The 119,881-nt window shown below is 32.3% G+C and overlaps 8 protein-coding genes, 1 long non-coding RNA gene and 1 pseudogene across 9 annotated transcripts; 6 read left to right on the forward strand and 4 right to left on the reverse strand.

Annotated features, from left to right (window-relative positions):
• Window positions 1–14,598: 14,598 nt before the first annotated feature.
• LOC100261845 (putative 12-oxophytodienoate reductase 11) lies at window positions 14,599–16,890 on the reverse strand. Its single transcript, XM_002278369.4, has 5 exons — window positions 16,650–16,890; window positions 16,056–16,196; window positions 15,807–15,937; window positions 15,482–15,658; window positions 14,599–15,388 (listed from the first exon to the last, which is right to left on the reverse strand). The coding sequence occupies exons 1-5, from the start codon at window positions 16,721–16,723 to the stop codon at window positions 14,796–14,798; spliced, it is 1,116 nt and encodes a 371-aa protein (XP_002278405.1). The 5' UTR covers window positions 16,724–16,890; the 3' UTR covers window positions 14,599–14,795.
• An 11,007-nt stretch (window positions 16,891–27,897) lies between these two features.
• Window positions 27,898–30,628, forward strand: LOC100256781 (putative 12-oxophytodienoate reductase 11). The gene is made up of 5 exons (XM_010667021.3): window positions 27,898–28,097; window positions 28,801–28,941; window positions 29,107–29,237; window positions 29,472–29,648; window positions 29,869–30,628. The coding sequence occupies exons 1-5, from the start codon at window positions 28,000–28,002 to the stop codon at window positions 30,459–30,461; spliced, it is 1,140 nt and encodes a 379-aa protein (XP_010665323.1). The 5' UTR covers window positions 27,898–27,999; the 3' UTR covers window positions 30,462–30,628.
• Window positions 30,629–51,064: 20,436 nt separating this feature from the next.
• LOC100267037 (12-oxophytodienoate reductase 1-like) lies at window positions 51,065–54,657 on the reverse strand (annotated as a pseudogene).
• A 4,049-nt stretch (window positions 54,658–58,706) lies between these two features.
• Window positions 58,707–61,340, forward strand: LOC132253242 (putative 12-oxophytodienoate reductase 11). Its single transcript, XM_059734938.1, has 5 exons — window positions 58,707–58,882; window positions 59,594–59,734; window positions 59,899–60,029; window positions 60,184–60,360; window positions 60,568–61,340. The coding sequence occupies exons 1-5, from the start codon at window positions 58,785–58,787 to the stop codon at window positions 61,158–61,160; spliced, it is 1,140 nt and encodes a 379-aa protein (XP_059590921.1). The 5' UTR covers window positions 58,707–58,784; the 3' UTR covers window positions 61,161–61,340.
• Window positions 61,341–70,110: 8,770 nt separating this feature from the next.
• Window positions 70,111–72,473, reverse strand: LOC100244719 (putative 12-oxophytodienoate reductase 11). Its single transcript, XM_003634529.4, has 5 exons — window positions 72,201–72,473; window positions 71,612–71,752; window positions 71,364–71,494; window positions 71,039–71,215; window positions 70,111–70,945 (listed from the first exon to the last, which is right to left on the reverse strand). Exons 1-5 carry the CDS (start codon window positions 72,272–72,274, stop codon window positions 70,350–70,352), a joined length of 1,119 nt encoding a protein of 372 aa, XP_003634577.1. The 5' UTR covers window positions 72,275–72,473; the 3' UTR covers window positions 70,111–70,349.
• Window positions 72,474–78,553: 6,080 nt separating this feature from the next.
• LOC100267062 (putative 12-oxophytodienoate reductase 11) lies at window positions 78,554–81,189 on the forward strand. Its single transcript, XM_002281312.5, has 5 exons — window positions 78,554–78,731; window positions 79,443–79,583; window positions 79,748–79,878; window positions 80,033–80,209; window positions 80,417–81,189. The coding sequence occupies exons 1-5, from the start codon at window positions 78,634–78,636 to the stop codon at window positions 81,007–81,009; spliced, it is 1,140 nt and encodes a 379-aa protein (XP_002281348.1). The 5' UTR covers window positions 78,554–78,633; the 3' UTR covers window positions 81,010–81,189.
• An 8,417-nt stretch (window positions 81,190–89,606) lies between these two features.
• On the reverse strand, window positions 89,607–91,826 carry LOC100250034 (putative 12-oxophytodienoate reductase 11). Its single transcript, XM_002278320.5, has 5 exons — window positions 91,606–91,826; window positions 91,036–91,176; window positions 90,826–90,956; window positions 90,501–90,677; window positions 89,607–90,407 (listed from the first exon to the last, which is right to left on the reverse strand). The coding sequence occupies exons 1-5, from the start codon at window positions 91,677–91,679 to the stop codon at window positions 89,812–89,814; spliced, it is 1,119 nt and encodes a 372-aa protein (XP_002278356.1). The 5' UTR covers window positions 91,680–91,826; the 3' UTR covers window positions 89,607–89,811.
• An 11,300-nt stretch (window positions 91,827–103,126) lies between these two features.
• LOC100244746 (putative 12-oxophytodienoate reductase 11) lies at window positions 103,127–106,403 on the forward strand. The gene is made up of 5 exons (XM_002281083.5): window positions 103,127–103,378; window positions 104,399–104,539; window positions 104,697–104,827; window positions 105,065–105,241; window positions 105,620–106,403. The coding sequence occupies exons 1-5, from the start codon at window positions 103,281–103,283 to the stop codon at window positions 106,210–106,212; spliced, it is 1,140 nt and encodes a 379-aa protein (XP_002281119.1). The 5' UTR covers window positions 103,127–103,280; the 3' UTR covers window positions 106,213–106,403.
• A 1,434-nt stretch (window positions 106,404–107,837) lies between these two features.
• On the forward strand, window positions 107,838–109,709 carry LOC109121652 (putative 12-oxophytodienoate reductase 11). The gene is made up of 2 exons (XM_019216431.2): window positions 107,838–108,460; window positions 109,369–109,709. Exons 1-2 carry the CDS (start codon window positions 108,363–108,365, stop codon window positions 109,517–109,519), a joined length of 249 nt encoding a protein of 82 aa, XP_019071976.1. The 5' UTR covers window positions 107,838–108,362; the 3' UTR covers window positions 109,520–109,709.
• Window positions 109,710–109,764: 55 nt separating this feature from the next.
• Window positions 109,765–112,191, forward strand: LOC132253209 (uncharacterized). The gene is made up of 3 exons (XR_009465003.1): window positions 109,765–109,869; window positions 110,683–110,747; window positions 111,429–112,191. It is a non-coding gene; the product is annotated as an uncharacterized LOC132253209 (long non-coding RNA).
• Window positions 112,192–119,881: the final 7,690 nt, after the last annotated feature.

Below are 119,881 nucleotides of genomic sequence, written 5' to 3' on the forward strand. Positions count from 1 at the left end.
GTATACACAATACCTGGTTGAAAGCGAGAACTGACTGGATGAAGATCTGAGAACTGTTGCTCAAAGGAGGGAAGGACCACAGTAGAAGAGGATGACACAGTAGAAGAGGATACAGGAAAGAAATGTTGATTTTCAAAGAAAATAACATTCCTAGAAATACGTGTACGATGTAATGTAGGATCATAGCAAACAAATCCCTTTTGACACATATTATATCCCAAGAAAGCACATCGAACAGATTGAGCAGATAATTTATGTCGCTCATGAGGAGGTAAATGAAAAAAGCATACACAACCAAAAATACGAAGGTGATCATAACTAGGTTGCTTAGCAAATAAGCGGAAATAGGGAGACTCCATATGTAGGACTTGAGAAGGTAAACGATTAATCAAGTGAGTAGCAGTTTTTAGAGCCTTTACCCAAAACATGGATGGAACAGAAGATTCTAACAAGAGAGTACGTACCACATCTAAAAGATGACGATTTTTGCGTTCGGCAACTCCATTTTGTTGAGGAGTAGAGGGACATGAACGTTGATGAATAATACCCTTAGAAGCCAAGAATGCTTGAAACTCAGTAGACAAATACTCACCACCGGAATCTGTGCGTAATGTCTTAATAGAAGTAGAAAATTGATTGTCAACATACGCTAAAAACTCAGTGAAAGTACGAAAGACCTCAGATTTAGAGCGAAGAAAGTAAACCCAAGTAAATCTGCTATGATCATCAATGAAAGTCACATAATATTTAAATTTCTCATGTGAACTAACTGGGGAAGGTCCCCAAACATCACTATGGATAAGATTAAAGCAGTGAGATGCTCTACTTGCATGCAAAGGGAAGGGAAGAGTTTTACTTTTGCCAAGTTTGCAAGAATCACACTCAAGAGATAAAGAATAACGATCCTTATTACCAGGTAAATCAGAGTTCAATACATGAGATAAGATCTGAGTATTGGGATGGCCTAAACGACGGTGCCACACCATACTAAGATCTGAAACATTATTACAAGCAAAAGACTTAATAGAAGAACGTGGAGAAAAATCTGGAACAGGTAAAAATAGTGGAAACAAGCGCCCCACTTTAGGTCCCTTCGCGATCGGCTTCCCCGTTACCTGGTCCTGCACAACACAACCATTACCAAAAAAATTAACAGCACAATTGTTATCAACTAATTGGCCAACAGAAATAAGATTCGTGGAAAGCTGAGGGGCGAGAAACACATCAGTGAACTTAGAAGAGGCATCGCCGATAGCAGCTATGGGCAAAGAGCTGCCATTGGCAGTCTGAATGGAAGATTGACCAACGTAGGGCCGAACATGACACAAAGCGGTGGGATTATTAGTCATGTGATTAGAGGCCCCCGAGTCCACGTACCAGAGTTTAGTTGTTACCTTGAAACCCCATTGCTGATAATGCTGAAATTAATATTCGTTGCACCATTTCTGGGGTGCAGTAATCTGGTGCAGGAGGTGCAGGAACAGAGCACGCAGCTGAAGGAGAGTCGTGTGTTGCTACAGGAGGGACAATAACTGAAGTCTGAAATGCTTGGGCCTGACGATTCTGGGGGCGAATACGACATTCTTTGATAATGTAACCTTTCTTCTTGCAATAAGAACAAAACTTCTTAGGGCAAGTGGCACTAATATGCCCATATTCCTTGCAGCAAAAACACTGCAAGTTTTTAGAATGCATAGGTGGTCCGCGTCCTTGGGCAGCATAAGCTACAGTTGTCGTCCCGGAACTGCCATGAGATTGCTCCAAAATAGCTTGAGTACTAAGGCGTTGCTCTTCGCGAAGTAACTCACCAAAACAAATATCAAGAGAGGGAACAGGAGATCTATTCAGTAAAGAGGAGCGAACAGATTCATATTCCGGACGTAATTTCATAAGAAACTGATCATGCCGGGTAGTCGCGTGAATAGTTTGAATAGTTGAGAGAGCGGCAATAGGAACATCCGCTGTAACCAAATCAGCATATTCATGCCAAAGAGTCAGAAATGCCGAGTAGTAGTCTTGGATGGAAAGACTACCATGTTGAAACATGGCAATCGCATGTTCTAATTGAAAGCGACGAGCATCGTTATCCTGATGATAAACTTTCTTCAAATAAGCCCACATAGATTGAGCAGAGCGATGGGGCTGCAAGTGGGTGACAATATGAGGCTCCACTGAACCAAGAAGTCAAGACATGATGCGTGCATCAAGCACAGCCCATGAAGGAGAAGTCCCAACATCCTGAGATTTGTCAAAAGTGGATGGTTTTTCAACATCCGTGCCATCAATATGACCCCAAAGGTCTTTTCCCTTGAGAAAAAGTTCAAACTGAAATGCCCAGGTAGAATAATTTGTGCCTGTAAACTTAACACATAGAGGTGCGGAATCCATAGAAAATAAATAAAACCCGAGACAAAAGGATGGACCAAAAAAAATCCCAGAAGAAAACTGACCCACGACAGCCACAGAAATACTGAGAAAAATGGTTGTGGTTAGGTGCAGCACGGATTAACACAGACTTGACTGAAAGACACGAGAGGCACCTCCGAAACCGAAAAGACAGAAAAGAATTTGAGGGAAGAAAAATTAGCAACCTTGCTCTGATACCATGTCAAAATATTGTGTGAATGACCGAATACCTTGGCCTTGAGTTTTGTATATTATATATAGACTTTACAAGGATGCTTTACATGGAAAGCAAATAAATTCCAGCATGATTCTAGCCCTATATATGTAAACTATAATCTGTCAAATAATATATGCTAACTGTACAAAATAATAAATGAAGAAATAAGGAAACAATTGTGGGCTAAAATAAGGAAAGAAGGGTGGACTAAAATAAGGAAGGAAGTGTGGATAGCAAAGCTGTCCTTTGACACTAACCCCCCTGCCACAATAATATCTGAAAATGCCACACCACTTCTCATCTGCCTTGCATAACCTTAAAACTAGCCATCAAAGTTGATCTAAAACATGCAAAAGGAGGCAGTTGCCATTCAACCACCCTTGGCTCATCCAATCTTACATAATTAGACTCATCGGTTTGCCAAGAAATTCTTTACAAACTTGCCACCCAGGAAGAAGTGAGATAGCAATCATTGTCATAGTTGTAAACCTTCACTTATTCTAAAACATCATTGGAGTTTCTTTGTATCTTAATCATGCGAAGTTAAGCATAATCCCTTATAAAGCTCTCTACTTTTGGAATTTCTTCCAAAACCTTCATCAGCAACATTCGTCACATGTGAAACAATTCCTATGGGGAACCAAAGTGATACCAGCCAAGACCAAATAACTTGTTCCACAGCTCCCATAGCAGCTAGATGGTGAAAGATAAAGACACATGTTTTACCATTTCCCAGGAAAATAGCAAAATCAATAGGGCCAAGGGCTTTGAAAGAAGTCCTTGACTTCAATGTCATTAATTTTGAACTTTCATTGGCCACTAGCCACATGAATGCTCTTGCTTTAGATGGAGATTTAGACTACCAAATAGAATTAGCCAGAAGGAAAATATGTGAAGAACTATCACTGGACAGGAAACCGAAGAAAGATATCAAGGAGAACCGGCATGAATAGAGTCAAGGACTAAATCCTCTCATCAATAAAAGATTATAAATAATAAACAGGTAGTAAAAAATGCTATAAGAGGCAAGGGACTAGTCACTTCTGGTATGTTAAGGTATGCCAGAAGTTGAGTTTTGAGAACTGAGAAGATGAAGAGTGGTAAAGAACAACAGAGGAGGATATCCAGATCTTGAAACAAGATAGATATTAGTAAGGCAACCAGATAACGGATCCTTCTTGAAATATTTTTCTGAATCATTTCCAACCAAATGTCGAATACAACAAGAAAATCAAGGAAGCCTTAGAAAATAGCTTACCACAGTCTGTGGTGCAACCATATAACCACATGTTCACATCCCATCATTTGGAATGTAAACCATAAATACTTCAATCCACAATGATTGTCTCTAGTACTTCAGGGAGATTCCTCTAATTAGGCATAAAGTTGTTTCATTATGGTTTAAATCATGTAAGTCAAGCACTCAAGCTACTGTTAATTTAATAAAGGCCTTTTTACTTAACTTGATGAGGAGAACGTTGTGATTATTCCTAGGACAAATTTCTTGATGACTGTATCTTGTTCCAGTCATTTATAAGTTTAAAACATGCTAACCACTGATGCATCCAACCCTCTTCTAGGCATACCCCATTAATAAGAATTTGAAGTCTGAGAGAAGGGTTCTAACAGGTTTTGAAAAACAGTAGTCTTAGGTTTTTGGTTATCTAATTGTATGCTTCTCTTCAACCTAAATGAGAGTTGTCATTTTACCAATTTGCTCCAAGCTTCTCAGTTTTTCATAATTGGTTTAAGAAACTCCATGTACTTGGGTTGTATTACTCAAATCTTGGGGTATCCTATTTAGCTTTCAATTTATAGGAACTTGGGACATGTTATGAGTATTTATACAAATCTTGGAGTTTATTGATAATATGTTCTGGGCTTTGGTGGTTTGAACTTCTGCTGTTCTTTTTTATGTTGCTCTGTAAGCCAACATTCAAACTTGTCCCTTCTCTATTCTTTTTTATGTTGCTCTGTGGGTTCACTTGGTTGGGTCCTCTTTTATGGGCATTAGCCAAGCTACAAAAGATTGGAAATGGGGCAGAAGAAAACAAGTTATTTCTTCTGTTTTTTTCCTTACATGTATAGTTTTTAAGAGGACTTGAATACAGCAGTGGCTAAAGAATCAGCCACCTGTGAATGTGTTTGTAGCAGCATTGTTGTCAGGATATTGGACCTGACAACATAATACTTTTATAAAAGTGGACTGGGTCTCACATGTACTGATTGTAACAGTTCTATATATTTGTTCACTCATGGATCTTCAGTGTGCATGGCCAAATTATAATACAGAAAATTTGACATCAAGCCTCATGGATAATTGGTTTAAGCTGATAAAGATATTACCTTTTCTTCCCCTTCTATTTTTGTAAATGCTTAATTTCATGTATACATGGGTTTAAATTTTACTTCATGGTAGTCTTTTAGTTCTTCAAATTGCAGGATATTTAATGTCTTAACTCGAGAGTTAGAACTGATCGGTCTAAACTTTTACAAAATTGGAGCCATAAAGTTCTTTTCTTAATATTATCTGGACTCCCAATTCAACTAAAACTGGACTTTGAGGGAGTTTACTAGAATCCTTGGAATTAGTGTTGCAAAAGTGTGTTTGGATCCAAGGCCTTAGCTTTTACAGCCAAGGAGATGCCAAGTGGGGTTGAACATGGCTGGAGCAACACAGTGACAGGTATGCATCATTTTTATTCTTGATATATTCATCGATCAATTATCTTTTTGGGTTCAGTCTTTCAATGTCTGTATACTTTTCCTTCATTTTGTATTCATAATAATAACTTTGTTCTTTTATCACAGCCATTTCCCTTGATCAGTCCACAAAATGTTGGCACCAACAATCACTAGGCTAAGTATTCTATCAATGCAACTCTGAATACGGATTGGCAACACAAATACTTGATTACCTATGCTACATATAAGGAGATAGAGCTATTTCCTAAGCAAAGTCAGGCTGCAAGTGCCAGTATTTATTTAGAAAAGGTAACTCTTTAATTTCCATTGCTACATAAATCCTCAAGCTGATTTACTTTCTGCTATTGATCACTGGAAGATCTCAGACTCATAATTGATGACCTATTCCCTTTGGGTACTTTGGCCTCTGATTAAGATATGCCTTTGGTCATGAGTGAGAACAGAGAGAAAATCCTTGTCTTTTAAGTAATGAACAATGCACAACTGCAATTCTAACCTGTCAAATAAGCATTGTTGGGTTTTGAAAATCAGATTGGTTTTGTACACTACCATAGTTAAAGGTTGTTCAAACCAACCTGGTTTGTAAAAGTAAAAGCATGTTAATTGCCAAAAGAAAAAAGGCATGTCTGTGTGTTGCTTTGATACATGTCCTCCTTGGATTAATTACTTTAACACTCCTAGGTCACAGATAAAATTTGTATCAGTGTCTTGTTTTTATCATTTTAATCCTTATGGTATAAGCTATATGATTGTCTGCATTCATGATTAGACACTAGCATGACTAGGTAAGCTTAGTGCTTTTTCTTTTCTTGGTTGAGGGAAAGGTTATCATAAGGCACAACACTGCAAGGCTTGACTATATAGATCTTGCTTGATGATTGCCTTAAGACCAAGAATGGAATGATCTTCCCAGGCTTTAATTTCACCTAAATGATGGCATGAATTTGCTTAGGAAACCAGTTATCCTATTACTTTCCCTCAGTTCTAGCATACCACATCCGTCAAAGAAGACTAGATGCTCTTGTTGATTGATCAGTCTTTCTTCCAATACTTAAAATCTAGCCGATCACTTGATAAGCCAAATTCATTTCTATGAAAGATGGGAAATCCTCTCCCCCCCCCCCCCATCTTATGACTACAGATCCCACTCTTCAAACTTTTGGAAACTTCTTAATCATTTAAAAATTTCTAAATCAAAATGGGGTTTACCAAGTAGCTATCTTAAGAGAGATTTTGCAGTTCCTGCTTGGATATCACTGCATATTATATAATCCTCTAAACTAGATTTTGGACACATGGAGTAACCCAATTAGTAAACTTTTTGCTAAACAATTGGCTTCAGAAACTGTGATTCCTTTGGCTACATTCATTAACATACATAAATTCAAATGGACCTTTTGATTGTTGGATAGCATAAATCTCCACAAGGAGACAATAATAACTTAAATGAAGGAGTTAGCTAAATAAGCTTGTGACTATTCTGATATTCACCACATTGCCCTTGGTGAACGTCTTCCATAACAGTTTAGTGATATTTAGACTAGTAATACACCTAAAAGGGATGTTGTCAACCATCATCGGAAAGATTGATTCTAATGAAGAAAACTATTAGGTAACCTTTCTTTTCATACATAATAGCAACTTCCTTATGATCACTGGGGAGAGATTGGTCAATAGGGTGGTCAACATAGGGTCATAGTAGGCTAATAATACCCTTGAGATTGAAGATCATGATAAAGACTCAAAAATGCATCACTGCAAGTGTTTATACGAACCTTGTAGGTAAAGATGTGCCTTGGTGCTGTTGATGCATTGAGACAATATATCGTTTGATCCTCTAAAATAAAGTTGTCCATTTTGAAAGGTAAAATCTTCAATCATGCTAGTATAGGCTCACATCAGTCAAGAACAAAGTCATTCCTAAGAATCAAGTCCATGACAGTTGGTAGAAGTTGGTGGCATAATACTTGTATATAAATTGAGCACATCATCTTCTATGATAGCCTCCAAGGCAAGAATGGCCAAGGAATTGACAAAAAGATTGGCTGATTGAGGAGACTTTTCATATCTATAGATTCAAAATGCCCTAAGAACTTCTAGATCATGATTCAATATGATATCAATTTTTTTGGAACCAAACAAGGGTTACCATGTACGCACAGAAATGAAAGACTATGGTGTGAAACAAGGAACAATCTAATTATTAAAGCCTCATACTTGACCTCATTGTTAGAAGACTTGAATGACAAAGAAACAGTAGATCCATAAGGATTTGTGAGTACTATGCCAACACCTCCTTTTTGTGGTGATGAATAATCCATTGAAGTTTAACTGACATTCATCTAAGGCATCAATGATTGAACAAACTTTAAAGATCTCTCTTACCAATGTTTTAGCAAGTTCATACTCTCCACTAGGAAAGTAAGTTAAAAGATTAAAAGATTAACAATGTCAAACCCATCATTTTCATCCCAAAAGAGCATGTTTGGTGAGTAGGAAACAAATAAGGGCACAATGAGTGACCAAGCGAACACAATGTGCAAGTATGCAATGAAAAAGGTTTTTTGTTGCAAATATGAGTGTAGGGTGATGTCACTCGACTAGAGAATAACACAATTATGATATTCACACTATCTTAATATATAATACACAAGCCTCTCTTCTTCAGCTATATCTTGTGCAAGAAGTGTTCTAGAAACTTAAGAGTTAAAGTATTGTAGAAGAGTAAAGGTAAACTAGTAAGGTTTTAATGAGATATATTCTTATGATCATTTAAGAAAAAGTATTATTAAATAAGGTGTATGTTACATAATCTAATAAAATAGATAATTATCTTTACTCTAATATATTTCAACTATTGTTGTTAACCTCCTCACAACTTTTTATAAAAGTAAGACTTACTAATGGAATAGACACAAAGTTTATTCATATTATCTCGTTTCATTTCTTGTTCTCTTAAGCTCTTTTGTTATAACATAATAATATATATTAGGTATTATTTAATAATTAATATAAATTCATATGATAATTTCGTATAAATTTCATTATACAGATCTATGCCAAAAACAATAACTCTCTTTTTAGAATTTAAAAACATGAGGTGATCATCAGGGTGTGTTTAAAAATTAATTTTAGCCCTGAATTTCGACATGAGAAATATAACATTATTATTATTATTATTATTATTATTATTATTATTATTATTGTTTTATTGAGCCACCAAATAATTAAAAAAAATGAAAAATTAATCCATGTTAGCTAGAAATTATCAAGAGCCATTAGAAATTAGTTTAGAAAAAATTTAAAAACAACAATAATGTGGTGTGTATGAATTGGCCACCATCGTTGCCCATGGTGCACCCATATTAATCCTTCCAAGCTTATATATATATATATATATATATATATAAATCTTATTTATTTATATCTTTATTTTATAACTTATTTATTTATATTTTTATTAAAAAATATGGATTTAATTATTAATTAATATCGAAAGTTTGATTAATTAAGATTTTCATACCTTAAAATTTTTAAATTTATAACATTAATTTATAGTATCAAACCTACTTTTTGGTACCATTACCAAAAGTGTTTACTCAATTAAAAGTAACTATATGACTTAAAATAGATGTTGTGTCTTGGTGGTTTATAATGTTCTCCTTTTTATTTATTTTTATTAGGTTTCAATTCTTTAGGTCTTACTTTCATTTGTTTTTATTTAAATTCAATTATTTTATATTTTTATTTAATAATCTATATTTAATTATTGGAAAAAATTATTCAAAGTTATTCAATACCAAATCCGAATTTTTCCAAACAAATCTTCTTTGTCTACTACTTTTTTGACTTCTTTTAAAAGAGTAATTTAAGTATTATAAGTTGGTCATACCCAGACCAACTAAAGGAAAATTACAATAATTTAGACTGCAATCATTCATCATTGTAGGTTGACTTTTGCTTATGAAAAATACAAATCTACTTCTTGTGGGTTGATTATCAAGCGTTTTTAACTTCTAATCTCCTTGATTTCTCTCATGACTCATAACTCACATCCATTCAAGTTAAAAGGATTTTAGAATTAATCAAGAGAGATAATGTGACTGTAGACCCTCAATTTTGTCCCTTGATACTTGCATTTTATCATATGGGTGTCACATGGACCCATGTTTTCATATGACCTCGCCATGACCCCCTTTTGGCCTTGATCGGTTTCTGAGCCTTGTGTAGGTTCATTTGTGGTCCACTGTAGTATGGGTGTGTAGTTCATTTAGGAGTTCCTTCATGGCCAATTTCCCTAGTTGTTCACATCATGCCATAGGGAAGGAAGTGAAGTCTCCCAAAAATTTCAGTTCAGTCAAAATTCATAGGAGCAGGTTTGAATTCGGAGCACATGGGCTTGTTTTGATCATATTTCCCTCATCCGAACTTGGAACCATGCACCGTTTTTTTTTATGGACTCCTTATTCTTCAAGGAACATTTGGTCAAAATTTCAAAATTTTTCTCAACCAGCTCGACCGGTTGGCATCCGGTTCAGTCGGTTCATCGAGTCAACTTGTATGGAGCACTGATTTTGGTGATTTTGGAGCCCAATTCCTACATGGCTTGGGCCCATGGGCTCCAGATCAGTTTTGGGCTGTATTTTGGATCCATTTTGGGCCTTATTTCGGATTCCTTGCAGCCCACCATGAATCCATATGGATCCTTGGTGGGGAAGCAAGTTGAAAGCTTAAGATAGTCAGCTTGCACGAAGAATGAGGAGGGGAGTTAATGGGGAAGCTAATTCCGAGACTGACTGGAGCTCTTTCCAGAGCTTGAAGGAGAGAAAAACGAAGAGGCTTTGATGGCTGGAGGTCTGGGACTATAAAAGAGGAAAAAAAATCAGATTTGAGGGGACTTTTTTTTTTTTTTTTGAGATGGGGGGACTTTGTGGAATCGTGGGGGAGGAATTTTATAAGAGGTTTTTGAAGGGTTTCTTTACGTGAGTGGTCTGAGGGAGTGGAGTGAAGAGGTCCTCAGACTTTTGGGGGTCTCAGATACGTTTGGAGAAGCTTTGCAAGCTAAAGGAGCACCTCTCAAAGGCTGGTTCTTCAGGTATGTTTCTAGTTCCTCACAGAACTCTTGCTTGCATTCGGTTCCTCTTTCTGATCGTTCCAGAATGCTTAATGCTTTATTGATTGGGGTGGACGAAAAGGGCCACAAATTGTTATGTTGAAATTGGTTCTTTGTGTGTTTGCCATGATCTTCATTCAGTTGATGCCATTGATCCCGTTTGATTTTGTTCATGTTAAAAATCTATTTTGAATAATTCTCCCGTTTTATAAACACGTTGCCTTGTTTTGGCTGGTTCTCCCTCATCCGGGCTCGGAATTGAGCGCCATTTCTTTTGTTGGATTCCTTATTCTTTGAGGAATCTGTTGTTAAAATTTCAGAATTTTTCTCAACCTTTTGGACCGGTTGGGAACCGTTTCAACAGGTCCTGCATGCCCAACCCTGTTTTATAAATGCGTTGCCTTGTTTTGGCCGATTCTCCCTCATTCGGGCTCAGAATTGAGCGCCGTTTCTTTTGTTGGATTCTTTATTCTTTGAGGAATCTTCTGTTAAAATTTCAGAATTTTTCTCAACCGGTTGAACTGGTTGGGAACCGGTTCAACAGGTCCTGCATGTCCAACCCTGTTTTATAAACGCGTTGCCTTGTTTTGACCGGTTCTCCCTCATCCAAGCTCGGAATCGAGTGCCATTTCTTTTGTTGGATTCCTTATTCTTTCAGGGAATTTGCTATTAAAATTTCAGAATTTTTTTCAACCGGTTGAACCGGTTGTGCATGACCAGCCCTGTTTTATAAACATATTGCATTGTTTTTGCCGGTTCTCCCTCCTCCAGGCTCGGAATTGAGTGCCGTTTCTTTTATTGGATTCCTTATTCTTTGAGGAATCTGCTATCAAAATTTCAGAATTTTTTCTCAATCGGTTGAATCGGTTGGGAACCAGTCCAACAGCCCTTGCATGATCAACCTTGTTTTAGTATGTTTTGACCCATATTTTTGTTATGGCTTGAGCCCTTAGGCTCCGAGGAACTTGTGGGTCTCCTTTAGAGTTTTAAATGGGCTCTGAACTGAATCAGAATAGACCCGCTTCAGAGCTAGAGGCATTAGGGGTCAGGTAAGTTTGGTTTGATTTGATGTTGGAGATTAGTGAATTGTTGTTTGAGGGAATGTGTAAGGAATAAAATAATTGGGTGCCATCATTTCCATTCACTTCCTCTTTAAGCGTGAACTTTGATGCTTGATCATGAATGCCTACTACATGCTTGTGTTTGTTGCCTCATCTTTTCTTTGCAGCACATGGCTAGGGACCTCAGGTATGCACTCTGATTTTTTACTTGTTGAGTGTATGTGCATGCTAAATATTAGGCGGGTCTATGTGATTCATGTCATTTGTTTAGCCTAAGGTGTAACACCTAGTACTAATGAATTAAATAGGCAATAATGATTATTTTAGTACTTAACTTTAAGCTTGCTTAATTAGATGTTAAAACTAGTTTAGTGCTAATCATGTTTAATTATGAATTAAACTTTGATTAAGGTTAAGTGGGATTAGTTAATGATCTAAGCATGCTTATTAGGTTCTTAGGGACTAATTAGGGTTATGAAAACCTAAAGGACTAATGGGCAATTATGGGTTTTATTTTTGATAACTTGAAGGACTAAAGTGCAAAATCTGGAAATTTGAGTTAGTGGAATGCCACCTCCTACTTGGGTGGATTGGTGGCAGCCATGTGGGCTGCCACCTCATGCTTGAATGCTTGGAGACCCCTTTATAAGGGGGGCTGCAGCTCGTTTTACACCATTTCACCTGCAGCAACTTGGGTTAGAGAGAGAATCTAGAGAGAGAAAGTGTAGATTTGAGGTAAGCAAGTTGTTTAATTTTGTAATTTTTGTTTATTTTGGTTCCTAATGGTATGTTGAATAGAATTAACGGTAAAAATTGTGTAAAAGTTGAGTATAATTAGCTATAAACCTGTTTTAGTTAAAAATCACAATTAATTAAAGATTAAAGTATTTTAAGTTAAGTATTTTATTAATGGTAAGATCAACATAAATCTTTGTTTAATTTGGTTTGATTGAAAAATAGATTAGTAAACATGTGATGAATTGGGTTATTTGGACACTTGGGATTTGTTAATAGGTTAGGCTTTAAGAAAATCAAAAGAAGTAGTGTTTGGTAATTAATTAGGGAAATTAATATGCATTGTAAATATTGTTTAATTAAATTCAAATTTGATCTGAAAACATGTAGGATATAGATTAGAGAATGTGAGAATTAAAAATTTGCAACAATAAACTATATAAATTTTCATGGTTAGGAAACCTAAATTATGTTGTTTCATTTCAGTTCCTCGTAATAGGCAAAGATCGCCTACTTAGAAGAAACACAAAAAGGAAGTCGGTGTAAGGTAGGGAATTTTATGCTATTCTATGGTGTATCTGATTTCTTTCCTTGAATTATTGGTTGGAATTTTATGTTATTTCTATGATTTCATAAAATCTTTTAAAGTGTCATTGCATCTCGGTTATTGCATTGAAATGTTACCATGATGTTGGAACGTATATTGGTATGAAGATTCGTGGTTTTGTGTTGTCGAAATGGTTTATGGTGTGATTGCATTGCAAGAAGGATATGGAATTATCACAGATCATATTCAGAGAATTTATTGGTGGCGAAGTGCTTATGTGATGCTACAGGCCTTATCATTTGATATATTGTTTATGTGGGACCGTGGGTCCTTGGGTGAAAGTCCCTAAAGCCGTCGAGGAAGACACTCCGATGTGGGTGTATGGGGTTGGTCCTGCCCCTGGGTTTTAGTCCCTAAAGACACGGGGTTGGTCCTGCCCTTGGGTATGAGTCCCAAAAGACACGGGGTATGACTTGCCCTTGGGTGATGTCCCAGAATAGTCATTATTATATTGATCGAGTATCTTGTGGAGCATTGATATCTGCTGTGTAGATTGTTGGGAGTCGGCAAATTATCAGTTGTGAAAGGATGGATGGGGAAAAGCAATGATGAAACCAACAAACACATGCATACATGTTTGACATGATTACACATTTGTTAATGGTTATGAAATGTTTATCATGCATGTTATTAAACGTTTAATTCAAGGTTTTTAAGGGTATACTTAGGATGGTTATAAACTTTCCTACTGAGTTGTGAACTCACCCTATTCCTTCCACCTATAGATGCAGGTCAGAAGACCTATGCAGGAAAGAATGCTTGAGCAATGCTTTACTGTGATTGGATGCTGTTTGCTCATATTGAAAGTCTTTTGAGGCCATGCCTTTTGTATCAAGACTACACCTTTTGTTGGAATGATGTAATGGTATATATTTGTTAGATACACTTGTAGTATGGGCTACCCATAGTAAACAATGGGGTTTGGTATATGTAAATTAATGATGTACAAGTTCCTTTTGCGAAACAAAACATATTTTGTTAACTCAATAGTCACAATGTTTATTACAGAATGTACTCTTTATAACAGGTTTTCCATATCCTCTTTTTGAACAAATTCAAGTAGGAACTCAACATTTAAATTTTTGAGAGCACTTATACTGTATTTGAGTATCAATTCTTTAGTTGAAGAATAAATAATAATAATCATAAGAAAAAAAAAATTGGGGTGTGACATAAGGTTTGTTTGATCTTTGATCCATATGCTCCCATATACCCAGTTCATCAATAGAGACCGAGTTCCGGGCCTAGAGGGGTGGTACCTCGGATGAGGTACCTTCCCAATAGGTAACCTGATCCCCGAACCCAGAATCTAGTTTTCGCAGACTGCTTTTTCCATACTGGAGTCATTAAGGGTTTTCGTTCTTACTTGATTTTCCCCTTTATAAAATAAAAATAAAAAGTAAGTGGCGACTCCAAACAAAACCGTTCCTCATCGGGTACGGATTTTCCAAAACCCGAAAACACACTTACCTTCTTTACTTTTTAAAAAGCGAGTCACGCCGACCCGTGGATCGGGTGAGGGTCCACAGTGACATTCCATATCAGATAGGAAAAATAGTATTTCATATATATACATATATATGAACTCTTCTTAATCATATAAATATATTTTAAAACCGTGAGATATTCTCGAGTTTGGAGCGTACAATATATAAATGTGTTTTAAAATTATGAGAGACCCTTGAGTTTGGAGCATACGATATCCATCCAGTTGGGAATAGATCCATATAGATATGCATATAATACTCAATCGTGGAACAATTCAATCTCTAATTTCATTATATGCGTACATAAATTCCTCTTAATCATATAAATATATTTTAAAACTATCAATCCTTTAACTTTGGAGCAGATAATTAATATCCATTTAGTCGGGAAATGGATAGTTATAGATACATATAATACTCAATCGCTTAACAATTCAAGCCCCAATTTCACACCTTTGGAGATCTACTCAAAATCCTCAAGAAATGGATAATCAGTGTAGCCGATTATGGGTTCGGGTGCGTAGAATGTCTCCCTGTCATACTTGTTGAGAGGAGCATTGAGCGCAAATCTTTTTGGAAGATCTGGGTTGGCTAAGAACCAACGTCCAAATGCAACAAGATCTGCACGCTCCTCAGCCACAGCATTGTTTCCGTCTTCTTTCACATAACCCCCAGCGGCTATGAATGTGCCATTGAAAGCCTTTCTCAAGGGCACGAGGCTGTGGGGACCCTCATACATTTCTCCGGCTGCTCTTATCCTTGGCTCAACCATGTGGCAATAGAGGACACCATATTTGTTTAAGGATTCAACCATGTAACGGCCCAGAGCTGTTGGATTGGAGTCTCCTGCCTGGGCATGATGGCCAAATGGAGAAAGCCTTATTCCAACCTTATCAGCTCCTATCTCATTAACAACCGCTTCTACTACTTCCAATGGGAACCTGCAACGGTTCTCTTGTGATCCACCATACTTGTCTGTTCGATCATTGACCTGGTCTTTCATGAACTGGTCAAGTAGATAGCCATGAGCTCCATGGATCTCAACTCCATCAAAACCTATATATTGGGTAAACAATATTATCATTAGTGCATCGAAGAAATTGACTAGAAAGTTAATTCATGATTAATTGTATTAGAGGATGAATTTACCAGCTTCCATAGCATTTCTTGCAGCAAGTCTAAAATCATTGACAACTCGAGGAACTTCATCTGTTGTTAGCCGCCTAGGAGCTGTGAACTCAGCAACATCAAAGCCATTGCTTCGGACTTGTGGCGTCAATGCCTTGTCTGTAGAAGATAATGGAGCTTGCCCATTTGGCTGGAATTCTGTAATGATCAGTAATAGGATAGATAGAATTAGAAAATATTATCCGTGTAGCAAATCAGTTTTGTCCTTCACATGATTACAACAACAAAATAGACCTAAAGAATTCCTTGCACGTCTAAATAGTATCCCAACAATTCAAGAACATACCTGTGTTTGAAACTCTTCCCACATGCCAAAGCTGACAATTAAAGATACTGCCTTTAGCATGAACAGCATCTACAATGGGCTTCCAGGCTTCAACTTGCTCTTTTGTCCATATACCCGGGGTATGTGCATAGCTACATAGATGGGAAAAACCAGATAATTAATCTTATATCTATCAATTTGATCATATATTTTTTTATTTAAACTTAGAAAATGAACAGAAGTTGAGAAAGTAGTGTTTGCTGTAATTACCCTTGAGCAGTGTCGGAAACTCCAGTTGCTTCAGTTATGAGAAGCCCCCCTTTAGTGGCTCTCTGGGAGTAATACAAGATTGCATGGGGCTGAGGAACATTGTTCCAAGATCTCTGTCTAGTTAGTGGAGCCAGAACCACCCTGCAAAAGGTTAGAGTGAAAGAAAAATTAGCCATGTTTAGAACTTGCAGACGAAGAAATCTAACATATTCATCTGAAGAATATGTTACAGGAGCAATGTACATGTAGTATAGGAGCACCCTCAAGGCAGAATTCAAGCTGTGTTTGGTTGTTGAGAAAAGGAAGGGAAAAGAAAGGAAATTGATGTTGTTAATCTTAAAACGTTTTATTTCTCATAACCCAATTCACAAAAATTTTCCCTCAATGCAGCCAATACAAGTATACAGCCTCCCTCTTTCTTTCCCAGAAACCACTCTCAAAAACTTTCTTTTCCTTTCTTTTCTTGTCTGCTTTCTCATTTTCTGAATCAAGCACAAACCCAGAAATTCTAACAACTTGCCCATCTTGTATGTACCTATGAGAGGATATGAAAGAAAATGCAAGAAAATGAAGAGAGGAAGTGGAGAAATGTACCTATGAGATAGCTGAAACTTGCCCATCTTGTATGGTGTGAGAAGGGGCTGCTCTCCTTGCACTTTTCCTTCCATTTCTGTAAGTTTCTCTCTCTCTGTTTTTTTTCTTCTCAAAAACTCAATGAACGAAAGAATCAAACTACGGAGAATGAAGTATGAAAAACAATATCCGAAGTGTGTTGAGACTTGAAAGTCCAATGTGTTGAAGCCTATTTATAGAGAAGAAGAAGAGAGAGGCTGCTGCTGCAGTTATATGAGTGGGACCACCATGGTGATCAAAGTTGAATGCTTTTTCTGCGGTCCAAATCCTTTGTTATGTCAACTCTGATTTCAGCACGAACTATTAAATAATCATTAATCCCTTAATAATCATTAAAAATAAAGGATTAATGAGCTGTTAAATAACATTTAAAATTTTACAAAAATATTAATTTCTTATCACATTTCTTTAAATTATGGTCTTTTTTTATCATACCTAAATGAATATGTCAAAATTAGTTAAGTTTCACAAACCATTTTATCTTCTAAAAATTAAAATTAAAATTAAAATTAGAACGAAAAATTTAAAATATTATATTAATATAGTAATTTTTTATATTAAATATGAAATGATTTAATATATAATATAAATAAAACCGTTCCTAGAATCAATTTTCTTTTATCATAAATCTTTTCTAATAAAATTATTTAAATAAATAAAAATATAGGAAAACATATTTAACAACTAAAAAGCATGAAAAATGGTATTTTTAGAATGCATATTTTAATTGTTTTCGGTTATTTCACTTATTTTTTTGTCGGAACATCTTTTATTGAAGTAATAAATAATAAAAGAAAATTAACCCACATCAGGTAAAACTAATTTTTATACCAAAGCAAAAAATGATAAGGAAAAAGGAAAAATTAATCCACAATGGCTAAAAATAATGAAGAAAGTATAGAAACAAAATAAGAGAAGTTTGAAAAACATGAGGTCCCGTTATGATGTTGAATAATAATATATGTATTGTGTAAAGGTCCACTGGGTTAGGTCACTAATGATGAAAAGGCAATAATGTGATGTGTATATATGGATTGGCCACCTTCATTGACCATGGTGCACCCATGTCCAATCCGGAAGTCCCACACCTTCTCCCTTACATCGCTGCATCACCCGACCTTCTTTTTTAATCTTATTTCTTTTAAGTTCTTTTATGATGTAGTATAGAAAAGTAATGACCAATACAAAAGTAGATATACAATTAACTTCAGATCTTAATTTTTTATATTTTGGCATGGATAGGACAGATTAGAAGTTGGCTATTTGTAAAAAAAAAGTAAATTAAATTTATTTTTTTCATGTGTCATAAATTTATTAGAATTTTTTTCATACTTGAAAATGGAGACACACCCATTATTATTTTTTAAATAAATAAAATAAATAAGATTCTAAAAATTAAGAATTCACTAAGAATATTCCTTAAATACCAATGTCTATCCCACAAATTGAATATTATGGGTGAAGACACTTGGAATGGGGGCTTAAGAGAGCCGTCATATATGATATATCCAAATTGCAACTTTTGGGTGGAAATACACCAGTATGTATCAACCTTCTTCGCCAAAGTAATTACAATCTACTTAACCATGGTAATAGGTGGGTTTGGGACGGTGCATCCTAATCTTATTGTGTCTTATTTATACAAATTTATTTTCATTTTCATCATAATAAAAAGTTTAAACACAAGGCATAACAAGTATGAGATTTTTTTTTTAATTTTGATTTTTTTCAAAATTTTTAATTACATTAAAAATAAATATATTTTATAAATAAATAAATAAATATTATATATATTTTTTATACATTACTCTTTAGAGAAGTAAATTTTACATATTATTTTACATGTGCTAACATAGGAAAAAAAATCAACTAAAATTTAATTCTATTTATATCTTTTCAAGGTGGATTATAAATAGATATATAGAAAAAAAAATCATTCATTGTCATCTCAAAATTGACATTTTGGGAGCTTTTGATATAGAAAAACTCATCTTTCATTGCATTTCCCTAAACACCTTTTGATTGGTGGATGTAGTTTCATCAACACACGCCTCTCGTACAAGAAATCATTTTTAAATTGACCTTTTGATTGGTGGATATGGTTTCATCAACAATGTCAAGTCACCTCTCATACAACAACTCATTCAAATTTGTGGGGTTGATGATTGATAGGTAATGAAGATGAAATGTTCTTTGGCTTCTACCATGACTCAAAAGTCCTATCACTATATATCAACCTAATTTAAAAGATATTATGAACATATGGAGAGAGATATATAGAAGTCAAAGTCCTCTATCTAAAATTCAAATTTGTTGGCTTGATTATTGATTAGATTAGAAAAATATAGCTTTTACCTTACAAGAGAAAACTTGATATAGAAATCTCATTCATCTTCCCTTGGTTTTATAAGAATATTTTCCTCTACCATAATGGAGATAATTATATATTATTTTAGAAAATATCCATTCTTCTTACCATAATTATTACCTTATAAGAGTATTTTCCTCTTCCTTTAAAAAACAAAAAAAAAAACCTCTAATTTTTCTTTTACTTTTAAGATATTTATTGATAAATCTCTATTAAAAAGCTTGTTGCTTTTAAAAATGAAAAATAGCAAAACTCATGACTTGTAATGACTCGTTTCCTCTCATATAAATAGTGTCTGCTATGAACTTAACACTTTAAAATATGTCTATAGTAAAGATTTTATATTTTCATAGTGAATGATTGTGATATCCTATATTGAATAAGAGAAAAAGTTTCTAATGTTATATATGTGGCTCATCTTAATATGTGGATTCTTTTTAATATTATAGATATGTTTTAAAGTCATAAAGGTTCATTAGGTTCAAAGTGTATATTATCTACATAGTTGGGAGTGTTAGTGTATTATACATTATAGTTTGTGTATTGATAATTTTGTTCTTTTTATTCTAATATAGGATCTTTCTAGATGATGACTTACTCTTTACTAAAAACTCAAGGTTATTGATTGATTAATCGAAACGTCACAGGTAAGTTTGGATATGTTTAGATAAAGGTAAATAAGAATTGAAAGGATAAGGGTTGGATAAGATATTTCAAATTATGCAAAAACGATTTCAAATTATGTTTCAATTTAGGCTTTATTCATTTATTTTTCTTTTTTTGAATTTGGTGAATATGAATTTCATAATCCGATAGCAAGTCTTTTAGTTAGTATGATATATTTTAAGTTTTATTGTATATTTGGTAGGCAATGATGTGTTTTTTTTGTCAATCTAAATGTTGATGAATGTTTGCTCATCTATAATTGAAGATGAAAACCTAAAAAGGCTTGAATAGAAGCATGACTTTCTTAATGCGATAATTTCTAAAATTTGAGGATAGAACTTTTTTTTTTTTTTTTTTTCAGTGGATAGACTTCTTTGAAAATTTGTAACTTCCCATTCCTTCCCATGCAGATATGATCCACTACGGGACAATAGGGTATACATATATACCTCACATCTGATATGAGACATCACAATCCCGCCTCTCTGATCTCACATGGAAACATGACATCCTCATTATGCCCCATAGATTTTGGAGCCAAAAGGATAGTTACTCCTTATGGGGTTAGACAAGCAAAGACTTATATCAAGGTCGAAGATCCTTATTCATACTATTTGTAATGGCTCGCTGATTGGAGCCAAATTATGTGCTCTAATGGCACATATTTGATATGATTTGTGCACCAAAGAACATTCAAATCACCCAACTTGACCTAAATCGATGCTAAGGCCCTAGTCATGAGTTTAATTTGTACTTTGGAGACTTATCTCAGGTTCAAGGGAAGAAAATGGTGCAAGTTGAATCACTTTAGATTTTGAAAGATTAAGGCGGGGCTAAATGAGGAAATAAGTGAGTCAAGACTCATGGACCGTAAGGAAAGGCAAGACAAGGATATCATGAGTTTAGAAAATGAGAAATGACCATTATGGAGTAAGAAAGAAGGCAAGAAAACATGGGAAATGAGGCATGAAGCAAGATTTAACTGCATGGAAATTTAGAACTCAAAAATCTAATGGCATTATATATTCTGAATTTGAGGACAAATTTAGAGGACTTTCTGGAGTCCATTGTATACATAATATATATTTTTTCGAAGCTCAGGAAGTCAGAAGTCCAACGCTTCAAACGGTTTGCAAATTGGAGTTGAAATAAAGAAGTTATGGTCATTTTAAGACAACTGCACCAAGTTGGAGGGTCATTTCGAAATTCAACTTATGATTTCGAAATTCAACTTATGAATTCGAAATCCACTTCGAAATGACACCAATTTCAAATTCACCCACTGCCACTTTGATGTTCTGCTTCCTCTACCTCGGAAATTGCATCTATTCAACTTATGAATTTGAAATCCACTTCGAAATGACACCAATTTCGAATTCACCCACTACCACTTTGATGTTTCGCATCCTCCACCTCGGGAATTGCATCTAGGGCATTTCATCCGCTCTAAGTGGACCCCACACGACTAGAAATCACCATTTTATTATTTTTTAATCATTTTTAGGAAATTATTTTGTAATAAGTGGCCAATGAGAGTGTGCCACATGTTAGGTAATTGATGATATTATATAAACTCTTTCAATTCTAAGTTTTAGAGATCTTGGATTTTTTTCCGGAGAGTTTGACATTGAAGGTGGAAGAAAACGAGAACTTTGGTTTGTTTTCTTTTTTTTCTTTATTAAATATATTGTTTTTAGTTTCTTTTGATTCAAATTATAGATTTTTACCCTATTATGGATTGTGAATGTGACATCACCTCCATGAGAGGCTAAGAGCCAACTTGGGGCTTGAAGCATGAAAACCTAAGGGCTAGGAAACCTATAGGGACAATGGTTAAATTATTATAACAATGAGGTTAATTATTGGTTGGGTGACAATTTATCATTTTTTTATCTTATCTTTGTGAGTTCGTTTAGGGAATGATATGGTAGGTTATTACTTGATACTATTAATTCTTGGTAATTCTTGATCATTAGTTATCCTTGTCTTTCCTATCGTTATTTGCCCCTAAACAAAGCTATAAGGAGTAGGAAGGGTTAAAAAGCCAAATCTTAAATTGGTAATCAATCTCATTCATTTGATGGTTTTAGGAATCTGTTTTAAAAAGGAAAAATTAGATTTCAAATGTAATTTTGAGTTATAGAACTTAACTTGACCGCGAGCGGCCAAAGATCCCAAAACCCTAAGATCATATTACTTAAAAGACCCTTGTTTTCTCTAATTTCTATACCTTAGGTTGGATTGTGGAAAACCTCAAACTTGAATCAATTGAATTTTTAAAATCAATATTCATTTTTTTATTAATTTAATTTCTTTTACTTAGTTTCACATTATTCACGTATTGTTTTTCACTTTAGGATTTAAACAAAAGCAATTCATTTATTATAATATTAACAATTTCCATAGGCCAGTCCTTGAGAATGATACCCGAAATACTATAAAAGTCGTAGTAACTCTTTCTCTAGTTTTTTTTTTTTCTTGACTAGAGTTGCTACGTGAAAATGCTAAGTATTTTGGTACAATAGAGAAGTTCGATCACTCACTTTTAGCCATGTAGTTGTTTTGGGTAAAATGGACCCTCATGATTTTAAAACATGTTTACATGGCTAAGAGAAGTATGTTGCTTATATTGTATTGTAGAATATCATTACTACTCTTATACAAACATAACATCTTCATTATGTCTCGTAGGATTATAGGGCACTTAGATGGACAAATACCTCTTGCGGGGTTAAACAAATTCCTACACTAGGTCAAGGATCAACTTTGATATCATTTATAATGTCTCGCTCCCTTCAATATAGATGTTATCTGTCTTGAGCCGATATATATGTATGTATGTATGTATGTATCTAATATGAGACATTATAATTACCCTTTTCTATCATACAAACATAATGTCCTCACAAGATTACGAGGTCAAATAGATGAAGGCTTATATCAAAATTAAAGATCGACTTTGATACCATTTGTAATAACTTATCCCCTTCTATATGGATATTATCCACTCTAGGTCCAATGAGCAATTATAACTTTAAAACACATTTTAAAATAGTAAGGATCCATTGCAATTAAAGCAAACAATATCTACATGGTTAAAATAGATCACTTTACCTCTCTTTTCAAATGTTAATATATCAAACAACACAACTTTTTTTTTTTTTTTTTGCCCTGCAACAATCTAGAATACTCATTTTATCACTTCATTCTCTAAGAGGAGTATATATATCCTACATGGGAACACTCACCCATCTCTATTTAGGGGTTAAAAGGCAAAAACAATTGGTACATAATTAATATCCCACTGAAGATAGTAACTTCTTTGTATTATGATGAGCCCTTGTTTTGTTAGGCAATTGCTGAGGACTACTTTGTGGAACCAATAAAGAGCAAAAAGCCAATTCATGCTCTTCTTGATGCATACATTTTCTTACAAACAATTAAACTTTCTTTATTTTTGATCCAATAATGTTTCTTGATTCTCTATATATTATGCTATTCACAAGGATGTTTTCACACCTATATGAGGACAACCTTACAATTTCTTGTTTACTTATGTTTCATTTGAAATGTTCATTACCTGTTATGATTATATATGGGGTAAATCCACATTTTCTCATGTTATACTTAAGAGTGTGTTCATTTTCCCATGTCATACTTAAAAGATTACATTTGACATGTTTCTACTCGAAATATTTTTTATGAAAGTGTTTTCTTAATTTAAAAATGTTTTTAGGAGAATCATTTATCCAACGTTTTTAGGAGAATCGTTTATCAAGTTTTTTTAGGAGAATCGTTTATCAAGTGTTTCTAAAAAAAAAAAACTACAAGTGATTTTTTTAATATGTTTTTCAAAATTTTAAAATTTTTTCCTAAATTTTATTAAAAAGCTATTTTTTTTTTTCAAAAACACCTTTTAAGTTAAAAACACTCCTTAAAATAATTTTCAATCAACTTTTATATTATTAATATAAATGTGATTTTTAGATAGGAAAAAGTGAGTTTTGACTCATTAATTTGAAAAAATATAGAAAAAAGAACCCCAACTTTTATAAATCAGTTTATATTCATTCATTTAAACATATTTTAAAATATATGCATTTTTTTATAAGTCAATTAATTATTTCCTGAAATACCCTTTTACATGATAATATTAAGTAAAATTATAAAAAAAAAGATTTATCATTTTAATTTAATAAAAGTATCTTATAAATAAATATATTATAAATATTTTATTATATAATATGAGATACAAATCATTTTGAAAAAATTCACCATGATAATCTCTCTAATTCCCTATACTCATCTTCTCATCTTTCTTTAATAAAATTGAATAAAAATTTTGTTAGTTGGCATCAATAATAAAATATGAAAATTTTAAAATTAAAAATATAATTAAATCTAAAATACTTAAAAATTAAATACAATTATTTTTTAAAATTAAAATTTAAATACAACCAACACAAAAAAAACTTAAAAATTTTAAAAATAAAATATTGCATCTCAAATTTCCAATTCTTTCTCGAATCTATATTTTCTACTAATATGATTTAGCTAAGTAAAAATTAATATTTTATTTTTATATTTTTAGCTTTAATTTTTTTTTAGTTTTAATTTTATTTTTAATTTTTAAAATTTCTTATTTATTAATTTCAAATCAATTTTTACATAAAAAAAATTATCAATCAGTATTATTAATTTGACAAGTAAAAAGTCATTTAAAAAAATAATTATTGACTTGTGAAAAAATATATATGTTTTAAATAAATGAAGATAAAATTGATTTATAAAAATTAAGGTTACTTTTTCTATATTTTTTAAAATTAATGAGTAAAAATGGCTATTCAATTATGTGTTTTTTGGACTTGTTAAAAAAAAAATTATGCTTTACATATTTTATAAACAACTATTTTCTATTTGTATATGGGTAAGGTGCATTGCATGTAGAGACTTTTAGTCCTTATTTGGTCACTATTTTTTAAAATAGTTTTGAAAAAATAGTTTTTAAGAACAATTTTGAAAACTATTCTATGATGTTTTATAAAACAAAAGACTGTTTGAAAATCTAAAATTGTTTTTAATTTGTTTTTAATATTTTTTTATGTTAATAGCTTTATTTTTAATCATTATATATGTTTGTATAATTATTCTTTAAAATAGCTCTAAAAAAAATTGAAAAAAATTGAAAACAAATAAAAGAAGTTATCTGAAAACACCATATTTTCAATTTTCTGATAATAAAAAACAAAAAGAAAATAGAAAACAGTTTTTGATTGTTAAACGTGTTTTTCATTTTTTTTTTATAGCAAAAAACTGTTCTTGAAAACAATTATCAATCAGAACTTTAGTCTCCATTATTTGTACATGGTAAACAGGTCACGTGCATTCAATGTAGACACTTATAGTCTCCATTAAAGGTTGATTACTTAGAAAAAAAAATAAAATTGAAAAGTACATCTTTACTATGATTTTGATAAATTTATGAATATATATGTATTTAAAAAATGGAAAATGGTTGTTTTTTCATAAATGGAGCCTACTAAAATTTAACCCAATTTAATTTTGGCATCCCATGTATCACATCACAACATTATTTCGGTTGGACTCAAAAAGGCTTTTATTTAAATAAATATGAAAAAGTAAATTTTTTTAAAAAAAAATTATTCATCTATAAAAAAAAAAAAAAAAAAATCATAAGGAAAATTCCTTGATTAGAGTACTTGACTTGGTGTTTAGGCTTTTAAATACATAATATTTATAAAATATCTTAAAATTTTACTTAAAAACTATTTATATTAAAAAATAATACTAACTTCAAATTATTGTAATAGACAATTTCTTCAAAGTAAATAGTGTTCTAAATGAATTGAAATCACTCAAATTAATCTATATACACCCAACTTTATGATAAAACTATCTTAAATTCATTTTAATCCATTTAAAAAAAAAATTTAAAACTTGCCACTAATATTATTAATTTTATTGAAATATTTTTATTATATTTTAAATAAATAATTAAATGATTTAAAATATTTAAATAAGTTCCATATAAAATGTTTTACTTGAAAATTCATTTTGAAAAATATGTCTCAAAATTTTTTCTTTTGAGTTTATTTGCATTATTAAAATTATTAAAAAAATTTCTTATAATTTATATTACCATTATTTAAGACTAATTTTTATATTGCATGCCGAATTTTGCTTCATAAACATCAGATTTTAAAATGGAGCCCATTACAAATTAACGAGAATATATATGGAAATATTCGTCATTTTCTATAAATTTGATTTTGTTTTTTAGTATTATTTTATTAAATGTTAGAATGAAATGAAGACGACTTTTCCTTTTCTTATTTTCTCGTATGTTCTTTTGTCATCCATCGACATGATGACCTCATTGTTGATGAAAAAATAGGGACAATATTTTGGGCTCAACTGGGCCCAAAAATTAAGCTTTGGTCCATATAAGTTACATAATTGATGGGAAAGATATAGAATATGAAAAGACTAATATACTCTTCAAAACTATTTTCTACCATAACATTTGACAAACCTTTTTATCTTAATTTTTTTAATAATTATTTTGAAAATTTATTATTTTTATAAAACTATTTTTTTTAAAAATATATTCTAAAAATATATCATTTAAAAAAAATAAATTTGACATATTTTTAGTTATTTTTTATATACACAATTTTAAAAATATATATTTTTCAAGATGTTTGATTTTTAAATAATAATAATAATATTAATTTATTTTTATTTTTTGAAAAATGGTGTATTTTTTTCCAAATCACTATATTATATTATATTATATTTTATTGAGGTTTATAAAAAAATAAAATTTAAATTAATGTTTTTTTTTTTACTTTTTTTTTCATAATGAGCAAAGACCATTTTTGAAAAAAATAAAAAATTCATATATTTCTTCTCAATTTTTACATTTTCTCTAGGTTTTAAGCATAATACAAACTCTAAGTCAAGTGAAAAACAAAAATTCAATTTCTCTCATTTTAATTTGAGAAATTTTCCTTAAAAATCATGGAGAGTAGAATAAAAACTTTAAAAAAATTTCAAAATTAAGCAAAAAACAACTAAATTACCAAAATAACTTAACATTAAAAACAAAACTTCCTTCTTCAACTCTCCCCCCAACCAAGTTGAATATTGTCCTCAATGTGGCATAATCGATTGAGATTATAAGGAGGAAGTGGTACCTCCTGAATGATATCAATTTCGAGTATTGATTGGAGAAACCACATGTTTTAAAAACAATAAAAGATATGAGTAGAGGAATTAGGATAAAATAATGCTAAGAGTACTAAAAAATTGATAGATTTGTATTACTTCATTTCATGAAAGTACAATATAAAAGAGAACAATTAATACAACTAATCCCAATATATATAATATCAAAAGCATGGGATGACAAGTGCTATTGCAGTAGGGAAAACATAAGGGAAATACATAAACGAAATATATAAAGGAAACTATGCAAATGATCATATAGTGGCTGGAGGATGATGTGATGATGATGGCTCAACTGCCTCTGCCTCTCCAGTAGTCAGCTCCTCAGGAGGCATAGTCTCTGGTGGGATAGGAATGGTTTGCTTAGGAGCTGATATAATACCTAGATGGTGCTGAATCTGCCTCAAAATGACAGTATGCTGGGTCTGAGTGGCGATAATCTGCTCCTGATGAGCACTAAGAGCTATGATCTGCTGAGTGAGGATGCTCTGAGAAGTGGCCAATGCTTAGAAAATATGACATAAGCCTCTATACTCGGAAATGGATATAGCAATCCTAGGCTCAGATGAAGAAGATGACTCTGATATGGGTGGAATAAGATGACTCTGATATGGGTGGAATAACAGGGAGTCCGTGGTGTGGCAGGAGGAGGAGAGAGTGCAACCTTTGGTATACCAAAGTTTAATTTTTTGTCCTTAGGCCCAAAATACAATGGTCCAAAAAAGTTGACGAATGTACGTCAATTTGAGTTTGATGACCTCATTGCTGATGAAAAAAGTTCACCAATGATTCATTTTGTGTACGTCAATTTGACTTTGAATGACATGTGGGATGATCTCATCACCCGCAGAAGTGATCTCATCACCCGCAGAAGTGAAACAGATTCTTAATTTTGATCATTTAACACGCACGCCCTTGGATCTTCTCTCTAAATGGGCTTCAACCTGTCTCGGATGTTTTCACTGTTTCATAGATTCCTTCAACGATTATTTTCCAGGAAAAGAAAAGAAAGAGAGAAACCAAACACTGATGGACGGGAAAGTACAAAGAATAAATGGCGTCTCTGCTGAAACCCCCATCCCTCTTATCACTCCATACAAGTTGGGCAAGCTCCAGCTCTCTCACAGGTGCAGTCTCCACTTGCTCTCTTGGTTTTCTCCCACTTTCTTTCATATTTGCTGTTTCTACTTGTTGGGTGTTGCTGGATTTTGGGTATTTTGAGGGAAAGATGGAATGTGTGGGAAAATATATGTTTTTGGGTCATGGGTGATGGAGAATTTTTAAGATTAAGATTTTCGCGCTTATTTGAAAACTGTTTTAAAGAATAGTTTTTTATTTTTTAGAATAAGGAATTGGAAACACGTTTAATAATAAAAAATTATTTTATATTTTCTATTATTAAAAACATAAAATTAGGTGTTTTTATATAATATCTTTAAATTATTTTCACTTATTTTTTTTTTCATAGTTGTTTCTAAAAATGATTAAATGCATATGTTGGATTTCTGATTTTAATTTTGTGTTTTGAGAAGTGGACATAGGGTGTGTATGATTGATGTTCTGTGCCTGGTTTTAAGGAGAAAAAGAAATTGTGATTCTGGGATTTGGTTTGAACTATTGAATCCATGGCTTCTAAATTTGGAGATTCAATAATGCTTTATTTGGGTTTTCAGTTTCTGAGAAATCCAGCCAGTGAAATTAAAGGGATCTAATGAATCAATCTGTTCAGTCTTAAGCTTCCTGCTAGTTAAGCTTTAGTAGTCCATTCACTGTTTTCTTTGGCCGAAAGTGCTCAAATAGCTAAATTTCCTTGTGCTCCATATTTTTCAGGGTTGTTCTAGCACCATTAACCAGGCAGAGATCTTGGAACAATGTTCCTCAACCACATGCTATCTTACATTACTCTCAAAGAACCAGCAAAGGGGGTCTTCTCATAGCTGAAGCAACGGGAGTTTCGGACACTGCTCAAGGGTAATTGTAGAAGAAGTCATTTTCTGAAGTTCCATTCCTTTTCTAAATGAAAATAAACAAAATGTGCTCGAGCACATACTTTCCAGTGTTTTGATATTGATGTTGGCCCTGTCGTTTTTGTTTTTTTATTTTCTTTTTTCTTTTTGGAATTTTCCATATTTTTAGGTATCCACATACACCAGGCATATGGACAAAAGAACAAGTTGAAGCATGGAAACCTATTGTAGATGCTGTACATGCTAAAGGCGGTATCTTTTTTTGTCAGATTTGGCATGTGGGGAGGGTTTCAAACACGGGTATGTTTTTTACTTACCATTTGCTGTAGATTTGAAAGGCATTCCTTATCTTACAGCATGCAAATGAATATTGAAGAGTTCGTGAATTGTTGGGATGCAGCCGACATGGAATCTTTTAGTTCCTTTTTGTTTTCAAGCTTATATGATGGAATGAACGGATTTTATTGAGAAATAAGGTTTATTTTCTGTTTGGTTATAGCTCCTCTGATTTATCCATCCTATTAATTTTTTCAGATTTCCAGCCAAACGGGCAAGCTCCAATCTCTTGTACAGACAAGCCATTGACACCCCAAATCCGAGGCAATGGCATTGGTGTTGACCAGTTCTCACCTCCCCGGCGGCTAACAACAGATGAAATCCCTCAAGTTGTAAAGGATTTTAGACTTGCTGCAAGGAACGCTATTGAAGCTGGTATGTGATATTTTCAATTAAAATAAATTTTGGTGATGGTGAACAACATTTGATCAGCTAAGTCATAGCATTTGAAGGTGCAAACCCATTGTCATGAATGCTCAGCTAAGAAAATGGCAGCCATTCCCACCATTGAATTATTGGATTTTAGTCTTATGGTTTTGTGAATGAAGTCACTTCAGTTTCTTTGATGCAATAACATTACTTGTTCAATATGTAGGTTTTGATGGAGTCGAGATCCATGGGGCTCATGGCTACCTACTTGACCAGTTCATGAAAGACCAGGTCAATGATCGAACTGACAAATATGGTGGATCCCTAGAGAACAGATGCCGGTTTGCTTTGGAAGTAGTTGAAGCTGTTGTTGATGAGATAGGCGCAGACAAAGTTGGAATCAAGCTTTCTCCATATGATGCTTTTGGAGAAGCAGAAGACTCGAATCCAAAAGCTCTAGGCCTTTACATGGCTGAATCCTTGAATAAATACGGGCTTCTCTACTGCCACATGGTTGAACCAAGGATGGAAACACTCGGAGAAAAAAGTGAATGCGCCCATAGTCTTTTGCCCATGAGAAAAGCTTTCAATGGTACGTTCCTTGTTACTGGGGGGTATGACAGAGAAGATGGGAACAACGTTGTGGCAGAGAATCGCGCAGATCTTGTTGTGTATGGGCGTTGGTTCTTGGCCAACCCAGATCTTCCAAAGAGATTTGCGCTCAATGCTCCTCTCAACAAGTACAACAGAGAAACATTCTATACACCCGATCCTATTGTTGGTTATAACGATTATCCATTTCTTGAAGATACCGAGTAGATTCTCATAGGTGTAGGATTAGAACTTGAATTATTTTTCAGTGATATAAATAGTTTCCATACTTGTTATTTTCTTTTGTCCCTTTCAGATAGTTTCCACGTTATTGTAAGAATATAGAATTCATTGATTCAAGGACTATCCTGCATGATAATAAAGGGATTAATTCCCATAATTATATTTAGTTTCATGTTCATGCTAATTCCAGCCCACCTTTCCAAATTTTAATGCTAATAAATGGGCCGTTTCAGGCCACCCCAATGCACCTCCAGTAGCCCAGCATATAGGCTTGTGTGGTTGTACAAGCACTCAAGCGCTATCTCTGACCGATGTGGGATTCAGATACCATTTCTCATATTTAAAAAATTAATTGAACTAAACGGTCCACCCGCACAAGAGAGAGAAAGAGGCAGAACCACCAAACTATTACCAATATATATATATATATATATATATATATATATATATATATATAATATTCTTAAATATTATTTATAAATTATATTATATGTGTATAAATTCGTGTATATATATATATATATATAATTAGAATAAAATTGTTTTAGAAGAAAATAATTTTAATTATCATATGTTATGTATAATAATGTAATATAAATTAAATATAAATTTATAAATAAAATTATCAACATTTTAAAATAAAAAATATTTATACTTTTATTATCATTTTTTTTATGTCAGTAAATACATCCAAATTATATAGATTTATATAAAATTTATTTTAAAATTTTGAACATTATTGTTGAATGTCATAATGTGGACCCGCATTTTTCACGTGCGTATCCACTCGATCGGCGAGACTCGCTTTTTATTTGTGAAAAATAATTTTTGGAAAAGTCGGAGTCGCCACTTATTTTATTTTTATTTTAAAGGGAAAATAAAATAAGAAAGAAAAACCCTAAAATGTGACTCCATAATTTTTGGAAAAAACATGTCTTTGAAAAACCCGAGTTTAAGTCCGGGGATCAGGTTACCTATTGGGAAGGTACCTTTAAAAGGTAGCCCCCCTCTAAGCCCTCTAAAGGTCTCTACTAACAAAGTTAAGGGAAGTGTGACCATTAATCAGTTAATTATGGATACCTAAATAGGCTAGGTGATTTTAAAGAGTGGCATGCCAAACACAATCAAATTGCAATAAAGGAGAGTTAGGGTGCGTACTTGAACCGCTCTTCAAGCGCTATCATACAACATAAGAGTTAGTGTAGGAATCTATCACACAACATATGTCTTATCCGAGCAAATCTAATATATATTTAAACACCCAAGAATCACATCATGCATGGATGTAGTCACCAATAGCATACGTGTCTATAGAATTCTAAAAAAAAAAGATGAGAAGGAGCGTACCTGGATAGCAAGCTAAAGCGCCTTTATGGGAAGCAAGGTTAGCCCAATAACAAATATAAAACAAATTCAAGCATATCTCCAAGAGGAATCAAAATCAATTAAATACCAAACAATCACCTTTAAAATCAATATTAGTGAAGATATCAAGAATGTAGGACCCCCACCAAAGTCCATATTACTTTTGCACGAATTGATTCAATGAATTCCATTGTTTGGAATCATGAAGTTTGTTCATGCTTGTTGAAAATCGAGAAAAATCAAGAAAATCGGTTGAAAATCAAATAAAATAGTGAAAATGCATGCCGAAAGGAAAATGGCAGTAAGAGTGTGTTAGAATATGGATTTTATACCTAGAAAAGGACTTAAGATGAATTTTTCAAAACCAGGAATGTTTAGTTGAACAAAGGTTCAAAAATTCAATTTAAAACAATAAGTTCCCAATCAAAGAAGCAAACAGAGGAGAAGGTGTGTATAACAAGGTTGCCATGAAGTGAAGCCGGGAAATTTTGGATAGAAGGGACCAATTCACTGCAAGAGTGTTCAACTGTCAAATGCTTCAACTTAAAAGACATCTTGATTTGTAAGCTCAATTGGAAGTTGAATCGTCCTCCTCTTCCATCCAGCGGCAGGCGCCGGGTGTGAAATATCCGAAGAAGGTGGAACGTCGGCCGGATAGAATGGCGGCTGTGAGACATCAGGATAAGGTAGAACGTTGGCCGGATAGAATGGCGGCTGTGAGATATCCAGAGAAAATGGGATGTCGGCCGGGTGGAATGGCGGTTGAGGTATCCGGGTGGAATGGCGGCTGTGAGACTAAGAACCCTCAAGAACTATGGTAACCTCTGCAGCTGTTTAACTCCAAGAAAACCCGTTTTACACAGCCTTTATCAAGTTCCCACCTTTCTCGGAATGCTCATGGTCCCCATATCCGAGAATACCAAGGTAAAGAAAGGGAAGAAACGTAGATACAGATGCACATAAAAAAGACCAATAAAGAAAAGAAGAGAAAACAGGGAAAAGGAAGATGATAGGTGGGTAATCAGAATAAGTCTCATTTTATGCTTTTCAAAATGGCTTGAAGAATTGAACACATTAAGACAAACTTAGTTCAGATTATACCAAGATTTCACAAACATTAAAGCTCAGCCATAAATCTCTGTTTTAGCTATTTGTAGAAAGAATCTGGCAGATTCCTGGCTGCAATCTCCCTTTTCCTGCTCTTCTACACCTTTCGACCCCTCATAATCAAAAGAATCCTCCCTCTCTCCCTTTCTTCTCTCACGTATATATGTCAGCCTTCCCCAAAAGAACCCCCCAAATCTGCTGGAGGAAAATCCCCTCATTCCTTCCTTTTGTAATCTACTTTCCTTTCTTATTTTCTTCCCTTTTATAACCGATTCTCCCATGGAAATAATATATGTGCTATCCTTCTAAAAACAAAATCTCCTCTTTTTTTTCAAAATTCTGTTGATTCTCCTTCCAAATAGATGACGGCCCGTTTCCTCATGCCCAAAAAGCCAAGAAATATGATTTAGAAAACTTGTAATAAGATAAAATAAAATAAAATAAAAATAATAAAGAAATCCATATAAGCCACACAAGTCATGTAGGCCATGCAATCATGCAAATCATATAAAAAGTGGGTTTAAAAGTGCTTAAATGGGCCTAAGTGAACTAAGCCTAATGAAGTGTCTAAGTGGGCCTAAGTAGACTACCCTAAAAGCTATCCTAAAAATGACTGAAAAGCCTAAGTCTAAAATAGGGCTGCCAAAGGTCACAATAAGGGGTCAGACAATCCCTCAACCAAAGTCTCCGAGGTGACTCAGAAAAAGGTAAGCCGTATGAGTAGTAAGGGGCCACCAAGGAGTTACTATGGAGCATTAAAAACTAATTTAAAGACATGTGCTAAAGGGACAAAATTGAGGGTCTACACATAATTATATCATATATATATATATATATATGACACAGGAAGGGAAGTCGGGATTGTTTTGAGTTTTTTATCTATCCTAGGAAAACTAGCAGTGTGCCTGAGTGCGATCCTTGTCGACTTGAGCCCGTTGTTAGCCGGAGATAGGCGTTTGTTAGGGCTGTAAAAGGGTTGGGGTGATTACTCACTAGGTTTGTTAATATGCTATTAGGATCTAGATTAAAACCTTAAAATGAGTTCGATTTTCAGAACCATGTTTAGGAAATTCACAGATTCTCAAGACATTGTAGTAAACAATGAAGAGATCAATTATCCTAAGATCCAAAATGAGTTAGATGAGTGGAAGTTACCCAAGGTGTTTAATCAAGAAATTTATAAGAAATGAACCTTTAAGTTCTTTATAGACTACACCATTAGGACCCTTGAACAGTCTGTAAGTTTAGAACAAGATGACCAAGTAATTCGTCTCTTGGATGGTAAATCTATTGAGAGACATAAGCGTGACTACAACTTCATACACTTTGGTATGATTCAAGTTGTAACTAAGCCTTTGACAAGACTAGGTTTAAATACCTCTATTATTATGAGTTTAAGGGATAATAGACATCTTGATTATTGAGATTCTATTATTGGAACATTCCAAGCAAGATTGAATGATGGTCCTGTTTATTTCCAGTGTTTCCCTAACTTCACAGTTAGATTAAGAGATTTTCGGTTGTCCTTCATGTTAAGACCCATGGATTTAAGTTTAAGAAAGGAAACAATCCTGTTACCATCATCACTAGATTTGCCTATAAGAGTATGGCTACAAGCGTTGGATCTGGAGCACCGTGCACCAGTCCCAAGGGTGAGACTACTCTCTTTCACTCGGATATGCTAAACAAGTCAAATTTCATAATCCCCAAGAAGATCATGTGGAATGAGGTTGAATTCCCTGAAACATGGCATTTTGTTAATGTTGTTCCAACCATAGAGCAAGGATCTAAAATGATTGAACAGATTGTTGAATATCCTGATGGAGGAGGAGATTTGATTTTCTCCAACTCTTTTGGTCATTCTAGCAACCCTAGAATTTCATATTATGAACCCTTTAAAGCTTCAAGTTCATCTATCCCAGTAAGAACCATTAGGATAGAAGAATGATCCACTTCAGCAAATCCTAAGAATATTAAGCTAACAGGTGTTAAAAGTCACACCAATCTAGCCAGACCCTTTTACACTGAGGAAAATGAGTCTACTCAGGAATCACTTCAGAATGAATCTCCTGATTTGTCTCCTATGTATTCCCAGATGATTAATATTGTAAGCCTAGATGATGAGGACTTTGAGATCAACAAGGATCTCTTAAGGAAAGACTTCTATTCTAAAGTCAATAAGGAAAGAAGAGTTTGGTTCTTTAGCAAGGTCCTTAAGGACATTAAAACCCTCTACCAAGAAGAATTCTACACATACTTAAGACAAGAAAAGAAAAACATTAAGTATTGGATTTGGTTTGAACTTTCCAAACAAGAGGAATATCCAAATTACCTTGGTAAGTGTGTTAATAACACATCCACTAAAACTAAGATATGGAAAACTAGTGACGACACTGTCATAGAATCCATCCAGCCTCCAAAAGCTAAGATAGAAATGAACATTAATGGAACCATAGTTAAAGCTTCACCTTTTAAGACTAAGCCAGAGGATAAAGGAACTGCTAGCGCTGTAGATGTTAGAAGAATCATGGAATAGAATTCTTAAGACTCTAGGTGATAAACTCAACAGGGTTGAGGAGGTCATTGAAACCCAAGATCACATTCAGACTTCGTTTATTAAGAAAGATGATAAACCTTTATTTAAGCCTTTTGAATTCTCTAAGAAATTCCAGGAAAATCCCCATATTGATCAAGCTTTCATTGATAGGATAAGTCAAAAGGTTAAGGATAGCTTAGTTGTCCTTGAGACACCTCAACCTTCTCATAGGAGAATCAATATGGTTAAAGGAGATATTAGTTCTGAAGCAGAGGCTGATGAAATAATCAAGATCTTTAAGGAATCTCCTAACCAAATTGTTATGAGGATTATCCACAACCAAGAAGCACCAAGAACTAGGAATTACTACCCTAGACCAACCTTTCCTGACATGCAGTATGAGAAAAGAAACCAGTACACTCAAGCTTCCTACACTAGTGGCAGTATCTATGAATGGAACATAGATGGCATGACTGAGCATAACATACTCACTAAGCTTCAAGAAATGACCATGGTTAGCACAACGTATAAGTTAAATAATAGATTATTAGACCATGCTGTAGCTCAGACAATTGTTGTTGGGTTTATAGGTCAGCTTAAGGGTTGGTGGGATAACTATCTCACTTTTGAGGATAGAAATGGCATCCTAAAAGCCTATAGGATTAATAAGGAAAATGAAGTGGTTAAGGACGAAGAAGGACAAGATATAGAGGATGCAGTGGTTACTCTAATCTATTCAATTTCAAAGCACTTCATTGGAGATCCTACAAAGATCAAGGATAAGATTGCAGATCTCTTAACCAATCTTAAGTGTCCCAAGCTTCATGACTTTAGGTGGTTTATAGAAGTTTTCTTAACCAAAGTCATGTTAAGATCAGACCGCAATAAGTCTTTTTGGAAAAAAAAGTTCATCTTAAGACTACCTAGACTTTTCTCTGAGAGAATTAGGATTAAGATAAGGGAATAGTTTAATAGACAAATCCATTATGATAAGCTTATTTATGGAGAAATCATAAGCATTGTCACAGAAGAAGGAATTAAATTGTGTAATGACTTTAAACTTAAGCAACAGATGAAAAATGAACCGAGGATATACAAGAATGAATTGGGCTCATTTTGTAGCCAATTTGGATTTAACTAGAAAGAAACTAAGCGTCCCTTTAAGCAACGTAAGAAACAAGTAAGCAGAAAGCCTAGTAAAGAAAAGTTTTACCACAACAAGAGAGATACTCATGGAAACTATAGGATGAATGAAACTAAGCGATCAAGTTACATCTAAAGAAGAATGAAGAAAGAAACCCAAAAAAAGATAGAAGCCTCTTCACAATCTAAGCCAATTGTTTGCTTTAAGTGTGGTAAAATAGGCCACTATAAGAAAAACTGTAGAGTTAGAAATAAAATTAATAATTTGAATGTTTTAGAAGACTTAAAAGATATGCTTTATGAAGTAATTCTAAACACCTCAGAATCTGAACCAAAGACTGATTTAGATAATGAAGATGATATTAATCAACTAGATAGTAGTGGTGAGATCTCAAGCCAAACTTCTAGTGACCAAGAAGAATGCATTAAGGGTAATTGTGATTGCCAACCTAAGACTATAAATGTCATAAGCCAGAATCAAGAACTTGTCCTACATGTTTTAAGGAAAGTTGAAAATGAAAAAACTAAGCAAAATCTTTATGAAGTTTTTAAGAAATATGTCGGTAAGCAAGAGGTTAAGAAGACAGTAAATCCTTATAACTTAAATGAAATCTTAACAAGATTTAACCATCAGTCTACTAAAGACGTAACGATTAAGGATCTTCAAGAAGAAGTAAGACAGTATAAGAAAGAAATTAAGGATTTAAGACAATTCACAAGCTTAGGTTTATCTGACCTCCAAGAACAAATCAATAGGATTATTGTAGAAAATCTTGTAGATAACCAGGAAAACCTTGAAGAGGTTCCAGAATCCTCACAAGCTAATGATGAAAAGGCAGATGCATACTTAAATACTATTAGTAGGGTTATTTTCCAGATGTAGGAAGTCTCCCTTACTATAGTAGTTAAAAATAAATTTTCCATTGATATTGCTACTTTGATTGATTCAAGAGTAGCTTTGAATTGCCTACAAGAAGGTCTAGTACCTACTTAGCTTTGTGTAAAAACTAGAGAAACTCTTTTTGGAGCCAATGGTAAAAGACTTGCTATTAAGTAGAAGTTTTCAGATGCTCACATTTGTAACCAAGGCATTTGCATTAAGGAAACCTTCATTTTAGTTAAGGATCTTAAGGAGAAAACTCTCCTAGGAATCCCCTTTTTAAGTTCTATTTATCCTATGTGGGTAGATGACTAAGGTATAAGAACAAAACTCTTAGATAAGGAAATTCTATTTGAATTTTCCAACCCACTTGATGAGAGAAGTATAAACACTTTAAGAGATTAGGTGATTCAAGTTAAGGAAAACCATGTTAATCTCTTAAAATAGGAGATTAATCTAGTTAGAATAGAAAATCAATTGAAAGTTAAGGAAACTCAAGTTGCGATAGAAAAATTTAAGGATAAGATTGTTGGAGAAGTTTGCTCTAACATTCCTAATGCATTTTGGCATAGGAAACAACACGAAGTAGAGTTACCTTATGAACTAGACTTTTTAGTGAGAAGAATATTCCCACTAAAGAAAAACTTATCCAGATAAACAAGGAGTTGTTAAGCTATTGTGAAAAGGAGATCCAAGATCTTCTTGACATGAAGTCTAAATCTTCTTAGAGTTGTTCAGCCTTCTATGTTTAGAAACAAGTTGAATTAGAAAGAGGAACACCTAGACTAGCCATCAACTACAAACCTCTTAATGATGCATTAAGAAGGACTAAGTATCCCATTCGAAATAAGACAACCTTTGTTGTTCCATTTGGACATTACGAATGGAATGTAATGCCTTTTGGTTTTAAGAATGAAATCTTTAACCAGTTGTCAGATTTCATCATTAACTTTATTGTTGTTGCTTTGAAATACATTTTTTAGTCCACAGTCAAGACCCTACCATGTTTTGGTTTAGAAACCTTTGAGATTGTTAAGACTGATGCCTCAGACATAGGTTATGGTATGATTCTTAAGCAAACTATTGGTAACCTTGAGTTGTTGGTTAGGTATACTTCAGGAATTTGGAATACTACCCAACCCATTCATAACACCATCAAAAAAGAGATTTTAAGCATTATTTTATGCATTTCAAAATTTCAAAATGATTTTTTGAACCAAGAGTTTTTATTAAGAATTGATTACAAGTTTGCAAAATCAGTTTTAAAAAAAGATGTTAAGAATATAGCTTCTAAGCATATTTTTGCTTATTGGAAAGATATTTTAATCAATTTTGATTTTCAAATTAAGTATATTAAAAGAGAAAATAACTTCTCAATTCCTGATTTCTTAACTCATGAATTTTGCAGGATTCATAAGATCATGACCCCTAAAAAGAATACCCAAGCTCCAAAACCTACAGAAACCCAGTCTTCTAAAACCAGTAAAGAACTTTCTCCCCATAAAATGTTTTGAAGCCAACAAGTTGAGTTAGAAGAAGAAGCAAGGCTTCATTCTTCCAACTATATGCCTAATAAGATGTTGTCTTTGTATTATGATCCTTTGGATCCTTTTAAACTAGTCAAGACTACCTAGCATCCAGCTATCATAGGGTCTCAGACCTTTAAGCAGGTTACTAAAGCTAATCCATCTCAAAAGGAATTAGCATCAAGCTCGTCTTTTCCAAATAAGCAAATTGTGGTGGCTGCCAACCCCACACTGTTTTCAGCAAAATCAAGATATTGGTAAAGAGGTTTTAATCAGCCGCTTTTGGTTATTGAAAGAGAGTTTTTCTCTGAAAACCCCAGAGGAATTGCAGCAAAAGTTTTTCATGAAAATTTACATTATCCCTTTGGAGATATTTTAAAAACAAGAGATTTTTATGTAGCAATTCTTGTGGAAACTGACTCTATTAAAATCAAGCACAATGTTGATAAATACAGCAACTTGGATTTGGCATTCTCTACTTGCCATATTTATAAAATTCTTACAGTCAAGCAGTGGGGTGGGAATCCCAATTTTTCAAGAGAATTTTCTAAGCTTTCAAAACCAAGATTCTTTAACTATTGGGACTATAAGAGAGCATGGTTCAATGTTTTTCTAATCCAAAACAGGGACTTCCATCATTCATGGATGTTCTATTTCCCATCTAAGCATCAGATTCCTTCTTTCCTATTTTGGTTCCACAATTGGTGGACTTATTTTTGTCCGACTGTTAAGATTCTTCCAAAACCCATCTTAGATGGATTTGAGCTATTCAATAGCTTTTTTGTTATCCCCAGTAACTTTCAACGTTTCCCCATTTGCTATTCTTTTTTCAGTGAATTTGGCCTTGCCTAGATAGTCTAGTGGGACTATATCATTATTACAGACGAATTAGCAGTCTTTCTTGCCCTGGGAAGGACCTTTAAGACTAAATGGCGGGATGCTGTGAAAAATGATGCCTCACTACAAGCTGTGAAACAATATTTTCTTAAGCATCCTACACAAGCTTCTGGTTCTGATGATATGTCACAGTTCCTTCTTAAGAAACAACAGCTCCAAGCCATGCTAGCAGTAGCAAAAAATCCTCAAGAATTTCAAAAAATCCTTGATAAAAGTAGCTCAAGCTTTTCCCAAGAAGATTCTTATGTTGAATCAGATGATTCTACAACAAATTACCTTTAGGAAAATGAAGACGACTATGAGGGTATCCTTTCTCCCATAAGAAAATCAAAATAAGCTCCTGAAAAAAAAACGTTAAGCTCTTGTGATCAAGCATTCATTACTTCTTATGACCTTCCTCTGACAAAATGATGCTCTATCGACAAGTTTTTGCACCAAAAGCATTTTTTCTCGATCATGTGAACCTATAGTTCGTAGGCAGCCTATCAAGCCAGCTTTTCCCCGCTGAAAGCTCTGTTGAAAGCAAGATTCGTCTGATAGTCAAGATTGCTACAGTAAAAAGTCAATTTTACTGTTAACTATTCACTCATGGATGGTTACTGATTACTACCAAAAAGTGCTATTTTGTAGACCTAATTATAATGGTTTTAAGCACCTTTGAGTAGTAATCATATTCATTTAACCCAATTAATTAATTAAGGTCCTTAGTAATTGGTTTTAACCATTTTGTGGCAAGTTTACATGTTTTTATCAGCTTATGAATCAATTCAAGCATGCCAAATGATGGAGGAGCTACTTGGACAAGTTATGGAAAAGCTTTTGGAAGCTCAAATTCATGAAGAACAAGGTTTGGAGCTCCATAGCCCTTTGCCAAATTCGTTCAAAGTATGCAAGGAAAGAGCACTGGAGAGAGGAAAACAGAGTGAAGAAAACAGAGGACAGCAGCTGCAGTCTTCTTACGCACTTTTAGAGTACTTCCCGAAGTCCATTTTCTACATTCTATATACTATTTCAAAGCTCAGGAAGTCAAGAATCCAATGCTTCAAACGGTGTACAATTCGGAGTTGAAATGAAGGAGTTACAGCCATTGCAAGCCGATCACTCCAAGCTGAAGGAAGGATTCAGCAAAGTGTTGCGAAATCACCCTTTTGTTGCGGAATGATTTCGCAGCCTTTTTGTACAGTGCTTTGAAATTCCTCCTGAAGTTACCCGATATATGCCGCAAGCTGGAAGCTTGGAACCTCAAGGTGGAAGCCAACTTCGCAGCCCTACGAAGATAGCATGTTGTTGCGAAATGATTTCGCAGCCTTCTTGAGTGCCTGCGAAATCTCGCAGACCTCGTTTTCACCTGCGAAATGGTCCTTAGTGCTTCCCAATATTTGTGACCGACACTTTGGGATATTTTTTCTTCAGATTTTTGTGTCTAAATTTCCATTTTCTCCTTGTATTCAACCACTCATGTAATTCCTTAGCTAGGAAGTATCCAAGGAAGGGTAAATTACCTTCCTATATAAACTCCCTTGCATCCACTGTAATCATATATGTAATATATGTAATCCATCGATCAATATATAGAATATACAGAGCCTTGCTCTATTTTTCCTTCTCTTTCATTTTTCATTTCTTTTTATTTCTAGCCAACCAAACTCTGAGGATTTTTCCTCAGAGGATGAGAGGCTAAGCTTTTTGTCTCTTGGAGTGAGGAAAGCCGGGTAAGTTTCCACATGCATAAATTGGAAGTTTTGTTGTTTTAGTTTTTAATGAAGAGAAAGTGTGACCCGTTAATGGTTTTTATCTTTTTAGTTAACTTAAAACGCTTTTAAATCACCTGGGCCAACACTTGGTAAGGCAAGTTATCTCCAACCATGGAGATGCACTAGTTTACCCCTTGCGAGCCTTTGGGAGGTGACTTGAAGGTAGGATTTTCTGGAATTGCCAACACTTGGTAAGCTTTTGGACTCCAAGGAGACATCCATTAGTTATCTCTTGCGAGCTTTTGAAGGGAAGTCCAAGGTTAAAGATCATCTTGAATGGTAAGTGCTCGTGAGAGGTATGAGCCATTGCAAGGTGCATCAGTGAGAGGGATTTAGTGTTTGAACCCATTAATGGGAAGCATCTGTACAACACCGGTTGGAGAAGGAACTATATGTTAATTCTCTAATGCGAGGAAAAGAAACAAGTGACTGGAACTCTCCTTTTTGTATGAGGAACCTGAGCCTAGTGATCTGAACTCCAAGAAACACTTTTCTTAGTAAGTAAAATCAGTTACTATTTTTGGTTAGTTTAAAACCAAACCTTTTTCATTCAAACATCTTTATGTTTTCCTTTAAAGCTAACCTTGAAATGAAAAGGCACCAATTCATCTTTGAATTAATATTATTTGCAAAGTGAAAACCCATCCCAGTGAACGATCCTAGAGCCACTATGCTATAGTAGCTTTGTCTTTGCTACCCTAGTATATGGTGTAATAGGTTATAAATTTTATTGATTAATCCCTCAATCAAGGAGCACCAGCTGGACACGAATCAGCTGAGACACCAATTGGGCACGAATCAAATGGCGCTGTTGCCGGGGATCGAACCTCGAATCAAATGGTGTTGTTGCCACTGCCGCTGCTAGGGACGAATCAAATGGCGCCGTTGCCGGGGATGGTGCCACTTTGCAGTGATATGATCTTTTGAGAGTACTTGTGATCTTCATCACAAGTTTGGTGACTTTTCTTTTCCTTTTACTAACTCTTTTTATTTGTTTATTTTTCTTTCATATTTTAGTATACCTTTTATTTAGTTTTTAGTTTACCTTAATTTTTTTTTTCTTTCAATTGTTTTTCTTTTGTTTTCTTTTGTGTTCTCTGTTTTTAATTCACAAATTGCTAGTTGTGCATGCCATATTGAATACCATAGCAGAGGAAGCCATGAACTTCATGAGTTATGTGGCTGAATTTTCAAGAGAATGGGATGAACCAAATGTTAGAGATATGGGAAGAATGACGTCTCAACCTAAAGCTAAGGGTGAGATGTATATTTTGAATGATGGTATGAACATGAAGGCAAAGATTGCAGCTATGGAAAGGAGATTGGAAGAGCTAGAAATGAACCAGATGCAAGAAGTGCAAGCCATCTCTTAAACACCATTGCAAGCTATGCCTTGTGCCATTTGTCGATCATATGAGCACTTGGTGGATGAGTGTCCTACCATTCCAGCCGAGAGGGAAATGTTTGGTGATTGCAACACCTACAATTCCAATTGGAGGGACCATCCAAATTTCTCTTGGAAACCACAGCCGCCTCAGTACAAGCAACATGTTCAAGCACTTTCGCAAGCCTCAATCCTTGAACAAGCTATGGTGAATCTTAACAAGTTCGTGGGAGACTTTGTTGGAGCTCAGGAAGCCGTCAATGCTCAAATCAATCAAAGAATTGACAGAGTAGAGAGTTCATTGATTAAAAGGATGGATGAAGTGCAAAATGATCTATCTCAGAAGTTAGATATTCTCCAAGATTCAATCTCAAGGCTTGCCAACCTCAACACAGTGCAAGAGAAAGAAAACTCTCCTTCTCAACCTTATCAAAATTCCATGAGTATCCATGAAATGGAGGCTAAGGAGGGAGAACTTTCACAAAAGAGGGAAGTCAAAGAAGTGATCACTCTGAGGAGTGGTAAAGAGGTTGATCTGCCCACATGCAAGCTAGAGCATAAGGTAGAGAGTGAAACATAGAAAGAAAAGAGGGAGGAAATCAAAGGAAAGAAAAAGGGGAAAAGCATAGAGAAAGATGGCTATGATGTTAGTGTACAAAGAGAACCACAGAGGATAGTCATCAAGGAAGAATTGATGAAGAAACACATGTCTCCACCTTTTCTCCAAGCTTTGTATGGGAAAATCATACAAATCACGTCTCAAGGGAGGGATGGAAACTTCATATGGGATCCGGGCAAGCTAAATCAGGATCAAATTTTTTGATGGACTTAGTCTTTCTAAAGACTAGCTAGTCCATATCTTTTTGTTTTGTTAATTTCTTGTTTTAATTTTGATTTTAATGTTTTAATTTTGATTTCAATGCTTTAATTCTAGTTTTTTTTTGATGTAATATAGGTTTTTGGATGATCAAAATCAAGAGGAATTGTAAAGAAATTGAAGGAAGTCTTTCGGAGCAAAATCGGAGTCAAACGGAGCGAAAACAGGGGAAAAACAGGGGTCTGCGAAATTTCGCAGCCTCTACGAAATCGGCATTTTGTTGCGAAACCATTTTGCAACTCAATTGACTCCTCTGCGAAAAGTTTCGCAGCTGCGAAACCAACTTTGGCACACGAGTGCCACTTCGCAGCACATGAGCCATCATTTGGCAGCTGCGAAACGCATTGCGAAGTGAAAAAGACTGATTTCGCAACAAAAGTCCTATTCCGCAGAGGATTTCGCGGCTGCGAAAGCACTTTTGGCACACGAGTGCCATTTCGCAGCACAGTGACCCTCATTTCGCAGCTGCGAAATGACTGCGAAATCCCAAAAAGTGAAAAATCCCAATTTCACAGCCGCACCCCCATTTCGGCAATTGTTGGACACATCTCGATCACTTCCTGAAGTTAAAATTATGTATGCAATATCTCGTTTCAAATCTTGGGAAGTCAGGAGTCCATAGCTTCAAACGGTGCTCGATTTGGATTTGAAACGGAAAAGTTATGGCCATTTGAAGATGACTATGCAAACCATGAGCGGAAATGTTGCATCTCCATTTTGCTACTGTTGGACACATTTTTGAAGCACTTCCTGAAGCTTAAATTATGAATAAGATATCTTGTTTCAAATATTGGGAAGTCAGGAGTCCAACGCTTCAAACGGTACACGATTTGGAGGTGAAATGAAGAAGTTATGGTCTTTTGGAGACAAGCGCGCAAAGCTGAGCGAGAATTTCGCAGCCGAGACGCCATTTGGAAGGGTGTTTCGCAGCTGCGAAACCACTTTTTGGCACACGAGTGCCATTTGCAGCACAATTCCCCTCATTTCGAAGCTACGATACAGCTGCGAAATCACCTTTGAGCTGCGAAACCACTTTTTGGCACATGAGTGCCATTTTGCAGCCCCGTACACTCACCTTTGAGCTGCGAAATCACTTTTGAGCTTTGAAATGGATGCGAAATGATCTCCAAGCTTTGAAATGGCTGCGAAATCACCTCCAAGCTTAGAAATGGCCTTCAAATTGCGAAATTGACTTGCAAAATGGAGGAAGGTTTGCAAAAACACCTTGCAAAGCCAAGGGAAGTTGCTAAAATACCAACAGAGCCTCACGACCATGCATCTGAAGAGGAGAGCCCCGCACACCCTGGGATCACACACACCAAGCCTCTCACTCCATTTCTAACCTCCTAAAACCATCAAATCCCATAGCTACCAACTGAGAGCTCCAGTTGAGAAGACTATGCCATCTAAGGAGACTACCAGAATAGAGGCCAACGTCCTGATCCAACCCATTCAAGAGGCCACCACAGACACATCCGCTCCACAGGACCTTACCATTACTTGATCATCTCTTTACTTTTTGTCTTTACATATTATATTAGTATAGATAATTTCATATTTTGATGTCTTATATTCTGGAATTGGATGTATTACTGATGATACATCATATATAGACATCAATTCTTGTTTAAAACTTAGCATTTTTCTATTTCCTCTACTCACTAACTCTTATGTTTTCTTTGAAACATGTGGTTTCTCCTATATGACTCAGACTCCATGTCACTCAGGAGGTACCACTTCCTCCTTATTTTTTAATCGCTTTTGTCACATTGAGGACAATGTTCAGCTTGGTTGGGGGGAGAGTTGAGGAAGTAAGTATTGTTAATAATGCTAAGTTATTTTGGTAATTTAGTTGCTTTTTGCTTAATTTTTAAAAAAATTTTGCTTTAAACTCCATGGATATTAAGGATTAACTCTCAAAATTAAATGAGAGAAGTTGAGTTTCAACTTGATTACATGAGTCTTAGAGTTTGCATTATGCTCTTCTAAAAGTTGATGAATTGTTGAAACTCCCATTGCATGCAAACTTATCTCTTCCACCTTAAGCTATTCGCACACACATACATTAGATTCCGGTTATAAGATGTGAAACTATCTCACCCTCTAAACTTGAGAAATCATAATTTGACACCTTTAACCTCTCTTTAATAGTGTTGGGACACCTCATAAAGACCAATGAGTCTTTGTAGAAAAAGACAAAGAAAAAGAAAATAGAATAAACTTCTTTACTTGCCTTGAAACCTGAGCATGGTCCGAAGGGGTGGCGAAAGCCTTTAAAGCCTGGTGCCCTAAGCCTTTGTTGGTTGGGAGTCACCGATCCTCTGCTTGTTACATGGGTGAATTGGTTAAGTTTAGTAAGTGAAAAAAAAATTGTGAATAAGAGGTGCGTTCCTAGCCTATCAAGAGATGGTTAATTTTGCTAAGCTTAAAGAAAGACTTAGGTTGGGGGGAGATGATAGTTATCCATACTATACTCGGAAGCTAATCACATTAACACTTAGCTTTTAGTGGAAGAATTTGATTTGGATCTTTTGAGAGTGGAAATTCTTTTGATGCTTAAACTTGCATAATATCCATTCTTTGTACTCTATGATCAAGTGAATGCTTTGACAACTCTTATTATAGGTTGAGTTTCACATCTTTATTGATCCATGGATGTCCATCATGCCACTCATATCATTTTTTGGAGTGATTTGCATGATCCCTTTTATGTATATTATTATAGTTTACTTAGTTTTTATCTCATCCCTTGCTAAGGGACTAGCAATGAGTCGGTTGGGGGGTGTGATTACTACCAAAAAGTGCTATTTTGTAGACCTAATTATAATGGTTTTAACCACCTTTGAGTAGTAATCATATTCATTTAACCCAATTAATTCATTAAGGTCCTTAGTAATTGGTTTTAACCATTTTGTGGCAAGTTTACATGTTTTTATCAGCTTATGAATCAATTCAAGCATGCCAAATGATGGAGGAGCTACTTGGACAAGTTATGGCAAAGCTTTGGAAGCTCAAATTCATGAAGAACAAGGTTTGGAGCTCCATAGCCCTTTTCCAAATTCGTTCAAAGTATGCAAGGAAAGAGCACTGGAGAGAGGAAAACAGAGTGAAGAAAACAAAGGACAGTAGCTGCAGTCTTCTTGCACACTTTTGGAGCACTTCCCGAAGTCCATTTTCTACATTCTATATACCATTTCAAAGCTCAGGAAGTCAAGAATCCAATTCTTCAAATGGTGCGCAATTCGGAGTTGAAATGAAGGAGTTACAGTCATTGCAAGCCGATCACTCCAAGCTGAAGGAAGGATTCAACAAAGTGTTGCGAAATCACCCTTTTGTTGCGGAATGATTTCGCAGCCTTTTTGTACAGTGTTTTGAAATTCCTCCTGAAGTTACCTGATATATGCCGCAAGCTGGAAGCTTGGAACCTCAAGGTGGAAGCCAACTTCGCAGCCCTACGAAGATAGCATGTTGTTGCGAAATGATTTCGCAGCCTTCTTGAGTGCCTGCGAAATCTCGCAGACCTCGTTTTCACCTGCGAAATGGTCCTTAGTGCTTCCCGATATTTGTGACCGACACTTTGGGATATTTTTCTTCAGATTTTTGTGTCTAAATTTCCATTTTCTCCTTGTATTCAACCACTCATGTAATTCCTTAGCTAGGAAGTATCCAAGGAAGGGTAAATTACCTTCCTATATAAACTCCCTTGCATCCACTGTAATCATATATGTAATATATGTAATCCATCGATCAATATATAGAATATACAAAGCCTTGCTCTGTTTTTCCTTCTCTTTCATTTTTCATTTCTTTTTATTTCTAGCCAACCAAACTCTGAGGATTTTTCCTCAGAGGATGAGAGGCTAAGCTTTTTGTCTCTTGGAGTGAGGAAAGCCGGGTAAGTTTCCACATGCATAAATTGGAAGTTTTGTTGTTTTAGTTTTTAATGAAGAGAAAGTGTGACCCGTTAATGGTTTTTATCTTTTTAGTTAACTTAAAACGCCTTTAAATCACCTGGGCCAACACTTGGTAAGGCAAGTTATCTCCAACCATGGAGATGCACTAGTTTACCCCTTGCGAGCCTTTGGGAGGTGACTTGAAGGTAGGATTTTCTGGAATTGCCAACACTTGGTAAGCTTTTGGACTCCAAGGAGACATCCATTAGTTATCTCTTGCGAGCTTTTGAAGGGAAGTCCAAGGTTAAAGATCATCTTGAATGGTAAGTGCTCGTGAGAGGTATGAGCCATTGCAAGGTGCATCAGTGAGAGGGATTTAGTGTTTGAACCCATTAATGGGAAGCATCTGTACAACACCGGTTGGAGAAGGAACTATATGTTAATTCTCTAATGCGAGGAAAAGAAACAAGTGACTGGAACTCTCCTTTTTGTATGAGGAACCTGAGCCTAGTGATCTGAACTCCAAGAAACACTTTTCTTAGTAAGTAAAATCAGTTACTATTTTTGGTTAGTTTAAAACCAAACCTTTTTCATTCAAACATCTTTATGTTTTCCTTTAAAGCTAACCTTGAAATGAAAAGACACCAATTCAGCTTTGAATTAATATCATTTGCAAAGTGAAAACCCATCCCAGTGAACGATCCTAGAGCCACTATGCTATAGTAGCTTTGTCTTTGCTACCCTAGTATATGGTGTAATAGGTTATAAATTTTGTTGATTAATCCCTCAATCAAGGAGCACCAGCTAGACACGAATCAGCTGAGACACCAATTGGGCACGAATCAAATGGCGCCGTTGCCGGGGATCGAACCTCGAATCAAATGGTGTCGTTGCCACTGCCGCTGCTAGGGACGAATCAGTTACTATCCACATCAGAAGTTAAAAAGCACACAGTAACTTGTCTTCCACTTTATACTGTTTAAGATTTGAATTTCAAGCTATTTAAAGAGGCCTGATCCTCAGTTGTAAGCATGATTCATTTTTCATTTCTTCTCTACCTTAAGCTCTTCCTTCCCTCTTCTTTCTCTCTCATCATATAAGCATTCAAGCCCAAAGCTTTCTTCAAAACATTCCTATCCCTACCATTGTAAGATAATTCATTCCATGTTTCTCCTATATATATATATATATAAAACAAAATAACGTTAAAATATCTATTATTACTTTTACAATAATTTTTTAGAACCTTTCTCAACACTTTTAAGAATTTGATTAATTTATGTCTTATTAAAATTTTGTATCAAAATATTCGCTGATATTTCTTGACATATCCTAATACATCCGTAAAATTAAGTTACCAATATATCCGTAAAAACTGATATTTTCATCTGTGTCACAAGACACACTTCATTATTTCTATAAATGTTGTACAACTCTCAAGATGAAACAATGTTAAAATAAATGCGACTTAAATTAAACAAACTTAATATTAATGACCTTGATCAAATATCAACTAAAAGTACTATTTCAAATAAAACTCAATAAGTTAATCAAATTCAAAATATAATAAAAGAAAACTCATAAATAAATAATTTAGAAAATCAATTCAAAATGACTTTTGTTTCAATACTCACACCTCCCACAACAATCAATACAATAGCTAATAATTATATAACTAGAAAAAATTATTATTCAAAACCTTCTTTTCTAGATGTATAATTAGAAGAAAGAAATTATAAATTAGCTACTAGCCATGATGGTAGTATTTTTTATGAATTTGATATAGATATTATGAGTGAACATTAGATAATCAATTTACTTCATGAAATAATAATAGTTGTTAATGCTTATAAAATCAAAACTAATAATTTTGATTTTCATGTTGTTCGTACATTAGTCATAGGATTCACTGGTGTACTCAAAGAATGGTGGGGTCATTATCTTAATCAAAATGATAGAGAATTCATGTTAAATGCAAGAAAAATAGTAGTCAAAGAAGAAGGAACATTTGTGCAAACTTATGAAGAAGATGTTATCAATATTTTAATATTTGCAATAACAAAATATTTCATCAGAGATTCATTTTATTTTTAAGAAAGAACTTCAGAAATACTCAATAATCTTATATGTCAAACTCTTCAAGATTTCAAATGATATAATGATATGTTTTTAGTTGAAGTCGATGACAAAATCTTATTGTAGAAGTTATTATTGGAAAGAAAAATTTATTTTAGGATTTTGAACTCTATTGACATAAAAAGTTAAACAAAGAATTGGAAATTTACACAATGAAAGAATTCCTTATGAGTTATTAACTTATGAAGAATTAATTACATTTATCAATAATGAAGAACTAGCTTTATGTATGGATTTCAAACTTAAGAGTCAAATGAAAAAAGAAAGACAAGATAATAAAAAAAATTATGAAAATTTTGTTCATATTATGGATACGATACTTTGGTAGCCCCTTCAAATAGAAAAAATAAAAATAATATAACAAGTCATAAGGCATCAAATGAAACAAAATTTCAAAAGAAAATAATAATAATAATAATAATAAAAACTTTGTCAAATCAAATTTTAAAAGGAAAACACCAACATGAAATACTTTTTTTCTTGATTAACTCTAAAATCCTTTTAACTTGATTGGATGTGAGTTATGAGTCATTAGTGAAATCAAGTAGATTAGAAGCCAAAATGCTTGATAATCAACCCACAAGAAGTTCATTTGTATTTTTCACAAACAATAGTCAACCTACAAGAAAAAAGGTAACACACACACACACACATATATATATATATATATATATATAAACTCATCTTAATCATATAAATATGTTTTAAAATTATGAGAAATCCTTGAGTTTGGAGCCCACAATACATAAATGTGTTTTAAAATGGTAAAAGACCCTTGACTTTGGAGTGTATAATATAATAAGTGTGTTTTAAAACTATGAGAAATCTTTGAGTTTGGAGCATAAAATAACCATCTAATTGGAAACGGATCCGTACAGTTGCATATAATACTCAATAGTATAATTGAATTTCTAATTTCATGGTATGTATACATGAATTCCTCTTCATCATATAAATATATTTTAAAATTGAGTCCTTTGACTTAGGAGCAAACAATTAATATCCATTTAGTTGGGAAAGGGATCGTTATAGATGCATATAATACTCAATGGCAGAATAATTCAAGACCCAATTTCAGACCTTAGAAGATCTACTCAACAATATCCTCAAGAAATGGATAATCAGTGTAGCCGATTATAGGTTCGGGTGCGTAGAATGTCTCCCTGCTATACTTGTTGAGAGGAGCATTGAGCGCAAATCTTTTCGGAAGATCTGGGTTGGCTAAGAACCAACGTCCAAATGCAACAAGATCTGCACGCTCCTCAGCCACAGCATTGTTTCCGTCTTCTTTCACATAACCCCCAGCGGCTATGAATGTGCCATTGAAAGCCTTCCTCAAGGGCACAAGGCTGTGGGGACACTCACACATTTCTCCAGCTATTCTTATCCTTGGCTCAACCATGTGGCAATAGAGAACACCAGATTGGTTTAAAGATTCAACCATGTAAAGGCCTAGAGCCGTTGGGTTGGAGTCTCCTGCCTCGGCATGATGGCCAAATGGAGAAAGCCTTATTCCAACCTTATCAGCTCCTATCTCATTAACAACCGCTTCTACTACTTCCAATGGGAACCTGCAACGGTTCTCTAGTGATCTACCATACTTGTCTGTTCGATCATTGACCTGGTCAAGTAGATAGCCATGAGCCCCATGGATCTCAACTCCATCAAAACCTATGTATTGTGTAAACAATATTATCATCAGTGCATCGAAGAAATTGACTAGAAAGCTAAGCCATGATTTGTATCAGAGGATGAATTTACCAGCTTCCATAGCATTTCTTGCAGCAAGTCTAAAATCATTGACAACTTGAGGAATTTCATCTGTTGTTAGCCGCCTTGGAGCTGAGAACTCAGCAACATCAAAGCCATTGCTTTGGATTTGTGGCGTCAATGCCTTGTCTGTAGAAGATATTGGAGCTTGCCCATTTGGCTGGAATTCTGTAATGATCAGTAATATTAGGATAGATAGATTTAGAGAACATTATCTGTGTATCAAATCAGTTGTGTCCTTCACATAATTCCATCAAGAAAATAGACCTCAAGAATTCCTTGCACGTCTAAATAGTATCCCAACAATTCAAGAACATACCTGTGTTTGAAACTCTTCCCACATGCCAAAGCTGACAAATAAAGATACTGCCTTTAGCATGAACAGCATCTACAATGGGCTTCCAGGCTTCAACTTGCTCTTTTGTCCATATACCTGGGTATGTGCATAGCTACATAGATGGGAAAAACCAGATAATTAATCTTATATCTATCAACTTGATCATATATTTTTTTATTTAAACTTAGAAAACGAACAGAAGTTGTGAAAGTAGTGTTTGTTGTAATTACCCTTGAGCAGTGTCGGAAACTCCAGTTGCTTCAGTTATGAGAAGCCCCCCTTTAGTGGCTCTCTGGGAGTAATACAAGATTGCATGGGGCTGAGGAACATTGTTCCAAGATCTCTGTCTAGTTAGTGGAGCCAGAACCACCCTACAAAATGCTAAGAGTGAAAGAAAAATTAGCCATGTTTAGAACTTGCAGACGAAGAAATCTAACACATTCATCTAAAGAATATGTTACAAGAGCAGAAGAAGAAAAAGAGAGAGGCTGCTTATATCTGTATATTTGGCGGCGGCTGCTGCTACAGTTATATGAGTGGGACACCCCTGGTGATCAAAGTTGAATATATTTTCTGCTGTCCAAATCCTTTGTTATGTCAACTCTGATTTCAGCACGAACTATTAAATAATCATTAATCCCTTAATAATCATTAAAAATAAAGGATTAATGAGCTGTTAAATAACATTTAAAATTTTACAAAAATCATTAATTTCTTATCACATTTCTTTAAATTATGGTTTTTTTTTTTTTATCATACCTAAATGAATATGTCAAAATTATTTTTGATACATATTTTCTAATTAGTTAAGTTTCATAAACCATTTTATCTTCTAAAAATTAAAATCAAAATTAGAACGATAAATTTAAAATATTATATTAATATAGTAAAAAAATTTATTAAATAGGAAATAATTTAATATATAATATAAATAAAACCGATCCAGAATCAATTTTTTTTAATCATAAACCCTTTCTAATAAAATAATTTAAATAAATAAAAAAATAAAAAAACATATTTAATAACTAAAAAACATGAAAAATGGTATTTTTAGATTGCATATTTTAATTGTTTTTTATTGTTTCACTTATTTTTTTTGTCGGAACGTCTTTTATTGAAGTAATAAATAATAAAAGAAAATTAACCCACATCGGGTAAAACTAATTTTTATACCAAAGAAAAAAATGATAAGAAAAAAGGAAAAATTAATCCACAATGGCTAAAAATAATGAAGAAAGTATAGAAACAAAATAAGAGAAGTTTGAAAGACATGAGGTCCCATTATGAGGTTGAATAATAATATATGTATTGTGTAAGGGTCCATCGGGTGAGGTCACTAATGATGAAAATGCAATAATGTGATGTGTATATATGGATTGGCCACCTTCATTGACCATGGTGTACCCATGTCCAACCCGGAAGTCTACATTGGCTGCACCCACACCTTCTCCCTTACATCACTGCATCACCCGACCTTCTTTTTTTAATCTTATTTCTTTTAAGTTCTTTTATGATATTAGTATAGAAAAGTAATGACCAATACAAGAATAGACATACAATTTACTTAACACTCGTTGCTTTTAAAATGAAAAATAGTAAAACTCATAGTTTGTAATGACTCAATTCCTTTCATACAATTAGTGTCCGCTCTAAACTTAATACTTTAAAATATATCTACAATAAAGATTTTATATTTTTATAGTAAATGATTGTGATATCCTATAATGAATGAGAGAAAAATTTTCTGATGTCATATATCTAACTCATCTTAATATATGTATTCCTTTTAATATTGTAGGTATGTTTTAAAGTCATAAGAGTTCATTAGGTTCAAAGTGGATAATATCTACATAGTTGGGAGTGTTAGTACCTTATACATTATAATTTGTGTATTGATAATTTTGTTCTTTTTATTCTAACATAGGATCTTTCTAGATGATGACTTACTCTATATTAAAGACTCAAGGCTACTGATTGATTAATTGAAACGTCATAGGTAAGTTTGGATAGGTTTAAATAAAGGTAAATTAGAATTGAAATGATAAGGGTTGGATCAGATATTTCAAATTATGCAAAAACGATTTTAAATTATGTTTCAATTTAGGCTTTATTCATTTATTTTTCTTGTTTTGAATTTGGTGAATATGAATTTCATAATCCAATAGCAAGTCTTTTAGTTAGTATGATATTTTAAGTTTTATTGTATTTTTGGTAGGCAATGATGTGTTTTTTGTCAATCTAAATGTTGATGAATGTTTGCTCATTTGTAATTGAAGAATAAAAACCTAAAAAGGATAAATTGTTTGAAACTAGGCTTGAATAGAAGCATGATTTTTCTTAATGCGATAATTTCTAAAATTTGAGAATGTGTTTTTTTGAGGCCTTCTAGATTTTTTATTTTATTTTATTTTTTTATAGACTTCTTTGAAAATTTGTAACTTCCCATTCCTTCTCATGCAGATATGATCCACTATGGGTCAATAGGGTATACATATATACCTCACATTTGATATGAGACATCGCAATCCCACCTCCTTGATCTCACATGGAAACATGACATCCTCATTATGCCCCATAGATTATGGGGCCAAAAGGACAATTACTCCTTATGGGGTTAAACAAGTAAAGACTTACATCAAGGTCGAAGATCCTTGCTCATGCTATTTGTAATGGCTCACTTTTAGCCATGTAGTTGTTTTGGGTAAAATGGACCTTCATAACTTTAAAACATGTTTACATGATTAAGAAAAATATGTTGTGTATATTGTATTGTAGAATATCATTACTACTCTTAAACAAACATAACATCTTCGTTATGTCTCACATGATTGTAGGGCATTTAGATGGACAAATACCTCTTGCGGGGCTAAACAAATTCGCACACTGGGTCAAGGATCAACTTTGATATCATTTATAATGTCTCGTTCCCTTCAATATGGATGTTATCTGTCTTGAGCCAATAAACACTTACACCTTAAAAATAGGCCTATATGATTAAGAGACGTTTATATATATATATGAAATATGAGACATTACAATTAACCCTATCTTTCATACAGGCATGATGTCCTCAAAAGATTATGGGGTCCAATAGATGAAGGCTTACATCAAAATTAAAGATCGACTTTGATACCATTTGTAATAACTTACTCTCTCCTATATGGATATTAGTCACTTTAGGTCCAATGAACAATTATAACTTTAAAATGCATTTTAAAATAGTAAGAATCCATTGTGGTTAAAGCAAACAATATCTACATGATTAAAATAGATTACTTTACTTCTCTTTTCAAATGTTAATATATCAAACAACACAACTTTTTTTTTTCCCTGCAGCAATCTAGAATACTCATTTTATCACTTCATTCTCTAAGAGGAGTATATATATCCTACATGGGAACACTCACCCATCTCTATTTAAGGGTTAAAAGGCAAAAACAATTGGTACATAATTAATATTCCACCAAAGATAGTAACTTCTTTGTATTATGATGAGCCCTTGTCTTGTTAGGCAATTGATGAGTACTTTGTGGAGCCAATAAAGAGCAAAAGGCCAATTTGTGCTCTTCTTGATGCATACATTTTCTTACAAACAATTAAACTTTCTTTATTTTTGATCCAGTAATGTTTCTTGATTCTCTATATATTATGTTATTCACATGGATGTTTTCACACCCATATGAGGACAACCTTACAATTTCTTGTTTACTTATGTTTTGTTTGAAATGTTCATTACCTGTTATGATTATATATGAGGTAAATCCACATTTTCTCATGTTATACTTAGAGTGTGTTCATTGTGTTCATTTTCCCATGTTATACTTAAAAGATTACATTTGACATGTTTAATGTTTTCTTAATTGAAAAATGTTTTTAGGATAATCATTTATCAAGTGTTTTTAGGAGAATGGTTTATGAAGTGTTTCTCCAAAAAAAACACTAATATATTTTTTAGATTTTTAAATATATTTCCTAAATTTTATTAAACACCTATTTTTATTTTTTTTCAAAAACACCTTTTAAGTTAAAAACACTTCTTAAAATCATTTTCAAACAACTCTTATATTATTAATATAAATATGATTTTTAGATAGAAAAAAGTGAGTTTTGACTCATTAATTTGAAAAAATAAAAAAAAATAAATCTCAACTTTTATAAATTAGTTTTATATTCATTCATTTAAAAATATTTTAAAATATATGCATTTTTTTATAAGTCAAATAATTATAAAAAAAATTGATTTATCATTTTAATTTAATAAAAGTATCATATAAATAAATATAATATAAATTTTTTATTATATAATATGAGATACAAATCATTTTGAAAAAAATTCTCCATGATAATCTTCCTAATTCCCTATACCTATCTTCTCATCTTTCTTTAATAAAATTGGATAAAAATTTTGTTAGTTGGCATCAATAATAAAATAAGAAAATTAAAAAATTAAAAATATAATTAAAACTAAAATACTTAAAAATTAAATACAATTAAAATTTTTAAAAATTAAAAGTTAAATACAACCAAAAAAAAAAACTTAAAAAAATAAAATATCACCTCTCAAGTTTCCAACTCTTTCTCGAATCTATATTTTATACTAATATGATTTAACAAAGTAAAAATTAATATTTTATTTTTATATTTTTGGTTTTAATTGTATTTTTAATTTTTAAAATTTCTTATTTATTAATTTCAAATCAATTTTTACAAAAAAAAAATAAAATAAAATTCAATTGGTATTATTGACCTGACAAGTAAAAAGTCATTTTAAAAAATAACTGTCTGACTTGTGAAAATATATATATATATATATATATATATATTAAATAGATAAAGATAAAATTGATTTATAACAATTGAGGTTACTTTTTCCATATTTTTTAAAATTAATGAGTAAAAATGGCTATTCAATTGTGTGTTTTTGGGACTTGTTACAAAAAATATCATGCTTTACATATTTTATAAACAACTATTTTCTAATTGTATATGGTAAGGTGCATTGCATGTAGAGACTTCTAGGCCTTGTTTGGTAACTGTTTTTGAAAACAGTTATGAAAAAATAGTTTTTAAGAACAGTTTTTGAAAACTGTTTTATGATGTTTTGTAGAACAAAAGTTTATTTGATAATCTAAAATTATTTTTAATCTGTTTTTAATATTTTTAAATATGTTTTAAAAATAATTTTTATATCCATAGCTTTATTTTTTATCATTATATATGTTTATATAATTATACTTTAAAACAACTCTAAAAAAACAACTAAAATAAGTTTTCTAAAAACACCATAATTTCTGTTTTTTGATAATAAAAATCAGAAAGAAAATAAAAAATAGTTTTTGATTATCAAATGTATTTTTCAGTTTTTTTTGTTTTAAAAACAGAAAACTATTCTTAAAAACAGATATCAAACAAAACCCTAGTGTTCATCATTCTATGATAACTATTTTCTATTTGTACATGGTAAATAGGTCATGTGCATTCAATGTAGATACTTATAGTCTCCATTAAAGGCTGATTACTTAGAAAAAAAAATGAAAAACATATCTTTACTATGATTTTGATAAATTTATGAATATATATGTATTTAAAATATGGAAAATTGTTGGTTTTTCATAAATGGATCCTACTAAAATTTAACCCAATTTAATTTTGGCATCCCATGTATCACATCACAACATTATTTCAGTTGGACTCAAAAAGGCTTTATTTAAACAAATATGAAAAAGTAAAAAACTAAAAAAACAAAAATTGTTCATCTATAAAAATAAAAATAAAAAATCATAAGGAAAATTCCTTGATGAGAGTACTTGACTTGGTGTTTAGGCTTTTAAATACATTATATTTATAAAATATCTTAAAAATTTACTTAAAAAATATTTATATTAAAAAATAATACTAACTTCAAATTACTATAATAGACAATTTCTTCAAAGTAAATAGTGTTCTAAATAGATTGAAATCACTCAAATTAATCTATATACACCCAACTTTATGATAAAACTATCTTAAATTAATTTTAATCCATTTAAAAAAAAAATTAAAACTTGCCACTAATATTATTAATTTTATTGAAATGTTTTTATTACATTTTAAATAAATAATTAAATGATTTAAAATATTTAAATAAGTTCCATATCAAATGTTTTACTTGAAAATTCTTTTTGAAAAATATGTCTCAAAATTTTTTCTTTTGAGTTTATTTGCATTATTAAAATTATTAAAAAATTCTTATAATTTATATTACCATTATTTAAGACTAATTTTTATATTGCATGCCGAATTTTGCTTCATAAACATCAGATTTTAAAATGGAGCCTATTACAAATTAACGAGAATATATATGGAAATATTCGTCATTTTCTATAAATTTGATTTTTTTTTTTAGTATTATTTTATTAAATGTTAGAATGAAATGAAGACGACTTTTCCTTTTCTTATTTTCTCGTATGTTCTTTTGTCATCCACCGACATGATGACCTCATTGCTGATGAAAAAAGTTCACGAATGATTCATTTTGTGTACGTCAATTTGAGTTTGACTGACATGTGGGATGATCTCATCAGCCGCAGATGTGAACAGAACACGCCCTTGGATCTTCTCTCTATAAATGGGCTTCAACCCATTCGGATGTTTTCATTGTTTCATAGATTCCTTCAACGATTATTTTCCAGGAAAAGAAAAGAAAGAGAGAAACCAAACACTGATGGACGGGAAAGTACAAGGAATAAATGGCGTCTCTGCTGAAACCCCCATCCCTCTTATCACTCCATACAAATTGGGCAAGTTCCAGCTCTCTCACAGGTGCAGTCTCCACTTGCTCGCCAGATTTTCTCCCATTTTCTTTCATATTTTCTGTTTCCACTTGTTGGGTGTTGCTGGATTTTGGGTATTTTGAGGGAAAGATGGAATGTGTGGGGAAATTTATGTCTTTGGGTCATGGGTGATGGAAAATTTTTAAGATTTAGAGTTTTCCTGCTTATTTGACAACAGCTTTTTATTTTTTAGAGTAAAAGAATTCGGAAACACGTTTAATAATAAAAAGTTGTTTTATATTTTATGTTCTTAAAAATATAAAATTGGGTGTTTTCGTATTATATCTTTAAATTGTTTTCACTTTTTTTTTTCATGGTTATTTTAAAAAATGATTAAATAAATATATATAATGATTAAATGCATATGTTGGATTTCTGATTTTAATTTTGTTTTTTGAGAAGTGGACATAGGCTGTGTATGATTGATGTTCTGTGCCTGGTTTTAAGGAGAAAAAGAAATTGTGATTTTGGGATTTGGTTTGAACTATTGAATCCATGGCTTCTAAATTTGGAGATTCAACAATGCTTTATTTGGGTTTTCAGTTTCTGAGAAATCCAGCCAGTGAAATTAAAGGGATCTAATTAATCAATCTGTTCAGTCTTAAGCTTCCTGCTGGTTAAGCTTTAGTAGTTCATTCACTGTTTTCTTTGGCCGAAAGTGCTCAAATAGCTAAATTTCCTTGTGTTCCATATTTTTCAGGGTTGTTCTAGCACCATTAACCAGGCAGAGATCTTGGAACAATGTTCCTCAACCACATGCTATCTTACATTACTCTCAAAGAACCAGCAAAGGGGGTCTTCTCATAGCTGAAGCAACGGGAGTTTCGGACACTGCTCAAGGGTAATTGTAGAAGAAGTCATTTTCTGAAGTTCCATTCATTTTCTAAATGAAAAAAAAAAAATGCAAAATGTGCTCGAGCACATACTTTCCAGTGTTTTGATATTGATGTTGGCCCTGTCGTTTTTGTTATTTTATTTTATTTTTGGAATTTTCCATATTTTTAGGTATCCAAATACACCAGGCATATGGACAAAAGAACAAGTTGAAGCTTGGAAACCTATTGTAGATGCTGTTCATGCTAAAGGCGGTATCTTTTTTTGTCAGATTTGGCATGTGGGGAGGGTTTCAAACACGGGTATGTTTTTTACTTACCATTTGCCGTAGATTTGAAAGGCATTCCTTAGCTTACAGCATGCAAATGAATATTGAAGAGTTCGTGAATTGAAATAAGGTTTATTTTCTGTTTGGTTATAGCTCCTCTGATTTATCCATCCTATTAACTTTTTCAGGTTTCCAGCCAAACGGGCAAGCTCCAATCTCTTGTACAGACAAGCCATTGACACCCCAAATCGGAGCCAATGGCATTGATGTTGACCAGTTCTCACCTCCCCGGCGGCTAACAACAGATGAAATCCCTCAAGTTGTAAAGGATTTTAGACTTGCTGCAAGGAACGCTATTGAAGCTGGTATGTGATATTTTCAATTAAAATAAATTTTGGTGATGGTGAACAACATTTGATCAGCCAAGTCATAGCATTTGAAGGTCATGAATGCTCGGCTAAGAAAATGGCAGCCATTCCCACCATTGAATTATTGGATTTTAGTCTTATGGTTTTGTGAATGAAGTCACTTCAGTTTCTTTGATGCAATAACATTACTTGTTCAATATGTAGGTTTTGATGGAGTTGAGATCCATGGGGCTCATGGCTACCTACTTGACCAGTTCATGAAAGACCAGGTCAATGATCGAACTGACAAATATGGTGGATCCCTAGAGAACAGATGCCGGTTTCCTTTGGAAGTAGTTGAAGCTGTTGTTGATGAGATAGGGGCAGACAAAGTTGGAATAAGGCTTTCTCCATTTGCTACTTATGCAGAAGCAGGTGACTCGAATCCAAGAGCTCTAGGCCTTTACATGGCTGAATCCTTGAATAAATATGGGCTTCTCTACTGCCACATGGTTGAGCCAAGGATGAAAACACTCGGAGAAAAAAGTGAATGTGCCCATAGTCTTTTGCCCATGAGAAAAGCTTTCAATGGTACATTCCTTGTTGCTGGGGGGTATGACAGAGAAGATGGGAACAACGCTGTGGCAGAGAATCGCGCAGATCTTGTTGTGTATGGGCGTTGGTTCTTGGCCAACCCAGATCTTCCAAAGAGATTTGCGCTCAATGCTCCTCTCAACAAGTACAACAGAGAAACATTCTATACACCCGATCCTGTTCTTGGTTACACTGATTATCCATTTCTTGAAGACGCGGAGTAGATTCTCAAAGTTGTAGGATTAGAACTTTGAATCATTTTTCAGTGATAAAAGCATCCTAAATGCCATAGTTGTTATTTTCTTTTGTCCCTTTCAGATAGTTTCCACGTTATTGTAAGAATTCATTGATTCAAGGACTATCCTGCATGATAATAAAGGGATTAATTCCCATAATTATGCTTATGTTGATATTTAGTTTCATGTTCATGCTAATTCCGGCCTACCTTTCCAAATTTTAATGCTAATAAATGGGCCGTTTCAGGCCAGCCCAATGCATCTCCAGTAGCCCAGCATATAGGCTTGTGTGGTTGTACAAGCACTCAAGCGCTATCTCGGACCGATGTGGGATTCAGATACCACTTCTCATATTTAAAAAATTAACCCGCACAAGAGAAAGAGGCAGACCACCAAACTATTACCAATATATATAATATTCTTAAATATTATTTATAAATTATATTATATGTGTATAAATTCGTGTGTATATATATTACAAATTAATTAGAATAAAATTGTTTTAAATAATATAATTTTAATTATTGTATATTTTCTATAATAATGCAATATAAATTTATAAATAAAATTATCAACATTTTAAAATAAAAAATATTTATACTTTTATTATCATTTCTTTAATGTGTGTAAATACATCCAAATTATATGGATTTACATAAAATTTATTTTTAAATTTTGAACATTATTGTTGAATGTCAAAATTATATCTTACATATATTAATTTTTATAACAAAATAACGTCAAAAATGTCTATTATTACTTTTTCAATAATTTCTTAGAACCTTTCTCAACACTGTTAAGAATTTGATTAATTTTCGTCTTATCGATATTTTGTATCAAAATATCCATCGATATTTATTGACATATCCTAATACATCCATAAAATTAAGTTACCAATATATCCGTAAAAACTGATATTTTCATCATTGTCACAAGATACACTTCATTATTTCTATAAATGTTGTACAACTCTCAATATGAAACAATGTTAAAATAAATACTGTTAGCCCAAGGGTTCTCCTAATCAGGTTTTGATGATAACAAACCATGATTAAGTTACTAATTGGTTTGAATGGTAAAGAATCTCAGGTATTAATTTGGAAATTCATCAAAGGACCTAATGGATACAAGATAAGACATTTGGAAGACTATTGATCATAGAAAACAAATGTAAGATGAATGCATGGGTGCACTTAGGTTTTACATATCATTTCATGCATTTTTGAAAACTTGGTTTATGATTTGAAATTACAATTTCATTAAAACGCGAGTTTTATCAAATGTACTTTAGGCAAAACGTTTCAAATTTAGCATATTAATTTACCTAAAGACCTTGCCTAAGTATTAGAAAAGAAAAGAACTGAAAAAGATAGGTTTTCGGGGCCAACCGGCTAGGGAACCGGTTGACCGGTTGCCCTTGTCCAGTCTAGTCGAGGTCCGGTCGAGGACTGTTAAAAACACTCTCTCTCATTCAGTAGCCTTCCCTTCCCGGTTGAGGTATTCTCTTTCCCGGTCGACCTCTAGTCAAGGTCCAATCGAGACAACGGTAACCTGCCAAAGCATTAAATGCTCCAACGACTAGTGAACTGGTTGACCCCCAGCTCGATCAGTTGAGGCTGCTTTTTGTTTTTCTTGGCTCCCGATGTTAGAAACCTATAAATCGAGAGCTCCACTTCATTTATGATATAGAGAACACTTGCATTCAATTGTCTACCAAGTTGTTCTTGCCTTAAAAACTCTCATTTCTTTCTTGGTGCATTAAATCTTCACTTGCATATCTTTCAGTGCACCCTTGTGAGTCATCTTAGCTTTGATTTATATTTGAGCCATTATTGAGATAGGTTGAGAGAAGATCATTCTTGTAAATTGAGTGTTAGAGCCTTCAAGTAAGTTGAATCTTGAATAGATTGTGTAAGAACCCATTGGAGTCGGAATCCAAGTGTAAAGAAGATTAGAAGCTTGGTTGAAGCTTCAAGTTAGTGGAACCCTCACTCGGTTAGGAGCTTGAGGAGAGTGGAAGTAGGCAAGGAAGTGTCGAACCACTATAAAATCTGAGTTTGAATTCTCTAACTCTATCTCATTATATTTGCTTATATTGTGCTTAAATTTGTTGTGTTGAAAAAGTTTTTGAAAAACCCAATTCACCCTCCTCTTGGGCGTTTTTCTTATTAGCTTTTATTTTCTTAATGGGTATCAGAGCAAGGCCTCTTGTTTAAGACTTAATCGTCTAAGAGGAAATGATTGAATATCAAGCTCATCTCACACTGAAAATTTTACAAAACATAGAGCTCCATTTTTTACGATAACCGACTATCCCTATTGGAAAACTAGAATGACTTGGTATTTACAATCAACCGATTTAGACGTATGGGATGTCATTGAAGATGACCCAACTTTTCCTGCAAAACTAGTTGATGGAGTCATGGTTCCAAAACCCAAGCAAGAATGGATTGAGCTTGATAGAAGAAATTTTCAATTAAATGCTAAGGTCATTTTTACTTTACAATGTGCTATGGATAGAAATGAATATAATAGAATATGTCAATGCAAATCGGCTAAAGAAATTTGGAGATTACTTGAAATAACTCATGAATGAACAAATCAAGTGAAAGAGTCAAAAATAAATTTACTTGTTCATAATTATGAATTGTTTTTTATGAAAGAAAATAAGACTATTATTGAGATGATCACTAGGTTCGCTGACATTGTCAATGGTCTTGAAGCATTGGGAAATACCTACAAGGAATCCAAAAAGGTGATGAAGATATTGAGGTCACTTCCATCAAAGTGGCATACAAAGGTCATCGCAATTCAAGAAGCAAAAACCTTGACCAAGCTACTTATGGAGGAGCTCTTAGGGTCATTAATGACATATAAGATCAATTTGACAAAGAACTACAAAAATATGAAGACAAAAAAAAGAAGAGCATAGCTCTCAAAGCTACAACTAAGGAAGAAGAAGAAGTTGAAGAAGAAAAACAAAGTGAAGAGGATGATGATCTAGTCCTCATCACAAAAAAGCTCAACAAATACATGAGGGGTGAAAGGTTTAGAGGAAGAGGGTTCACCTCTAGAAGAGACCTTTCTAAAAAGGAATCTTCATCTCATGGTGACAAAGAGAAATGGGAAGAGAAAAGAGATTTGGTGCGCTTCAAATGCAAAAAACCGGGACACATTAAATATGATTGTCCTCTCTAAACAAGTGAAGCCAAGAGAAGAATCAAGAAGGCAATGATGGCCACTTGGAGTGAAAGTGAAGAATCCTCCGAAGAAGAAAATGAGAAAGAAGTGGTAAACATGTGCTTCATGGCAATAGATGAACTTGATGAAGTAAAATCTAACTTTAGTGATGAAGATATGCATGATGTTTTTGAAGAATTGTATGAGGATTTTGAAAAACTTAGTTTGAAAAATATTTCTCTTAAAAAGAAAATTTAACAACTTTAAAAAGAACTTGAAGAAGTAAAAGAGAAATTTTCAATTGTTGAAATTTCTAAAATTCATTTTGAAAAAGAAAATGAAATTTTGAGAAAAGAAAATGAGATTTTGAGAAAAGAAAATGAGATTTTGAGAAAGAAAAATGAATGGTTAACCTTCTCTCTTTCAAAATTTTCTTGTGGACAATAATATTTTGAAATGATTCTACCTAGCCAAAAATATGTTTTTGAGAAACAAGGGTTAGGATTCAAATCTTCAAAAAATTAAAAGTATTTTAAAAACTATTTTGTAAAAGAATCTTCAAGTGCAAGTCCTTCTACTACTTGCAACTTTTGTGGAAGAGAAGGGCACATTAGTAGTACATGTCCCTTAAGAAATGGTTCTCAAAAGAATTCAAATGCAAAATCTAAAAAGGTTTGGATTGAAAAATCCAAGGTCACTAACCCTCAAGGACCCAAAAAGATATGGGTACCTAAATCAACTTGAGTTTTTTTTTTTTTTTTGTAGGGTTCAAAGAAGGATAAGTGGTTCTTGGATAGTGGATGCTCAAGACACATGACCGGGGATGAATCCAAGTTTTCTTTCCTTACAAAGAAAAATGGAGGATATGTTACATTTGGAGACAATGCAAAAGGAAGAATCATTGGTCAAGGCAACATTGGTAATGACACATCCTCTCTTATTGAAAGTGTTTTTTTAGTAGATGGTTTAAAACATAACCTTTTAAGCATTAGTCAACTTTGTGACAAAAGTTTTAAAGTGATTTTTTAAGCATCTCATTGCATCATCAAGGATATTCAAAATGATAAAACCATCTTCATGGGCCATAGATGTGATAATGTTTACACTATAAATATTTCAAAATATGATGGTCATGATAGATGCTTTTCAAGCATGCATGATCAAAGTTGGTTGTGACATAGGACATGCTAATATGGACCTCATTTCCCAACACAACAAAGATGAACTTGTTAGAGGTCTTCCCAAAATAAATTTTCAAAAAGACAAAGTTTGTGAAGCTTGTCAAGTGGGAAAGCAAATAAAAAATTCTTTCAAAAACAAAAATTTCATTTCAACATCTAGGCCTCTTGAGTTGTTGTATATGGATTTATTTGGTCCTTCTAAGACACCAAGTCTTGGAGTAAAATCTTATGCATATGTTATTATGGATGATTTCTCTAGATACACATGGGTCTTGTTTTTAAGTCAAAAGAATGAAGCCTTGTATGAGTTTTCAAAATTTTGCAATAAGGTTCAAAATGAAAAAAGTTTTATAATTACTTGTATAAGAAATGATCATGGGAGAGAATTTGAAAATATTGATTTTGAAGAATATTGCAATGAGCATGGTATTAACCACATTTTTTCGGCTCCTAGAACTCCTAAACAAAATGGGGTAATTGAAAGGAAAAATAGAACTCTTTAAGAAATGGCTAGAACCATGCTAAATGAAAACAATTTACCAAAATATTTTTGGGCCGAAGTGGTTAACACTTCTTGTTATGTTTTAAATAAAATATTATTGAGGTCCATTCTTAAGAAAACTCCCTATGAGTTTTGAAAAAACAAGAAACCCAACATTAGCTATTTCAAAGTCTTTGGGTGCAAATGTTATATATTAAACACCAAAGACAATCTTGGAAAATTTGATGCAAAATTGGATGTTGGAATTTTCCTTGGTTACTCAACTTCAAGTAAAGCTTTTAGAGTTTTCAACAAAAGAACCATGGTTGTAGAGGAGTTCATCCATGTTATTTTTTATGAATCTAACAATTCTCTCCAAGAAAGAGAAAGTTTTGATGATGATTTAGGTTTGGAGACCTCCATGGGAAGATTTCAAATTGAAGATAAAAGGCAACAAGAAGTAATTGGAGAGGATCCCAAGAAAGAAGAATCACCATTGGCACTACCTCTCCTCAACAAGTGCAAGGTGAATCAAGTCAAGACATTCCTAAATATTGGAAGTTTGTCATCAACCACCCACAAGATCAAATTATAGGTAATCCATCTAGTGGGGTAAGAACTAGATCATCTCTTAAAAATATTTACAATATTCTTGTTTTTATCTCTCAAATTGAGCCTAAAAATATGAATGATGCTTTAGTTGATGAAAATTGGATGATTGCTATGCAAGAAGAGTTAAATCAATTTGAAAGAAGTGAAGTATGAGAATTAGTGCCAAGACCTTCAAATCAAAGTGTTATTCGAACTAGATGGGTCTTTAGAAATAAAATGGATGAAAATGGCATAATTGTTAGAAATAGAAATAAAATGGATGAAAATGACATAATTGTTAGAAATAAAGCAAGATTGGTAGCCCATGGTTTTAATCAAGAAGAAGGGATAGATTATGAAGAAACCTTTGCCCTCGTAGCTAGGTTGGAAGCCATTAGGATGCTACTTGCCTTTGCATGCTTTAAAGACTTTGTTTTATATCAAATGGATGTGAAAAATGCTTTTTTGAATGACTTTATAAATAAAGAAGTATATGTTGAACAACCACCTGGTTTTCAAAGTTTTATATGATAGGCTTACATGCATATCATTGTCATATCTTTTGTTTGGATCATATGTTTGATAGGCTTATATGTTTTCGTGTATTATTTACTTATATATGATATGTTATATGCTTCATGACTTACACCATTTCCTATTGAAAATTCACATGTCTTGATTATCTTTGTTTTAACTTCATAAATTTTGATTGATTGATCCATGATTGGTTTGAGGGGGAGATTTTTCTTCTCCTAGATAACCAAGGTTTGTCATTATAAAAAAATGGGAGATTGTTAGCCCAAGGGTTCTCCTAATAAGGTTTTGATGATAACAAACCATGGTTAAGTTACTAATTGGTTTGAATAATAAAGAATCTCAGGTATTAATTTGAAAATTCATCAAAGGACCTAATGGATACAAGATCGAGACTTTTGGAAGACTTTTATTCATAGGAAACAAATGTAAGATGAATGCATGAGTGCACTTAGGTTTTACATATCATTTCATGCATCTTTGAAAACTTGGTTTATTATTTAAAATTACAATTTCATTAAAACCCGAGTTTTATCAAATATACCTTAGGCAAAACGTTTCAAGATTGACATATTAATTTACCTAAAGACTTTGCCTAAGTGTTAGAAAAGAGAAGAACTGAAAAAGATAGGTTTTCGGGGCCAAAAGGCTGAATCGGTCGAGGCATTGACCAACCGGCTCAACCAACCAGGGAACCGGTCGACCGGTTGCCCTTGTCCGGTCCGGTCGAGGACTGTTAAAAACACTCTCTCTCATCCAGTAGCCTTTCTTAGCTCCCGAGGTTAGAAACCTATATTGAGAGCTCCACTTCATTTATGATATAGAGAACACTTGCATTCAATTATCTACCTACTTGTTCTTACCTTAAAAGCTCTCATTTCTTTCTTGGTGCATTACATCTTTACTTGTATATCTTTTAGTGCACCCTTGCGAGTCATCCTAACTTTGATTTGTATTTAAGTCATTATTGAGCTAGGTTGAGAGAAGATCAATCTTGTAAATTGAGTGTTAGAGCCTTCAAGTAAGTTGAATCTTGAAGAGATTGTGTAAGAGCCCATTGGAGCCGGAATCCAAGTGTAAAGAAGATTAGAAGCTTGGTTGAAGCTTCAAGTTAGTGGAACTCTCACTCGGTTAGGAGCTTGAGGAGAGTGGACGTAGGCAAAGAAGTCTCGAACCACTATACAATCTGAGTTTGAATTCTCTAACTCTATCTCATTATATTTGCTTATATTGTACTTAAATTTGTTGTGTTGAAAAAGTTTTTGAAAAACCCAATTAACCCCCCCCCCCCCCCCCCCCCTCCCCCTGCTCCCCCGGGTGTTTTTCTTATTAACCTTTATTTTCTCAAATATGACTTAAATTAAACAAACTTAATATTAATGACCTTGATCAAATATCAACTAAAAGTAATATTTGAAATAAAACTCAATAAGTTAATCAAATTCAAAATATAACAAAAGAAAACTCATAAATAAATAATTTAGAAAATCAATTCAAAATGAATTTTGTTTCAATACTCACACCTCCCACAACAATCAATACAATAGCTAATAATTATATAACTAGAAAAAAATATTATTCAAAACCTTCTTTTCTAGATGTATAATTAGAAGAAAGAAATTATAAATTAGCTATTAGCCATGATGGTAGTAGTTTCTATGAATTGAACATAGATATTATGAGTGAACATTAGATAATCAATTTACTTCATGAAATAATAATAGTTGTTAATGCTTATAAAATCAAAATTAATAATTTTGATTTTCATGTCGTTGGTACTTTAGTCATAGGATTCACTGGTGTACTCAAAGAATGGTGGGATAATTATCTTAATCAAAATGATAGAGAATTCACGTTAAATGTAAGAAAAATAGTAGTCAAAGAAGAAGGAACATTTGTGCAAACTTATGAAGAAGATGTTATCAATATTTTAATATTTGCAATAACAAAATATTTCGTAGGAGATTCATTTTACTTTTAAGAAAGAACTTTAGAAATACTCAATGATCTTATATGTCCAACTCTTCAAGATTTCAAATGATACAAAGATATGTTTTTAGTTGAAGTTATGACAAAATATGATTGTAGAAGTCATTATTGGAAAGAAAATTTTATTTTAGGATTTTCAATTCTATTGACAGAAAAAGTTAAACAAAGAATTGGAAATTTACACAATGAAAGAATTCCTTATGAGTTATTAACTTATGAAAAATTAATTACATTTATCAATAATAAAGAACTAGCTTTATGTATAGATTTCAAACTTAAGAGTCAAATGAAAAAAGAAAGACAAGATAATAAAAAAATTATGAAGATTTTGTTCATATTATGGATACGATACTTTGGTAGCCCCTTCAAATAGAAAAAATAAAAATAATAAACCAAATAATATAACAAGTCATAAGGCATCAAATGAAACAAAATTTCAAAAGAAAAATAAAAATAATAATAAATAAAAAAACTCTATCAAATCAAATTTTATAAAGAAAACACCAACATGAAATACTTTTTTTTCTTGAGTAATTCTAAAATCCTTTTAACTTGATTGGATGTGAGTTATGAGTCATGAGAGAAATCAAGTAGATTGGAAGCCAAAACGCTTGATAATCAACCCACAAGAAGTAGATTTGTATTTTTCATAAGCAATAGTCAACCTACAAGAAAAAAAGTAAATATTTATATATATATATAGACTCGTCTTAATCATATAAATATGTTTTAAAATCATGAGAGATCCTTGAGTTTGGAGCGTACAATATATAAATGTATTTTAAAACTGTGAAAGACCCTTGAATTTGAAGCATATTATATTATCCATCTAGTTGTATATATATGTGTGTGAACTCTTCTTAATCATATAAATGTGTTTTAAAATCGTGAAAGACCCTTGATTTTGGAGCATACAATATATAATATATAAATGTGTTTTCAATCTGTGAGAGATCTTTGAGTCTGGAGCATAAAATAACCATTTAGTTGGAAACGGACCCATACAAATGCATATAATACTCAATCTTACAATTCAATTTCCAATTCCATCTTATGTATACATGGATTCCTCTTAATCATATAAATCTATTTTAAAACTGTGAGTCCTTTGACTTTGGAGCAAACAATTAATATCCATTTAGTTGGGAAATGGATCGTTATAGATACATATATTACTCAATGGCAGAACAATTCCAGACCCCATTTCAGACCTTTGGAGATCTACTCAACAATATCCTCAAGAAATGGATAATCAGTGTAGCCGATTATGGGTTCGGGTGCGTAGAATGTCTCCCTGTTATACTTGTTGAGAGGAGCATTGAGCGCAAATCTTTCTGGAAGATCTGGGTTGGCTAAGAACCAACGTCCAAATGCAACAAGATCTGCACGCTCCTCAGCCACAGCATTGTTTCCGTCTTCTTTCACATAACCCCCAGCGGCTATGAATGTGCCATTGAAAGCCTTTCTCAAGGGCACGAGGCTGTGGGGACACTCACACATTTCTCCGGCTGCTCTTATCCTTGGCTCAACCATGTGGCAATAGAGGACACCATATTTGTTTAAGGATTCAACCATGTAAAGGCCCAGAGCTGTTGGATTGGAGTCTCCTGCCTCGGCATGATGGCCAAATGGAGAAAGCCTTATTCCAACCTTATCAGCTCCTATCTCATTAACGACCGCTTCTACTACTTCCAATGGGAACCTGCAACGGTTCTCTAGTGATCCACCATACTTGTCTGTTCGATCATTGACCTGGTCTTTCATGAACTGGTCAAGTAGATAGCCATGAGCTCCATGGATCTCAACTCCATCAAAACCTATATATTGGGTAAACAATATTATCATCAGTGCATCGAAGAAATTGACTAGAAAGTTAATTCATGATTAATTGTATTAGAGGATGAATTTACCAGCTTCCATAGCATTTCTTGCAGCAAGTCTAAAATCATTGACAACTCGAGGAACTTCATCTGTTGTTAGCCGCCTAGGAGCTGTGAACTCAGCAACATCAAAGCCATTGCTTCGGACTTGTGGCGTCAATGCCTTGTCTGTAGAAGATAATGGAGCTTGCCCATTTGGCTGGAATTCTGTAATGATCAGTAATAGGATAGATAGAATTAGAAAACATTATCCGTGTAGCAAATCAGTTTTGTCCTTCACATGATTACAACAACAAAATAGACCTAAAGAATTCCTTGCACGTCTAAATAGTATCCCAACAATTCAAGAACATACCTGTGTTTGAAACTCTTCCCACATGCCAAAGCTGACAAATAAAGATACTGCCTTTAGCATGAACAGCATCTACAATGGGCTTCCAGGCTTCAACTTGCTCTTTTGTCCATATACCCGGGGTATGTGCATAGCTACATAGATGGGAAAAACCAGATAATTAATCTTATATCTATCAACTTGATCATATATTTTTTATTTAAACTTAGAAAATGAACAGAAGTTGAGAAAGTAGTGTTTGCTGTAATTACCCTTGAGCAGTGTCGGAAACTCCAGTTGCTTCAGTTATGAGAAGCCCCCCTTTAGTGGCTCTCTGGGAGTAATACAAGATTGCATGGGGCTGAGGAACATTGTCCCAAGATCTCTGTCTAGTTAGTGGAGCCAGAACCACCATACAAAATGTTAAGAGTAAAAGAAAAATTAGCCATGTTTAGAACTTGCAGACGAAGAAATCTAACACATTCATCTAAAGAATATGTTAGAGGAGCAATGTTCATGTGCTACAAGAGCACCCTCAAGGCAGAATTCATGCTATCTTTGGTTGTTTAGAAAAAGAAGGGAAAAGAAAGGAAATTGATGTTGTAAATCTTAAAAAGTTTTATTTCTCATAACCCCATTCACAAAAATTTTCCCTCAATGCAGCCAAATACAAGTATACAGCCTCCCCCTTTCTTTCCCAGAAACCACTCTCAAAAACTTTCTTTTTCTTTCTTTTCTTGTCTGCTTTCTCATTTTCTGAATCAAGCACAAACCCACAAATTCTAACAACCCCCAACAAGTGGAAACAGAAGATACGAAAGAAAATGCAAGAAAATGAAGAGAGGAAGTGGAGAAATGTACCTATGAGAGAGCTGAAACGTGCCCATCTTGTATGGTGTGAGAAGGGGCTGCTCTCCTTGCACTTTTCCTTCCATGTCTGTCAGTTTCTCTCTCTCTCTCTTTTTTTTTTTTCCTCAAAAACTCAATGAACGAAAGAATCAAACTACGGAGAATGAAGTATGAAAAACAATATCCGAAGTGTGTTGAGACTTGAAAGTCCAATGTGTTGAAGCCTATTAGTATTTATAGAGAAGAAGAAGAGAGAGGCTGTTATATCTGTATATTTGGCGGCGGCTGCTGCTACAGTTATATGAGTGGGACACCCCTGGTGATCAAAGTTGAATGCTTTTTCTGCTGTCCAAATCCTTTGTCATGTCAACTCTGGTTTCAGGATGAACTATTAAATAATCATTAATCCCTTAATAATAATTAAAAATAAAGGATTAATGAGCTGTTAAATAACATTTAAAATTTAAAAAAAAATATTAATTTCTTATCACATTTCTTTAAATTATGGTTATTTTTTTATCATACCTAAATGAATATGTCAAAATTACTTTTGAATCATATTTTCCAATTAGTTAAGTTTCATAAACCATTTTATCTTCTAAAAATTAAAATCAAAATTAGAACAAAAAATTTAAAATATTATATTAATATAGTAATATTTTATTAAATATGAAATAATTTAATAAATAATATAAATAAAACCGATCCCAGAATCAATTTTCTTTTATCATAAACTCTTTTTAATAAAATTATTTAAATAAAAAAAGTAGAAAAACATATTTAACAACTAAAAAACATGAAAAATGGTATTTTTTAGATTGCATATTTTAATTGTTTTTTATTATTTCACTTTTTTTTTGGTCGGAACGTTTTTTATTGAAGTAATAACTAATAAAAGAAAATTAACCCACATCGGGTAAAACTAATTTTTATACCAAAGCAAAATATGATAAGAAAAAAGGAAAAATTAATCCACAATGGCTAAAAATAATGAAGAAAGTATAGAAACAAAATAAGAGAAGTTTGAAAGACATGAGGTCCCATTATGAGGTTGAATAATAATATATGTATTGTGCAAGGGTCCATCGGGTGCGGTCACTAATGATGAAAATGCAATAATGTGATGTGTATATATGGATTGGCCACCTTCATTGACCATGGTGCACCCATGTCCAACCCAGAAGTCTACATTGGCTGCACCCACACCTTCTCCCTTACATCACTGCATCACCCGACCTTCTTTTTTAATCTTATTTCTTTTAAGCTCTTTTATGATATTAGTATAGAAAAGTAATGACCAATACAAGAATAGATATACAATTAACTTAACACTCATTGCTTTTAAAAATGAAAAATAGTAAAACTCATAGTTTGTAATGACTCAAATCCTCTCATACAAATATTGTCCGTTCTAAACTTTAACACTTTAAAATATGTCTACAATAAAGATTTTATATTTTCATAATGAATGATTGTGATATCCTATATTGAATGAGAGAAAAAGTTTTTGATGTTATATGTATAACTCATCTTAATATATGTATTCCTTTTAATATTGTAGGTATGTTTTAAAGTCATAAGGGTTCATTAGGTTCAAAGTGGATAATATCTACATAGTTGGGAGTGTTAATACATTATATATTATAGTTTGCGTATGGATAATTTTGTTCTTTTTATTCTAACATAGGATCTTTCTAGACGATGACTTACTCTCTATTAAAGATTCAAGGTTATTGATTGATTAATTGAAACGTCACAAGTAAGTTTGGATAGGTTTAAATAAAGGTAAATTAGAATTGAAATGATAAGGGTTGGATCAGTTATTTCAAATTATGCAAAAACGATTTTAAATTATGTTTCAATTTAGGCTTTATTCATTTATTTTTCTTTTTTTAATTTGGTAAATATGAATTTCATAATCCAATAGCAAGTCTTTTAGTTAGTATGATATATTTTAAGTTTTATTGTATATTTGGTAGGCAATGATGTGTTTTTTGTCAATCTAAATGTTGATGAATGTTTGCTCATTTGTAATTGAAGAATAAAAACCTAAAAAGGATAAATTGTTTGAAACTAGGCTTGAATAGAAGCATGATTTTTCTTAATGCGATAATTTATAAAATTTGAGAATGTGTTTTTTTGAGGCCTTCTAGATTTTTTATTTTATTTTATTTTTTTATAGACTTCTTTGAAAATTTGTAACTTCCCATTCCTTCCCATGCAGATATGATCCACTATGGGTCAATAGGGTATACATATATACCTCACATTTGATATGAGACATCGCAATCCCACCTCCCTGATCTCACATGGAAACATGACATCCTCATTATGCCCCATAGATTATGGGGCCAAAAGGACAGTTACTCCTTATGGGGTTAAACAAGTAAAGACTTACATCAAGGTCGAAGATCCTTGCTCATACTATTTGTAATGGCTCACTTTTAGCCATGTAGTTGTTTTGGGTAAAATGGACCTTCATAACTTTAAAACATGTTTACATGGTTAAGAGAAGTATGTTGTGTATATTGTATTGTAGAATATCATTACTACTCTTAAACAAACATAACATCTTCATTATGTCTCACAGGATTATAGGGCATTTAGATGGACAAATACCTCTTGTGGGGCTAAACAAATTCCCACACTGGGTCAAGGATCAACTTTGATATCATTTATAATGTCTCGCTCCCTTTAATATAAATGTTATCTGTCTTGAGCCAATAAACACTTACAACTTTAAAATATGCCCATATGATTAAGAGACGTTTATATATATATATGAGACATTACAATTAACCCTATCTTTCATACAGACATGATGTCCTCACAAGATTACAGGGTCAAGTAGATGAAGGCTTACATCAAAATTAAAGATCGACTTTGATACCATTTGTAATAACTTACTCTCTCCTATGTGGATATTAGTCACTCTAGGTCCAATGAACAATTATAACTTTAAAATGCATTTTAAAATAGTAAAGTTCCATTGTAGTTAAAGCAAACAATATCTACATGATTAAAATAGATTACTTTACTTCTCTTTTCAAATGTTAATATATCAAACAACACAACTTTTTTTTCCCTACAGCAATCTAGAATACTCATTTTATCACTTCATTATCTAAGAGGAGTATATATATCCTACATGGGAACACTCACCCATCTCTATTTATGGGTTAAAAGGCAAAAACAATTGGTACATAATTAATATTCCATCGAAGATAGTAACTTCTTTGTATTATGATGAGCCCTTGTTTTGTTAGGCAATTGATGAGGAGTACTTTGTGGAGCCAATAAAGAGCAAAATGCCAATTCGTGCTCTTCTTGATGCATACATTTTCTCACAAACAATTAAACTTTCTTTATTTTTTATCCAATAATGTTTCTTGATTCTCTATACATTATGTTATTCACATGGATGTTTTCACACCTATATGAGGACAATCTTACAGTTTCTTGTTTACTTATGTTTTGTTTGAAATGTTCATTACCTGTTATGATTATATATGAGGTAAATCCACATTTTCTCATGTTATACTTAGAGTGTGTTCATTGTGTTCATTTTCCCATGTTATACTTAAAAGATTACAGTTGACATGTTTAGTATTTTCTTAATTTAAAAATGTTTTTAGGATAATAGTTTATCAAGTGTTTTTAGGAGAATGGTTTATGAAGTGTTTCTCCAAAAAAAACACTAATATATTTTTCAGATTTTTAAATATATTTCCTAAATTTTATTAAACACCTACTTTTATTTTTTTCAAAAACACTTTTTAAGTTAAAAACACTTCTTAAAATCATTTTCAAACAACTCTTATATTATTAATATAATATGATTTTTAGATAGAAAAAAGTGAGTTTTGACTCATTAATTTGAAAAAATATAGAAAAAGGAACCTCAACTTTTATAAATCAATTTTATATTCATTCATTTAAAAATATTTTAAATGATATGCATTTTTTTTATAAGTCAAATAATTATTAAGTAAAATTATAAAAAAATTGATTTATCATTTTAATTTAATAAAAGTATGACATAAATAACTATATTATAAATTTTTTATTATATAATATGAGATACAAATCATTTTGAAAAAGTTCTCCATGATAATCTTCCTAATTCCCTATACCCATCTTCTCATCTTTCTTTAATAAAATTGAATAAAAATTTTGTTAGTTGGCATCAATAATAAAATAAGAAAATTTAAAAATTAAAAATATAACTAAAACTAAAATACTTAAAAATTAAATACAATTAAAATTAAAAAAAATTAAAAGTTAAATACAACCAAAAAAAAAAAAAAACTTAAAAAAAAAATATCGCCTCTCAAATTTCCAACTCTTTCTCGAATCTATATTTTCTACTAATATGATTTTAAAAAGTAAAAATTAATATTTTATTTTTATATTTTTAGTTTTAATTGTATTTTAAATTTTTAAAATTTCTTATTTATTAATTTCAAATCAATTTTTACAAAAAAAAAATTTCAATTGGTATTATTGACCAGACAAGTAAAAAGTCATTTAAAAAAATAATTATCTGACTCGTGAAAAAATATATATATTAAATAGATGAAGATAAAATTGATTTATAACAATTAAGGTTACTTTTTCTATATTTTTTAAAATTAATGAGTAAAAATGGCTATTCAATTGTGTGTTTTTGGGACTTGTTAAAATAAATATCATGCTTTACATATTTTATAAACAACTATTTTCTAATTGTATATGGTAAGGTGCATTGCATGTAGAGACTTCTAGGCCTTGTTTGGTAACTGTTTTTGAAAACAGTTATGAAAAAATAGGTTTTAAGAACAGTTTTTGAAAACTATGATATGATGTTTTATAGAACAAAAGTTTGTTTGAAAATCTAAAATTATTTTTAATCTGTTTTTAATATTTTTAAATATGTTTTAAAAATAATTTTTATGTCCATAGCTTTATTTTTTATCATTATATATGTTTATATAATTATACTTTAAAACAACTCTAAAAAACAATTAAAAACAACTAAAATAAGTTTTCTAAAAACACCTTATTTTCTGTTTTTTGATAATAAAAATCAGAAAGAAAATAAAAAACAGTTTTTGATTATTAAACGTAATTTTCAGTTTTTTTATTTTAAAAATAGAAAACTATTCTTAAAAACGGTTATCAAACAAGACCCTAGTGTTCATCATTCTATGATAACTATTTTCTACTTGTATATGGTAAATAGGTTATGTGCATTCAATGTAGACACTTATAGTCTCCATTAAAGGCCGGTTACTTAGGAAAAAAAATGAAAAACATATCTTTACTATGATTTTGATAAATTTATGAATATATTATGTATTTAAAATATGGAAAATTGTTGGTTTTTCATAAATGGATCCTACTAAAATTTAACCCAATTTAATTTTGGCATCCCATGTATCACATCACAACATTATTTCGGTTGGACTCAAAAAGGCTTTATTTAAAAAAATATGAAAAAAAAAAAAAATGTTCATCTATGAAAAAAAAAAAAAAAAAAATCATAAGGAAAATTCCTTGATTAGAGTACTTGACTTGGTGTTTAGGCTTTTAAATACATTATATTTATAAAATATCTTCAAAATTTACTTAAAAAAATATTTATATTAAAAAATAATACTAACTTCAAATTATTGTAATAGACAATTTCTTCAAAGTAAATAGCGTTCTAAATTAATTGAAATCACTCAAATTAATCTATATACAGCTAACTTTATGATAAAACTATCTTAAATTCATTTTAATTCATTTAAAATAAATTAAAACTTGCCACTAATATTATTAATTTTATTGAAATGTTTTTATTACATTTTAAATAAATAATTAAATGATTTAAAATATTTAAATAAGTTCCATATCAAATGTTTTACTTGAAAATTCTTTTTGGAAAATATGTCTCAAAATTTTTTCTTTTGAGTTTATTTGCATTATTAAAATTATTAAAAAAAGTTCTTATAATTTATATTACCATTATTTAAGACTAATTTTTATATTGCATGCCGAATTTTGCTTCATAAACATCAGATTTTTAAATGGAGCCTATTACAAATTAACGAGAATATATATGGAAATATTCGTCATTTTCTATAAATTTGATTTTTTTTTTTAGTATTATTTTATTAAATGTTAGAATGAAATGAAGACGACTTTTCCTTTTCTTATGTTCTCGTATGTTCTTTTGTCATCCACCAACATGATGACCTCATTGCTGATGAAAAAAGTTCACGAATGATTCATTTTGTGTACGTCAATTTGAGTTTGACTGACATGTGGGATGATCTCATCAGCCGCAGATGTGAACAGAACACGCCCTTGGATCTTCTCTCTATAAATGGGCTTCAACCCACTCGGATGTTTTCATTGTTTCATAGATTCCTTCAACGATTATTTTCCAGGAAAAGAAAAGAAAGAGAGAAACCAAACACTGATGGACGGGAAAGTACAAGGAATAAATGGCGTCTCTGCTGAAACCCCCATCCCTCTTATCACTCCATACAAATTGGGCAAGTTCCAGCTCTCTCACAGGTGCAGTCTCCACTTGCTCGCCAGATTTTCTCCCATTTTCTTTCATATTTTCTGTTTCCACTTGTTGGGTGTTGCTGGATTTTGGGTATTTTGAGGGAAAGATGGAATGTGTGGGGAAATTTATGTCTTTGGGTCATGGGTGATGGAAAATTTTTAAGATTTAGAGTTTTCCTGCTTATTTGACAACAGTTTTTTATTTTTTAGAGTAAAAGAATTCGGAAACACGTTTAATAATAAAAAGTTGTTTTATATTTTATGTTCTTAAAAATATAAAATTGGGTGTTTTCGTATTATATCTTTAAATTGTTTTCACTTTTTTTTTTCATGGTTATTTTAAAAAATGATTAAATAAATATATATAATGATTAAATGCATATGTTGGATTTCTGATTTTAATTTTGTTTTTTGAGAAGTGGACATAGGCTGTGTATGATTGATGTTCTGTGCCTGGTTTTAAGGAGAAAAAGAAATTGTGATTTTGGGATTTGGTTTGAACTATTGAATCCATGGCTTCTAAATTTGGAGATTCAACAATGCTTTATTTGGGTTTTCAGTTTCTGAGAAATCCAGCCAGTGAAATTAAAGGGATCTAATTAATCAATCTGTTCAGTCTTAAGCTTCCTGCTGGTTAAGCTTTAGTAGTTCATTCACTGTTTTCTTTGGCCGAAAGTGCTCAAATAGCTAAATTTCCTTGTGTTCCATATTTTTCAGGGTTGTTCTAGCACCATTAACCAGGCAGAGATCTTGGAACAATGTTCCTCAACCACATGCTATCTTACATTACTCTCAAAGAACCAGCAAAGGGGGTCTTCTCATAGCTGAAGCAACGGGAGTTTCGGACACTGCTCAAGGGTAATTGTAGAAGAAGTCATTTTCTGAAGTTCCATTCATTTTCTAAATGAAAAAAAAAAAATGCAAAATGTGCTCGAGCACATACTTTCCAGTGTTTTGATATTGATGTTGGCCCTGTCGTTTTTGTTATTTTATTTTATTTTTGGAATTTTCCATATTTTTAGGTATCCAAATACACCAGGCATATGGACAAAAGAACAAGTTGAAGCTTGGAAACCTATTGTAGATGCTGTTCATGCTAAAGGCGGTATCTTTTTTTGTCAGATTTGGCATGTGGGGAGGGTTTCAAACACGGGTATGTTTTTTACTTACCATTTGCCGTAGATTTGAAAGGCATTCCTTAGCTTACAGCATGCAAATGAATATTGAAGAGTTCGTGAATTGAAATAAGGTTTATTTTCTGTTTGGTTATAGCTCCTCTGATTTATCCATCCTATTAACTTTTTCAGGTTTCCAGCCAAACGGGCAAGCTCCAATCTCTTGTACAGACAAGCCATTGACACCCCAAATCGGAGCCAATGGCATTGATGTTGACCAGTTCTCACCTCCCCGGCGGCTAACAACAGATGAAATCCCTCAAGTTGTAAAGGATTTTAGACTTGCTGCAAGGAACGCTATTGAAGCTGGTATGTGATATTTTCAATTAAAATAAATTTTGGTGATGGTGAACAACATTTGATCAGCCAAGTCATAGCATTTGAAGGTCATGAATGCTCGGCTAAGAAAATGGCAGCCATTCCCACCATTGAATTATTGGATTTTAGTCTTATGGTTTTGTGAATGAAGTCACTTCAGTTTCTTTGATGCAATAACATTACTTGTTCAATATGTAGGTTTTGATGGAGTTGAGATCCATGGGGCTCATGGCTACCTACTTGACCAGTTCATGAAAGACCAGGTCAATGATCGAACTGACAAATATGGTGGATCCCTAGAGAACAGATGCCGGTTTCCTTTGGAAGTAGTTGAAGCTGTTGTTGATGAGATAGGGGCAGACAAAGTTGGAATAAGGCTTTCTCCATTTGCTACTTATGCAGAAGCAGGTGACTCGAATCCAAGAGCTCTAGGCCTTTACATGGCTGAATCCTTGAATAAATATGGGCTTCTCTACTGCCACATGGTTGAGCCAAGGATGAAAACACTCGGAGAAAAAAGTGAATGTGCCCATAGTCTTTTGCCCATGAGAAAAGCTTTCAATGGTACATTCCTTGTTGCTGGGGGGTATGACAGAGAAGATGGGAACAACGCTGTGGCAGAGAATCGCGCAGATCTTGTTGTGTATGGGCGTTGGTTCTTGGCCAACCCAGATCTTCCAAAGAGATTTGCGCTCAATGCTCCTCTCAACAAGTACAACAGAGAAACATTCTATACACCCGATCCTGTTCTTGGTTACACTGATTATCCATTTCTTGAAGACGCGGAGTAGATTCTCAAAGTTGTAGGATTAGAACTTTGAATCATTTTTCAGTGATAAAAGCATCCTAAATGCCATAGTTGTTATTTTCTTTTGTCCCTTTCAGATAGTTTCCACGTTATTGTAAGAATTCATTGATTCAAGGACTATCCTGCATGATAATAAAGGGATTAATTCCCATAATTATGCTTATGTTGATATTTAGTTTCATGTTCATGCTAATTCCGGCCTACCTTTCCAAATTTTAATGCTAATAAATGAGCCGTTTCAGGCCAGCCCAATGCATCTCCAGTAGCCCAGCATATAGGCTTGTGTGGTTGTACAAGCACTCAAGCGCTATCTCGGACCGATGTGGGATTCAGATACCACTTCTCATATTTAAAAAATTAACCCGCACAAGAGAAAGAGGCAGACCACCAAACTATTACCAATATATATAATATTCTTAAATATTATTTATAAATTATATTATATGTGTATAAATTCGTGTGTATATATATTACAAATTAATTAGAATAAAATTGTTTTAAATAATATAATTTTAATTATTGTATATTTTCTATAATAATGCAATATAAATTTATAAATAAAATTATCAACATTTTAAAATAAAAAATATTTATACTTTTATTATCATTTCTTTAATGTGTGTAAATACATCCAAATTATATGGATTTACATAAAATTTATTTTTAAATTTTGAACATTATTGTTGAATGTCAAAATTATATCTTACATATATTAATTTTTATAACAAAATAACGTCAAAAATGTCTATTATTACTTTTTCAATAATTTCTTAGAACCTTTCTCAACACTGTTAAGAATTTGATTAATTTTCGTCTTATCGATATTTTGTATCAAAATATCCATCGATATTTATTGACATATCCTAATACATCCATAAAATTAAGTTACCAATATATCCGTAAAAACTGATATTTTCATCATTGTCACAAGATACACTTCATTATTTCTATAAATGTTGTACAACTCTCAATATGAAACAATGTTAAAATAAATACTGTTAGCCCAAGGGTTCTCCTAATCAGGTTTTGATGATAACAAACCATGATTAAGTTACTAATTGGTTTGAATGGTAAAGAATCTCAGGTATTAATTTGGAAATTCATCAAAGGACCTAATGGATACAAGATAAGACATTTGGAAGACTATTGATCATAGAAAACAAATGTAAGATGAATGCATGGGTGCACTTAGGTTTTACATATCATTTCATGCATTTTTGAAAACTTGGTTTATGATTTGAAATTACAATTTCATTAAAACGCGGGTTTTATCAAATGTACTTTAGGCAAAACGTTTCAAATTTAGCATATTAATTTACCTAAAGACCTTGCCTAAGTATTAGAAAAGAAAAGAACTGAAAAAGATAGGTTTTCGGGGCCAACCGGCTAGGGAACCGGTTGACCGGTTGCCCTTGTCCAGTCTAGTCGAGGTCCGGTCGAGGACTGTTAAAAACACTCTCTCTCATTCAGTAGCCTTCCCTTCCCGGTTGAGGTATTCTCTTTCCCGGTCGACCTCTAGTCAAGGTCCAATCGAGACAACGGTAACCTGCCAAAGCATTAAATGCTCCAACGACTAGTGAACTGGTTGACCCCCAGCTCGATCAGTTGAGGCTGCTTTTTGTTTTTCTTGGCTCCCGAGGTTAGAAACCTATAAATCGAGAGCTCCACTTCATTTATGATATAGAGAACACTTGCATTCAATTGTCTACCCACTTGTTCTTGCCTTAAAAGCTCTCATTTCTTTCTTGGTGCATTAAATCTTCACTTGCATATCTTTTAGTGCACCCTTGTGAGTCATTCTAGCTTTGATTTATATTTGAGCCATTATTAAGATAGGTTGAGAGAAGATCATTTTTGTAAATTGAGTGTTAGAGCCTTCAAGTAAGTTGAATCTTGAAGAGATTGTGTAAGAACTCATTGGAGCCGGAATCCAAGTGTAAAGAAGATTAGAAGCTTGGTTGAAGCTTTAAGTTAGTGGAACCCTCACTCAATTAGGAGCTTGAAGAGAGTGGACGTAGGCAAGGAAGTGTCGAACCACTATAAAATCTGAGTTTGAATTCTCTAACTTTATCTCATTATATTTGTTTATATTGTGCTTAAATTTGTTGTGTTGAAAAAGTTTTTGAAAAACCTAATTCACCCCTCTCTTAGGTGTTTTTCTAATTAGCTTTTATTTTCTTAATTGGTATCAGAGCAAGACCTCTTGTTTAAGACTTAATCGTCTAAGAGAAAATGACTATTCCATCAAACTCATCTCACACTGAAAATTTTACAAAACATAGAGCTCCATTTTTTACTAGAACCGACTATTCCTATTGGAAAACTAGAATGACTTGGTATTTACAATCAATCGATTTAGACGTATGGGATGTCATTGAAGATGACCCAGTTTTTCCTACAAAACTAGTTGATGGAGTCATGGTTCCAAAACCCAAGCAAGAATGGAATGAGCTTGATAGAAGAAATTTTCAATTAAATGCTAAGGTCGTTTTTACTTTACAATGTGCTATGGATAGAAATGAATATAATAGAATATGTCAATGCAAATCGGTTAAAGAAATTTGGAGATTACTTGAAATAACTCATGAAGGAACAAATCAAGTGAAAGATTCAAAAATAAATTTACTTGTTCATAGTTATGAATTGTTTTTTATGAAAGAAAACAACACTATTGTTGAGATGATCGCTAGGTTCGCCGACATTGTCAATGGTCTTGAAGCATTGGGAAAGACCTACAAGGAATCCGAAAAGGTGATGAAGATATTGAGGTCACTTCCATCAAAGTGGAATACAAAGTTCACCTCAATTCAAGAAGCAAAAGACTTGACCAAGCTACCTATGGAGGAGCTCTTAGGGTCATTAATGACATATGAGATCAATTTGACAAAGACACTACAAAAAACTGAAGACAAAAAGAAGAAGAGTATAACTCTCAAAGCTACAACTAAGGAAGAAGAAGAATTTGAAGAAGAAAAATAAAGTGAAGAGGATGATGATCTAGCCCTCATCACAAAAATGCTCAACAAATACATAAGGGGTAAAAGGTTTAAAGGAAGAAGGTTCACCTCAAGAAGAGACCTTTCTAAAAAGGAATCTTCATCTGATGGTGACAAGGAGAAATGGGAAGAGAAAAGAGATTTGGTGTGCTTCAAATGCAAAAAATCGGGACACATTAAATATGATTGTCCTCTCTACAAAAGCGAAGCCAAGAAAAGAATCAAGAAAGCAATGATGACCACTTGGAGTGAAAGTGAAGAATCCTCCGAAGAAGAAAATGAGAAATAAGTGGCAAACATGTGCTTCATGGTAATAGATGAACTTGATGAGGTAAACTCTAACTTTAGTGATGAAGATATGCATGATGTTTTTAAAGAATTGTATGAGGATTTTGAAAAACTTAATTTGAAAAATATTTCTCTTAAAAAGAATTTTAACAACTTGAAAAAGAACTTGAAGAAGTAAAAGAGAAATTTTCAATTGTTGAAATTTCTAAAATTCATTTTGAAAAAGAAAATGAGATTTTGAGAAAGAAAAATGAATGGTTGACCTTCTCTCTTTCAATTTTTTCTTGTGAACAAAAATATTTTGAAATGATTCTACCTAGTCAAAAATGTGTTTTTGACAAACAAGAGCTAGGATTCAAATCTTCAAAAAATCAAAAGTATTTTAAAAACTATTTTGTAAAAGAATCCTCAAGTGTAAGTCCTTCTACTACTTGCAACTTTTGTGGAAAAGGAGGACACATTAGTAGTACATGTCCCTTAAGAAATGGTTCTTAAAAGAATTCAAATGCAAAAGATAAAAAGGTTTGGATTGAAAAATCCAAGGTCACTAACCCTCAAGGACCCAAAAAGATATGGGTACCTTCAAAATAATAAAACCATCTTCATGGGTCATAGATGTGATAATGTTTACGTTATAAATATTTCAAAATATGATGGCCATGATAGATGCTTTTCAAGCATGCATGATCAAAGTTGGTTATGACATAGGAGGTTGGGACATGCTAATATGAACCTTATTTCCCAACTCAACAAAGATGAACTTGTTAGAGGCCTTCCCAAAATAAATTTTCAAAAAGACAAAGTTTGTAAAACTTGTCAAGTGGGAAAGCAAATAAAAAATTCTTTCAAAAACAAAAATTTCATTTCAACATCTAAGCCTCTTGAGTTGTTGCATATGGATTTATTTGGTCCCTTTAGGACACCAAGTCTTGGAGGAAAATCTTATGCATATGTTATTGTGGATGACTTTTCTAGATACACTTGAGTCTTGTTTTTAAGTCAAAAGAATGAAACCTTTTATGAGTTTTCAAAGTTTTGCAATAAGGTTCAAAATGAAAAAGGTTTTATAATTACTTGTATAAGAAATGATCATGGGAGAGAATTTGAAAATATTGATTTTGAAGAATATTGCAATGAGCATGGTATTAACCACAATTTTTCGGCTCCTATAACTCCTAAACAAAATGGGGTAATTGAAAGGAAAAAATAAAACTCTTTAAGAAATGACTAGAACCATGCTAAATGAAAACAATTTACCAAAATATTTTTGGGCCGAAGCGGTTAACACTTCTTGTTATGTTTTAAATAGAATATTATTGAGGTCCATTCTTAAGAAAACTCCCTATGAGTTTTGGAAAAACAAGAAATCCAACATTAACTATTTCAAAGTCTTTGGGTGCAAATGTTTTATATTAAACACCAAAGACAATCTTGGAAAATTTGATGCAAAATCGGATGTTGGAGTTTTCCTTGGTTACTCAACTTCAAGTAAAACTTTTTGAGTTTTCAACAAAAGAACCATGGTTGTAGAGGAGTTCATCCATGTTATTTTTTATGAATCTAACAATTCTCTCCAAGAAAGAGAAAGTTTTGATGATGATTTAGGTTTGGAGACCTCCATGGAAAGATTGCAAATTGAAGATAAAAGGCAACAAGAAGTAATTGGAGAGGATCCTAAGAAAGAAGAATCACCATTGACACTACCCCTCCTCAACAAGTGCAAGGTGAATCAAGTCAAGACATTCCTAAAGATTGGAAGTTTGTCATCAACCACCCACAAGATCAAATTATAGGTAATCCATCTAATGGGGTAAGAACTAGATCATCTCTTAAAAATATTTGCAATAATCTTACTTTTATCTCTCAAATTGAGCCTAAAAATATAAATGTTGCTTTAGTTGATGAAAATTGGATGATTGCTATGCAAGAAGAGTTAAATCAATTTAAAAAAAATGAAGTATGGAAATTAGTGTCAAGACCTTCAAATCAAAGTGTTATTGAAACTAGATGGGTCTTTAGAAATAAAATGGATGAAAATGGCATAATTGTTAAAAATAAAGTAAGATTGGTAGCCCACGGTTTTAATCAAGAAGAAGGGATAGATTATGAAGAAACCTTTGACCCCGTAGCTAGGTTGGAAGCCATTAGGATGCTACTTGCCTTTGCATGCTTTAAAGACTTTGTTTTATATCAAATGGATGTGAAAAATGCTTTTTTGAATGACTTTATAAATGAAGAAGTATATGTTGAACAACCACCCGGTTTTCGAAGTTTTATATGATAAGCTTACATGCATATCATTGTCACATCTTTTGTTTGGATCATATATATGATACGCTTATATGTTTTCGTGTATTATTTACTTATATATGATATGTTATATGCTTCATGACTTACACTGTTTCCTATTGAAAATTCGCATGTCTTGATTATCTTTGTTTTAACTTCATAAATTTTGATTGATTGATCCATGATTGATTTGAGGCGAAGATTTTTCTTCTCCTAAATAACCAAGGTTTGTCATTATAAAAAAAAAAGGAGATTGTTAGCCCAATGAATCTCCTAATCAGGTTTTGATGATAACAAACCATGATTAAGTTACTAATTGGTTTGAATTATAAATAATCTAAGGTATTAATTTGAAAATTCATCAAATGACCTAATGGATACAAGATAGAGACTTTTGGAAGATTTTTAATCATAGGAAACAAATGTAAGATGAATGCATGGGTGCACTTTGGTTTTACATATCATTTCATACATCTTTGAAAACTTGGTTTATTATTTAAAATTCAATTTCATTAAAATCCGAGTTTTATCAAATGTACTTTAGGCAAAACGTTTCAAAATTGGCATATTAATTTATCTAAAGACCTTGCCTAAGTGTTAGAAAAGAAAAGAACTGAAAAAGATAGGTTTTCTGGGCTAAAAAGCTTAACCAGTCGAGGCATTGACCAACCGGCTCAACTGGCCAGGGAACCAGTCGACTGGTTGCCTTTGTCCGGTCCGATCGAGGACTATTAAAAACACACTCTCTCATCCAGTAATCTTCTTTTCCCGGTCGAGGTATCCTCCTTCCCAATCGACCTCCGATCTAGGCAACGGTAACCTTCCAAAGCATTAAATGCTTCAACGGCTAGTGAACCGGTCGACCCCCAGCTCAACCGATTGAGGCTGCTTTTTGTTTTTCTTGGCTCCCGAGGTTAGAAACCTATAAATCAAGAGCTCCACTTCATTTATGATATAGAGAACACTTGCATTCAATTATCTACCCACTTGTTCTTACCTTAAAAACTCTCATTTCTTTCTTGGTGCATTACATCTTCACTTGCATATCTTTTAGTACACCTTTGTAAGTTATCCTAGCTTTGATTTGTATTTAAGCTATTATTGAGCTAGGTTGAGAGAAGATTAATCTTGTAAATTGAGTGTTAGAGCCTTCAAGTAAGTTGAATCTTACAGAGATTGTGTAAGATTCCATTGGAGCCGGAATCCAAGTGTAAAGAAAATTAGAAGCTTGGTTGAAGCTTCAAGTTAGTGGAACCCTCACTCGGTTAGGAGTTTGAGGAGAGTGGACGTAGGCAAGGAAGTGCTGAACCACTATAAAATCTGAGTTTGAATTCTCTAACTCTATCTCATTATATTTGCTTATATTGTGCTTAAATTTGTTGTGTTGAAAAAGTTTTTGAAAAACCCAATTCACCCCCTCCCCCGGGTGTTTTGCTTATTAGCCTTTATTTTCTCAAATACGACTTAAATTAAACAAACTTAATATTAATGACCTTGATCAAATATCAACTAAAAGTAATATTTCAAATAAGAAACTCAATAAGTTAATCAAATTCAAAATATAACAAAAGAAAACTCATAAATAAATAATTTAGAAAATCAATTCAAAATGAATTTTGTTTCAATACTCACACCTCCCACAACAATCAATACAATAGCTAATAATTATATAATTAGAAAAAAATATTATTCAAAACCTTCTTTTCTAGATATATAATTAGAAGAAATAAATTATAAATTAGCTACTAGCCATAATGGTAGTAGTTTTTAAGAATTGAACATAGATATTATGAGTGAACATTAGATAATCAATTTACTTCATGAAATAATAATAGTTGTTAATGCTTATAAAATCAAAACTAATAATTTTGATTTTCTTGTCGTTGGTACTTTAGTCATAGGATTCACTAGTGTACTCAAAGAATGGTGGGGTAATTATCTTAATCAAAATGATAGAGAATTCACGTTAAATGTAAGAAAAATAGTAGTCAAAGAAGAAGGAACATTTGTGCAAACTTATGAAGAAGATGTTATCAATATTTTAATATTTGCAATAACAAAATATTTCATAGGAGATTCATTTTAATTTTAAGAAAGAACTTTAGAAATACTCAATAATCTTATATGTCCAACTCTTCAAGATTTCAAATGATACAAAGATATATTTTTAGTTGAAGTCATGACAAAATATGATTGTAGAAATCATTATTGGAAAGAAAATTTTATTTTAGGATTTTCAATTCTATTGACAAAAAAAAGTTAAACAAAGAATTGGAAATTTACACGGTGAAAGAATTCCTTATGAGTTATTAACTTATGAAGAATTAATTACATTTATCAATAATAAAGAACTAGCTTTATGTATAGATTTCAAACTTAAGAGTCAAATGAAAAAAGAAAGACAAGATAATAAAAAAATTTATAAAAATTTTGTTCATATTATGAATACGATACTTTGGTAGCCCCTTCAAATAGAAAAAATAAAAATAATAAGCCAAATAATATAACAAGTCATAAGGCATCAAATGAAACAAAATTTCAAAAGAAAAATAAAAATAATATTAAATAAAAAAACTCTATCAAATCAAATTTTAAAAAGAAAACACCAACATGAAATACTCTTTTTTCTTGAGTAATTCTAAAATCCTTTTAACTTGATTGGATGTGAGTTATGAGTCATGAGAGAAATCAAGTAGATTAGAAGCCAAAACGCTTGATAATCAACCCACAAGAAGTAGATTTATATTTTTCATAAGCAATAGTCAACCTACAAGAAAAAAAGTGTATACATATATATATATATGTATGTATATATATAAACTCATCTTAATCATATAAATATGTTTTAAAATCATGAGAGATCCTTGAGTTTGGAACTGTGAAAGACCCTTGATTTTGGAGCATACAATATATAATATATAAATGTGTTTTCAATCTGTGAGAGATCTTTGAGTTTGGAGCATAAAATAACCATCTAGTTGGAAACGGATCCTTACAAATGCATATAATACTCAATCTTACAATTCAATTTCCAATTCCATCTTATGTATACATGGATTCCTCTTAATCATATAAATCTATTTTAAAACTGTGAGTCCTTTGACTTTGGAGCAAACAATTAATATCCATTTAGTTGGGAAATGGATCGTTATAGATACATATAATACTCAATGGCAGAACAATTCCAGACCCCATTTCAGACCTTTGGAGATCTACTCAACAATATCCTCAAGAAATGGATAATCAGTGTAGCCGATTATGGGTTCGGGTGCGTAGAATGTCTCCCTGTTATACTTGTTGAGAGGAGCATTGAGCGCAAATCTTTTTGGAAGATCTGGGTTGGCTAAGAACCAACGTCCAAATGCAACAAGATCTGCACGCTCCTCAGCCACAGCATTGTTTCCGTCTTCTTTCACATAACCCCCAGCGGCTATGAATGTGCCATTGAAAGCCTTCCTCAAGGGCACAAGGCTGTGGGGACACTCACACATTTCTCCGGCTGCTCTTATCCTTGGCTCAACCATGTGGCAATAGAGGACACCATATTTGTTTAAGGATTCAACCATGTAAAGGCCCAGAGCTGTTGGATTGGAGTCTCCTGCCTCGGCATGATGGCCAAATGGAGAAAGCCTTATTCCAACCTTATCAGCTCCTATCTCATTAACAACCGCTTCTACTACTTCCAATGGGAACCTGCAACGGTTCTCTAGGGATCCACCATACTTGTCTGTTCGATCATTGACCTGGTCTTTCATGAACTGGTCAAGTAGATAGCCATGAGCCCCATGGATCTCAACTCCATCAAAACCTATATATTGGGTAAACAATATTATCATCAGTGCATCGAAGAAATTGACTAGAAAGTTAATTCATGATTAATTGTATTAGAGGATGAATTTACCAGCTTCCATAGCATTTCTTGCAGCAAGTCTAAAATCATTGACAACTCGAGGAACTTCATCTGTTGTTAGCCGCCTAGGAGCTGTGAACTCAGCAACATCAAAGCCATTGCTTCGGACTTGTGGCGTCAATGCCTTGTCTGTAGAAGATAATGGAGCTTGCCCATTTGGCTGGAATTCTGTGATGATCAGTAATAGGATAGATAGAATTAGAAAACATTATCTGTGTAGCAAATCAGTTTTGTCCTTCACATAATTACAACAACAAAAAAGACCTAAAGAATTCCTTGTACGTCTGAGTAGTATCCCAACAATTCAAGAACATACCTGTGTTTGAAACTCTTCCCACATGCCAAAGCTGACAAATAAAGATACTGCCTTTAGCATGAACAGCATCTACAATGGGCTTCCAGGCTTCAACTTGCTCTTTTGTCCATATACCCGGGGTATGTGCATAGCTGCATAGGTGGGGAAAACCAAATAATTAATCTTACATCTATCAAAACACAAGAAGGTAAAAGTATTTGCTGTAATTACCCTTGAGCAGTGTCAGAAACTCCAGTTGCTTCAGTTATGAGAAGCCCCCCTTTAGTGGCTCTCTGGGAGTAATACAAGATTGCATGGGGCTGAGGAACATTGTTCCAAGATCTCTGTCTAGTTAGTGGAGCCAGAACCACCCTACAAAATATTAAGAGTGAAAGAAAAATTAGCCATGTTTAGAACTTGCAGACGAAGAAATCTAACGCATTCATCTGAAGAATATGTTACAGGAGCACCCTCAAGGCAGAGTTCATGCTATGTTTGGTTATTGAGAAAAAGAAGGCAAAAGAAAAGAAATTGATGTTTTAAATCTTAAAAAGTTTTATTTCTCATAACCCAATTCACAAAGAATATTTCCCCTCAACGTAGCCAAATACAAGTATACGGCCTCCCTCTTTCTTTCCCAGAAGCCACTATCAAAAACGTTCTTTTCCTTTCTTTTCTTGTCTGCTTTCTCATTTTATGAATCAAGCACAAACCCAGAAACTCTAACAACACCCAACAAGTGGAAACAGAAGATACGAAAGAAAATGCAAGAAAATGAAGAAAGAAAGTGGTGAAATATACCTATGAGAGAGCTGAAACTTGCCCATCTTATATGGTGTGAGAAGGGGCTGCTTTCCTGGCACTTTTCCTTCCATTTCTTTCGGTTTTTCTCTTTTTTTTCTCAAAAAAACTCAATGAACGAAAGAATCAAACTACAGAGAATAAAGTATGAAAAACAATATCCAAAGTGTGCTGAGACTTGAAAGTCCAATGTGTTGAAGCCTATTTATAGAGAAGAAGAAGAAGAAGAGAGAGGCTGCTTAGATCTATATTTTTGGCGGCGGCTGCTGCTACAGTTATAAGAGTGGGACACCATGCTGATCAAAGTTGAATGCTGTCCAAATCCTTTGTCATATCAACTCTCATTTTCAGTATGAACCATTAAATAATCATTAAAAATAAAGGACTAATGAGCTGTTAAATAACCATTAAAATTTTATAAATATATTAATTTCTTATTACATTTATTTAAATATGGTTTTTTTTAATCATACCTAAATGAATACGTCAAAATTATTTTTGATACATATTTTCCAATTAGTTATGTTTCAGAAACCTTTTGATCTTCTAAAAATTAAAAAATTAAAATTAAAATATAATATTAATATTTATTAAATATGAAATAATTTAATGTATAATATAAATAAAACCAATCAATTTTCTTTTACCATAAACCCTTTTTAGCAAAATTATTTAAATAAGTAAAAAAATAGAAAAATATATTTAACAACTAAAAAATATGAAAAATGATATTTTTAAATAATATATTTTAATTGTTTTCGGTTATTTCACTTATTTTTCTATATTTTTACATTGAAGCAAAAAATAATAAAACCAGAATCAATTCTCTTTTACCATAAACCCTTTTTAACAAAATTATTTAAATAAATAAAAAAATAGAAAATATGTTTAATAACTAAAAAACATGAAAATTTGTATTTTTAAATAGCATATTTTAATTGTTTTAGGTTATTTCACTTATTTTTCTATCGGAATGTCTTTTATTGAAGTAATAAATAATAATAAAAAATTAACCCACATTGGCTAAAAATAAATTTTTTACATTGAAGCAAAAAAATAATAAAAAAGGAAAATTTAATCCACATTGGCTAAAAAAATGAGGAAAGTATAGAAACAAAATAAGAAAATATTGAAAAACATGAGGCCCCACTATGAAGTTGAATAATAATTTATCTATGGTGTAAAGGTCCATTTGATGAGACCACAAACGATGAAAAAGCAATAATTTGATGTGTATGTGCATTGGCCACCTTCATTGACCATGATGCATCCATGTCCAATCCAGAAGTCTTCATTTGCTGCACCTGCACCCACACCTCCTCCCTTACACTGGTATTAAAGTATCGGGATATTTCAGTCCGGGTGACCGAGTCCAAGCAGCTAAAAAATGGGCTGCTGCTCAAAATGGGAGCATTTTGCTGCTCCCTTTTGGGGCCAACGAACCATTGGGGTAAATTTGCCCTTTGTTAATTACTATGCACCACAAAGATATATATATATATTAAAAGTGTTCATAGACATAAAATATTAAAACAATTCTTTAAACTACGAATTAATTATATTTATTTTATAAGTAAATAAAATTTTTTTATTTAATTAAGTAGCAAAAAGTTTTTAATATCAATAATATATTAATTAAATATTAAAAAAATATACATTTATAATCATTTGATACAATTAAATTAAATATATCATAATTTTAATATTAAATATATTTTAAAATTAAAGATATTATAATCAAATATCACAATATTATTATTGAATAACATTTGATGTAATTTAATAATCAATGTACACACACACACACACACATATATATATATATATATATATATATATATATATATATATATTCAATAAAATAACTTTAAAATGCCTATTATACTTCTAATTTCATTTATAAGAGTTTTGTTTTATATTTTTATAAGTTTTGATCAATTTTAAGTCAATTAATATTTTGTGTCAAAATATCCGTCAATATATCCGATATATCTATAAAATTGAACTACCGATATATCCATAATTATCGATATTTTTATCGTTGCCCTTATATCACTGCATCACCCAATATATCCGATATATCTATAAAATTGAACTACCGATATATCCATAATTATTGATATTTTTATCGTTGCCCTTATATCACTGCATCACCCAACCTTTATTTTTCATCTTATTTATTTTAAGTTCTTTATGATATTAGTATAGAAAAGTAATGACCAATAAAAAATTGATATACAATTAACTTAAGATCTTAATTTTGTATATTTTGGCATAGATAGGATAAATTAGAACTTGGTTTTTTGGAAAAAAAAAATCAAATTCATTTTTCTCATGTTTCATAAATTTATTAGAATTTTTTTCATACTTGGAAATGGAGGCACACACACTAATTTTTTTAAATAAATAAGATTCTAAAAATTAAGAATCCACTAAGAATATTCCTTAAATATTGGTGTCTATCCCATAAATTGAATATTTTGGATGAAGACATTTAGAATGGGCGGTTAAGAGAGGCCTAAGTCATATATGATATACCCAAAACTAGAACTCATGGGTGGAAATACACCTCGAATATAACAATCATCTTTTTAGAGTAATCACAACCTACTTAGTCATGGTAATGGGTGGGTTTGGGATGGAACATAAGGTAAGATAAGTATATTTTTTTTTAAAATTTTTTTATTATATTAAAAATAAATATATTTTATAAATAAATAAATATTATAAGTTTTTGTAACTTATTCTTTTGAGAAGTAAATTTTTTATATTATTTTACATATGTTAAAATAGGGAAAAAAAATTCAACTAAAATTTAATTCTATATATAATCTTTTCAATATAATCTTTTCAAGGTGGATTATAAATAGATATATAGAAAAAAAATTCATTCATTGTCATCCCAAAATCTACGCGTCTCTCATTGCAATTGCCTACACATCTTTCCATTGGTGGATAAAGTTTCATCAACAACCGCCTCTCATGCAACCACTCATTTTCAAATTGACCTTTTGATTGTGGTGGATATACTTTCATTAACAATGTCAAAGGCACCTCTCATATTCAAATTTGTGGGGTTGATTATTGATAGGTAAACATCAAATGTTCTTTGGCTTTCACCATGCCTTAAAAATCTTATCAACTCAATTTAAAAGATATTATGAACATATGGAAAGAGATATATAGAAGTCAAAGTCCTCTCTTACATCATCTAATATTCAAATTTGTTAGCTTGATTATTGATTAGATTAGGAAAATATAGCTTTTAGCCTGACAGAGAAAACCTGATATAGAAAACTCATTCATTTTTCCTTGTTTTATAACTTTATAAGAATATTTTCCTCTACTATAATGGAGAGAATTAGATATTATTTTAGAAAAAGTCCATTCTTCTTACCATAATTATTATCTTATTGGAGTATTTTCCTTTTCATTTAAGAAAAATCCTTAAATTTTTATTTTACTTTTAGGATATTTATTGATAAGTCTTTGTTAAAAAGCTCATTGCTTTAAAAAAATTGTAATAACCCATTTTCTTTCATTTAAATATTGTCAACTCTAAACTCAACACTTTAAAATACATTTATAATAAAGATTTTACGTTTACAAAGTAAGTGATTGTGATATCCTATATTGGATAAGAGAAAAAGTTTTTGACGTTATATATGTACAGACTCTTCTTAATTTGTGGATTCCTCTTAATATTGTAGATATGTTTTAAAGTCATGAGGGTCTATTAGATTCAAAGTGAATAATATCTACACAGTTGGGAGTGTTAGTGCATTATACATTGTTGTCTATGTATTGATAATTTTGTTCTTTTTATTCTAATGTAGGATATAAATTAGAATTGAAAAGGGTATAGGTTAGATTAGATATTTCAAATTTTGCAAAAACGGTTTCAAATTATGCTTCAATTTAGGTTTTGTTTATTTATTTTTCTTTTTTTAAATTTGGTGAATATGAATTTTATAATCTAATAGCAAGTCTTTTAGTTAGTATGATATATTTTAAGTTTTGTTTTATATTTGGTAGGCAACAATGTGATTTGTGCCAATTTAAATGTTGATGAATATTTGCTCATTTGTAACTCAAGAATAAAAACCATAATTGTTTGAAACTAGGCTTGACTAGAAGCATGATTTTCTTAATACAACAATTTTTCAAAAATTCGACGATGTGTGTTTTTGGGGCCTCCTAGATTTTTCTTTTTTCAATGGATAGACTTCTTTGAAAATTTGTAACTTGTCATTCCTTCCCATGTAAATATGATCCATTATGGGTCAATGTGCTATGCATATATACCCAACATCTTATGTGAGATATCACAATCCGGCCTCCCCACTCCCACATGGAGACTCGTCCCTATCATGTCCCATAGATTATGGGGCCAAACAGACAGTTGCTCCTTATAAAGTTAGATAAGTAAAGACTTACATCAAGGTCAAGGATCATCTCTCATACTATTTGTAATGGCTTGCTTTTAACCATGTAGTTGTTTTGGGTAAAATGGACCCTCACGACTTTGAAACTTGTTTACATGGTTAAGAGAAGTATGTTGCTTATAATGTATTGTAGGATATCATTACCACTCTTGTACAAACATAATATCTTCATTATATCTCGCAGGATTGCAAGACATTTAGATGGACAAATACCTCTTATGGGGTTAAACAAATTCCCACACTGGGTCAATGATCAACTTTGATATCATTTGTAATGTCTCACTCTCTTCGATATAGATGTTAACCGTTTTAGGCCAATGAACCTTTACAGCTTTAAAATACGTCCATATGATTTAGAGGAGTTCATACATATATAATATAAAAACCTTTATCATTCATCTAATATGAGATATTACAATTACCCCTCTCTTTTTCATACAAATATGATATTCTCATTATGTCCTCACAAAATTACAGGGTCAAACAAATGAAGGCTTACATCAAGGTTAAGGATCAACTTTGATACCATTTATAATACCTTACTTCCTCTTATGTAGATATCATTCGTTTTAGGTCCAATGAGTAATCATAGCTTTAAAACGTATTTTAAAGTAGTAAAGATCCATTATCGTTAGTACAAATAATATCTACACGATTAGAAATAGGTCACTTTACTTCTCTTTTCCGCACTTCAAATGTTAACATATCAAACACCATAACTTTTTTTTCTTTTTTTCTTTTTTTTTTTCCTTGAAGGCAATCTAGGAATACTCATTTTATCACTTCATTCTCTAAGAGAAGTATACATATCCTTCATGAGAACACTCACCCATCTCTACTTAGGGGTTAAAAGGCTAAAAGAATCGATGCATAATTAAATATTCTACCAAAGATAGTAATGTCTTTGTATTATGATGAGCCCTTGTTTTGTTAGGCAATTAAGATAGTAATGCGTTTCAAATGATTTGTTGTTCTTGTGAGCTTTTCAAGAGTTCTAACAAGATTTATTTCATTAACATATATTGCAATAATTGCAAATTTGGTTTCTAATTTTTTTAATGAAGATACATGGACATATAGGGTTATTCACATACCTATTTTTTTTTAGCAAGTATCAGCTAAGACATTTGTACCGCATGCGTTCGAATTGTTTTAATCAACTCAAGGATCGTTGTAACTTGATTGAGTACATGCTATGAGGTTTTGTACTATTTGCTTCAGGCAATTTAAATCTTGCAGAGATTTTCATGTGTATCCATAGAACTTTATAAATATGATGTAGTAACATCCATGAGACGCATATTCAGTCCTTCTGAGATTGTCAAACTAATTAAGAAACGAAATGTGATTGTGTTCATGACGGAAGAGTATGTTTCATCGTAGTCAATATTAGGTTTTTGCGAAAAACCTTGTGCTACTAATCGCACTTTATATCTTATGATCTCATTATTCTCATTTTGTTTTCATACAAATACCCATTTGTACCCATCATGCTTTACATCTTCATGTGTTTGGACTACAAATAAAAAAACTTCTCATTTTGTTAATGAGTTTAACTCTGCTTGTATAACTTCTTTCCATTTTGGCCAATCATTTCTATGTCGACATTCTTCCAAATTTTGTGCTTTGGGATCTTCATTATTTTTTATGATATTAGAGGCCACTTGGAAAATAAAAAAAATTGTTAATAACAATATTATTTCGATCCCATTTTTCTATTGTGTGTACATAACTTACTGAGATCTCACAAATTTCAGGTACTTGTGCCTCTTTAGGGGCAACTTGTTCAATGTGTTCCTCTTCAGGGGCTTTTTATTCAATATATGCTTCTTTAGAGGCTTTCTGCATTATTTGTGCATCTTATGGGGTTATATATTTAACAATTTTAGACTGATCAGTCATTTTGATGGTCTCTTCTAGAGTGCCAATTTTTTCTTGTGTTTTCCTTTTCTAGAGAGTTACATTCTTTAAGTCAACAAGTTTACCATGCTTTAAGCATATCTTAGATTCATTTGTTAACTGTCTTACAAGAACGTTAATTCATGCTAGAGTATTTGCAGTTATAATATGTGACTTTGTCACTTTCTTTATATCAATAAATGCATCTGGTAATTGATTTGCAAGATTTTGCAAATAGATGATCCTTTGAACTTCTAGTTCACATTGATTTGTATGAGGATCAAGATGGGACATAGTAGATGTGTTCCAAGTAATTTATAGTCATTTTTCAAGAATCGGTTTTTCTCTCCTTAATGATGGGAAAACACTCTCATTAAAATGACAATTTGCAAAGCGAGCTGTAAAAATATCGTCTATCAAAGATTCAAGATAACTTATGATAGATGGAGAATCAAAACTTACATAAATCCCAAGTTTTCATTGGGGGCCCATTTTAGTGCATTGTGTAGGTGTAATTAGTATATATATTGCACAACCAAAGATTTGTAAGTGAAAAATATTTGGTTGTTTTCTAATCACAAGTTGTGAAGAGGAGTATTCATGGTAAGTTGTAGGTTGAATACAAACTAAAGCTGCAACATGTATAATAGCATATCTCCAAGAAAAATTAGGTAATTTGGTTTTCATTAGCAATAGTCGAGCAATTAATTGAAGACATTTGATAAAGGGTTTTGCTAAACCATTTTGGGTATGGGTATGAGCAACAGGATGCTCAATATTCATCCCTATTGACATGCAGTAATCAATGAATGTTTGAGAAGTAAATTTGCCAACATTATCAAGATGTATGGTTTTAATTGGATAATTTAGAAATTGTGCTCATAATTTGATCATTTGTACAAAAAGCCTAGAAAAGGCAACATTACGTGTAGAAAGGAGACAAATATGTGAACACCTAGTAGATGCATCTATTAAGATCATAAAATAACGAAATGACCCACATGGTGGATGGATAGGCCCACATACATCCCCAAGTATTCTTTCTAAAAAAAACTAGTGACTTGGATATGACTTTAGTAAAAAATGGTTTAACTATCAATTTACCTTGTGAGCAGGCAAAACATGAGTATTCATTAGGCAAAAGAATCTTCTGGTTCTTTAGTGAATGTTTCATGTGAGTGATCAATTATTTAACACATCATTGAAGACCCTAGGTGACCTAACCTGTCATGCCAAATGACAAAAACTTTTGAGTCATTGAACTTCTCGTTCACGACAACATATGATTCAATAGACTTTATAGTTGTATGATACAACCCATTGGAGAAAGTTGAGAGTTTTTCCATTATAAGCTTCTGACCAGATATAATGGAAGTAATACAAAGATATTCTATATTATCTACATTCATAGTTTAAATATGATATCCATTTCTACGAATATCTTTAAAATTGAGCAATTTTCTTCTAGATTTACTAGAATATAAAGTATCATTTATATAGAATCTAGTTCCATTTGATAGCATTATGTTTACTCTTTCAGAGTCTTCAACTAAGTTTGTAGTACCAGATATGGTACTTACATTAACTTTTATCAATGTCAATTCGAGAAAATATATTTTATCTCAAAGAATTATGTATGTTGTTGCATAGTTTGCGAGACATAAATCATTCTCATTCATCTTGAAACCAAATAACACATGAATTTTGGATATAACTAATTTTTTTTTAAAAAAAACAAAGCATAATGTAAATAACAAAATAAAATCAGATGTAAATATAAAACATAATAATATATTATTTAATATATAAAGTAACATCAATCAATGTTATTATTTTCATTATTTATTAAATGATTAGTTTTTTCACTAGGACCTCCAAAGAAATCAATATCATAGTAGGTTAGGTTCAATCCATACCATCGTTAAAGTTCATCTCTATCTCTTTTCCTTTTCCTTTTCTTGATGTTTGGTAAAAGTTGACCAAATGTTTGGGTATACAACATGTACGCAACCAATGTGCTTTCATATCATATGTATAACAATTATTCTCATGGTTCTTAGGAGGTTTGTCTTGTATACACTTCTCATTTTCTTGTTTTGTCTCAGTATTACTCCACTTATGGTGGTGCCATGAGACTTTTCTTTATAAAATAAAATAAAATAAAATTGAGGAATTATTACAATAAGAACCATGATATCGGGGATTCATTCCACAACCACGACCATGTCCTCGTCCTTGTCCTTGTCCACGAGTTTGAGACGATATTGCATTCACTTTAAGGAATGGTTCATATCTAATTGGACAAGATTAGTTATTTCTCATTGAAAACTCATTATTTTGTTTAGTGATAAGAAGACATGATATTAATTCGAAGTATTTTGTCAATCTATGCTCTCGATATTGCTACTACAAGAGCATATTCGAAGCGTGAAATGTAGTAAAAGTTTTTTCTAACATATCTTCTTTTATGATTTTTTTTTCTCCATACAACTTTAATTGAGAGTTGATTTTGAACAATGCGAAGTTATATTCACTAACAGTTTTAAAATCTTGCAACCTTAAGTGTATCTAGTCATATCAAGATTTTGGGAGAATCACAGTTTTCTAGTGGTCATATCTTTCCTTCAAATTACTCTATAGAGTAAAAAAGTCATTTACCGTAATATACTCATTTTTTAAACCTTCGTGAAGACAATGATGAAGGAAAATCAGTATTTTTGCATAATCCTACAGGGATGCTTAATTTCCTTCTTTGATTGTAATTCCAATATTCATTGCATTAAGATGTATTTCAGCATCAATGATCCAAAATAGATAGTTCTTTCATGAAATATCAAGTCCCACAAACTCAAGTTTTGTGATATTTGACATTATCAAATAACTTCATATATATAACAAAACAATATTATTAGAATCAATTACAATAAATTGATAACATTGATATAACTTTTTATTATAATCAAAACCAAATAATTTGCTTATAACTTTAACAATATATAACACAAATTAAATAAACAAAATCAATAATAATATAAATATGTAAAATCTTATCCTATATAAACAATCTCAAGTTTAAGATAAAGAAGTATATTTAGAGTAATTCATGTTGATAATGTGTTATACAATAAGGATAAATGCAATACAAATAAAAGTAAAGATAAATATATATTACTTTGATAATAATATATAATGGGGATGAAGAAATCAAAGAAGATAATTAAACAAGTTGAGAGAATAAAAGACAAAGGCAATGAAGGAATGAGAGAATGAGAAAATGAGAGAAAACTTTCTTTTCCATTCCAAAAGACCATTTATAGGCTTACAAAATGCTTTCACTTAATACTCACCTTTAAAATGAGTAAAGAAAAGTGTTTATTCCTTTAGTAATAGAGGTGGTGGAAGTTCACCTAACATTTCCAATGCTTACCTTACTTTATATACAACTATTTTCTATTTGTATATGGCTGCATGTAGACACTTCTAGTCTCCATCATTCTATGATAACTATGGGAAATAGGTCATGTGCATTCAATGTAGACTCTTACTAGTCTCCATTAAAGGCTTATTACTTTAAAAAATAAATTTTTTTAAAAACATATTTACTATAATTTTGAAAAATTTATGAATATATATGTATTTAAAAATGGAAAATTGTTGGGTTTTCATAAATGGGTCCCACTAAAATTTAATCCAATTTAATTTTGTCCTCACATGCATCACATCACAACATATTTTTTCGGTTGGACTCCAAATGGCTTTCATTTAAAGAAATATGAAAAAGTAAAAAAAAAGAAGGAAAATTCCTTGAGTAGAGTACTTGACTTGGTGTTTAGTCTTATAAATACATTATATTTATAAAATATCTTAAAAATTAATACTAACTCCAAATAATTGAAATAACTCAAATTAATCTATATTTGCACAACTTTCTAATAAAATTATCTTAAATTCATTTTAGTCCATTTACAAAAATATTAAATTTGTCATTAATATTATTAATTTTATTGAAATGTTTTATCACATTTTAAATAAATAATTAAATGATTTAAAATATTTAAATAAGTTCCATATAAAATATTTTATTTGAAAATTCATTTTAAAAGTTAGTTTAAAAAATGTATGAAATTTTTTCCTTTTGACTCTATTTACATTATTAAAAATTTTGCTTATAATTTACATTATCATTATTTAAAACTAATATTTATATTGCATGTCCAATTTAGCTTTATAAAACACCGGATTTTAAAATGGAGCATATTACATAATAACAAAAATAGACAATTAAAAAAAATAAAAAATGAAAACACACAAATTTATATATAAAATATTAAACAAGAAAAATTATGAACAAAAAGAAAAAAAATCCATTATATCAAAAAATTAATACAAAAAAAAAGTTGCGAGTGATTACAGTAAAAATATAATCATCATAATCTTAAAATTATATACCAAATTATAATTCAAATAATTATAATAGAAACATAATCATCATAATTTTAAAATTATACATTATCACACATATATATTATGAAATTTACGGATCCGAGAAAATAAAATTCAAGTTATCAAACTCTTTGGGAGGTAAAATTAAAATGAATTATAAATTCTCCATGATTTAATAGACCTAAATGAAAGTTAGTATTATTATTATTTTTTTTAATAGATGGAAATATTGTTCTTCGTCTTCTTCTATAAATTAGATTTTGTTTTTTTAGTATTATTTTACTAAATGTTGAATGAAAGGAAGGCGATTTTTCCTTTCCTTATTCATATATCCTTTTGTCACCCACCGACATGATGACGTCATTGGTGATGAAAAAGGTTCATTAACAATTAATTTTGTGTACGATGACTGACATATTGGATGATCTCATCACTGGCAGATGAATAGATACCTAATTTTAATCATTTAAACATAAATATATTATTTAAAATTATCTAATAATGAGAAAATTTAACTAAAAATTTAGATAAAAATCTAAAAATAAAAATAATAAAACAAGATTATATAAAAAATTTATAATCTACAAAAAAATATTTTTCTAAATATAAATATTATTTCAAACTTAAATTGAAAATTAAAGCATTCTATGTTTTTTTTTTTTCTGAAGCTGAAAGAAGGCTACACGCAACTGATGTTATTAGGAGGCTCAAAATCTGGCCAAAAAACTTGGAGGGTCCCACCTTGATTATGGAGGCACGGGCACCCACGCCCGTGGATCCTCTCTCTATAAATGGGTTTCAACCGTAAGCGGATGCTTTCATTGTTTCATAGATTACTTAATCGATTATTTTCTACGAAAAGAAAAGAAACAGAGAAACCAAACACTGATGGACGGGAAAGTACAAGGACTAAATGGCGTTTCTGCTGAATCCCTCATCCCTCTCATCACTCCATACAAGTTGGGCAAGTTCCAGCTCTCTCACAGGTGCAATCTCTACTTTCTGGTTTGATTTTCTCCCATTTTCTTTCATATTTTCTGTTTCTGCTTGTTGGGTGTTGCTGGATTTTGGGTATTTTGCGAGAAAGATGGAATTTGAGGGGAAATTTATGTCGTTTCGGTCATGGGTAATGGAAATTTTTTAAGATTCAGAGTTTTCATTTCTTTATCGTTGAGCCCTTATTTTCAGTGTATCACATTGAGATTGTTCATGAATTTATGAAGCCAGAAATTAGTGAAATGAGGGAGACTGTTGCATTGCCTTTGAATTCCAGGCCGAATGCTTCAATCAAGTTGTTGAGAGTGGTATATGGGTTGTCTTTTTCCCTTGTACGCCAGTCTATCTGCTGCAAATCAAGCCTAGCTGGGCTTGGTTTCAATTATGGCCAAACTTGATCTCTTCCATTTTACGCAGAATGGAATTTTTTTTTTAACTCTTGTTTCCTGGGCAGAGTGATCGTCTCTTTATTATAACTAATGGTCAAATGTAGGAAGTTTCGAATGATTAGTGTTTTCCATGGCATAAATGGGGAATAAGCCCCTCTTACCACTACAAAATCTGAAGCTTGTTGGCTTTCATCAGATCTCTGGATAAGAATAAATTCCTTGCATGTTTTTTTTTTTTTTTTTGATGATTTGTTCTTTAAAAGCATATGCTGGATTTCTGATTTTAATTTTGTTTTTTGAGAGAACACTGTTGTTTAAAAGTGGATACAGGGCGTGTATGATTGATGTTCTGTGCCTGGTTTTAGGCAGAAAAAGAAATTGTGATTCTGGGATTTGGTTTGAACTAGGATTGAATCCATTGCTTCTAAATTTGGAGATTCAATAATGCTTTATTTGGGTTTTCAGTTTCTGAGAAATCCTGCCAGCGAAATTAAAGTGATCTAATTAATCATCTTGTTCACCCATATGCTTCCTAGGGGTTAACTTTAGTAGTTAATTCAATGTTTTCTTTGGCCGAAAGTGCCCCAATAGCTAAATTTCCTCATGTTCCATATTTTTCAGGGTTGTTCTAGCACCATTAACAAGACAGAGATCTTGGAACAATGTTCCTCAACCACATGCTATCTTATATTACTCTCAAAGAACCAGCAAAGGGGGTCTTCTCATAGCCGAAGCAACAGGAGTTTCTGACACTGCTCAAGGGTACTTGTAGAAGTCATTTTCTGAAGTTCCATTCATTTTCTAAATGAAAATAAACAAAATGTGCTCAAGCACATACTCTCCAGTGTTTTGATATTGATGTTGGCCCTTTCAATTTCGTTGTTTTCTTTTCTTTTTTTCGAATTTTCCATATTTTTAGGTATCCCCATACACCGGGCATATGGACAAAAGAACAAGTTGAAGCATGGAAACCTATTGTCGATGCTGTACATGCTAAAGGCGGTATCTTTTTTTGTCAGATTTGGCATGTGGGGAGGGTTTCAAACACGGGTATGTTTTTTACTTACCATTTGCTGTAGATTTGAAAGGCATTCCTTAGCTTACAGCATGCAAATGAATATTGAAGAGTTCTTGAATTGTTGGGATGCAGCCGACATGGAATCTTTTAGTTCCCTTTTTTTTTTCTCAAGCTTATATGATGGAATGAGTGGATTTTATTGAGAAATAAGGTTTATTTTCTGTTTGGTTATAGCTCCTCTGATTTATCCATCCTATTAACTTTTTCAGATTTCCAGCCAAACGGGCAAGCTCCAATCTCTTGTACAGACAAGCCATTGACACCCCAAATCCGAAGCAATGGCATTGATGTTGCCCAGTTCTCAACTCCACGGCGGCTAACAACAGATGAAATCCCTCAAGTTGTAAATGATTTTAGACTTGCTGCAAGGAATGCTATTGAAGCTGGTATGTGATATTTTCAATTAAAATAAATTTTGGTGATGGTGAACAACATTTGATTAGCCAAATCATAGCATTTGAAGGTACAAACCCGTTATCATGAATGGTCAGTTCAGAAAATGGCAGCCATCCCACCATTGAATTATTGGATTTTAGTCTTAGGATTTAATGAATGAAGCCACTTCAGTTTTGTTACCTCTGTTGGAACTGTTTGCCTTGAGAATTATTTAGTGCCTATGATTAACAAATATTTGAACTTCTTCTGCAAAACGATTGTAGTGATGCTATTGAACCATTTCGTGGATGTAATTCCCAAATACTAAACCGCACTTGATTTGCCCTTCAATTTCTTTGATGCAATAACATTACTTGTTCAATATGTAGGATTTGATGGAGTTGAGATCCATGGGGCTCATGGCTACCTACTTGACCAGTTCATGAAAGACCAGGTCAACGATCGAACTGATAAATATGGCGGATCCCTAGAGAACAGATGCGGGTTTGCTTTGGAAGTAGTTGAAGCTGTCGTTGATGAGATAGGGGCAGATAAAGTTGGAATAAGGCTTTCTCCATTTGCTGCTTATGCAGAAGCAGGAGACTCAAATCCAAAAGCTCTAGGCCTTTACATGGCTGAGTCCTTGAATAAATACGGGCTTCTCTACTGCCACATGGTTGAGCCAAGGATGAAAACAGTCGGAGAAAAATGCGAATGCCCCCATAGTCTTTTGCCCATGAGAAAAGCTTTCAATGGTACATTCCTTGTTGCTGGGGGGTATGACAGAGAAGACGGGAACAATGCTCTGGCTGAGAATCGTGCAGATCTTGTTGCGTATGGGCGTTGGTTCTTGGCCAACCCAGATCTTCCTAAGAGATTTGCGCTCAATGCTCCTCTCAACAAGTACAACAGAGAAACCTTCTATACACCTGATCCTGTTCTTGGTTACACTGATTATCCATTTCTTGAAGACATCGAGTAGATTCTCAAAGGTGTAGGATTAGAACTTGAATCATTTTTCAGTGATATAAGCATCCCGAATGCCATAGTCGTTATTTTCTTGTGCCCCTTTCAGATAGTTTCCACGTAATTGTAAGGGTGCCACAAAGGATATAGAATTCAAGGACTATCCTGCATGATGATAAAGAGATGAATTCTCATGGTTCACCTTAACTCTTATGACAATGCTTGACTACCGTTAAGCCTAGCGTTGCATTATATCAAGTTTTGGTCATACCGGGGGCCTAAACTTTTAGGTGATCAATTGGTAGCTTAATAACTACTATTGGGAAGCCTTAACATTTAGGTATTTGTGGTTAAACCAACATAGCATTGTTGTCCTTTTGAAGTCACAAGCAAGGTTGACAATGTTGCGAGATATATATATATATATATATATATATATATATATATATATATATATATATATATATATATATATATATTATATGTGCATAAATTAGTATATATATTATAAATTAATTAAAATAAAATTGTTGTAAATAAATAAATTTTAATTATTATGTATTTTGTATAATATGTTAAATGAAATACTATTTATTTATTTTATAATTCTTGTCATATATAGATTAAATAAAAATATATTTTTTATTATTTTATTATTTATATTTTTAAAAGTTTTAAAATTTTCATGTGAAAATAAGAGTCAATGATTTAGTTTTAGCTTTCTATTTATGTTTCTAACTTAATCGTAGTTCTAACTTTTTGTTTAATTAAAATGTTTAATTTTTTATATAAAATAAAATACTTTGATCGTGGTTTTGACCTTTTGCTTAGTTGAAAATTTATTTTGTTATTTATATAAAATAAAAATAAAATATATTTTTCATAAAAATTTATATTTAATAATATATATTAATTTTCTCTTAAGTTTATTAGTAATTAAAATTTTTGCATATTAAAATTACGCGTCTTTCAATTGCAACAAGAAAAATAATGCATCCTCTTAAAGCATTAAGTTGGTGTACCTCAAAGTAATGCACAATTTAAGTTATGCACCTAAAGACTTTCAATTACGCACCTCAAAAGTTACACATTACTCAAATTGCACAGCTCCATTCATTTAAATTGTGTACTTTTGCTATTTCAATTGAGTAATTACGCCCACAATACCTCCAAGTTACCCATTTCCACTAAGGCGAGAATGATGTGTGTTGAAAGAAGGGTACCCCTCCTTTATGAAGAAAATAAAACTGATGTGTAATAAAAGTAATACTAATATATGCTAAAAGTAACACTGATGTATCTTGAAAATACCATTGAGGTGCAAAAAATATATCGCATTTTTAGTTTAGGATAAGATATATCGAATGGTACCACTCATGCATAAAGAAAATAACACTGAAATATGCTAAAAATGTGTGTTGAAAGTACCATTAAGATGGGAAAATATATTTTATAAAATGAAAAAAAATAATATAAATTATTAAATATAATGCTTTTATGAAAAATATATATTTTTTATTTTATATAAATTAAAAATTAAAAATTTTAATCAAAGAAAAGATTAGAATCACGGTCAAATTTTTATTTTATATTAATAAGAAAATTCAAGAGGTATGATGAGAATTGGCCATAGTAAAGAAAAGGGTAGCTTTGGAATTGTCATTAAAATCACTATTAAAGTTGTGTATTTCTAACAGGCTGCATGTGTACGTATGATTGCATAGTGCATGTATGATTGCATAGTTTCCTATTTTTTAGGCTGAAAGAAGTCACGGCGCGCAGCTCATATGGGGAGGCTTAAAATCTGGCGAAAAGTTTTTCCTTTTTACAGGTTGTGTATGTATGATTGCATGGTTTCCCAATTTTTTTTAAGCTGGAAGACGCACATCTCATCTTGGGAGGCTCAAAGTCAGACAAAAAGTTTTTTGTTTAGTGAAAACTTGAACTTAATCTATCCTTTTTTACAGGTTGTGTATGTTTGATTGCATAGTTTCCCTATTTTTTAAGCTGAAAGGAGTCACGCAACTCCACGTCCTTGGATCTTCTCTCTATAAATGGATTTGAAGTTTTCGACAACTCTTGCATATTTTCATTGTTTTCATAGATTGGGAATCATTGATTTCTTCTTTTCTGGGAAGAGAAAAGAAAGAGAGAAACCAATCACTAATGGACGATAAGGTACAAGGACAAAATGGAGTCTCCGCTGAAACCCCCATCCCTCTTCTCAGGCCATACAAGTTGGGCAAGTTCCAGCTTTCTCACAGGTGCCAACTCCACTTTCTCTATTGGTTTTCTCCCATTTTCTTTCATATTTTCCATTTCCACTTGTTGGGTGTTGCTGGATTTTTTGGTATTTTAAGATTCGGAGTTTTCATTTCTTTATGGTTGAGCCCTTGATTTTCAGTGTATCACATGTAGTTGTTCATGAATTGGGAGACTGTTGCATTGCCTTTGAATTCCAGGCCGAATGCTTCATTCAAGTTGTTGACAGTGGTATATGGGTTGTCTTTTTCCCTTGTACGCCAGTCTATCTCCTGCAAATCAAGCCTAGCTGGGTTTGGTTTCAATTATGGCCAAAATTGATCTCTTCCCTTTTACACAGAATGGAATTTTTTAATCTGTCTCGTAGGCAGAGTGAATCTTCTCTCCATTATAAGTAATGGCCAATTTTTGAAAGTTTCGAGTGATTTAGTGTTTTCCATGGAATCAATGGGGAATAAGTCCTCTTTCCAACTCAAAATCTGATGCTTATTGGCTTGCATCAGATCTCAGGATGACAATAAATTCCTTAGTTGTTTTTTTTCCTTGATGATTTGTTCTTTAAATGCATATGTTGGATTTCTGATCTTCATTTTGGTTTTTTGAGATAACTCTGTCGTTTAGAGGTGATATAGGCTGTGAATGATTGATGTTCTGTGCCTGGTTTTAAGGAGAAAAAGAAATTGTGATTCTGGGATTTGGTTTGAACTAGGATCGAGTCCATGACTTCTAAAATTGGAGATTCAATAACGCTTTATTCAGGTTTTCAGTTTCTGAGAAATCCGGCCAGTGAAATTAAAGTGATCTAATTAATCATCTTGTTCACCCTTAAGCTTACTACTGGTAAAGCTTTAGTAGTTAATTCACTGTTTTCATTGGTAGGCTAAATTTCCTTGTGCTCCAAATTTTTTAGGATTGTTCTAGCACCATTAACCAGACAGAGATCTTGGAACAATGTTCCTCAACCACCTGCTATCTTACATTACTCTCAAAGAACCAGCAAAGGGGGTCTTCTCATAGCCGAAGCTACAGGAGTTTCCGACACTGCTGAAGGGTACTTATAAAAGTCATTTTCTGAAGTTCCATTCATTTTCTAAATGAAAATAAACAAAATATGCTGGAGCACATACTTTCTAGTGTTTTGATATTGATGTTGGCCCTTTCTCTCTCTGTAACGCCCAGGCATTTCTTTTAAGGGTAATTTAGGAAATTGTTATTAATAATTTAATTAGTTAATTAATTAATTTAATAAAGTGGAAGAGGGGTAAAAGTGTAATTTTACGAATAAATACCCTAGGTAAAAATTAGAAATTTTATTCTTTCCCTTCTTTTCTGAATAGAGTTCCTGTTCGCAGAATTCCAGAGAACGTAAGGTTGGAGTCAGATTTCAGGGTTGAAGAACAGATCTCTATAGGTAAGATTCTAAACCCTAGTTTAATATTTTAGATTCATTGATTAATTTCAAGCACATTAAATATATTTTTTTTGGAAAACCCCAAATCTAGATTAGGGTTAGATTATTTTTTTTAATTTGTTTTAATATCAAATAGTGAAAATTTAATATTTTGATTTTAATATTGGAATTTGGGAGATCTTAAGTTTTATTAGAAAAAAAAATAAAAATTTCCTTGGAATATTTCGATTTTAGGTTAGGGTTATTAAAAAAAAAAAAAAAAAAAAGAACGCGTGAGCACAGCACTGGAAGGAAGGAAGGAAAAAATAATAATAATAATAATGGGGGCGTACGCGTACTGTGCTATTGGAAGCATGGCAAAAATAAATAAATAAATAAATAAAAATAAAAAATCCAGGTGGGGCGTGACAGTGCTATGGATGGAGGCTTTTGTATATATATATATATATATAGATATATATATATATATATATATAATGAACCATTAGGCAAAAAAATAAAACTTGCTTTTTGGTGTGTACCCGAGATGAGGAACTTTTTGGTGTGTAGAGGAATGGTTGGGTGGCTTTTGAATTGATTAATTAAAATAATAATATTTAATTTTAGATTTATAATTAAGATAATAGTAATAATAGATTTAGCAAAATATATATATATATATAGAGTTTTATAATGAAATAAAATTGTAATTTAATTAAATTAGTAGTGTGTTATTAGAAATAAATTGGGAATTTATTAGTTTTATTTAAATAAGGAATAAATTAGTTAAATTATAGATAAATAGTAATAATTGTTTCTCTTATGTTATATTAGGTGAAGAGTAGATTATATTTTTTCAGAATTATTCTTCTCCCAAGCTTTCAAGGACTTCTTTTGAGGTAAGGGAAGTTAATGTAATATTTATAAAATTAAATTATCTTATATGTTATTTTGAATTGTGGAAAAGAAAATGATATTTTGTTACCATGCATGGATCAAATTGTTTTTCACTAAATGTTATGTTGGAATATTTTGTTTTATTTATGACACAAAATATGGAGATATTATGTTGTGTAAATTTGAATACTTGAACAAAAACATCACTCTGGTTTATTTGGCCCTTGTCAACGGGATATAATAGTTGACTATTCGGCCCTGTCAACGGGATATAATAGTTGACCTTTACATTTCATGGTGGGAATGTAATTGATTCGGACCCTAGCCTCTAGGGGTTTGGTTAGAGGTTACTAGTACTAGTAGTGTTTGGTTCCGTCCACCAGGAACAATTTGAGGCTAGCCACCCATTTGAAAAGTCCCACCTAACTGGGCATTTGACATTTGATAACCAGAGTAATGAAAAATTGAATGGATTTGATTGAGTCTGATGTGAAAGTGTTTGAATTTGATATGAAATTGGTTGGTTGAATTTTGAATATATTGGTATTTTTGAAACTCTGATATTTGATGAGAAAAAAATAAATTGATATCTCCTATTTGAAATGAAAATATTTGATCCATGAATTGCATTAATATTCCTTATTGGGCTGTGAGCTCATTCCCAGTTGTTGAAAATTTTTCAGGTACTCTTAGTTCGGGTGAGGAGTGATGGCTAGGCTGAGGAATGGTCATCATTAGGATTTGACTTAGGATTTTATGTTGGATTTTGTTTAACTATTAGTTATGTTATTTTGGATCATTTGGTATTTGGAAGTTATTTGGAAATTAAACTTTGAGGATTTTAGATTTTGTTTCCGCTACTCTGAGCAGGTATTTGGTAATTGGTAACATCCAGTTACAATATGACTGTTTGGGTCAGATTATACTTTAAGCCTTCGGGTTTGAGGTGTGAAATGACCGTCACGCCCTTGGAGTGGGTCTTGGGGCGTGACACTCTCTATATATATATATACACCAGGCATATGGACAAAAGAACAAGTTGATGCATGGAAACCTATTGTAGATGTTGTTCATGCTAAAGGCGGTATCTTTTTTTTTTTTTGTCAGATTTGGCATATGGGGAGGGTTTCAAACACGGGTATCCTAAAATTTCCAAACCTATTTTAGGATATGGCATAAGGAGCAATCATACTTGAGCCCCAGCACATTCCAGATACTCGCTGGATCAAACGGGGCAAGAAGTTTGAAAAAGAACAGTTGGTTCAATGGAAACATTTACCAGCTGAAGAGGCCACGTGGGAGACGCACCAGTCATTGCTTGAGCAATTTCCGGATGTGGACCTTGCGAACAAGAGTCCACCCGATGGGGGAAGTATTGATAAGCCAGGACGTTCTCAACGTGTGCCTATTAGAAATCCATGGTACATGTAAGGAGGGCAGACTGTGCATGGGAAGATGGATGTGCTAGCTGTCAAAGACTTAGTCCAAGTTGTTTTCCAACGTTCACATATTTGCAAAGGAGTGGAAGGAGTGGGTCATGCAGTTATAGCTATTTATTTGCAACATGTTAAGTAATTGTTTCTTTATTTGTAGCAATTGTGATCTTAAGTTTTGGGAAGTGGTTAAACTTTATGTTTTTAAATTCTATCAGATTCAATAAGAAGGCAGTAAATATTTGATCCAAATTCTGTGGTTTATTCTCACCCTAAGAGAATTATATTCTGGCTTTTACTGGGACCTATCAACAATGGATGGCAAAGTAGAAGCAAATGAGATCTCTGCTGAAACCCCCATCCCTCCCCACACCATACAAGTTGGGCAACTTCCAGCTCTCTCATAGGTGCAATTTCCTAGATTATTTTCTTGTAGTTTCTTTCACATTTTTTTATTCATCTTGTTGGATGTTGCTGACTGCTTGGGCATTTTGACAAAGATGGAATTTGAGTGGAAATTTATGTCATTTGGTCATGGGCAATGGAAGTTCTTAGGATTCAGATCAGTTTTCATGTCTTTAATTTTTCAGGCCCTAATTTTTCGTGTATGCATGGGATGTAGATTGCTCCTGAATCTATGAAGCCAAAAATTAACAAATTAAAAAATGAAAATTTATCAGAGTTTTGACAACTATTTTTTAAAACAATTTTTTATTTTTAAAAAAAATACCTGTTTGACAATTATAAATTGTTTTCTGTTTTTAAAAATCGTTTTAAAAAACAATAACCAAATAGGGTCTTAGTGTTTCGATATTACTCCTAAATTTTTGTCTATGATTGATGTGTGAAATTAACTAAAGGGATCTAATTAATAATGGTTAATTCACTGTTTTCTTTGGTTGAAAGTGCTCCATATTTTTCAGGGTTGTTTTGGCACCATTAACCAAACAGAGATCTTGGAACAATGTTCCTCAACCACATGCTATCTTGTATTACTCTCAAAGAACCACCCAAGGGGGTCTTCTCATAGCTGAAGCAACCGTAGTTTCTGATACTGGTCGAGGGTAAAAGAACAAGTTGAAGCATGGAAACCTATTGTAGATGTTCATGCTAAAGGCGGTATCTTTTACTGTCAGATTTGGCATGTGGGAAGGGTTTCAAACAGACGTATATATGTTTTTTACTTACCACTAGATTTGAAATGCACTACTTAGTTGAAAGCTAATGAATATCAAAGCAACATGGAACCTTTTGGGAATATTTTTTTTCTTGAACTGTGTGATGGAATGAACTGATCTTATTGAGAATTAAGGTCTATTTTCTGTTTGGTTATAGCTTCTCTGATTCTACTACCGTTCAGTACAGATTTCCAGCCAAATGGACAAGCTCCGATATCTTCTACAGATAAGCCATTGACACAGCAAGTCCAAAGCGATGGAATTGATGGTGCTCATTTCTCAGCTCCACGGCGACTAACAACAGATGAAATCCCTCAAGTTGTCAATGATTTTTGACTTGCTGCAAGGAATGCCATGGAAGCTGGTATGCGATATTTTCAAAGAAAATAAAGTTGGTGAAAGTATAGCGTTTTTCTTTGATGCAATAACAGATTGTTGATCCGGAGCTTTGACCCAAAATGCAGCATTTTAAAAAAAATTCCATAAAGTAAACCAATTTTGAAAATAATGCCCAATCTAGTGCGTCTGGGCCACGTAGATTGCCACATCATAAAACCGTAGTCACCAACTACAGTTTTGAATTTTTTTTAATCGGTCAAAACTGTAGTTGGTAACTACGGTTTTGAATCCTTTACCTTTTCCGTCCCTTTCCTAGTTAGCTTTCTTCCCTTTAGGGTTTCGTCCTTCCCGTTGCATCCTTGACTCAAATTCAAAATTTGGAAGTTATTGGTCAGGTAAGATTTATGAGTTTTTCAAGTTATCGTAAATTTTAATTTTTTTTTTTTGTAAATCTGTTTGGTTTTCACGTTGTTGTTGTTGTAGATGTGTTTGGTTTATGTTTGGTAAAGATGTGTTTGATTTTATTTTATTTTATTTTGATTGTGAGCTTAGCAAAAAGAAAATTGTTTTTTTGGTAAAGAAAACGGATATGGAATGAGGGGTCAGTATGAATTTTTTTTGTTAAAGATACCAAAAATGGAAAGGACCACTGTAAAAAAAAACTCCAAAAAAGCAGTGATTTTTGTTAAATGAATAGAAAAAATAGGAGTACTCCACTTTTCAAGGGCCAAATTTATCTTAAGCTAGGAGATTGAAGGTGTGGGGTTGGTTTCTACATCATTCTCCAAATTCTAGGAATGTTTGGTTGCCGAGAAAATAGAGGAAAGTAAAAAAAATAGTCCAAAGATGACAAATCCTCAAAAAATTAAAAAAATAAATAAAATAAAATTCTTTTAGTTTATTTATTTTTTGATAGGCATCGTTTTAACATATAAAATTGTTGTTTTTGTTCCCTGTTTTCTTGTTGGAGTATGGTACATCATAAAGATATATTACCCCTTGCTGGAGTTGTTACAAGAGAAAAAAATGGACTATAAAAGATGAAGTGCATATAGATGGAAAACTAAACTGTAAAGGATAAAGAACTCCATTTGGTTGCTGAGAAAAACAGAGGAGATGAAGAAATATACATTAGTTTTCAGTTTTCCTTTCTTTTATCCTCCTCCTCTTATAAACCTTCTATAAATTAAGGAATAGAAGAAACCCCCGGAGAAGAAGAAAACTATATTATCTTCAACCTTATGCTTATCCACAGCTAGCAGAGCCAAAAAATGGTTGACATGTTGGGAGATGCTTGTAGGCTAGTGAAATATGAGGGACATTAACTTTTTTTAACTGGGATTTTAAGAGATCACTTCCCTGTGCTACAACCATTACTATTATTCCTTTAATAGCAATAATTGCCTTTTCGTAGTTATTTTTAGGATGACATAAGTTTAATTTTCAATCAAATGATGAAGTTCATCAATAGAATGGTTTAATTCTATGCATTTTTTTTAAGACTGAAAGTTATGTGCAGATTAATGCCATTACTTTAAGTGTTCAACTCTGAATATAGAACATGAGATCATACCCACTTAACATTGGGTTTATAAGAAATTCGCCAAATATTTAATATTGATAAGATGAGATAGTTTCATTATAGGATCTATTAGAAGGTAGTTAAAGATCCATTGAGTTTAATTGTGAATAATTGATCAAAGCAATTAAGATTCATAATTTGAGATTTTAATGGATTTAAATTTAAAGTTAAATTAAATATCAGTTTAGATGAAATTTTAAGGTCTTCAACCTAACTTGATAAATTATAGATCTTATTGACTTTTTAATGTCAAAATTGATTTCTAGTGAATTCGAAATCCAAGTATTTTTTTCATTTATATATTTTGTTCCAATTTTGATCAATTTCATTTTTTCATTAATCAAATATCGACTTTTATGTTGGCATCAATTTTATAAGCTGCAATATTGCACAACTAGAGCTTGCATTTAGTAATAGGAAAGCTGAACTTACATGTTGTAAACTTGATAGAATTGCTTATTAGATTTGCAAATATTTGAACAACTCTAGCAAAGTCTCCTCGAACTAACTTTGGCATATCATCTACAAAATAAGTATAGAAACCAATAACACAAATAAAAAAACAGATATTAGAAGACAAATGATCATTTTATTCAACTAGTTACCTCAGTTGTTTCAAATTTATTATTAGAGTTATGGTGGAGGGCTTCAAACAATGAATATTATTGTCATACCTAAGAGATCTAGAACAGTCTCCACATTGTGGTTAATGCACTGCACAGAGAACATATCGACGAGTCTTTCAAGTTCTCATCCCAAGTCAAATTCATCATCTTCTAAAATAGTTTTGGTCTAATCACCTTTTGGTATTTATTGGGCATATTTGTTAGTTCCAAATTATTTTTTAAAATTTACTTATTAATTGATCTCATTCATTATTTGAAGTTCATTTGTTTAGTTTAAAAATTTATAAAAAAATATAATGAAGTGTAGAGAAGAAACAATATTCATTTTGAACTAGTTTTAGTTTGTAAATTTTAGTGGTAATTGGATTATTTCTTGAATTCTAAATTATATGTTAAAAATTAATAAATATGTTTACAAACGTGATGGTCCACTGTCGTACAGATTGCATTGCTCCTTTGTTTCTGAAATTTAAAATGTAGGTTGGTTCACTTCCTACTTGCCAACTATGTTAAGTGTAAAATTAATTGGTCCATTTTCAAGGACAAGCAACTTTTAGGAGGAATATATTCATTGTTTATTTTTCTCTGGTTTGTAGGGTAATTGGTTTTTCTTTCTTGTCTAGTGAAACCGTGTTTACCAAAAAATGGTGATGACCCAAATAAAAAAGTCATAATCTCTTTAATAATATCTAAGAGATTTCAAATATATAATAATCTTGGCACCATCAAAAGCTAATTTCACATTAAGATAAAGTTTATCAATTCGTGTATAAGCTCTTTAAGGATATAAACAATCACCCACTAAAAAAAATGAGAGAAAATATTTTTAGTACATGTACAAGTTTTTATTTGGAAAACATCGTCCTAATTGAAATGCTTGAGGAAGAAAATAATAATAATAATAACAATAATAATAATAATAATTTGATATTTTTATTAAGTCTTTACTCGATATTTTTATCAATCATGATAAAGAATAAGATATGACAATAAAAATATAGGATACCGAGACACAAGAATAATGATAAGAATTCATAAATCAAGAATAGTCAAATAATAATAATATTTTATTCCCTTAATTTATAAAATAATATTTATTTTCCTTAAGTTTAGGATATGCTTCATATAATTCACAATACATACTTATATAAATTTCTAAAAAAATAAAATAAAATAAAATCCAACATAGGATAAACTATCAAACTTTTCAAAAGTGTTTAGGAAAGTTCCTCTCAATCATTTTCTTTATGCTTCATCAAAATGATGTAGTCTCCCTCCACATCCTCTTCTTGATTTTGAATTTTTTTTTTTTTGGAATTTCTAATCATTTGGTCATTATTCCAAATTGTTCTCCAGAGATCACTTTCCTGTGCTACAACCATTTCTATTATTCCTTTAATAGCAATAATTGCCTTTTCGTAATTATTTTTAAGATAACATAAGTTTAATTTCCAATCAAATGATGAAGTTCATCAATAGAATGGTTTAGTTCTATGCATTTTTTTTAAGACTGAAAGTTATGAGCAAATTTAATGTCATTACTTTAAGTGTTCAACTCTGAATATAGAACATGAAATCATACCCACTTAACATTGGGTTTATAAGAAATTCACCAAATATTAAATATTGATAAGATGAGATAGTTTCATTATAGGATCTATTAGAAGGTAGTTAAAAATCCATTGAGTTTAATTGTGAATAATTGATCAAAGTAATTAAGATTCATAATTTGAGATTTTAATGGATTTAAATTTAAAGTTAAATTAAATATCAGTTTAGATGAAATTTTAAGGTCTTCAACCTAACTTGATAAACTATAGATCTTATTGACTTTTTAATGTCGAAATCCGAGTATTTTTTTCATTAATATATTTTGGCATCAATTTCATTTTTTCATTAATCAAATATCGACTTTTATGTTGGCATCAATTTTATTAAAATTAAAACATTTATCTATGATTATATTTGTATCATAGATAACTACTTAAATAAAAAGTTTATTATTATGAAGTGATTTATATTTTTCTTCCTAATCTGTAAAGAGGTGTTTTATTATATAATCGTGTATTCACATGTTAAAAGATTATATGCAATTTCTGTTGTTATTATTTTCATTGATTATTAAACCATTTGATATTGTATTTTTTGTAGGTAAATCATGTCTGAATCTATTGTTCCTGTGATTTGCTTTTGTAAAGGAAAAATGTTGAGGATAGAAACAGATGTAAAGTATATTGGGGATCTAGCTGTAATTATGCCTTTGGATGTGCCTGTTAGTTCAACCTATGAACACTTGTTATCTATGATATACTCGAGAACTGACATTGACAAAAAAACAATTTCAATTAGTCCTCAACTGTAGGTATCCTTTAAAAAAGGAAAATAGGTTCCAACCTTGTCCAATATGGGATGATAATAGTTTATCTGAAATGTTGAAATTGGTTAACACATTTGGAATGGATGAAATTGAATTGTATATTGAACAAGTGTCAGTACAACCACGGGTGAAGGGGCAATTATTGGGTAACTTCACACAATTATTACTCGGACAAAATGATAATGTTGAGGGATTTGAGTATGGTTGTGGACCTAGTAGTGTCCCAGTTGCAATGACTTATGAGTGTAGAGCAGATGAAGATGAAAAAGAATGTGAATCCTAAGAAGATGATGATCAAAGTGAGAGAGCAGAAGATGTTCAACATGATGGTGATGAGGTGTTCGAATTTATTGATGAGGAAAACAATGATGTTAATGTTGTTTCATCTTTCTTAGCTCTTCACAAAGCAATGAAAAGTGAACAAGGGAGATATGTCTCCGTGGATAGGAAAGGTTGTGATATGTCAAATAACCTAGATCCTGAGGACCCAATAGAGTTTTCCCCTATTCAATATCACTCGGCGCTATCATTGCAGTTTGAAAATGTAGAAAACATTGGTGATGTCGTTTCAAGTGACTGGACTCCTAGGAGAACACTAATATTGGAAACTCAGGTGGAGAGTTCATGGTTGGCTGGCCAAGTTTTTAATTCAGAAGCAATTTACAACATGCTGCAAAGTTGTACTCTATTAGTGCACACCAAGAGTACGTTGTTGTTTCGTCAACTACAAAGTTGTTAGCCTTAAGATGCAAGAAGGCTGAGCAATCTCAATGTCCATGGAAACTTCGTGCTGTGGTTGTAAAAGGTACAACTTCATTTGTAATCAATAAATGCAATGGTCCACACAAATGTGTAAATCCTTGCTTGAATCGGGATCATCAACAATTAGATTCCAACTTGATTGTTGCTCATATCCAATGAATGATTAAGGCACAATTCACATTGTCAGTGGCTGCTATTCAAGCAAGTATTATGGAAAAATTCGGATACCAAATATCATACAAGAAGACATCTAAAGCGAAGCTTAAAGCTCTTACAAACTTATTTGGTGATTTTTATAAGTCATATGCAAAGCTGCAACATTTTTTCATTGCCTTAGAACAAGCAAATCCAAGGTGTGTTGTAATTTCAAAAACATTTCCTGATATTATGGAGAATACAGAGATATTTCAATGAGTTTTTTGGACATTTCAGCCATCTATTGAAGGATTCAAACATTGTCGGCCTGTACTTAGTATTGATGGTACACATTTGTATGAGAAGTATAAAGACACTTTAATGATTGTTATGGGTTGTGATGGAAATAATCAATTATTCCCATTGGCTTTTGCCCTAACTTAGGGTGAGAATATTGATAGTTGGGGATGGTTTTTGGTATGTATTAGAACTAGAGTAACTCATAGGAGGGAACTTTGTGTTATATCAGATCGATATCCAAGCATTATGGTTGCAATGAGCGATGTTCATCTTGGTTGGTCTGAGCCATACGCATATCATAAGGTTTGTATGCGTCATCTTGCCAGCAATTTTATGACTCGATTCAAGGATAAAATATTGAAAAATCTAATGTGCAGAGTAGCCTTAGCAACCAAGATTGAAAA

This window comes from Vitis vinifera, chromosome 18 (genome assembly GCF_030704535.1).
Source record: "Vitis vinifera cultivar Pinot Noir 40024 chromosome 18, ASM3070453v1".
NCBI classification, from domain to species: domain Eukaryota; kingdom Viridiplantae; phylum Streptophyta; class Magnoliopsida; order Vitales; family Vitaceae; genus Vitis; species Vitis vinifera.

What these genes read in the sequence shown, in the direction of transcription:
- LOC100244719 (XM_003634529.4), bottom strand. Translation starts at nt 72,274, where the DNA reads ATGGAAGGAAAAGTGCAAGGAGAGCAGCCCCTTCTCACACCATACAAG. An exon ending in GTTTCCGACACTGCTCAAGG is followed by an intron (nt 71,495 to 71,611) that starts GTAATTACAGCA and finishes CCATCTATGTAG; the next exon opens with CTATGCACATACCCCGGGTA. An exon ending in GGGAAGAGTTTCAAACACAG is followed by an intron (nt 71,216 to 71,363) that starts GTATGTTCTTGA and finishes TGATCATTACAG; the next exon opens with AATTCCAGCCAAATGGGCAA.
- LOC100267062 (XM_002281312.5), top strand. Translation starts at nt 78,634, where the DNA reads ATGGACGGGAAAGTACAAGGAATAAATGGCGTCTCTGCTGAAACCCCC. An exon ending in GGGGAGGGTTTCAAACACGG is followed by an intron (nt 79,879 to 80,032) that starts GTATGTTTTTTA and finishes TAACTTTTTCAG; the next exon opens with GTTTCCAGCCAAACGGGCAA. An exon ending in AAGGAACGCTATTGAAGCTG is followed by an intron (nt 80,210 to 80,416) that starts GTATGTGATATT and finishes TTCAATATGTAG; the next exon opens with GTTTTGATGGAGTTGAGATC.
- LOC132253242 (XM_059734938.1), top strand. Translation starts at nt 58,785, where the DNA reads ATGGACGGGAAAGTACAAGGAATAAATGGCGTCTCTGCTGAAACCCCC. An exon ending in AAGTTCCAGCTCTCTCACAG is followed by an intron (nt 58,883 to 59,593) that starts GTGCAGTCTCCA and finishes CATATTTTTCAG; the next exon opens with GGTTGTTCTAGCACCATTAA. An exon ending in AAGGAACGCTATTGAAGCTG is followed by an intron (nt 60,361 to 60,567) that starts GTATGTGATATT and finishes TTCAATATGTAG; the next exon opens with GTTTTGATGGAGTTGAGATC.
- LOC100261845 (XM_002278369.4), bottom strand. Translation starts at nt 16,723, where the DNA reads ATGGAAGGAAAAGTGCAAGGAGAGCAGCCCCTTCTCACACCATACAAG. An exon ending in GTTTCCGACACTGCTCAAGG is followed by an intron (nt 15,938 to 16,055) that starts GTAATTACAGCA and finishes CCATCTATGTAG; the next exon opens with CTATGCACATACCCCGGGTA. An exon ending in AAGAAATGCTATGGAAGCTG is followed by an intron (nt 15,389 to 15,481) that starts GTAAATTCATCC and finishes CCCAATATATAG; the next exon opens with GTTTTGATGGAGTTGAGATC.
- LOC100244746 (XM_002281083.5), top strand. Translation starts at nt 103,281, where the DNA reads ATGGACGGGAAAGTACAAGGACTAAATGGCGTTTCTGCTGAATCCCTC. An exon ending in AAGTTCCAGCTCTCTCACAG is followed by an intron (nt 103,379 to 104,398) that starts GTGCAATCTCTA and finishes CATATTTTTCAG; the next exon opens with GGTTGTTCTAGCACCATTAA. An exon ending in GGGGAGGGTTTCAAACACGG is followed by an intron (nt 104,828 to 105,064) that starts GTATGTTTTTTA and finishes TAACTTTTTCAG; the next exon opens with ATTTCCAGCCAAACGGGCAA.
- LOC100256781 (XM_010667021.3), top strand. Translation starts at nt 28,000, where the DNA reads ATGGACGGGAAAGTACAAAGAATAAATGGCGTCTCTGCTGAAACCCCC. An exon ending in AAGCTCCAGCTCTCTCACAG is followed by an intron (nt 28,098 to 28,800) that starts GTGCAGTCTCCA and finishes CATATTTTTCAG; the next exon opens with GGTTGTTCTAGCACCATTAA. An exon ending in AAGGAACGCTATTGAAGCTG is followed by an intron (nt 29,649 to 29,868) that starts GTATGTGATATT and finishes TTCAATATGTAG; the next exon opens with GTTTTGATGGAGTCGAGATC.
- LOC100250034 (XM_002278320.5), bottom strand. Translation starts at nt 91,679, where the DNA reads ATGGAAGGAAAAGTGCCAGGAAAGCAGCCCCTTCTCACACCATATAAG. An exon ending in GGGAAGAGTTTCAAACACAG is followed by an intron (nt 90,678 to 90,825) that starts GTATGTTCTTGA and finishes TGATCATCACAG; the next exon opens with AATTCCAGCCAAATGGGCAA. An exon ending in AAGAAATGCTATGGAAGCTG is followed by an intron (nt 90,408 to 90,500) that starts GTAAATTCATCC and finishes CCCAATATATAG; the next exon opens with GTTTTGATGGAGTTGAGATC.
- LOC109121652 (XM_019216431.2), top strand. Translation starts at nt 108,363, where the DNA reads ATGGACGATAAGGTACAAGGACAAAATGGAGTCTCCGCTGAAACCCCC. An exon ending in AAGTTCCAGCTTTCTCACAG is followed by an intron (nt 108,461 to 109,368) that starts GTGCCAACTCCA and finishes CAAATTTTTTAG; the next exon opens with GATTGTTCTAGCACCATTAA.